At 37.4% G+C, this 114,601-nt stretch overlaps 1 pseudogene; it reads left to right on the forward strand.

Moving 5' to 3' along the window:
- Positions 1 to 20,271: 20,271 nt before the first annotated feature.
- Positions 20,272 to 113,977, forward strand: LOC118587612 (annotated as a pseudogene).
- The last annotated feature ends 624 nt before the right edge of the window (positions 113,978 to 114,601 follow it).

Genomic DNA, 114,601 nt, shown 5'->3' on the forward strand with positions numbered 1-114,601 from the left:
CAAAAACACAGTCAAAAGAACAGAGCAGAGATGAGAGTGTGTTCAGGATGCAGAGAGGAAAACTCGGTATGTGGGAAAACAGGTTTCTCTTAGGAGTGAGAGACTGAGCTGAGCAGATAAGATGGACTGATGGACCAGGAGTGGAAATCAGGAGACTTCTGCAGTTCCGCCAAACTAATGGTAAAAACAGCCTTGCTGTAACTAGAGGCTCCACATCTGACTCCTTGTTTCCTGCTTCACAGAAAGAGACACTGAGCTGCATCTCAGTCAGATTTGGGGCTTCTCAGTTGTTTGAAGTCCTGATTCCCATTGTGGGGCTCACAACACAGCTGCATCCTGGGTTACAAGAACTACAAAGCTGATTTGACTAAAGCAGCCTTGGCAGTGGTTCTGACCTACTTTAACATTCTACACTTTACTGATATTTTTCAATCTTCCTCCCATCCAGTTCAAATTCAGTCCTTGAGGGGTAAACCTTCTTCACTCACTCAAGATCCACTCTGCCAAACACTGAGGAGATGTGAGGGAACAGGCAATATTGATGAGCAAGGTTCAGAAGATCCATCATCTGCAGAGGCTTTCACTGTGAGGAGATAGATAGATAGATAGATAGATAGATAGATAGATAGATAGGTAGGTAGGTAGAGATAGGCAGATAGATAAACAGATAGATAGATGAAAGACAGAAAGGAAGGAAGGAAGGAAGGAAGGAAGGAAGGAAGGAAGGAAGGAAGGAAGGAAAGAAGGAAGGAAGCCTCACTTCATTTTACCGGAGCTGAACCTGTCCTCAAACCTGGGCTCAGAATTGTTCAGAGAAACTCTGCCTACAACATGTACATGTTAATCATAAATTAAAACAACAGACTAGCCATGCTTATGTAGGTTTGTATTTCTAGAGTTCAAGAGGGGATAGCAGGAGGATCATGAATCTAAAGTAAAGTGAGGTGCCCCAGTGAGACCCTGTTTCAAAGAAGCAGGTGCTGGAGACACAATCCAGTAATATGTTCAAGGTCTTGATCCAATCCTCAGCCTTCAGCTTGTGGGCAGAAGTGAGGGATAAAACAAGGCATGCTCTTCATTGCCTTGGAGACCCTTTGTCTTGAGTAATGCCTTAACCCAAGGCTAGCCCACCAGAACTGTCCTTGGACCCTTACTGTATGATTCAGCATCTAAGGGCTATAGAAGGGAGTCTCTGCCTCAGATACTATTATGATAGACTACTGTCCAGATATTCCTTCTACAGGAGTATAACTAGAAACCATCTCATTCCAACCATCAAAAAGAAGGCAATAGAATGGAGAAATAAAATTTGTTTCTTTTACACCTTAATTAAAATTGGTTTCATCTATTGCCATGGTCCAGAAATATATGGCAAATATTAATAAATTTATAAATTATTGTAGGTATCTGTTTTTTCATGATAACATTTCTTTCAAGTTAAGTATTTAATGGAGACTTGCACCAGGAAACAGTATCTAGAAGAGTTTTAAAATACAACTACTTGCAGGAAGGGATGCTATTGGCATCTGGTGGGAAAAGCAGTCAAGGATCCCTCTACACATGTTGCAAGGCACAGAATGGCCACTCACAATAAGAAGTACATGGCACAAAATGCCAATGATATGAAGTTGAAAAGTTACCAAATTACCCTCTTCATACATCCTCTGTAGTTCCCCGCTCCCTTCAAAGTTTCAAGTTTGGTATTTAATATGACAGTAATGAAATGTGTTAGGAATTTCAAGAGATGGGCTTGTTGGGGTTGGTTAGGTCACAGGAACACTACCTAGAGTAAACTTCTCATGTGGTGGTGGTAGTGGTGTCATCAAATATCCTTAATTCAAGCACTCAGGAGGGAGAGGTGGTCAGAGCTCTAAGTTCAAGGCCAGCCTGGTCTACAGAATGAGTTCTAGGATACCTAGGCCTATATAGAGAAACCCTGTCTTGGAAAACCAAACAAATTAAAGAAAGAAAAAATGAGTAGCCTTCCTCTAGAGACTGAGTTGACTATGAGAGGGGTAGGGATGGAGTGGGGATAGTTCTTTACTATAAGAATGGGTTGCTGTAAAGCAGTTTAGCCTACTCTGATCACACCTGCTCCTTCCACACACTCCCTAACCCTTTTTACATTTGCCCTGAGAGCTGACACAGCTTGAGACCCTAATGAGAAACCAAACTTTTGGTCCTTCTGAAAGTGAGCTAAACACATGTCTTTACGCATTGCTCTAGTTCAGATATTTTGTGACAGCAACAACAACAAAAAATCAACAAAACACACTAATAACTTAATAACTTTTTCAATATTCATTAACATTCTTTCTGGTAAATAGCACTTAACAAAAAAATACAGCATTGTTTTCACAATAAATGCATGTTTAAACTACAGTTTCCTCAGGTTCCTGCATTGCGGTCTTTGAATTTGACCCTCCATGCAGAAAGAAGCACTTGGTGGTTGACTGAGAAGGCCCGTCAATCATTTAGTCATGCGAAGCGGAAGATAACTAATCGTTTGTGTTTTCAAAATTCCAGTTCGAGGTTCAGTCTTCCTTGACTCTTAAAATTTAACTCTTGAATCTCTAGAAATTATAGATGCCTGTTACCCATTTGCAAAGTAAACTACATAAAGTCCTTTACAAACATCATTCATGTCCCATTTTTATTATGCATATGAAAATTTGGCAATTGTTCAAAATTAACTGCTGGACTATATGCACACTGAGAAGCCACAGAGGTTAAAAGGATGATGACCACAAAGGAAAACTATAATTTTAGCCTTCTCATTGAAGGACGGTCATAAAGGAACAAAACCACACTATGAACTAACCTGGAAGAGAAATGCTAGGGGGTTAACCTAACAGTTAAATGTGAAATGCCATTGTGGGAAAGTGCAAAAGCCACGTGGAATATCCAACAATGAGTTTTGATATTACAGACAAGACTTGGGATAATAACATGCTTGATATCCTCCTTTGGGAATAGCTACACAGGCTCTAACAACACTTGTTTATCACAAGAGCTGTTTACAAGGAATAATTTTGAAGGGAACAGCTACAAACAAATTTTAACTTAGAATAACAAAGTAATATCACTCCCATAAATGCATACTGAAACAAAAGGCTACCTGTGTTTAGTTACAGACTTAGGATTCCATTCTGAAGAGCTTTGCTGAACATTTAGAAAGCTTCATTAGAGTACAAAATTAATTAGGTGTGACTTTAAACACAAAACTAAAGGGTACTTTATTAATAATGATTAAAACAGCTAGGAAGCATGTATTCTTCTAACATAGAAATAATGAGGTGGTAAAAATAAGTCTCAATGTGATATAAAAGCTGAACTGACTACTAGGATTCACTGCTAGTGAAGTGATACATTCTAGGAAAATATACCCATAAAGTCTATGCATCAAAAAATATAAATACTTTGATATCAAGTTTGAAGGGTCATTGGTGACAAACAAATAGAAATTCAAAACATAAATTCTGTTATTACAAAGGCTATAAAATAAGGCAGAAAAATAGATTTCACAAGTTGTTCTAGAAAATTCCACTTAGCCATCATCAGAGAAGCTTCCTCCTGTAATATATAGGTAGTAAAACAGAGACCCACAGCTGAATTACATGCAGAGAATGAGAGACCTTGGAACACCCAGTCCAGAAATGGATGTCTCCATCTAATCCCTTCCTCTGGGATCACAGAACTTTGCAGAAGAGGGGGCAGAAAGATTTTAAGAGCTAAAGAGGGTAGAAGATACCAAGAAACAGTGTGTTCCACACACAAGAGGACTGATGCACATATGAATTCACAGAGACTGTGGCAGTACACACAAGGCCTGTACATGTTCAAGACAGATAGGGTACCAGCACTGAGAGGGGGAAATGGCCATCATCATACATTCCTAACCAAGATGTTATCTCTAGCTAACAACTTAGTTTTCTCCAATGGAGTTTTAGCAGTTATATAAAACAAGCTTAAGGGTAGTCCCAGGTGCCCAGTTGTGGAAGGCCAAGATAAAATGAATTCAGTAGTGTTTTTTTGTAGACATTTTGTCTCATATTACTTTGTTTTGGATTTTTTTTAATCTTCCAGGTCTTGTGCTTGCATTTTATGATTTCTGATTGTGTGTTTGTATGTTGTGTGTGTGTGTGTGTGTGTGTGTGTGTGTTTCTTGTGTTTTTTCATGATGTTCCTCCCTATTTTATTATTATTTTTTTCCTAAAGAGAAAAAGACAAAAGGCTTGGAGTTGGGTGGGTGGGTAGGTGACAATATCTGGGAGGATAAGGGAGGGAAAACCATGATCTGAATACAATGCATGAATTTTCAATTAAAAAACACAGAAAGCATGAATGTTGAAATTGGACTTTATGTCTCAACGTTTTGAGGCTTTCTCTTTTTCTGTGGTGCACAGAACACTTTGATAAGACTGAGGGAAGACATGTACATAGTCTGGAGGGGGTTTCCAAGTGGAGCGGGAGTCCTGATGAAGAAAACTGGGGTAAGGAAAAGCACAGATATCTAAATGAACAGGCACGTGCTAGTGAGATTCCTGTAGAGGCACATGGACAGAAAGGGGAGAAGCAACACCTATTCGTACACATCCCTCTGATAGCTCTGAGATGCTGTAAATATCTGAAGACCTATAGGCCAAAAAAAGTAAAACAATTCATGGAAATGCAAGTTTAGGAAGAGCGCACTAAAGTGTGAGCTCAGAGTTAGAAGAAAGTACTTGGGTAAATGCTGTCCAGTTAAACAAGCAAGACAATGGGAGAAAACACAGAAAGAAGGAAGCCAGTGTGGTCCAGGCCCTCTTTATTGTGCAGCTCTCATGAAGGAGAATTCAAGTGAGATGTGTCAGTGAAAGGGAAAGACCATGAACACATGTGCTTTGTAACCAAGAACACACTAACCTGTCCCTGGTACAGAAGTAGATTTAAAACTAATGACGGACTTTGTCTCAACTCCCGCAAGTTTATTCTAAGCTATTGAAAAACCTGTATGGACTAAAAATGTCGGATGAAATCATACATTCATATTTTTGAATAAATTCTAACCATAAAACAAACCCAAGGACAATGTAGCTTTATTTAGAATCATTTATGTTAAAGTTTATTTAGAATCAATATATAAAGCCACTAATAACACATAAATCTATCAGTATTTATTTCCCTGACAGCTTAATACCAATCTTGAGTATTTTTGAAAACTTTATAAGATTGAACATCTTCTAAGTATACTATTGAATGATATTTTCATATTATAGTTAGAGAAAATTTATAGTAATAGATAAAATATGATTCCTGGTATTATATAATTCCATGCACAAATTTTGTTTGAATGAAATCTCATATGGGTCAGTCTTTCTGCCAGGTAAAGACTAGCAATAGTCTTTTACTCAACAAAGTATATATTGAAACAGAAAATAAAAAGAAAATCTTAGATCCCTTCTACCTATAAAGTTTTATTTATAAGGATCGTGTTTCTTTTCGAATTTGATTCTAGAAATTTAGAATGGCAAAACATTCAAGATGCTGCAATTAAATCACAAACTTATTATAATAAGCTGTCAAGTGTAAGTTAATAGGTACTTCTGGCATCCAGTGTTATTATTATTTTAAAGCAGCTTGCTAATTACACTAATGATGAAATGGCTCAAAAGCACAGGTTAGTCAGGATAGGGGCCACGCTGCCACAGGTGCCGGGTGCAAACATCCTAATGAATGAATGGATTCCTTATCTTCTTGAGGTCCTAGGAAGGTTAAGCCAGGACATCTCAGATTCACTTTATTAATACCAAAGCAAATCCCAGCTACTCAACATCTAATTGTTTTTTAATTTCCTTCACCTTTTAAATTGGAAGATGGGGTAGTAATATCGCTTTCACATCAATATCATTTCTTGGTTTATTAGTATTGGCTGTTATTCAATACACTTGCCATGCCTGGTCTAATATAGCAATTTTGGATATGGTGGGGGGGAGTCTTTAGTAAGTAGTGATACCTTTAAAGCATAAACATTATTTGGAAGTCCATACTGAAGAATTTCTACCAAGTAATTTATAAGAATAACAATAAAGCAGGCGGGTCGTGGTGGTGCACACTATTAATCCCAGCACTCAGGAGGCAGAGGCAGAGGCAGAGGCAGATGGATCTCTGTGAATTTGAGGCCAGCCTGGTTTACAGAGCAAGTTCCAGGACAGTTAGTGCTACACAGAGAAACCCTGTCTTGAAAATCAGAAAAACAAAAAACAAAAAGAAAGAGCAATAAACCAGTTGCCAGGACAGTCTCCAAAGGTACACAGAGAAACCTCACCTCAAAAAACCAATAAGCAAACAAACAAACAAACAGATGAATAAACAAATGAATAAGTAAATAATAAATAAACAAATAAATAAATAAATAATGAACAAGCAACCAAACAAACCAGTTGGGTAAAGGGCACACAGGATTTCTCTACACAAAGTGTAGAATAGAAACCAACCTTTTACCAATTTCCAACCTATTCTTGAATGTCTATTTACCAACCTCTGAGTACTACCAGCTACAATGAATGGAACATGGCTGTCCTGATGCCATCATATGTTGTGCTATGCTGAAGTGCTCCATTCTCTGTCTGTCCTTAGAAAGTATAGGAAACATTTGGATGGATTAAGTGTAAACATAGTATTACAACTTTGGAACTAGATGCCAGAATAACATTCAAAAATTTTTTTTAAAAAATGGTGCTAACATGGCGAAATAATAAACATTAACAGCAGTGAGTTGGGGTGGAGTTCAATTCAGTAACAGAACATTTGCATAACATATACAAGTCCCCATTTGCCCCAATAAAACAGTCTCAAGGTCAAGTACAGTAAATTCAGAGGCGTGAATTAACATCCAGAAGTTACACAAATACTGGCCTGTACTAGCTGTGTAGCTCATTATTTAATGTGGACTGGTTGAAAAATAAAAATGTTTAATGCAGAAAGTGCTCAATTATATAAAATAAAGAATCAGAATTATTTTAAGGACCAAATGAGAAAATATAGATGGCACAGTAGGTAAAGTGGCTTAGGTCTGACTTCTGCTAAGACGTTAGGTCAGAGTTGCAAAGGCTCGAAGGCGCAAAGGGCCTCCTGGAAAATGGGTAAATTTAACAGTTTTAACCTCAAAGAGTTTCCATAAAGATTAAATGAGATGCAACTCCTCACCTTTTTACCTGCCATGAAATACTGCTTAAAGCTGTTAGGCAATAACCTAAGAAATAATTTCATGTAATAAGAAAGCAAAATGTCAGGGCTGGGGAGATAGCTCAGTCAGAGCTCAGTCTTAAAAACTATGCTAAAAAATCTTGGGCAGGAGAGCCTGTGCTTGAGGTCTCAGCCCTGGGGAAACAAACACTGGGACTCACTGGAAGCCATCCTTGCTCCTTTGGAGAATTTCAAATAAGAGACCTTGTCAATATTCATAGTAATGATGATGATGGTGGTGGTGGTGGTGGTGGTGGTGGTGGTGGTGGTGGTAGATGAAGGAAGATATACCAATTACACATGCACACAGACACACACAGAAAAAGTAAATGACATAACAAAACTCATCATCTTGTATAGTGAATATTTGTAAAATGAAAATTAATCTATATAACACTTTAATGGGCACCCTCCCCTTTTTAATTTACGAAGGCCTTTCCTTTTCCTATGAGATATGGCAGGTGCCACCCATTCACAGCACCTCCATCACTCATGCTGGGTGAGAACTCAGGTCTGTTAGTGACCAGTTAGAGCTCTCCCACAATCCCAGCTTCATGGTGGGAGTTGGATCCTCCCTGTTGTCTGGGTATGCTGTGCAGTGAAGCTCCATGGCCAAGCTATACCTCCTCTGGCTGTTCCCTTCTCTTGTGTCCTGAATGTTCCGGCTCCAACACTCCTCCAATCTAGACCAACAGCCTCTTAACCCCATGACCTCAGATAAGATTCCCAGCCATCTGCTTCTAGACCTTAAACCATGCCTCCAGCAGGCATCACTTCCTCCAAAGTTTTATAAATGCACAGAATATTTACAGCCAGAAGAATCCAAATGATCATTTTTCAGATTTTTACTCTCCTGAATTTTATAAATATTGTATTTTTTATAAGACCTGTTCTATATACTTCAGTACAATTTAGAGAATGAAATAGTAGTTGCTTATGTAATAATTTTGTCCATGACATGAGCTGGTCTGGCATCCTCATGAGCTGAAAGGCATCACGGACAAGGAAAGTGGATCAAAAGGCAAGGGATTCTGAAGCAATCCACAGAATGGGGTTTTATGTCTGGGTGGAACACTTCCTCTAAGCAGATGATGGCCTTAGCTTCCAAATTGTAGGTCTACGCTTTATCTTGAGTTAACTTTTATGCATAGTGTAAGAGTGCATTTCTTTTGAATATGCGGATTCATTTGTTCCAAGACTATTGAAAAGACATGTTTCCTATTTTACTCTTCAAAGCATGGAATGCTTATTTGCCGGTTGAAAATCCCATACTGCATAAAAGACCATCTATTTCTGAGTTTGTTTGTTTCTCTTTCACAGATGTCTTTGTTGATCTCTATGTCAGTTTTAGAGTTTTTGGATGCTATCACTTCAAGTTAAATAATATAAGCTCTCCATATTTTTTTTCTCCTTCAAGACGGTTTAGTATGCTCTGGGCCTTTTACATTTTCATAAGTGTTTTAAAATCAACTTGAAAATTTTCACACTGGATTATCACAAAAGATGCAACATAGGACCAGCCAAATGGAAGAGATACACAAGGCAAGATAGGGGAAAATGGGAAAAGAAGCTGCAGGCCCTGAGGACATGTCTCATCCCAGTTCCATCCCTAGCAAGTCAATGCCTCCCAAAGAGGAAGTATAAGTTTCACTTGTGGCCTGGTTGTTAGTTTGTGGATGTTAACTAAGCATCATAGCATCAGAATGCAAAACCAAAGCAGGAAGGCCAGAAGCTGTGGAAGTCCTTTCAAATAACACTCAGAAAAGCTTGCTATGGTACTAATTGCAGGTAACAAGTGAGCTGAATAGTATGAAAAAAAAGCAAAATTATAACTGAACATAAGTTTTCTAAAAACCTAATGAATAATTCTCAAAATGAAGGTGGATTTTCATTTTGTTTTGGATTGTTTGAAAGCGTCTTATGTGAAAGGTCTCACATATGATAGAAGACAGAGCCAGATGGCTCCTTAGGACAACAAGGATTAGTTCATGCCAGGGAGTGTAGCAGGGTGTGGAGGGAGAAGGAGAATTTCTGGGACCACTCTGAACAAGGAGGAAGTATACACTAGGACATTTGGAGAAGGGGGTGGGGAGTGTCTCGCCCTGTGGGGAAGGAATATAGTATGTGGGGGAGGTATGGAAGAAAGGCACCTTAGGTGAGTCCACTGGACAGTCCAAGAATGAGCCTTAGCCCTTTGATGTCCAAGGCCCTAAGTTCCTAGGTACCTGTCGTTCTCCAAGAATTAGGAGTTTGCTTTAAAAATTCAGGTAGACTGTTTACCCCTCTCCTGGTAACAGCAGAGATCCCATCCCAGAATCAACAGTATGGACCAGCTGCTGGAGATAAGGAGATAAGCTACCTGGCCTGTGGGAGTAGCATTCCTCTCCTGAAGGACCTTTGTCCTGGGAGCCTGCCACAGACTGGAAGACATCTTCCTGGCGAGGTGCCTGCTGCTATCTGTAAAGCTGACAGAGATGTGCTCTGGTGAGTTCCTAGCTCAAAGGTGACCTCGTGATCTAGAGCCTGCTATTTAGCAGGGGCTGGCTTTGAACCCTGGGTTCTCTAGTTTCTACCTCCCGTGCTGTAAGACTACAGATTTGCAGCAACACACTGAACTCAACAAAGGAGGTTTTCTGTACGTGGTATCGGAGATTTTTTTTTTTTTAAACTTCTTTCCACACTTTTTTTTTTTATAGTTTAAAAAGTTTACTAATGAATATACACTATTTTGCAATGGAGAAAAGTAAATTAAAAAAAAATGTATTTTTAACTTTAGCCACCCCGATAACCCATGCATTCATTTAACTGATGGCAATCTGTGACTCAGAACTCTCTATATAAAGCTGTTTAACAATCCTTACACAGAAATGCAAACAGTATAGATGATCCACAAGCTAAAGCTATTATTAGGATATACCAACCCCAAGGAAGGGTTGGAAGGGAAGGAAGAAGGGAGGGAAAGAAGGAACAAAACAGAATAGGCTATAGGTTGCACTTCACTGGAACTTAAGAAATGCCCTGGGCAGAGTGGCCACAACACTCCCTACCCAGGTCACACATCAGCGATATACCAACTGTCCTCTTCATTGTGCTTCATGAGGGCAACAATTGTGTCTGTCTAGCCTAATGCTTAATGCTCACTATATACCTGTTCAATGCTAGGCTAATGATATATACTATAATAATGATACACTACCTTAGCAACCCAAGTGTGACACCTTAGAGAATACTGCAACCTAATTGAAAAATTGAGCCGTCGATGCAGAACTTCTCAAGATTCAAGCACACGGCTGTTTCTATTACATGGAGGCACTGTGGTAATACAAAACACAGGGCTTCCTAAAGAACAGCAAAAACACAGTGAGCACACGACAGCAATCAGTAAGGCGCTTTCAAAAGGCAAGTAATAGTTTCAACTGAACCTTGCCAGAAAAATATAGAGATATTGCATATTTGGGGGCATTCTCCTGACGTCTTGTATTTTCATTTCTTAATTACATTAGTCATTCTGCAGGCAGCTGTTGTACATTTAAGTTAATCCTAATGAAGGTTCTAAACTGTGTTTTCAATACAAGTAGTGATTCCAATGAGGTGCCAGCATGACTCATTTTTCTTGTTTCTTGTATGGGTTTTGTTTCTGTGTAAACTTATTTCACAAGGAAGAGTGAGTATTAAAATTAATTACAGTTACATAGTTTGGTGTATCATAAACTGGAGGAAACTGTATCGGAGTTCAGATTCTATTTTGACACCACATACTGGTTAGAGGACACAGAGAAATGAAAATGAACAGAGCTGGAAACCCTCTACTGGCTAGCTTTCCTGGTGCCAAAGATGTCATGCAGAATGGGGGAGCAGAAAACTCATCCAGCTGAAGAAAACAAGTGCTGCTTACCAGACAAAGTGTGCCCATTGGTGCAGTGGTGGCATGATCATTTTAGAGAGAACCAACTGCTTCGCTGCTAAGCTGCCTTCTAAATATTTGTGTTTACACTCACAGACCAACACAACTCTCAGCCTGAAGCAGTCCTTTCTGCAGAGAATGGTCAATGCAGAGGCTCAACTCTGGCTAACGTGCTAAGAATAAGAGACTCATGAATGCTCAATGTTAAGCATTCTATCCTATCTCTATTAACACTTACCCCTCCACCACCCCATACTAAGGCCCAGTGAATAGCACAAAAAGCAGAAAGAATTTAAGAGCCAGAGGATGGGTTGGAGTGACATGAAAAGCCATCATCCAGATATGAAATTGTTGTGTCAACCATGAACACATAGCAGCTATGGATATCTGCACAGGGTTGGGCCCATGAGTCTTCCACTGTGGATAGAGAAGCTGCCCACTGAGCCCCATCCTTTCCTAAGGAGCATATGACAATTGATGGTTTCTGGAGAAGGGAATGTCACTGTCTCTGAGGGTACAGCCACTGGGGTACCAGGTATGAAGGATGATACTAGAGGGCCATGGGTAGTGAACATAATCACAATACACTGAAACTGCCAAAAAGGGAACAAAAGACTATGTTGCAACTTGAGGAAATAGCAAAGTGATGTTTTGAGTTATCAAGTAAATCATTATTCCAGTTATGAACCCAGTTTGGGGGTTGAGAAGAATGTCTCTTTTTTTAAAAGTGAAAACAGGCAAAAGTGAGGACAGGATGAAGGACACTTTTTTCCCTGAGACACTGGAGGTGTGGGCAAATGATTTTAAAATAGTGATAACCATGAGTGTTGAAGATCTCCAAAAGCCACTGACTCATATCTTAATGCTGGGTTCTGGAAAAGATTAAGAATTCCCTCAAAGCTCATCAGAGGTACCTGTTTCTTAGTTGCCAGTGTTTGGATGAAGGAGCCCTGCTTACCTGTTTTCCCTCATCTCATTACTCACCCCAGAACAACCTCACCCACTGTTAGATCCATGGACCACGGGAGAATCTTGGCTGTTGTCTGTTCTGCTAAACTCCTCATCCACACGTCTATCGGCTTGTGGGCACTTTCCTGGACATCCAACAAAGAGTCCTTCTATTTATCACCCCAGTTAATCACTCTTTTTGCACCAGTTCTTCCCTGTGCTTGGAATGTTTTAGGTTTACACTGCTTTCTTAGTGACCACTACTAATCTCCTTAGAGGGATCTCCTAGACCACTGTTTTAAAGGGGACCCATCTTCATCCTATGCTTACTCTCATCACCTCACTGTACTTAACAGGTGGCACTCACTTGTCACGTGCATTGGCTCCCCAGAACAGGAGCTCTCTAAGAGCCTCTGAGGGGTGTGTGCTAACTTACTGGTGAGCTGGCAATGCTGTTGGAGATAGATAAGGACTGTTCTCTTACATAACAACTTTCAATTCTATTCACTGTGCAGTTGTCCAGCAGAAATCAGGAATGTACCTTGCACGTCTCCCACCTTGTTTTGCCTTGGCTGTCTTCCTCACTTCACAACACCCTCTCCCATTCCTCAAATGTCAGCACCTTAATAAAACTTATAACATATTAGGCAAAACACCACAGGCAAGAAGTGGGCCTTGGTGTTAAAATACTTGACATGTGTCATAAGCACTTAGGTCCCACTTTTTGAGTCTACTTAAAATAAAAGGTTGTTTGGGGGACATGTTGGCACTTACAGACACATGACAGAGGGAGGCATAGCAAATATGTGCTCTACCATGAACTCTCAAAATGGTGCTTCAAATAATTTTAGCAAGAGCAGTGCACCTCATCTATAAAAAAAAGTGAAAGCCTGTAGATTACATGCCAAAATGCGCAGGGGCCGACAAAGCAACTGCAGGCTCATTTTCAAATTTCATATGGTACATGTTTGCGTGTTTCACATGCATGTAGGTCTGTGCAGCATGTGTTGCCTGCAGAGTACGGAAGAGAGACCTGGATCTCCTGGAACTGGTTATGTGAATGCTAGAAACTGAACGCCCATCCTCTGGATGATAAGCCAGATATTTGCTGCTGAGCCATTTTCTTAGCTCAACCTCAGGCTCTTAAAAAGAAGCTTGAGACAGGTATAATTTTGTATAAATTATATCAGTAAGGATACATTTGTGCAACTAAAAAGCCAAGAAAAGTATACATGTTAATATTAAATCTCTGACAGTAAGACTTTAACGTGAGAGAATGATCCTACATGTCACAGGGACATCACCCAGGGTCTACTGTCCCTACTAGTCATTGACCTCAGGACTCACTTTTAATCAAGCTTGCTGAGGCATCTATGCCATAATTGAATCAAAGTGGTTTCCATTTTATGTTTTACTCCCAAGAAACTCTCAACAGAAATCTGAAAACCAGCCTCCTCTTTTTTTCACAATAACCATATTGGTGTCTTTCATTTGTTTATAGTCTACTCACACACAGAGGTGTCAAGTCAATAAACTATAGTCTTTAAGTATGTAAACTGGTATTGGGTTTGGATGTCTAGGCCTGTGAGTTCCTAAGAACAGAGCTAACCCCAGGAGACCATGAAGTGGGGCTGAAACAAAGCCTGTGTTCATAGACTCACGCCATAGGTCTTAAACCATCCACACTTTGAAAATGTGTCTGGATGCTTCTGCTTCACTTTCATCCATTCTTATGGCCCAGGTCAGACTGACAGTCATGGAGGGGAGAACATGGCCACACCTTTTTCTAGCTCTGGATCCTTGCTGTCTGCTTTGTATAACTTGCCTAGGTGCATACATTCTTATGGAAATATATAAAGTCTTGCTTTCTATGTTTACTTTTTGGCCACTCAAAGAGTTCTGTTTTCACAACAAGGTCATGTGTGTGTGGCATAGGTAACTTGGACGCTCAAAGGCTCTGGTCATACATTTTGGAATTTCATTTTGTACCACTTGACCTTGGAAAGGTTTCATTCATTTTGTTTTTTCTTGCATTTCAAATTGCAGCTCTTTGACACAAGATTTAACATGCTGAATGAGAGTGACTCTACTCCACAAAGTATGCAATGTCAAGCTGATGGGAGATCCAATATTAACTGCAGAACTGAGTCATGGCTTTGGATTTAAATCAAGGTGACTGATGTCTCAGAGAGTAAGAACTGGCCCACTGCTGCAAGAACAGAGCTTTCCACCAGAGCCCTTCTTATGACACTTCCCATGGACAGACTGATGGCTCGTTCTTCTTTTTGCTTGACATAGAAATTGCACACACACACACACACACACACACACACACACACACACACATATATATATTCAAACCTTGAATGTATTTCAATATTATTTTACTACTATGATTTTTTAAGGCTGAACAATAGATACAAATGAACTGTCCTTATATCTTTGTCTACACTTTGTCAGACTTTTAAAACGTACATATACATTAATTTTCCTTCATTCTTGAGAATTTCATAAAAGAAACATGATCTGATCCTCACCACCATTTCCAACCTCCAATCCCCCCAATCTTCTCCAAAATGGCCCCTGTTAACCACTCCCTTTCTTTTCTTTTCTTTCATTTTTGTTTTTTGGGTGTTTTGTTTTGTTTTGTTTTGTTGTTGTTGTTGTTGTTTTTGACAATCCACTAAGTCCAGTTAGTGCTGTCAACAAGCACACAGGTACAGAGCCATACATTGGAACATGGGAAATCTACCAGTGGCCGCATATTAAAAAAAAAAAAAAAAAAAAGAATCTCCCTCCCACAGCAGCAATCAACAGCTAACAGCTCCTAAGTAAATGACCTCTGCCCAGGCGGTGGTGGCACACTCCTGTAATCCCAGCACTCGGGAGGCAGAGGCAGGTGGATCTCTGTGAGTTCGAGGCCAGCCTGGTCTACCAAGTGAGTTCCAGGACAGCCTCCAAAACTACAAAGAAACCCTGTCTCAAAAAACAAAAATAAATAAATAAATAAATAAATAAATAAATAAATAAATAAATAAAAGTAAATGACCTCTGAACAGCCTGAATTCTTTCACATAAACACTGACACATAAAATACTTTTTTTCCATATAATTTAATTGCCATGTATTTTAACTCACTGCACACTGAACTGTGGGTATTTCGTGTTGTTTCTATACTATCATTTGCTTTCATTGTCTTACTTCCACAATCATTTGAGTATTATGATGCAAGGTGAACTTCTAAGTTTTGGAGAAATGGAAAAACCAAAGTCCATATTTTAGTGATGTTCACCTCATAAGCTAAAAACAATTTAAACTGGCCATGCCAAATGAAGCACAGCCTCAATTCTAGTCAGAAAGTCATTGTGCATACTTTCTATTGTGAAAGAAAGGAATCATTGTAAATATGTAAAATGCTAGAAATACATTGTTTAATATTTTATTTAACATTCAAGGTGAGGCAGTCTTTTTTATGTAATAAACTATAGGTACTGTGGACTGAAGTTCCCTTTCTAAAATTTGCTCTGTGTTTGACTTCTGTACACTGTTATGGATTTTTGGAAACCTGTAGTTTATTAAGGTGAAACTTTTCTGATAGAGAAGACAGGCAGGCACAAAAAGGGAAATGTATAGATAAATAGGAGATCAGAGGGAGCAAGAGGGGAAATGACATATGGGGTAGAAAAAAGAAATGGGAGAAACAGGGAAAGCATGCGAGAGGAGACAGAACAAGAAAAAAGGAGTGAGAAAGACAAGAGGCTTTTTTTAATGAGCAGTAAAAGGGGGAAATGGGAAGGGGAGAGGTGGAAAGGGAGGAAGGGTGGGGAGAGGAGGGGTGGGGAGAGGAGGGGTGGGGAGAGGAGGGGTGGGGAGAGGAGGGGTGGGGAGAGGAAGGGAAGGGTAGGAAGGGGAAGGTGGCAACTGAGAACAAACCACAGGTAACACAGCAATAGAGCCATGCTACACGTTTCCCCAGCAAACAATTCAGAAATTCTAATTATTTGAGGAAAACACGCTTCTTTCCCAACATCAAGTATCAGCCGCTAACGCCGTCAGATGAGACCATGTGCAGTCACTATGCAGAGCACTATAGTTATCATTACTTCTGTGTGCACATCCATGACAGCCCAGACAAAAACCCCACGGTATCTCAACCGCTGGGGTGGAAGATGCCACTCTTCGGTGCTCCAGAAATTCCCTTTCCTTCCCCAGTGAATACTGGGTAAGCCACCACAGAAGCCAGCAGGTAGTAATTAGAGCTAAAACCTTTTGAAATAAAAATATGACAAGAAAAGAAGAAACCATGAGCTTCCTGGTGATACCTTGGGGAGACTGTTCACAATGGTTTAGTGTGCTCACGGTGAGAAATGATCACAGAGAATTTCAGAGCACAGTGGGAGAAAGACATGATCACATGGTACAAATATTACACAACCATGGGAAACCTGAAAGTCAGTAGAACTAAGTACTTTATCCAAATTATAACTAAACCAAATCTGCTAATGTTCAGTTTAACAAGTGATTAATGAATCTATACACTATCCACAAGGACCTGAAACATTTATCTGTGTGTATTTACCATCACATTCAGGTCTATCAACCGTGACTGTCCAGATCCCAAGAATGGTGTCTTGCTTCCTGTTCTCAGGGGGAATGGACTGCTTGGAATACAATGGATAATTTGTTTTTATGAATGGACAGTGTGAAGAGCACAAATATTATCCACTTGATATCATCATAACTGTAACATGTTTGTATAAACTCTTTAGAATAGATCCCTGCAAGGATTGGAAACTACACTTGACACTACACCAGTGTTCAAAGCAAGCTGATCATTAATTTCTACTTCACTTTCACCAGGGATGAGCAGTCTAAAAATTACAGGCTATGCAGCTCAAATGATAAATACCATGTGCCCCAGGGAGTACCTTACCACTCGTCTAGGAAGATGAGACAATATAACATAATAAAAACCACACGATAATTAGATGTCCCCAGAGGAAAATATTCCTCAAATCATCCATGATCATGTAATGAACCAATTCTCCAGCATAGACATGTCCAGTGAATATCCCTTCTGCTAGTGTCTTTTCACCTGGTGATAGGAAGATTGCTCAGTGGTTAGGGTCAAGTACCTGCCATCAAGCAAGCATAAAGACTTGAGTTGGGATTCCCAACATCAAAATAATAGCCAGGTGTAGTGGCATGCCTGAAACCCCCATGCTGGGGGATGGGATCCTTAGAACTTTCTGGCCAGACAGTCTAGCATAATTTGTGATCTTCAGGTTAAGTGAGAAACCTTGTCTGAAAAACTAAGGTGGGAATCAAGAAAGGAGATACCACTGGGTGGTGGTGGTACATGCCTTCAATCCCATCACTCAGGAGGCAGAGGCAGGCAGATCTCTGTGAGTTCGAGGCCAGACTGGTCTACAGAGTGAGATCCAGGACAGGCACCAAAACTACATGGAGAAATTCTGTCTCAAAAAAAAAAAAAAAAAAAAAAAGAAGAAGAAGAAGAAGAAAGAAAGAAGGGGGGAAGATATCTGACTTTTTCCCATCCTCCACACGAACATGAAACATGCAAGATAAAATGCAGCACACGATGATCATGCACACACAAGATTTTTCAGCCCCATACACCTTCCATAGCATCACAGCCACTGAAAAATCCTTTTCCTTCACAACCCCATTTTGTCTCCGTCTATATGTGTTCACCTTCCTGATTTCCCAGCTCCTCCCTCCATACTGTCTCCTCACAGAACTCCTGCCAATGGAGTTTCCATGGCCCCAGCTACTGTCTCAGGTGACCACAGCAATCAGCCTGGCAATGGAGGGCAGTACCCTCTTCCCTGGGAACTGTACCCCATGTGTGGGGGCTGGGATACTTCAAGACAGAGATTGCCAATCTCATAAAGAAGTCTCTCTCATATTTTCTCAGAAAAATGTTGACTTTGATTTTCATTGGACTTAAGTGATATTTGTACAAAACTTTGCAGCATCCTTAAGCCTTGTTTTCTGTTTCCAACTGTTTGATGAGGAGGAGTGATAGATTTTGATCTGCAAATGATAAATTCACTAACCAAGCTCAATAACCAACTCATACAGAGTGGAACTTAGGTGAACAGAAGTACATTTCACATCTAACAGTGGCATTGTACTTAACGTATATCATTTGCAGACACCAACATCTTACGAGCTGCATAGGGGCAAACAAGCACACTTACCTAACTAGCTAGACAAGGCTAACTTGTCACTTTGCAAATAATTAGTCAAATTAAACTAAGTGAGCCCTTTTTGAAAGGTGTCCTATGACCAGATTTACACTTGGGGAGACCTCTGCTTTACTGACACCACAGGTTCTCAACAGTATTCTGTAGGTCAATGTAAAATAATGTTCCATGTTATAAACTTGTTATGATTTAGTATAACTGAATGGAGTGTAAGCAGAAGGCTGCAGGGTGAGAGTGTCAGCTTGGAAAAATACTCATAAATGCTGTGAGAGATCTTAGCTAGCAGGTGTAAACCTGGACTACCTGGGTTCATTCAGGAATCACCTCCCCAGAGCTGTCTTCTCCCCTCTACACACATTGTAGCACACACACACACACACACACACACACACTCACATACACACACATACACACACATACACACACACATACATACACACTGTAGCATACACACACACACACACTCACATACACACACACACACACACACACACACACACACACACACACACACACACACACACACACACAATCAAATATCTTTCAAAAGAAATATTCTCAAAGAACAAGCCTCACCAAAAACGGTAAGGAATACAACTGTGGGATGGGACAAAGAGGAAAAATAATATAAATTAATTATGCCACCCCAAGAATTTTGCAAATCACGAAACAAACCGGAGCATAATCACTGAGTCAGCACCAGGGGTGTGGTTTGTCTCCGCATCTATGCAATCCCTTTCACCAACTGTTCAACTGAGCTACTTCCCACAGTAAATTCTGAGCAGCTGCAGTCTCCACCTGCCCGGCTTAAAAAGGAGATCCACCCATTCCCTCAGGCAGGCTCTGCAGGGTGTACCCCTAATGTCCTAGCCCCAAAAGCAAAGGGGTGGAATTAGCAATCTGAAGGTGTGGGGACAGCTACCAAGCTTGGAACTAACAGTGGAAGCCAGAAGACAGACGGATCTCCGCCCCACCTTGCAATCACCCTGCCTCTTTACTTCGGAAAACTACAAGCTGCTTTCTCTGCTAAGCGCGCCTCTCATCACCTGTCTCCTTCCCCTGTTGCTTGTCAGCACTGATTCAGCATCAGTCAGATGTCCTTGGGCTCTTGGGCTTGTTGGGATGAGAAAGGGAAAGAAGGGAGGTGCCTGCCAGTAGCCTGAAATCATTTTAGAAGGTTGAGTCTGAAAATGGGCTGTGGGAAATTATAGTCCCGCTTCAACTGCTTGCAACCTGCGTGTCTTCTTGTCAGTGTTCTGGTCTCTTGATATGTATTTATTTAGTCTCCACCTCTTCTAGATCAGAGACCTTGTAATCTATAACCTTATCACACTAAGCATAGCCAACACGCCACCAGCATTCTCATAACCTCCCGTCTCTGTCCTAAAAGGCGATATTGTCTTTTTACATACTCGTGCTTCCAGCAACTAACACACCCTCTCCGCCCCTCTCAACCACTGGAAACCCATCAGACAGAACAGGCCTGAAGTCTCCGAGACCCCTTCCAGGAGCCATCTCCTGCAGTCACACTTTCTTCTTAAGGTCATAACCTACAGGAGCAGATTCCCAGTGTATCAGGATCATCTGGAGAGCTCAGTGAAGTCACAGACCCAAGGCATGCCAAATGGAATCAAAAGAACTGGTCTACCATCCAGCAGAAAGTGGATCGCAGAAAACTCTCTTCCTCTTCAACTTCTGATTGGCCCTTGAGCTCTCTGCAGCCTAGCTCTGGGTTCCCTGGTACCCCTGGCCCTACCACTTCCACCCTCCCGCCAGGTTCTCCCCAGACCCTCTTCCTTCCCAGTCCTCTCCAAGGGTCCGTCTCTCCAGCAGGAAATACACCAAGCGATCCCGGTGGGCGGTGCCTGTCCTCTAGACAGCGCGTACTAAGTCAGACTTCACTTTCCAAACTTTCCAACTTTCTCTGCCCAAGTCCATAAAGAAGGAAGAGGCCCGGAGAGCATGCCCGCGCTCCGCAGGCCACGTCGGGACCCCGCACTCCACTCACCGCTGCCGCCGCCGCCGCCGCCACCACCGCCGCCGCTGCGAAGGTGGCGCCCAGGAAGCCGGGAGGAGGGAGGCGCACCTGCGCGGGCGGGAGCTGGCCGCACCTCCCGGGCGGTGCCGAGCGTGTCACCAGGGGGCGGCGAGTTGCAACAGGTCCCGATTCCCTACACTAGGCAGCCAGCGCGGCCGAGCGCCCTGACTGAACTCAAAATCCCAGTCCTGCACACAGCAGCCTTTCTTTTCCTCCTCGCCCGCCGGGCTGGGACGCTCGAGCAAGTCCGGACACCTGTGTGCTGCGAGCAAGGACCCGGAAAAAGCCAAGCTCACCTGGGAAGAAGGTGGACCTTTGAGCAGGACAAGGGTGCTTTCTGCCTGGCTCTTGGACACTGGAATGCACCCTGGAGCCCCAGGCTTGGAACAAGACTTGGGCCCCTTTGGCCCACAGCCCGCAGCCTGCAGCCCCGCATCCTGCTGTTCAGACCCCTAGCCCTTTTGGAAAAGACCCAGAGGTGTGGATCTGTGGTTGAAAGGATTTCAAAACACATCATTTTGGATATGGGTTTTCGACTGTCCTGTTTACTTGGGAGGAAAGGACAGGGTTTAAAACAGTCAGGTAAGCTATATAGACAGCTCACGCCAGGTAGCAATGGGGGACGCAAAGACTGCAATTTGATTTTAACTGAAACAACAGGAAACAAAAGTTTTATTCCCTTACCTCTCAGTTAATGCTATGAATATTAAGAGAAAACTGTATAATCACAAAGCCGTCAAGGTACAACCATCACAGACAATGTTAAAATGCAGCCTATGGGGCTGGAGAGGTGGTTCAGTCCATAAGAGCACTGGCTACTTTTCTAAAAGACCTACATACAATTCCCAGCACCCACAGGACAGCTCACAACCGTCTATAACTCCAGTACAAGGAGTCCAACACCCACTTCTGGTTTCTACAAGTATCATGCACGAATATGGTACACAGGCAGAATACTCATACATATAAAATTAAAAAAAAAATTTTTTTTCCCAATGCAGCCTAGCTCAATGGGTTAAGACAGGCACACTTTTATATTCTGGCATGACACTTAAATTACCATAAAATTATCAAAATGGAATGAACCTTTAAATGACTCTTATGGAAAATACTAAACTGTTAGTAATTGAGTTAGGCCAGGACTAATGAACTGGTTTAGGCAGGAAGATGAAACTTGATAGTCTAGAATGGTGAGACATTACAACCTAGGCCAAAAGTCAGAGTGAGTTCTAGCACAGATCAGGGTTTGTGGCATCTGACTTCTATGGCCTCCTTTCTTCAAGAGACTGCAGAGAATTAACCTGCTTTACAGATTGAAGTTTGTCTTCTGTTCCTGCTCATTTCTTTTTTATATATAATTATGTATTTTTGCAGCCTGATCTTTATTGACATAGCACCACCTTTTGACTCAAGTCATGTGCACACTGACAAGTGTGCATCCACTGCCTTCAAATATAACTCCAGATTTGTATTATCATGTGGGATTTGAACCCAAGGTCTTAGCTACTTCCCAACCCTAAGATGTCATTCTTCTTCTTCTTCTTCTTCTTCTTCTTCTTCTTCTTCTTCTTCTTCTTCTTCTTCCTCTTCCTCCTCCTCCTCTTCTTTCTCTTCCTCCTCCTCCTCTTTCTTCTCTTCCTCTTCTTTCTCCCCCCCACTCTCTGTTGTTTGTTTTGAGCCAGGGGTTCATATAGCTCAAACTAGCCTTATGGAACTCTCTAAGTAGCCAAGGTTGACCTTGAAATACTGATTCCCCCCCCCCCCCCGCCCCCCCCCCCCCGCTCTAGAGTAAGAATGATTGGCTTTTTATAAGCCTGTGCCACCATGCCCAGCTTCAAGACACTCCTTAAGATGTAGTTTTCTTTTACATTTGTTTTGGGAGAAGGCCACAGATGTATGTAGGAAGCACATTGAGACTACCTTAGTAGAGATACAGATAACTTACCTCTTGGTTTCTTTGTTGTTGTTGTTTTTGTCAACAATAAGCTGGTTTCATCTGGGAAAAGGAACCTTAACTGAGAAAGTGCCTCCATCAGGTTGTCAGTAGGCATGTCTTTGGATATTTTCTTGATTAATGATTGATGTAGGAAAGTCAAGCCCCATGTGGGTGATGTCATGTCTGGACAGGTGGACTTGGGTTATATCATAAAACAAGCAGATTAGCACATGAGGAGGAAGCCAATAAGTAGTATTCTTCTGTAGTCTCCGCTTTCTTTCCTGCTTCCAGGTTCTTGCCCTGAGTTCCTGTCTTGGCTTCCACTGATAATGGACTGTAATCTACAAGCCAAATAAATCCTGTCCTGCCCAACGTTCATGTCATCAATTTGTTTATCACATAATAGAAAACATAACTAGAACAGCCTATTTTCAATACAAGAATATGCAGACTAAAAAACTAGAATGGGGCCATGAGCCAATGGAGAGTCCAGTTTTACTAAATAGGCATGCGTGCATAGATCAAGAGAATCAGGAAGACAGAAGGCAACCTGCTAGAGTGACAATTCTTAAAAGCAAATATAAACCAGGGAAATGCAAATGGAGAGAATCTATTACTGACTCCATTTCAAGTGTTTTCCACCCTTAGTTGGTTACGAAATGTATAAAATTGGCCTTACCTACTGCAGAACTTACAAGTAGGTGTTTTGGCTACTTTTCTATTGCCATGACATAACAACGTGACCAAGGTAACTTATAAAAGGCAGCATTTAATTTGAGGCCTTACAATTCCAGAGGATTAGAGTTCATGACCATCTTGGCAGGAAACATGGAAACAAAGCAGGCGAGCATGGCCCTGGAGCAGTAGTTGAGAGCTTGTATCTGATCTTCAGACAGTAGGCAAAGGAATAGGGAAAAGTCCTGCAAGGGAATGGCATATCTCCTCCAATAAAGTCCCTATCTTCTAATCCTTCCCCAACTGGGAACCAAGCATTCAAATAGATGAGCCTCTGGGGGCCATTCTTATTCAAATAACCACAGCAGGCAAGAAATACTGATGGACCTTGACATAACTATTTTAAACTGAGTGGTTTCTGAAAAACAGACTTCTTGGAGAATGCAGGAGACACATGGCCAAGTCCTAAAAAGCAGAATTAAGGTTAAAACAGGAAAGTAAGAACAACTTCTGAAACATATCAGTCCGTTACTAAATTTGACCATGCAGAAGGTAAGTTTAGAAATATGGTTTCCTCACACTCAATATCATCTATTTCCTAAACCTGTGATGAGAATTATGAATTAAGAATAGCATATGTAAAACATCCTGGCCTCGTGTATGTGGTTAAGTACATAATAAGCAGCAACTACTGTTAAACTTGGAGTTCTGTAGTGAGGGCTCCTCGTTGCAAGCTGAAAAATATGGACTACTGATGGTGAGCTGCATATTCTAACATTTAATTCCCTTCCTGAAAAATTCTAAAATATGAGACCAAAATTGATATCCATCTATAGTAGAGAAAGCATGCCAAGCACAGGAACAGTAAAAGAGGAAAGGGACAGATCAATGTCCAGCCAGTGAGGCTGAAAACTGCTATGACTGAATCAGATTCGGTGTAGGAGCAAAGGAGAAGGAAAAGATGCTATGGCTTTTCAGGCTGCCGGAAGCACACAGTGAAAACAAAACGCCCGGCCAGAAGTGCACAGGAATGGGAAGAGAAGGATGATATGAGAGCATGGTAACAATATGTCACATTGTTTTCAATGTGTCAGGACCCTCTGTAATCAGTAAGCACTCAAAAAAAAATGTCCTGGGAAGGAAGTACCAAAAACAGAAGGAAGTGAATGGGACCCACCTTGCATGTCTTTGCATGGAAACATTATAAAGAATTTTCCCTCTTTTCTTTTCTAATCCGTTTTCACCAAAGATAACAAAAATTGGAGTTTTACTCAGAAATTCAAAGGATGACATGGAACTCTGAGCTCCAGGTTAAAGGGCTTCCAGGATAAGGCCTCTGATAAAAGCAAGGCAGTTTCATGTAGTTTTATCTCATTGACAAAGCTCAGTCTGCAGTCTAGTAACAAATCAGCGAAACTACCATATTCAACAAGTCTTCATGGATTTCTTATATTGAGCTGAGCACACAAGTGTGGTGGGTATTGTGTTCCCTGAAATATTGTGTGTTCCCCGAAATAAACAAATCTGGGGTCAGAGAACAGGCAGCCACTACAACAAAGCCAAAAATGGTGGCTAGAAAATGGGAAGAGCAAGCTATAGCAGAAATTGGGTGGTGGTGGTACACACCTTTAATCCCAGCACTTGGGAGACAGAGCTAGCCGGATCTCTGAGTTCAAGGCCACTTTAGAAACAGCTAAGCATGGTGACCCACCCCTTTAATCCCAGGGAGTGGGGGCAGAAAGAGAAAGGTATATAAGGCGTGAGGACCAGGAACTAAAGAGGAGTAAAGCATGTAGTTAGGCATAACTGGAGAAGTATTCAGGCTTTGGAGCAGCACAGTTGAGCTGAGATTCATGTGGAGGAGGACTCAGAATCCTCCAGCCTGAGGAAAAAGGATCACCTGAGGAACTAGCAAGGTGAGATAGCTGTGGCTTGTTCTGTGTCTCTGATCTTCCAGCATTTACCCCAATAACTGGCCTCAGGTTTGAGTTTCATTAATAAGAACACTTAAGATTCATGCTACACACAAGGAGGATGAACAGCAGTGTTCAAGGTTTTTCTGTCTTTAAAGTGCTTATTCTTTAATTGAGGAAATTATAAATAAACAAAGTGTAAGAATTCAGGGAGTAGTAGACATATATACAGAACACAGACAGAATAAAAGAGAGAGGAATCCTGGAAGAAAGAAGCAGAAGCTTACTGAGAAAAAAAGAGATTATGTCTTGAATAACATTTTCTGCTTTAATTATATTATTTTCCACAAACATGAATCCCTTAAGAATTTCTCCCATATTTAATAAATTGCTATTCCATGTGGTTACCAGGGCTTCGTCATTATTTGCACACAAATGCTGGCAAGGCCTTGTAGGCAGGCAGATAAAGCCATTAGTATAGAAAGAAGTCATCTTTAACAATGGGAACTGGGGGGATTAACAAGCACAGTTCCTACCAGTGTTGGCAAAATCCACTGCTGGATCAATCATCACATTAGTGTAACAGTGTTACTACACGCCATGGGAGGCTTCTGGGAAAATTATTTAAATGAATGTCACAGTCATGTCATGTATCTCTTACATTTAAATTGATTCATAAAGTTATTACGTGTTATTGATTCAGCAAATTTATTGAGAATTTTCAATAGGCAAGGCATCACACCAGGCTCTGGTTGGGGTAAGGATGAAACATGAACAAAACAGTGTAGATATCAGGAGATGATACCTCTAGGAATGTAATCCCTGTCTGATTCCTTGAGTTATGTCTGTTCATATTTGTGTAAACACTGAGCAACTTTACCACTTAAAACCCAAAAACTGGTATAAAATGTTTCTGAAAAGAGGTGTGCAATTAAATATAATTAAGTAGGATTAAGTAGATACATAGACTAAGGATTTCTTCCTTTCTTAATTTCCCCTGCCCCCATCTCTAAATTTCTTTAGGAAAAATGAGAAACATTTTTTAGTTGGGGCTGCAGCCAATCTTCAAATGTATAATACAGCACTGGAGAATTTTTTTTTTTTTTGATCTTCAAGCATCTGTAAAAGGTTAAGTAATATTAACAAATTAATTTAGGGAAGAGGCAAAGGATAAAAATGACTTAATTAAAACCAGAAAAAAAACCACAATGGTAATTTATTTTTAATAGCTAAAATCATTAGCTCCTGTGAATGTATTCTTCTTTCTCTGGAATAGACCAAACCCACACACACACAAATACTATATTCCTTACAATTTTCATAATATGGATAAGCCCCTTTGAGAATTTTGTCACTGTTTGTTGGTATAATACATCATAACACAATTATATGGGAGTGACAGTCCTTAGAGTGAGCATAGGAAGATATTTAATATAAAGTATTTATTCTTTTGATTATTTGATTTTTAAGAATATCAATTATTCTTATGTTAAAATGACCTGAAAAATTCCCTCTTTAAATATGCTTTAAAATATTAAATGTAACTTCCAGGAAGTCAGTAGCTTTTTAGCATTGTTGTAAGTCTGAATAGTCATCGTAAGGATATTTTAACACAGCACTATGTGAAAATCATGACAGCCAACAAGACTAACATTACAACAGGCATCCTGTATTATCTTCTGTTGTGTTCATTATACGGAAATCAGCACATCAACCTACCTGTTGACCTTAGAGTCGCTCCATACTTGCCTGTAGTTCAGAGTCTGCTAAAGTCTTAGAAACCTCTGATAATTAAAAGAGAATGCAGAGAAACTGCACACATACAAAAAAAATAAATAAATAAAGAGCAGTAGTAACTACTTTTTCTGGAAGTGTCCTCTATGAATGTCTGCAGGGGACCAGCTCCCAAGCAGATGAGTTTTTGCCACTTCTGCTCAGTGGGTCTTCAGCTCAAGATGCCAACCCTGCCCTCTTTCCTTTTCTGTCTCCTGTCAACCGTTACCTTCCTTAAGACCGAAGGTATTGTTACATTGTTAAGTTTCAGGCTTGACTACCTACCGTACTCTGTTTAAAATGAGTAAGACTTCCTGCTTTTCTGACCTCTCTGCCAACAAGTGTGACGGCTGATAGTTATTTCATTGTCTTCTGGGACTGTTACTGAAGTTCTCTGGTGTGTTTTCAGTTCCAGTCTGATTGATGGCATTCAGTACACCACCTCACAGTATTTACAAAATATTGCAAGGATTAAAGAATTCCCTGATGTTTGGAGGATAGCAGACTACAAGCCCCATAATGTGCCCTTCACAGCTGAAACCAATTTAATGTCTTATGTCGTACAGCCAGATGTGATGAAGGTGAACCAAATCTATAATTATCTACGTGACAGGCTTCTGGATTACCTACAAATACCAAACATTTTAGTAAAGTTTCATGTGCTTTGAGTCCTAAGAATACAGTTCTATCACATATTTATGACATTTGAGAAGAATTTTTTCCAATATTTTGTAGTAAATCACAGTCTTAACTAACATGCTTCAGAGTCAACAAAGCTGATCAAGTTCCTCTGCACTTGCAGATGAAAATATCTACAACAGTGGTTCTCAACCTGTGGGTCACAACCCCTTTGGGGACAGTTGAATAACTCTTTCTGAGGAGTCACTTTAGACAACCAGAAAGCACAGATATTTACATTAAGATTCATAATAGTAGCAAAATTCTGAAGTAGTAGTGAAAATAATTTTATGGTTGGTGGTCACCACAACATAAGCAACTATCTTAAAGGGTCACAGCATAAGGAAGAAAGTTGAGAACCAATGATCTATAGTCTTATCACGTCTTCTGGGATTGCTGTATGTAAATGTTTATGTTACAAAAGTAATATTTTATAAATTGCTGTTATTCACATTGCATGTAAAATGTAGCACTTTTCAAAATTATAGGTATAGATAAATATGTCCTCAACAGATTTCATTGTTTTGTAAATGCAGGTTACAAAGTATTTACTTAAAACCAAAATGAGACATTAAATCTGGAAGTTGGGAACTACAAAAGCAGCCTATATGCATGTACAGGAGTCAAGAATAGAGAAGAGAAAGTAAAGCAGAAAATTGGAATTGACTGAAAAATTTCCTTTATGGCAGGTACAGTGTCTTAGATCCTAATATAAATTCTGTGCTTTGCAGGACTAGCCCAGTGATAGCATGCAGTCATTCACTTATGAAAAAAGAAATAGTTGAAGGGTGTAAAGCATATCTCTGTGGTTAGGGTTGTCTTCTATTGCATTATTTTGCCTGTGTGATGCTTTACCTCAGCTCTTCCATCCTCATGTGGCCAGTTCTACACCTTGTTCCTTTACTTCTGAGATCCAGGCCCACCAACACCTTCTTGGCTGAGCTACTTCCTAGGCCCTCTTCCTTAAGGCAATCATACATATAGGTCTTTCTTTTCCCCATTTCACCTCTTTGTCTTGAGCAAATCTCTCTTTCTGGATTATTCCTATGTTTTCTCACTCAACATTACCTCACAGAAAACCCTACACATCAGTAGAAAGGAATGATTGATTTTTTTGCTGTGTTTAATAGTCTCTCACATGCTTTATGTGTAACATTCCTTTGTGGATGAGAATTTTGTATTGAGACCATTGTTCCACTATTTGCAAAATTGCAATATACATGTAATTGATGGTTAATCTTGGCTGTTTACTTGACTGGTTATGAAAATGCATTGTGCATATATGTGAGGGATGTTCTTCATTGGGCTTATGTAAGTGGGATAAATGTGGACAGCATCTTCTGAGTGATTGCCCAGATAAAGCCAACAGTGAAGGAACATCCTTGCTTTTCTGTCTGCTTTCCTACACCTGGCAAGTTCATCTACCCTGTTTGCAAATTTATCTATTCTGCTGTTACTGCTGCTACATTCCTTTGCTGACTGCAGAATGCATATTCTTCGGGCTTTTATCATGGACTGAACACCAGTGGCTCTCCAAGAACCCTCAAGGCCTTCCCCAGCAGATTGGGACCTCGAAGGTCTCCATCCTTGAGGAGTGAGCAGCTACTAGGCTCTCATAACCAAAGTGAGCCAGCCATTGTTAGATACCTACACTGTATTGTGTAAACTAATCCAATGATCCTATCTTTAGTATGTATTCATTCTATCAGAGCTACTCCTCAAGAGAACTCTAATTGGGGAAACAAATAGGGATCTTGCCTTCAGGACACTTTTGTTATTGTCTCAGTAGAAAGCAGGATGTGTCTTTTTAATCTCCTTTATAAGAACAGATGTTTCGTCCTATGTACTTTCCTTGTTCTTGGCTTTAAGCTTGCTCACACACCTTTCCTTTTAAAATGTTAATTCTTGTTTCACTTGTTGCTTTCTCTTTCTATCACTGTAGAGGTGAATAAGAGCACTCAAAAAGAACCATGATGTAACATCAATATTGTCCTGCCTTGACATTTTCTCCTTTAAAAGAACTAGTTGGTCACTTTTGAATTCAGCCTTACCCAAGTTATCAGGCTATGAGTTAAATCCAGCCAGATTCTTTGCCAAAATATAACCTGACTGACCTCTAGCCCAGTTCCCAATATAGTCCTTTTGTTCCTGCTAAAACCCTGTGCACTCAAAAAAAGTCATTCAAGAGGGGGAATGCCTCAGATTCAAACAAAGACACTAACTTATAACCTATTTTAGTACCCAGTGATGGATGGGCAGGAAGTAAGAGAATCTCAGTGAATGAGGAACTAGCTACCCCAGGTGAGGACCAAGTCTGGAGAGAGCTTTCCCACCCACCATAGAGAGGGAAAATGGTAGTTCTGCAACCATACAAGCGAGTATTTGATGAACCTGCTGTTGGATTTTGAGGCTTAGGCTGCTTGATTACCAATATTGTACTGAGAAAACTTCAAATAACAGTAAATCAGTTTCCTGCTCTGAAGTCAAATTCTAAGTATATAGGAAAACCTGGGTCACTAATTTAAAATATCTGAGGTCTCCTAAGAATTAACTAGGAAGCAAAGGATTTGTAGTAGGCAGATTCAGCAGACACTGTGAAACTGACACAGAATCCCAATAGAGAACCCAAATACTGGACATTTATCAGACCCCGTCCTTCTCCCCAACCCTAACTCCAGTGTCAAAACAACCACCTACCATTTATTTCCTGTGCTGGCTGCTTTTATGTCACCTTGACACAGCTGTTGTTTTCTGAGAAGATGGAATCTTGATCGAGAAAATGCCTCCATAAGTTTGGGTTGTAAGCAAACCTGTAGAGCATTTTCTTAATTAGTAATTGAAAGATAACAGCTCAGCCTATTGTGGGCAGCACCACCCCTGGACTGGTGGTCCTGGGTTCTATTAAAAAACAAAAACAAACAAACAAAAATGGGCTGAGCAAGCCATGGGGAGAAAGTCAGCATGAAACACTCCTCCATAGTCTCTGCATCAGCTCTTGCCTCCAGGTTCCTGCCCTGTTTGAATTCCTGTCCTGATCTCCTTCAATGAGTAAGTCAAGGAAATCCATTCCTCCCCAAGCTGCTTTCCTCATGGTGCTTCATCATAGCAATAGAAGCCCTAATAAGCCAATCTCTCTCTTTACTGCTTTGATGGGAGAATGTCTTTCTGCACGCTGCGCATATGTGTTGCTCTGATTGGTTGATAAATAAAGCCATTTGGCCTATGGCAAGGCAGCTTAGAGGTAGGCAGGAAATTCAAAGAGAGAGACAGGAAGAAGGCAGAGGAGACATCAGCAAGATGCCCAAGGAGCAACATGTAATATAACGCAGGTAAAGCCACGGAACACGTGGCCTTACATAGATTAATAGTTACGGGCTATTTTAAGATATAGAGCTAGCTAGGTAAAAGCTTGAGCCATGGTCATGCAGTTATAATTAATATAAGCCTCTGTGTGTTTACTTGGGGGAGGAGAGTGGAAGAGATTTGTCCCCACCACCGGAGGCCGGGACACAGGAAAAATCCAGCAACACTACTTTGTGAAGAACATTCCATCACTCAATTTGCAGGAGGAAGGGATGTGGTAGGTCATGTTAATAAAAGCTCCTCCTTCATCCCATTGTTACCCCCCAAGTTCATCAGCAGAAAAAAATAGAATGATTGCACTTTGCAAATAGTTCATCATCATAAGTTAAAGACTTCCAACATCAATGAGATAGAAATGTGAATTACTCTGACTTGATCAATACACATTCTATAATATATAAAATAGCATATTTTACCCCATAAGTAATATCATGATATGTTAATTGAAATAAACAATATATTAAAGATTGGTGTGTACATATAGATTAAACACTAGAGTTTATTTAGACATTTCTTAAAATTTATTCCTAGATTGGCAGAGACGATTTTCTGTTCAGGTATTTTAAATGACTGCATACTGGGATGCTGCAGAAGAGGGTAGAGATGAATTCACCTGTCACCAGTTGAGGGCTTAGCAGGAACCCATCAATAAAGGCATAAAGTGATCAGCAGGGCACAAAGAACAGTTATTGGCAGAAATATCAGTTAGGTTTCACGGTTTTTGATTCAAGATTTATAATGCAGATTATTATATTGTGAAGATCTCAGAAATAAATTAACAAGTAAAGGAATGAATATTTGTCCTGTCAGAGACCCCTCAAGCCTAGAAAAGTGTCTGTTACTGCTCAGCCATTAATTCAACATTCAGTCCATTAAAACCACATTAACAGCAATGGATGAAGTAAACAATTAGATAGCCCTACAGAAAAAAAAAATTGCCCCTTTCAGACATATCCAAAGGGGAAAATTAACCATGAATATCCTTCTTTTAGAGTAAACAAAAGCGGATATGTGGCCTAGAATTTACTCCATGGCCAGGCTGGAGATCCTCACTATTCCATTTTATAGAAAATGATTTATGCTATGGTTAAAACATGTGTTTCTGGCTTTCTTTCTCAGACAAACAGACTAATCATAGCTACCCTTTTCCCTCCTTTTCACCTACCTACACCCACAGTGGACTCTCAGTATCTGAGAGAATAAACATATCATGGAGAACCACATCTGGATGTGGTCAAAGGATATTTATGAGCAGATGTGTCATCTAGATAGGATGTTGATCTGTTTTCTTCTGGGGTGGAACTAAGCTTATCATCAGTGGTACTTGGAACTAGTACAATGTTCAGAGGAATCCTTTAGTAAGTACTCACCATGTAAACACTGGGCACTGTTGGGTTGAGATGTTGTAATGGCTAGGAAGAGCATTCTATCAATTCTTTCCCAGTTTGGCATTATTCCTATCTGTCCACATGTTTCTAAAAGGAATACCAACTATAGGGAATGTTTTTATTTCTCTCTGGGTCCCAACCTCTGATGTATACACGGCACAGGCTTAGCCAGAGTGGGGATCACTTCCCTTAAACATTGCCACAGAATAATGAGTAGACCTGCCTGCTTCAAAAACAAGATCAATTTCCTTGAAGTATAAGGATTCAGAAGGTTCCTTGTTAGGCCTAAATCAGATAGTTTCATCATAGAAAGAGTGGCCTTATAGCCATGGAAAGAGAGACTGGTAAGAAATGAGGAGTAAGATACAGTAGGAATTTCCCTGACACAGGAAGTATTCCTTTCTCTTGATACAGCCACAAGCATTATGAGGAAGGATGGCCTTCAGTTTAAAATCACACCCCCACTCTAAGCTACCTAGGTCAGGAGAATATTACTGAACAAAATTAAACTTTAAAACTTTAAAATTAAAATTTAAAAACTTCAAAATTAAAATTTTTCTCTCCTCTGTAGCTAGATAATTGTGTCATGTGACAGGAACTACAACATGCTGTGACAATACGGTTTCTCCTTAGAAGTAATTAGGTAGGAGTCATTGAGCAGATGACAACATGAGACCAGTGTGTTGACATTCACAATAGAGGAGGAAAGACAGTTCTGAATGTCCTCCTAGTTCAGGCTCTGTTGACTTCTGAGGCTCCAAACCACCGTTTTCAGTCACTCTTGGCTTCTGTGAGTTCAATTCAATTTCCCTGGGTTCTGTTTCTTTGGAAGAAGATGTTTCCAAGTAAAACAACTGTGTAGTTATAATAGTTATTATAATTAATATTTATAATAATTATTATAACTAATAATAAAGTTATCTACATATTATTTCATAGCTTTGTATGAATCATTTAATGTTCATTATAATCTTATGAGATAGTGTAGCTAGTATCCTCTGTTTAAATATGATAAAGGAGAATATTATCATATATTGTTACACATTTAACCAAAACTTATTGAGCAAATTTTTACTACAAACCAAAGCCAAAAGTAGGTGTTGAACATCTGTGTAAATGATTTTATTATAACACAATTCTAACTTAAGAGCTGAGGCTCAGCATCTAGAAGGTAACACACTTTTTTTCTCGATACTGGCTGTTGTTATAAGAAGTTATTATGACTGACAAGTTCTATTTTGTCAAGGCTTTCTCCTCAGACAAAGATGTGCAAAAGCACAATAAAACACCCAGTGGTACCACAGTCTGGTCTGTTTGAAGTTCTTAGAGTAAATCTTATGACTAAATTCAAAGAGAAAACAGCGAGTATACTCTAGGTTCTGTGTTAACTTCTGGTTTCCTAATATTTTTTTCCAGCTGCAGCTGTGACTTTCCACTTTAAACACATGCATCTGTGACTCAGACAACTTGATGTGACATGAAAGAACCACTTTGTCCCAAGCAGAACAGAACTCGCATGGCTGTCTAAACAGAATCCCTAGACAAATATTAACCACAAGGAACCTTCCTGGTGACATGATTTATTGTAATGTAACCCAATAGACAGGATTAGAAAGCACTGTATCACTGAAACTCCCAGTGCACTTTGAACAGTTTTATGTATTCTCTGTCCACTAGATGGGTTCAGAAGAATCAGTGTGAGGTGGGCCTAATTTTATCTAAATCCAGGAACAACTCACATATGACCCAGAAGGCTTTGCTTTTCACCAATTCATCACTTGGGTAGTTACTCATTTTCATGAATTTTCTGAAAAACCTTTTCACTCTTTGCCCCTTGTCTGTCTCCTTTACTGAACTGACATCCTTCATATCTAAACACATGACACATTTATTCACCCAGTTTCCTTTCCTAACTGGGATATTATTATAACGATAAAAAGTAGGTATAGTGAATCAATATTATTCCAAATACAGGATTTCTCAAGGTTCTGGTAATTCAGTTATATAAAATAATTCAATTTTAAGGAAGACATGAGGAATGTGGGCACCTCTTTTCCTCCTTTCTTTGTTGCTATCACCTGTCGATAATTTCTTCTAATTCCTTTACTCTAATGCCTAGTTTTGTTGCCTGGCCAGCACAGTGTCTACATGTACTAACTTTCCAGCACTTTGGCCAGGAAACTTTCAAATTATTATTTAGCAATCTTTTTACTACCCCACTCTATATTAGTTACTTTTATATTGCTGTGATAAAACACCATGACCAAAGGAACTTATAAGAAAAAATGTGTTGATTTGTGTTTACAGTAATAGAGGGTTAAAGTCCATGATGGCAGGGCAGAGGCAGTTCAGTTAGACAGTTTTATGAGCTTCTGTATTCATTAGATATGTTCAGAAAACTCAGTGTAAGAACTATCTAATTTTATGTGAATCTAGGACTCATATCTTGAACCACAAGCAGAAAGCAGAGAGAGCACACTGGAAATAACACAAGGCTTTGAAACTTCAAAGCCCACCCCCAATGACATACTTCCTGCAACAAGACCACACCTCCTAACCCTCCCAAACAGTGCTGTCAATTGAGATTATGTGTGATGTTTATCCTTCACCATACATCATTTTTAGAACTGTCAATGGTTAATCCAGATTTCAAACACATGATACTTCAGCTTTCTGAATCCTGGGAATGCCAAGCCTGCTTTCATCTAATCATTTTAGCCTCAAACATAGATAGCATTCCTGAATTTGCCATTACCCATATCAAATCCTCTCCATAATATTAAATCTAAACCTATATTTTCTAATCACTACTTTCATTCTTTCCTATTTGTTCTGAACAAATCTCTGACATTGAGTAGTTCCCCAGTTGGCCTGGAATATATTCACTTTAACATTAGTCCTTGCTTTCCCCTAGATTACACATTGTCATCATCACCTTGGGCATAATTGCAATACCTTCAATGTTACCTCTGGTTGTCTCTCTTTTTCACTGCCATCAGTTTCTCTCCCACCACACATGTACACTGACCATCAACACACATCACTCTACTGTGGATGTGCATGTGTTTCAGTGTCCACCTCAATACCTTCCCCAGCATGTCCATCAGATGTCTCATTAAGAGATATTGCTCTTAACCATGATTAGACATCGTGCTTTTAATTCTTCTGTCTTTCAAAGAAATGTCTAATTGTTCAAATTGCTTTCTTCTGAGTGTTGCCTTTATATGGGTGTAATAAAAAACAATGACCAAGGCAATTTATAGAAGAAAAAGGTTATTTCAACTTACCATTCCAGAGTGATGAGTCCACCCTGCTGGGAAAGCACCTTAGCAATCAGCAGACATTGTGGCTAGAACAGGAACCTGAGACCTCTCATCTTTAACCTTAAAATGGAACCATTGTACAATATGCAAGATAAAATGGGAAACTGTGTGGGAGTTCCTCCAAGGAAACAAAGGACTGTGAGATCCAGCAATTCCACTTGTAGCACATGCAAGACTTAAAGGTAGAATCTCAGTCATTTTACACAAACTTCCATAGGATGTTCATTCACAACAGCCAGATACTGACAAAATAAACAGCACATGGTATACATGTAGAATGTGGTATTACTGGCCATTCAGAAGAAATGAAACTCTAATACATTTTACACTATGGATGAAATTTGAAAATATTCCATGAAACTAAGTAAACCAGATGCTGAAGGACAAATATTATATACTCTCAGTCCTGTAAGATATAGAATTCACATATACACAGAAATACTGTAGTGCTTTCTGGGTATGAGGGGATGGGAAGTGGTTACACAGCTACAACTTGATATGATGACGTTTCTAATGTGTATAGTAGCAATGTGAATGTATATGATGTTAATGAATTTTATAGTTAAATAGTTAAAATGATGCATTTTATATACATTGTAGCACAATTAAATATATATGTATGTGTGTGTATATATATATATATATATATATATATATATGTATGTATGTATGTATGTATGTATGTATGTATTTATATATTTACTTATTCATTTAGTGTTTTGGGGGACCAAACCTAGGGCTTGGAAGATGTGAGGGAAGTCCTTCACCCCCATTAAATATTTTAAATTTCAATATTGGGTCTGTTGATCAATCACAAGAACCTGACTGTTTCTTTATAAAAATAAAATTGTGTGTGAGTCTATAATGTTCCTGTGGTCAGAGAACAGTTCTCAGGAACAGATCCTTTCCTTGCAGTTTTGGTATCTGGGGCTCAAACTTGGGTTGTGAGGCTTGTGTGGGGATCTCTTTTACTCGCCCAGTGAGCTGTCTCATGCACCAAAATCTAACCAGTTCTAAACAAGTTGATGTGAACACATTTACACACTGTATTGTTGTTGTGTTTTCTTTTTCTTTTTTTTTTTTTTCATTTTTGTAGATGGCAGTTAACTATTTTGCCATGGATGTTTCAGATTTACAAACAGAAGATTCTGTGGAAGGACAAGTGTGGGAGCAGTTGAACCAGTTAGGCAACTCTCTCAGAATTTCAGATCTGATAGGTATTGGCTCCAGAAGGGTATTAAACAAACTAAGAACTATTGGGTTTGCATGATTTGACCTCAGAGAAAGTGGGCTTTGCTGAGAGATGGGTTACAGGATGTCAGAAAAAACAGGAAGTCAGGGATGAGGTCAAGGTTTTACAGATCTGTTTTTTGAAGGAATCAGGTAAATATGATAGGGTTAAGAAAACAAAACAAACAAAAAAGGATCTTCAGTGCCAGATGGAGTAGTTTGGACTTGCTCATGTAAGGATCACAAAGTCATTTTAGGTTCTGGGGTAGGAGAAAAAGATGATGTAAGAAGTTTTTTATATAAATGGCTTGGCAGCTTTGTGTTGCTTGGCTGAGAGAGGGATGACAAGGCCAGGCTAAGAAAACCAGGCTGCTGTTTCTGTCTTAGGGTGTAGGATTGGTCTCCTTCCCTCCCTGGGTGATGGGGACCACATGCAGTGGCTCTTCGCTCCCCCTTTCTCTCTCTCTCCTCCCCTCTCTCCTTCTCTTTCTTTATCTGAGCTGCCTTCTTTTATGTAGACACTCCTCTTCCCTGTAGGGCAGGTGAACGTGAGAACACACAGAAATTAATGAGCTAGTTCTCATAAGTCCCAGCACACACAAATGCGTTTGACTCCCTTAATTTGTGTACTTAGCAAAATAGACACTTAGGTTCACAGAGGCAACCCAGATCACAAGTCCTGGCATTCCTACTTGCATCTGCCCAAACTTGAGGAAATATTTTAACTTTTCTATAATTCAGTTTTCTCATCTGTACACTAGGTTAACAGTAGCTCTTCAGTAATGGCATCAAAATGACAACTAGATGACCATCAAATTGTAAATATATAGAATATTGCTTAAGATACAGCAAGATGTTCAATAAATATGAATTAAATCCTCTCAATACTTCTTAAAAATAAGACAACCAATGTAGGCTGATTCTTACAATATTTCTCCTAGGAACCCTGTAGTGAGTTAATGAATGTAGCTAGAGTTTTCCTGATCCTGCCTGGTCCATGGTCAGAACAAATCTCTCTCACCTGCCAGTCCTGCAGCTACTCAGATCTAACCAAGTAAACACACAGAGACTTATATTGCTTACAAACTGTATGGCTGTGGCAGGCTTCTTGCTAACTGTTCTTATATCTTAAATCAACCCATTTCTATTAATGTATAAGTTGCCATGTGGCTCTTGGCTTACTGGTACCTTACATCTTACTTTTCATGGCAGCGGCTAGCAGCATCTCCCTGCCTCTGTCTTCCACTTCCCAGAATTCGCTTCTCTGCTTGTTCCGCCTATACTTCCTGTCTGTCTACTGGCCAATCAGCAGATTTATTTATCAATCAATCATAGCAATATATATTCACAAGATACAGGACATCCCATAGCAGATGATGGTCAGTAGTAGGCAACAGAAAAAGTGTAATTTCAGGGCTGAAGAGAAAGCTCAGAGGTTAAGCACACATGCTGCTTTTACAGAGAACCTAGCCTGGCTTCTGAGTACTAACATCTTGCAATCCTCTAGACTGCCAGTTTCAGAAGATTTGATGCTCTCTTCTGAACTCAGCAAGCACCAGGCACATATGTACTGCATGTATGTACATGCAGTCAATATATTCATATACACAAAATAAAGATAAATATGTCTTTTATGAATATATTTTACATGTATAAATGCTTGGCCTGCATCTATATCTGTGCATCAAATGCATGCCTAGTACCTGAAGAGGTAAGAAGAGGGCATCTGATCCCTCAGAGCTGGAGTTACAGGTGATTATTAGATACTGTGTGGGTTCTGACAATCAAACCAAGGTTTTTTGGATGAATAGTCAGTGCTCTTTACTGCTGAGCTATCTGTCTCCAAATAAGTACTTTTTAACAAAAGAAAGATTATACTCATCTTTTAAAAGAATAAGATAATTTGACATATAGTGGGAAAAAATAAAGAGTTAAGTAATAACACCAAGAACTAGGATAATAGTGGTATCAATAATGAGGCTGAAAGAGAAACCTTATAATTAAAATATACATATATTATCAAATTCCCTGGAAATCTCTCAAACAACACTTTGAAAATGTTATGATATAAACTGCATTTATACTTAAAATGATTTTGTCTTTAGCAAAGTTTCTGCAGCTTTAAGCCATAGGATTATTTTAAAGTGAAACAGAATCCTAAAGGGGCAGAAACCGTATTTCCACTTTCACACCACTGCTTCTGTGAGGGGCCACTCACCCCTGCAATGCAGTTGTGCTTTCCACAATGCACAAAGGATTCCCCTGCATCCAGTTGCCTTTCTTGTACTCAAAGCAGATTTGTACATTCTATGTATTTTTGCTTCTTGAATGATGCCATTTCTGTTTGCATACAATTAGATAATTTAGTTCATTGTATGATTTCCAACAATTATGAGCCAAGAATATTTTTATTTTCATTAATGATAAAAGACAGTTTCAGAAAGAAAAGCTTTTTTAAATAATATTTATATGTGCAAAAGTAAATTAGAATTCTGAGATTTTTTTCATATACTTGCTATTTCTTTGGTTTTTAATTTTTTACTTCTGTGTTCAATTAGATAGTACTTTCTAGGGGCTTTCATGTTCTTATCTGCACACCTGGCACCATATATGGTCAGTGATGATATAAATTGTCAGGGGCATTATCCGAGATGGGTGACAATCTAGTTCTAAGAGTTATGAGACAAAAGCAATACATACATACATACATACATACATACATACATACATACATACATACATAAATGGCAACCTGAGAAAGTCTAGCCCTGCCATTTTGGAATTGAAGAGAGAAGGAATTAAAAGGCAAAGAAGGTGGGACACAGGTTCTCCCAGAGGTCTCCCAGAAGGAGTGCAGAGAGCCCTTCAAAAACAACAATTTTAATTCAAGAAGCCTGTCTTGGCTTCTTTGCCTCCCTCTGGGTCTGTGCATGCCTTACAGTCATCAGGCAACAGAGGACACATTGTCTCTCTTTAACAATATCACTTCCAACACATAATTTAACCTCATTATTTCTTTTCCAGATTAATAAAGAGAGATACTTAGCTAAAGAGTGAAGCTAGATTATACCTGCAAAACAGAAAATGTCTGTTTTATTAGAATGTGTCTCTCAAATATTCTATATACCAAATAATAGTTTTCATCAGAGCATGTTCTATAAACAGTAGTGAACATGATTATTTCAATTTTATAAGAGGAAAACAAAGACAAAGGGATTAAATAGATTAGAAAAATCCATGAATTACCCACAAATTATATATAGCCTATTAGTAACAGGCCCTGAGGGTTGGACTTGCTGTACATTTATCTTCTGGGTCTGTGTTCCCTCAGTCAGTTTATTTTATATTTCCAAGTATTTGGGATTTTTATTATCTCATTTCTTTTTAGATCTGAAAAGTGTATTGTGTTATTATGTATCTCTAGCACGTTTTTATTATCCAGTTGTAGTTGAATGGTTGTTAGTATTTCTTAACTATTGTGAAGAGAGCAGCAGTGGGCATTGGTGAACAAGTATCTGGAGTAAGATGTTGAGTCCTTTGGGCAAATGCCATGCTGTGGTATAGCTAGGTCAAATGGCAGATTTCCTTCTAGCTTTTTGGAAATCATTCCCACTGATTTTGGCAGGGAATACATGAGTTTGCGATCTCACTAATAGCGAATGATGGTTGCTCTTTCACACATCCTCATTTGTTGTTAGTTCTTTTCTTTTCATGGTCTTAGCCATTCTGGTGGAGTCAGATGAAATCTCAGAGTCATGGATAGATCTTGAAAGAGGAAAGAGATTAGAACTCCTGGGTAAACTGGGGATGAGATAGGGAGAAGAGAGGAGGGGATGGAGGATGGGAACATGAGGAATAAAGATGGTTGAGTTGGGGGAGGAATGGAGAGGGAGAGCAACAAAAGAGGTGTCTTGATAGAGGGGCCATTATGGGGTTAGGGAGAAACCTGGTGCCAGGAAAAGTCCCAGGAATTCACAAGGATAACCCCAGCTAAAACTTCTAGCAATGGTGGAGATAGTGCCTGACTTAGCCTTCTATAATCAGATTGGTGACTACCCTAATTGTCATCATAGAACCTTCATCAAGTAACTGATGGAAGCAGATGCAGAGATCGACAGCCAAGCACCAGGCCAAGCTCCAGCAGACCAGTAGAAGATAGGGAGGAGGGATCATATATGCAAGGGGCATCAAGATCATGTTGGAAAAAAATCACAGAAACAGCTGACCTGAGCAAGGGGGACTCTAGATCAACATCTAGGGAGCTGCATGGAACCAACCTACGCCCTCTGCATGTGGGTGACAGTTGTCTAGCTTGGTCTGTTTGTGGGGCACCTAGCAGTGGAATCAGGATCTGTCCCTAGCTCATGAGCTGGCTTTTTGGAACTTATTCCCTATGGTGGGAATAAGCCTCGATGCTCAAGAATCAGAGACCCACTCTTTCACATACTCAGGAATCCCATAAAAACATTAAACAGGAAGGTATTATATATACATATGCATACACACAAAGGACCCATAGAGTAAAAAGAAAGAAGAAAACATATCTAAATAAAATAAAAATGAGAAATAAGATGAAAATTTAATAAGTAAAGAGAAACGACCTAAAATGACATTATGAGACAAGAAACCTTCAAAAATGCGCTTGAGTTCACTTTCGGTTGGCCATCTACTGCTGGACATACAATCTACCCTTTAGAGAAGTTTTCCCATTGAGACTTCTTTTGAGAAAACCAATTTTTCATTTACAAATGGTTATCAATTGGAGATAGCTTCTGGTTAGAATTGTGGCCTTGAGTCCACTTCTCTGTTCACTCTAGAACCCCATCTATTTCAGCCCTGTGCCAGCCCTGTGATTGTGCCTGTTTCTGTCAGTTCATCTGTATATAGATCATGTAGAATTAGAGAGCATTCTTTTCTTGGGGTCCTCCAGCCACTCTGGCTCTATTAAGAAAGCCTCACAGACAGGCCCATAGGCCAATCTGATGGAAGCAATTTCTCAATTAAGATTGCCTCTAAGGTAACTCTAGTTTGTGTCAAGTTGACACACACACACACAAAACAAAACAAACAAATAAATAAGTAAGTAAGTAAGTAAATAAATAAATAAATAAACTAACCAGCACGTTTAATTCTATGAACCAAGAAAAGAACATAACCCTGATCAGTGATGTTAAATTCTCATGTTCAGATGTCAGTGTAATTGTATAGGAAACAATCATGCTTACTCCGTGTGGAAAAAGAGGATTTGCTGTAGCAAAGGAATTCCAGTCAAATAGCACGTACCACACAGGGTAAGTCAGGAAAACAGGAGCCCTTCATCTCAGTGAGAGAAAGAACTTCTCACCCAATCACATTATCAGAAAGTAGCCTCTTTTCAGATTTTATTTGCTTTATATAAGTCTGTCATTTACCTTGAATTATGGATACGGTCCTTGCCACATTGGAATGGGAGAAAATTAAAAAAAAAACATTTACAAGAAATAATGGATAAATTAAATTTAACATAAAAATTACTAATATATTTTAGCATAAAATTATCTGTAAAGATCATATTATTTGTAAAGATACTATACAGTTGGTCAAAATGTCTTATTTGGAATATATTATCAATATTATATTACTTTTGCACATAAATATCCTGAATTTTGGGCTGAGGACATTTTTTAGTCACAGTTTGTGTTTACAGAGCAGACTTTCTCAAAGGTGACCTGAAATTCCCTTGGAGAATAGCTGTAAACCAGGAGACCGAGTTGCATTTACTGGAAAATAGTGTTGTAGGCATTGCCCTGGGTTGAAAACATGTAAAAAGAAAACTTCATTTTACAAAGCCTAACTGCGTAAATTCACACTAGAATGTCTTTCTGCTTCTAACACATTTGAATACAATAAATAGTAATGGATAAAATTTTTCTAATCTAATAATTAATGACATATTTCATATACTCTCAATGTATTAAAGTTTTATGATGAGACCTCCACTGTCTCATTCAAATTGAAGATTTGATTTTATATTTCAAAGTTTTAAATATTATCTTCTCAGATGGTAAAATTTTTAATAATAAAACTAGCAAAAGTATATTGATTACTATAAAAAATATGCTTGAAGAGTGAACATTCCTATTCACTGAATTTGTTATAAATGGGCCAATAGGTATGACTTATTACTATTTGTCTCTTATAGGGAGTCAAAGAAGGTAAATTCCATTAAAAAGTTAACGATTTATACCAATCTTATTGAGACAAGGTAATAAGTCACTTGGCACAGAGTTATTTTTATTTCACATAAAAATGAGCCAAAGCCCTTACCTTTCCTTTAGACAATTCTATATGATCAACAATAAAATTATTGCAGTAGTGAATGCCTTTCATTTAATTACATAGTGTATTTGATATGCTTTTCAACTTAAACTTCTTTTAATAAAATAAAAGTATTTAGTAAATAAATATGTGTATAAAGATACATATTTTTCTGAACTTAAAATGCTTTTTAGACATCTAAGCTTCATGTTAACATCTTCCTTTAAAAATGGTGTTTGCCTTTATGCCAATCTTTGAACTCATGTTTGGTTGGTGATTTTAAAATTCACATGCAATCTTGTTTTAAGTCCTTTCCTTAAATTCTAATTTGATGATTAATAGTATTTTTGCATTTAAATTATTAAATGTATGGTAAAATAGAGATAGTAAGCAACTTGACCTTACAAATCATGTGTAAATTTGTCAGGCATTTTGGTAATGATGGTACATTTGGTCATTTTATTCATTCTCTAAAAAACTGCTCAGAGAAATATGTATAAAGTAATGGAGTGAAGTGAAAAAAGTAAAACAAAATATGCATGAGGATGTTGAAATACAGATAGAAAGAGCAGTAAGGGCTGGAGAGATGGCTCAGAGGTTAAGAGCACCGACTGCTCTTCCAGAGGTCCTGAGTTCAATTCCCAGAACCCACATGGTGGCTCACAACCATCTGTAATGAGATCTGGTGCCCTCTTCTGTATACATAATAAAAATAAATAAAATCTAAAAAAAAAAAATCTTTAAAAAAAAGAGCAGTGAAATAATAGAAAATGTACAACCAATAATAAGGTTGCAATGTTAGATAAACATCACCTCTCTCCCTTTCTCTCTCTATATAACCATATATATGTTCTTATAGGAGATGCAATCCGCAGCTCCATCTATGAGGCCAAGACAAAGAGAAATACCAGAAGCATCAATGGCTCTCATGGTAATCATTCATTACCACAGTAGTAAAATATAAATATATGTAAAAATATGATCTGAGGGAATTTTCTTATGTGTGGATTTTAAGGGAGCATTTCTTTGTAGCAAGAATAATATTTTCATTAATAACTTTATAAATATTATAATATCATATTTAACAATATCACTTTCTTATAAGGCACTACAATATAGAGCAATATGCTTTATAAAGAGTTAAATGATATGAATTTGTAATTAATTATCAGAATTGTAGTTAGTAAAATTTAGGTTCCCTGCTTAATTTGAATTTCAGATAAATATTATTTTCAACATAACTTTGTTTAAAATATTATGTTCCAAATATTTCATGTAATCATTAAATAGGCTTATAATATAAAAATAAGTCATGTACACTGATCACTGTAGCACATACCTACAACCCTAGCATTAGAGGAGCTGAGACAAGTGTATTGTTCAAAGCCAATATTGTTTATATAGCAATAACCTGGCTCAAAAGCAAAAAAAAAAACCAAAACACCCAACAACAGCAACAAACAAAAACGAAAACATAATAAATACATAAAACAATTTAACTTGGATTGCTTTGTTTTATCTGTGAACCCCACTTGGCATTAAGTTCTCAGTTTTTCAATTTTAATACAGTTAATCGAACTGTTGAAGTCCTGGCTGCTGGACTGATTAGCCTCCAGACAATCTTTCTTATTAGTTGTTGATTTCTGCTGAGATTTTGTTTGTTTTTTTGTTTTTTGTGGTTTGGTTTTTCAAGACAAGGTTTCTCTGTGCAGCCCTGGCTGTCCTGAAACTCACTTTGTAGACCAGACTGACCTTAAACATACAGAGGTCTGCCTGCCTCTGCCTCCTGAGTGCTGGAATTAAAGGCTCACACCATCATGCATGGATGTGTTGAGTTTTGGATGAGTGTCTACACAGGACATATAGTCTTTGTGGTGATAGAAGTCTATAGCTGCTGATGTGAACAGATGATCTCTGCAGTACTGCTGGCCCCTTAGTTGAATGCTTTTCTTTAGACTTCTTGAAATACTTTTGTTTTGAACAAGAAGATCAACCTTTTTGTTTTGCTTGAGATCCACAATCATGTGGTTTATGTTGTATCTAGGGACTGTGAGTGTAGAATATAGTTCTTGCATGAAAGGTTTTCAGCATTTGGTTAAGCAAAATTCTAAATGCTCCCACATGGATTCAATAGCATATTTTCCCTCCTCATCCAAAGTTGACAGCTTGGAAAGCACCCATGGAACAGATAGCCTCTCTGAAAGCACGTCAAGATGAGCATAGAGAACAATCAGAGAGCAAAAATGTGAGCAAAACATGATTTTGGAAAACTGAAGAAATTTGAAAAAGTGAATTGAGAGGAAAAAGAATTAAATTCTCTTACACAAATATAACTACTTTGAAGAGTCTATATCTAACCTTATCTAGATTGGAAGAACTACTTACAAGGTATAGTGTTTTGGTTTCTTGCACTTTTCACCATTATTAGTTACATCCTTTCCTCTACCTCCTTCTCCATTTGAGCTTTCCCCAGAGTCGCCATGTTGGGCCATATGCCTTGAAAATAGCATTTTGCCTCTGAGAATTTACTCTCATCATTTCATCCAGTCTTCACTGGAATAAAAGCTCCAAAGGGACATATCGTCCAGTTGGAGTTTTCTTTGTCTCCTCTAGAATACAGTAGTGTGTCCTTCTATGTGGCTGGTATCAAATAAACTAGAGGAATATACTAAAAGTGTTAGCTTTAATAATTGTTTCTTGGATGAATATAAATATTAAGCTTGAATCTCTAGCCTTGATTCTAGACTTGAAGTTTTTTAAAGTTTCAGAAATGATTTTTGAGCACTTGTACAATATATTTAAGTAAGTGCACAGTCATGTTTTCTAACTTAGACATATTCTATCATTTGGAAGGATTTATCAGTAGATTTACACTCCTCACTCTGATTTTTCTTTTGAAGCAGTAACAAAAGTAGTTAATTAGAATAAATTAGATAAATTCAATTCTTGTGCTATTTTTAAAACATTATGGAGGCATCATTGACAAAACAATAAATCATTTTTGAGGTATTAAGGGAAAACTTTGGACTTGAGGCTGGTTGAATAAGTTTGTGGTTATAAGAGATAAAGGGGAGGAAATTGGGAAATTGATCTCATTGGCTGAAATCGTTGAGGTGTGATACAGTTTATAATTGAAATTTTTGAGAAATGATTATAGAAAGAATAGAAGTGTTTAAGTTGTGTTGAGCTTGAGACTAGGGTAGGTGTATTCAGTTACAGGTAAGGCTGGAGCATTTGATTTATTTATTTTCTTACTACTAGTTTAAAATAATTTTTTCATATAAGGAAGTATCTATTGTCTGGCAGTTAGATTCACAGCATCCTCCCTCCTTGTCTCCTCTGCCTGGAAACTTGATTACCTCGATTCATTGTAACACATCATACTCTTCCCAGAGTGATTTTGTCTCTCTCTTGAATGATAAGAAAGATGATGTGACACTACTAAGACTTGCCGACTTGCCGTAGCTAAGTTTGCTTCTGCAATCCTGCTGCCTAACAGAGACATCAATGTCTGTGGAATTTATGGCTAGACTTTGTGCTGAATCAATGTGAGGTGGGACTCTGGGTGCAGCCTAGCTGTAGCAAATCTTCCTGTGATGCTGACATATAAATCAGAGAAAATCACTGAAGTAGTTAATTGATTACTCCTTTTTCCCTTATAGCCACGATCTTCCATCGTTATGAAGCAGGATAAGCTATTCTCATCTCATTCTAGAAATTGCTTTCTTAGCTAGAACCGGCCATTTTCTTTCTTTAACTCCTAGAACTATTTTTACCTTGTGTCACTACAAATAATAGTCTCTACTTTCCATATGCCAGGTTTTTTTTTTATTTTTTATTTTATTTTTATTACTTTAAAGGTTTACTAACATACCTTTACTGAGTATTTGCTTCTCGAAGCTAAACAAGTACAATTAAGCAAAACAAAACAAAGGGGAGGGGAGACACCCTGAAGTTTTGCTGTTAGGTTGGCGTAGCTCAGGTAGGACATGGAGCTTGTCACATTCCACAGCTCAGAAAAATTTACTTCCATAAATTCCTTACATTCACCAATGATGTTATCTGTAAACAAAAACATTCAGAGTGCTTTGCACCAGATGGCAAAGTGATATGATGTGAACTGACAATCCTAGAAAACAAATACACTGATACCAAGGATTCTACAGTGTTAGTTGGAACTCCATAGTGGTTGAGAGCTAGAATGTTACAGGTTCAACCTTAGTTTCTTAAATAACCACTTATGGATCACCTGTGTCTGCTACAACATCTTATCACTATCTTGTAAAACCTTCAGCCCCATAGCTGAGAATGATATAAGATAATGCAATGAAATCTAAGACAGAAAGTCCCATTCTGTTGTAAGCATCTACCTACCTCACATTCCCACCAAGATACTGGAGTAAGGGCCTTAGTTTATGATTTTTATTTTTTACCCTGTAACTGTAGACACATAATGAAACCATTTCTACACTGGCACATATTATTTTGAACAACCCAAGTGTGTTCTTGGACCATGGTCATTCACAATTGGCTCAGAATAATCTATGTCCTCTTTTCCTTGAGGTGAGGATGTTGTTTTGTTTTATATTGACAAGCAGGATATCTCTTTTCCTTATTATCAAACCCAGGATACCCTGTCCCAAGTCAATTGATTAAAATGTTATGCAATTGGAATATGTTTAAGAAAATATTTGAAGCATAAATATATTGTGTAGTATATTAGTATATAACAGCAAAAATGGCATTTAATATTTATGTAACAATAAAGTAAACATTATTAATATCCCTGTTTTGCAATGCTGTTTTATTGAAACCTAAGTCTACTTTTGCAAGTTGGTATTTAATCATAAAGAAAGAAAAATAATCTTCAGTCACCTGTCAACAATATATCTGAGCATTTTCTTCAGCAATGACTTTTGCCTTTCAACAGATTTTCTTGTTTACTAATCACATGTTCCATCTTTTCTAGACATGGTCCCTACTGCAGGTAGCTCTGCTAGTGAAGAATAGAGCAGGGATCTCAATTCTATGTTGCAGAAGAGTCTGACATTGTATTAAGAATAGGCCTTTGATATGCTATTAAAATGCTAGCTCTGGGGGCTGTAAAGATTGCTTAGAGGTTAAGAGAACACATTGCTATTACAGAGTATCTAAATGTGGTTCATAGCACCTATGTTGAGTGTCTTACAATGCTTTTAACTGCACCTCTAGGAGAGCTGATGAGCCCTTGTGACTTCTGCAGGCACCTGCATTCATATGTACATACCCACACACAGACACATGCAAACACATAATTTTTTTAGAATGTCAGCACTGAGCATGTTCCCAAAGTGCTATCTCCTTTTTCTGCTAACACTAGCTCATTAAGGATAGCCCAACCTGTTATCAATTATCTTCCATAAACTTTAACAGATCAGGCCCCTTACTATCCATGTCTATGTAACCTGGATCTCTTGTGAGATCACGTTATTATTGGCTCTTTAAGAGATGCTATGGGTATTTCCACCTTCTTATCTGCTATCTTGTTTCATGAAATATGACCTTCTTCCACGCACAGAATTCTCTCCACCTAAGGAATCTCCTCAACATCATTACACCTCCTCAAACACCATTACATAACCTGTTTCTTCAGTGAAACCCTCTCAGTCAGTCCTAAGGGTCATAAAATCTGTGCTTTATTTAGTTGCCAGAGATACACAAAATATGTGATTTCTCTAAGTGCTCCAAATGCAGCAGTCATAGTAATAGCTGCTTATCAAGTTGCCATTTTCTGTGCATCCTGCTGGGCAGTTCCTATATATCTGTACTCTGATGTGGGTGTTACTGTACTTACTTGCAGAGGAAGAAACTGTAAATCGAGTAATTTAAGCTTTTTTTTTTGTTTTTTGTTTTTTGTTTTTTCAAGACAGGAGACAGGGTTTCTCTGTGTAGCTTTGCGCCTTTCCTGGAACTCACTTTGGAGACCAGGCTGGCCTCGAATTCACAGAGATCCGCCTGTCTCTGCCTCCCAAGTGCTGGGATTACAGGTGTGCGCCACCACTGCCTGGCTTAAGCTACCTTCTTACTGTGATAGCACTAACACTGTTCCTGGCCATCTTGACTCATAGCTGCTCACTCATCTCTATGACTGGGTTAGTCTTGAGCGTGTCTCCTGCTACTACTTCTTGTGTTTGATGTAGTTTACTTCTGTTTTATAATATAGCAAGTTATTTGAACACCTATGAAATTTAACCACATAGAGTCAAAAGAATTGCAAAAGAATTCTAAAGGCACAGTGACATTTGCTACCTTATGTCAGTCACAGTCACTCCTCTTTAACGTGTACCCTCTTCCTTTGCTGGAGTTGAACTGCATACATTGTAGTTGAGGACTTGCATCTAGGAGAAATATACAACTGTGATTGATATATTATGTACCCTAAAAAACTTACCTGGGGGTCACAGAACAGAATAGCCACTAGATTAGACAGAGGCCAGAAAATGGTGACACACATGCCTTTAAGCCTATCACTTGGGAGGCAGAGATCCATCTGGATCTCTGTGAGTTCAAGGCCACACTGGGAACAGAGCCAAGTGTGGTGGCACACACCTTTAATCCCAGCACTTGAGATCTCAAGTCTTTGCTTGGGAAGGACACATTTCTTTAATCCCTGGAAGTGATGGCAGGAAGCAGAAAGGTATATAAGGCATGAGGACCAGGAACTAGAGCTCTTAAGCAGTTCAACTGAGACCCTCAGGGGTGAGAACTCAGAGGTTTTCAGTCTGAGGATTAATGGAAATAGGAGAAGTTGGCGAAGTGAGGTTAGCTGTGGCTTGTTTTATCCCTCTGATCTTTCAGCTTTTACCCCAATATCTGGCTCCAGGTTTTTTTTTTTATTATTAGTAAGATATTTTAAGATTCATCTTACATACAACTGTAGCTGGAGTTATCTCCAGTCCTGCTCAGGGCTGCAGCCACTCAGATCCAAATGAACACACAGACGCTTATATTATTTAAACTGTTTGGCCTAATGGCTCAGGCTTTTTGCTATCTAGTTTTTATATATTAAATTAACCCATAATTCTTATTTATATCTAGCTACGTGGCTTGGTACCTTTTCCCAGTTCTGCCCTCACTTCTTGATTCTCATGGCTGAGGCTGGCAGCGACTCTTGACTCTGCCCTCTTCTTCCCAGAATTCTCCTCTCTGCTTATCCCGCCTATACTATACTTCCTGCCCGTCTACTGGCCAATCAGCATTTTATTTATCAATCAATCAGAGCAACACATTCATAGCAACAGAAAGCCATCGCCAGCATACAACCTTGAAAAATTGAGTTGGCACAGGTAGTGGGGATTAGTTGGCAGCATACCATATCTATGCCACAGGCTCTTTCTCCAGGCTTTCTCTCTAATGTGGTCCTCAAGGCATCATTTTGGTTGCCCACTGCCATCCTTTGCTGTGCTACCCCCGTGTCTTCTCTAGTCATGTTCCTTATGCCAGGCCATCCTGCTGTTGTTCTCCTGCATCGTGTGTATTCAAGCCCTGCTGCTCCTTTTCAAAGGTAGAATTAATGGACACAATAATGAGTGCTCTCACTGCAGGTCTCCATTTCCTCACCATGGCGACTTCGAGGCCCTTTAGTAGAAGTCAGTTGGAGAGATTTTGGCAGCCAAAGAGGTGACCTGAATGCTAGTGTTTCTGGCATGGTAAAAGTATTTCTGCTGCAAGACATTTTGACCCTCTTCAGTAATGTATTTAGCCTGTACCAAAGAACCTATGACAATCACTCAGATTCACAGATTCTGATAATAAACAGAAAAAGAAGAAAAGCCCATTTGAGTAGTATGGAGGATGTGAAATACACAGTAGGATGATATTAAAGAAAGAGTTGGTTTAAGTGTTAGAATTTCTCCAGTCTTTGATAAGAAGCGTGCCATAGAATTATTTTTTTACCCCCAATCTTAAGGTTTAAATAAGGTAGAATATAGTGATCTTAATAATTATGTAAAATATTATTTGTGAATATGGTTACCTACTACATTTCCTATGGCTTCTAAATTATGTTTTAGCAATTGTTTCTTTCACTTAAAATATCATGATCATGTGTATTTTGAAACAGATAAAGAACTAATTCTCAAACATTACTTTTTAATATATAATTTCATTTCTTGATTGAGAATTTCATAAATGTGAGCTATATTCACATTTCTCTCTTCTTCCTCCATCCAATTCCTCCCATGATCTTCCCACCTCTCAAATTCATGGCCTCTAATTATTTAATTATAATTGGAGAGAGAGAGAGAGAGAGAGAGAGAGAGAGAGAGAGAGAGAGAATTTATAAATACAACCTGCTAACACCATTTACTGTTGCTCATATATGTTTAGGGCTGACATCTTGAGATTGCCTAACCTATCAGGGGCCTTGTCCTTGGAGAAAATTGATTCTTCCTCTCTTAGCATCCATTAATTGCCTATAGCTCTTCTTCTAGGCATGAAGCCTTGTGAGTCTACATTGGCATGTCAGTTGGTGTTATTTTTCAGGCAACCAACCGTATTTGTTGGGATTTCCTGTGTGAAGCTTTCCTGTCACATATAGAAGACACTACTTCACATCAGAAGTCCCATCTTGGTCGTCTGGCTTTTATAATCATTCTGTCCCCTCTTCTGCAATGGTCCCTAAGTCTTAGGTGCTGAGTTGTATTATTGAGTTAACTGGGGCTGGGCACCACACTGTAAGTTATTCTCTACATTTTTAATAGTAATGATCTCTAATAGTTTTTGTTTGCTGCAAGAAAAAAAGGAGGTGAGATGTGTGAACTACACTTATCTATGAGTATAAAGATAGGTGTTTAGAATGCAGTTAGAAATTATAATTGTTTAATGAAGTGATACTAGTAGGTTTTCTTCTAGGGTTCATGGCCTCACCAGCCATAGACAGTACCAGCCATGAAGGCCTTTTTTATTGGAACTTAAACCCAATTACATTAGTGTTTGTCACCCCAAGGATATATGTCGTTACTGAACATTTTGAGATATTTTGTCATTCTGATCATTATTGTTGTTTACAAGCATTACTGTCGGGTAGTACTAACGATTGTTTTTCTCTCAAATGTTTCTATCAGGCATTGCTATACACATTATTTACCTCATTTTACCAAAGATGAATTTTATTGGCTTATTATTACTGAGTGGTCATAAAGAATAACACAAAAAGATAGGTGTTAAATTTGTAATCATAATAATTTCTTTGAATATATAATTATTCTAAATATTTCCAGACCAAAGTTTGGATTCCTGAGAAGTTTTATCTCATGTACATGAAACCAGTAGAGTGTGGAAATAAAATAAATTCCCCAAATATTAAGCCCAACGTAATATAATGATGATTGATTTTATGTTCCAGAATAATGTATTTCTAGTATAGAGTTGATACATTGAATCATCAGTTAAACTTTACATGTAGTCCAGCTATCCTATTTTCCTTCTTCTTCTTCTTCTTCTTCTTCTTCTTCTTCTTCTTCTTCTTCTTCTTCTTCTTCTTCTTCTTCTTCTTCTTCTTCTCCTTCTCCTCCTTCTCCTTCTCCTTCTCCTCCTCTTCCTCCTTCTTCTCTCTCTCTGGTGCACAAGTATGCTCTTATGTGCATGTGGAGACCCCAGGATGTTATTGGAAACAAATTTCCACTGGCCTTTCATCTTATTCAGTGAGGCAAGGTCCCTCAATGAAACCAGACCTCACATGGCTACTCTTGCTAACCAGTTCTGGGGATACCCTGCCTCTGATTTCGGAAACTGCAATCACGGGCAGACTCCTACCCCCACCTGGCACTTATGCAAGCTCTAGGAGTCTAATGTCTGGTCTTTGTTACAAGTCTGAAGCACAGAGCAGATCCAATGACTATTCTTAGTCACTGTTTTAAAGGAAGGAGGATACTGGTTTGGGAGGGATTAGTGTTATTGCTACCACTTATTATGTATACTTAAAAGCAGAAAAAAAAAAACCTCAAGTCAAATCAACTATTTATTCACATAACATTCGTGTTAGAACCATGAATATGATAACAATGAACTTAACAGTGTGAAGTATTAATGCGGGGTAGCTTTCTGCTTTAAGAACATTTAGCAATGAAGAGACAACTTTTTAACTACATTACTCACATATAACCCTGCCCATCTGAGTTGTTATGGATTACTAGTGTGAATCACAAGTGCCAAGGCTCAGTCACAGGTGCCTCCCATCATGGTTTCCCATTACTATGTATAGGCATAGTTTCTCTTTAAACCCTTTTAAGTTTATTTTTTTAGAATTTTATGTGTGAGTAGTGTATTTACATCATTTATAAACCTTCTTCCCCCTACAATTCCTTCTTCCTCTCCTTCTTGGATTCATGATCATATGACCTACTGTGTCCATGTAGTGTTCCTCATCTGTGCTTAGGGCTGACCAATTGGGGTTGAATTGGGGTCCCTAGAAAAGGCTTGTTCTCCCTCTCTTAGCAGCCATTAATTGCCTAGAGTTCTTCATCTAGGAGTAGGGCCTTGTGAAATTTTCTCCATCCATGCTGGCATGTCAATAGATGTTGTCATTATATATGTCATATTTAGGACATTATTGAAATTACATGGGTAATTTCCCATGCCATGTTTAGGAAACGTTATCTAGCAATAGGTTTCCTGGTCCTCTGGCTAATACACTTTCCAAATCCTCTTCTGTGATGTGCCCTGAGCCATAATGTTTTGCTCTATAGATGTACCAAGAGGGGATGGTCATCCCAGTATCTCTCAATCTCTACTTTTTCAACAATTATGGGTCTCTGTAATAGCCTCTATCTACAGGAAAAAGAAGCTTCTTTGATGAGGGCTGAGAGCTAATCTTACTTATAGATATAAGAATAAATATTTAGAATACAGTTAGAAATTATACTGGTTTAAAAAAATGGCAGTAGAAGACTAGAGAGATGACCTAGAAGTTAAGAGCACTGAGTGCTCTTCCAGAGGTTCTGAGTTCAGTTCCCAGCAACCACATGGTGACTCACAACCATCTGTAATGAGATCTGGTGTCCTCTTCTGGCATGCAGACATACATGCAGACAGAGCACTGTATACATAATAAATAAATAAATAAATAAATAAATAAATAAATAAATAAATAAGTCTTTAAAATATGGCAGTAGAAAGTTCTCTTCTAATGTCTATGACCTTTCCAGCCATGTACAGTTGGCTAGCTTTATAGTGTCAAGCATGAGTCCCCATATGTAGCGGGCCTTAAATTCAAGTAGATTAGTCCAAGTTGGTAGCCTGCAGAAACACTACTGAATTATTGAGAACACTTTGCTAGGAAGATCACTGTTGTGTTTTGTGGACTGTACATCTGGGTAGGTCTATCAGTTGCTTTTTCCCTTCACAGTTTGCAAAGCACCTTCCAATACTGTGAGACATAGTCCTCAAGGCAAAGACTTCCAGGTTGTTTCATCTCAAGTCCTCCAAGACCTGTGGCCATAGAGTGGGTTGTCTACAGCAATGTGATGTTACCTTCTTGCTCTAATAGGTAACCAAGGGCAATGGCTACAATCTGTATTGTTTGGGGAGGATCTTAGATTGCCCTGACCAGCAACTCAAAGTGAGGTTTCCTGGAGACATGGTTTCTTAAGCTCTCTTGCCATAATTAACTTGTTCAAGGTAAGATGGATCAGGTATTAATCATATTATTGGTTTTTAAGATTTTAGTAAAACGTGGAGGCGTATGGAATAGTTTATGGGTACTAAAAGTCTGCTGAGTGCAAGTCATGCAGAAATGAATGTAACTAGGTTTTGTGCAATGTTTCACACACATTAATTGTACAAAGTGCTTAAGGTCACTGTGCTGTGTGTGCCCACATACCTTCTATGTTGCTTATGTTTATCCACTCATACTTTTCTCAAGATTCCTCCTCTCTCTCATCCTGCCTCTCCATCAACACACTTCCCAGTCCCTAAAACCCCAAACAGCATCTCAATTTCTTTCTGTCCTCACCCTATCATATATGTCCCTTTTTAAGAGTCTACTATTTATTTCATCATACACTTTTACAAGGTTGTCTCGCTGATCTCCACATGAGTGAAGACTCAGGACATCCTTCTCTCTGTGCCTGGTTGGGTTTATGTGGTATGCTTTGAATTTCCACTCATTCTGCTACAAATGATGGGGTGTCATTTTTTATGTCTGGGCAGTATTCCATGACAATGCATTTTATTTATCTATTCATTGGTTAGAATATGGGTTAGTTCCATATTCAATTTATTGTAAACTGTACTGTAGTAAATATTGGAAGCAGTGTCTTTTTCATATAACAATTGCATGTTATTTAGGTTATGGTCACTATTGCCTCACTTCTAAGACACTGAGACTGTTTATTTATGTGATCTTTCTGATATTATGCCATTTTATCCCTTGGCAGCTGAAATTCCCACAAAATGATTCATTCTAATAATATTTATTAGCTCCAACTATGCCATGGAAAAGGAGAATATTGAAATTTAGCTCATATTTCAGACACCACATAAATATAATTTACTGAAGTTCATGGAAAAGGAGGTGCCATATCTGTTTTCATTATGTTACTTCATTTGAGTGACAAGTAAGTCCTTTGTTTATTGACTATTACTGTGGATTTTTGTGGAAGTAGATATTTTAAATGATCATTCAATTATTCTAATAATTTTGATATTCTTAATGTCATTTGTCCTTTTGTCTGTTTTCCTCTTCTTCCATCACTTTGATCAATTTTTGGCACCAATAGAGCAACATGATGATACAGAGAATCCAAATAAAAAGATAAAATTTCAGATATACTTTTATATTCATGATTAATTATGAAACTGAAGAGTGGACTATATTTTATTTTGCTCCATTATAAATCATCTGGGCTGAATCTAACTATGTTTCTGGACATAACTCAATGATTGGCGTACAGAATATGTTACAATTATACAATGAACAAAAACACTTCATGATTGTGAATAACCATATTACCTGGCCCACACTGATAGACTAAAAATTAATCCACTCCAAATTATTCAGGTAGTAGAGTCTCTATGGTTCAATAAATGCTAGAAACTCAATAGTAAGCGTTGGAAATTACTGCTGCCATTTCATGTTTTGATTATTTTACTTGATATTGGCAGCTATAGATTAAATAAATATCAATATGATCTTAATGCCTGGCCAGGACACTGACTGGACTTGCTAGGGCCAATGCCTTGCTCTATGACAACTTTCACAGGGCACATATGGTTTAATACTTCTGTCACTTTTATTCCCAAAGTTCCTTTCTTTGGATTTATCATATTTATGATTTGTATTTAAATATTTATGATATATGCCACATATATCATTGCACAGTTAAGTACCAACAAAATTCAGTTCTGATTTATGGTACTAATAAACTTCTCTAGCACAGGTAACACACTTGGACTATGTCCTCATTTTCCTTCATGTTTTTATTCTTTTACATTGAAAACCCATGTGCTATATACTATCAGTGAATGATAAATAGATGAATAAGGGAACAATCTTATAATTATAGGACTGAGAACTTATGAATTAAAAATTCAAGTCACTGAGAACTCACACAGCATATGTGGCTCCTTAGGTTACTGTGGTGCTTTGCTCCAGGTGCCTCTAGGTTGTACTTTGCACTATTTTTGTGCATTTTAAATCCATATATTTGTAGGCTGTTTGGGTGTCTATGTATGAATATACCAGTTAAGAGAACTGGATACTGTAATCCTGACACTCTTGTGTTATAAAAATAAATGAAACTGTGAGGGGTGTCCTGCCTGCAGAGTTCTTACTGTCATGTCCTCTCTGTAGAGGGTGTCAGGGAAAAGCATTTCAGCTATAGTCACAGTGCTTGGTTACAATTCTGATGGTGAAGAAACAGTCTGAACTCAGACAAATTAAAGTTTGTCTTTCATTTTTTTTTTCATGGACAATCTAGAAACACTATTTGCATTATTTGCTGCATTGGAAGTATCAGACAAGGTACCAAAAGGACAGGGCCCTGACCTTACATTCACTGGATTATTTATGATGAAGAAGATAATGATGCTGACTGATGATGATGATGATGATGATGATGATGATGATGATTCACCCAAACAGAAAAAGACAGTAAGTACACTTTCACAAATTGAGCATAGTGCTTTTCATTAAATGTAAAGTGGTCTGTGTATCAACTCTACAGATAATTCAAAGGCTACAGATACAATGGAAGTTGGCTGTACTGAATACTACTATATGAAATATGTTCTTGTACAGGTAGTACTTGCTGACATATCAGATCAAAAACTGATGCAAACCCAAACAATAAGAAATGTTCACACAGTAAATGTTTCCTGTAATTAGTCCAAAGAGACACTATGTCAAAATATGTATTAAGTTTATTACTACATCCAGTATTTTTATAGAACTGTACACATTTAATAGAATTTCCTATATTTCAAATGACACTGTTACCATTAGCACCTAATTAATTCAAATGATAATGTCAATGGTACTGATTTTAATGTCTAATCTTAGTTTTGTGTTTTAATCAATAAGTTCTAAAACTTACTATATGAGTTAACCCATTACTGTAGCATGAGTAAAAAACAAAGTCATAAGAACTACAAGGATTTGAATCATCTACTCCCATCATTATACTATTTCCTGCTGGATAGGTGCTTTGTTTTGTTTGAAATGCTTCTTTTTGAATTGCTTCAACTCTGCAGCTCAGATTGGTCTTGCATTCTCCGTCCTCCAACCTCAACTTTCTCTGAACTGGGATTCTGGGTGTCAACATCAGGATGGGTCCTAGGCAAATACTCTTTTACTTCTGAGAACTGAAAAATAAACAAAATTGCATGCCCATCACTGCTCCATGGAACTCAGGTTCTTGTCCATGCTAGGCAAGCATTCTACTACTGAGCTGTAGCCTCAACTTCACAACTTTACTTCAGATAGAAGTAACAGAATACATTATTAAAATTATTTTTTACTCATATTAAAAGTGAATTGTATTCTTAATTCATAAAACTAATTGTTTCAATATTAAGATTAGTGTTATATTAAAGATAACTTGAATCTTGTGTTCTGAATACAAAGATTTGAAGATTAAAAACATAGACCAGACCTGAAGTCATTAAAACCAACTAAACATCTAGTCAACAAATCAAAAGTAAGTTATGTGCAGATGCATTCTAATAAGTTTGTAAGAAATGTGTAAGAACTTGTAGTAAAAACTATTTCAGATGAGATGGGGAGATGAGAGAGAGAGAGTGAGAGAGAGAGAGAGAGAGAGAGAGAGAGAGAGAGAACAAATCAGGACTTTTATTTACTTGTTTGTTTGTTTACTTATAATCATTGGAAGAGATGTATTCACTTCTGAGGATTTTTCTGTAGTTGAAAAAATACTGCTGAATTAATTATATAAATTTATATAAATGCTGACGATTCAAAATCCAGACACCCGACTCATTTAAAAATTTCAAGGCATGTGAACCATGCCATAAATTCATTTGGTTCTGAGACAGGGACTTGTCACAGGGAAAGGTTTGAACTAACAATTCCCCCGATTTAATTACTGAGTGCTAGGATTTCAGTCTTGCACCCCATGCCTTCCTAAAACAATTACTTTTCACCATCTCAAACTGAATGTTTACTTAGCACTGTGAGGCATCTGCTTTGCCCACACCAAAGGATAATTATCTCAGAGTTCACCAGTGGCAAGCATTCATGGGGATTTTTTTCTGAATATTCCCATCAAATCTGTACACACAGTGATGTATTTGTCTCATTATTGGTCTTCACATTTGCATGTGAGGGAGGATTTGTTTCATTTTTTATGTAGTAATGAGGTACAGTGTGATTCAGAGCTGTGTTGAAGACTGTGGGACATATTTTTACTTAGGAAGAAATGCCAGAATAAATAATACCCAAGCAGCAATGCTGACCTCTGATGTCACCTCGGTTGCCTGATCTGTGAGAGAGCCCAGTAAACCAGGAATCCTCTGCTTAGGATTCCTCTAATTCCATACCTTGGAAGCTATATCCAGAAATGCATACATTAAGATTGCTCCACAAACAGTGGGATGCTCTTAGAATGAGCATATTTTGTTACCCAGGTTTACTTAGGAAAGAAAGAGAATTTTTGTACCTGATTTTTGAGTTGAACATTTGTTTTTTCAGCCCAATAGAACATATGAAAACTGTGTATTTTAGTCAAACCACTTTTTATTTACATATTCCCTCTATGATTATGACTTAAATGAACTGTAGTATAACTTACAAACTAAAAACAATGTGTTTTGCATGTTTACTGTTTCAAACTCTACTATACTAATCTTATTTTGAGATTAAAATAGATGAAGCTAATGGGGAGATGATTTATGGTGGAATGTGCCAGGCAAAAGTACATATGATTATGAACCAAAAGTTAAATTATATATATGTGTGTGTGTAATAATAACCAATGCCATTTTATTTTTTATACTCAAGTATCTTTAATTAAAATGTCTTTATTTTCCAATTGCTTACTTCCTCTGCTCTACATTGACAGAAACTATCATGAATACAAAAAGGATTCCAGAATCCTAATCAGGATGAAATATTCAAACTGGAATGTGAATGTTTTTTTAGTTTTATATTCCTTTAGCTGACTTCAATGGATTGTTTCTGTGTGACTTCCAAAGTGATGTTTTCAAACTTAAAAAAAAAGGATACAAACATAAGATCTGAATAAGGAACATGCACTGCTATTGTGGACATTTGTCTCACACTGTGGCATCATTATTCAATAAGAATGGTTATCATATTCTCCTGGATGCTAAAAATGCATGGAAAGAATATGAGTAATCAAAACCCAGTTCTACTTTAATGCCACATAGCTGAGCTGCTCCTTCTTTCATGCATTTTTCTTCAATCTGTGAATCCTCTAGTACTAAGCCTAGACCGGCCTGATGTCTTCCTCAGTCACTATCCACTTTATTTTGTGAGGTAGAGTCTCTCACTGAATCTGGAGCCCACAGGTTGGCTAGGCTGGCTGGCCAGAGAGCTCCTAGAACCCTCCTGCCGCCATCTTCCAGTGCTCAGATCACAGGAGCACTTCACCAATGCCTGGCTTTTTACGTGGGAGCTGGGGATCTGAACTCAGGTCCTCATACTTGCACAGCATGCATTTCCACACCAAGCCATCTCCGTCAAAGAAACAATAATATAGTCGTGTGTGTAAGTAGGTTCAGTCATATGGGAATCTTATTAGAATCTCATGCTTTGTTAATATTGACTCGTCTCAGATGCATTTCGGCTATGGTACTTGTTTGGGAACTTTTGTATCTTTCTCTCTCTTAGCATGCTCAGTGCCTACATCTTGTGGACCCTTCCTGTGCGGGCCCACTCCTTCCTGATTTATATCTCCATCTCTGTTCCTCCATAATATTTATGCTAGACTCCATATAGTCTTCCTTCCTTGCTCCAGTATCCATTACCATGGTTAGTAGTCTGTGTGCTCTTTCTTCTTTTTCACATGCTATGCTTTGGGGAACTCCTGCCCACTCACTATAGCCATTTTGTTTCCCTAATCAGAATATTTTTAGACACTGCCCACAGCCACTACTACCTCTTTTTCTTGATAATATATTGAAGTTTTTGTTATTAGTTGTCTGTCTAAACTTGGGCAAAATTGGTTTTATTTATTTGCTTCATGTGTTTAAAGCTATTATGTTTGAAATAAATTTTAGAAGTTCTTGCAATACTGTTTCCTAATGTCACAGAATAGTAATTATTCTTGTTTCTTCAACTGGATGTTAACAGATCCCTCTAGATGGCTATAACATCTTACACTCATTGAACATGGTTCTTACATTCTTTCACACTGTTTCTGAACCCTAAGATGAATGATGTAATGGTTTAGGGTTAAATGCTCAAATATTATGTATTCTCAACACCAAAAGCAGCCATACTCTGATTAAGGCCAAGTCATACTTATTTATGACTACAAACATAAATATTTAGAAGGCCATTTGAGGTTCTAGCAATTTAGCCACACAGTAGTCAATATTCTTCCTGGAGCTCCAAACTTTCTTGTGTTTTGTTTTGTTTGTTTTGTTTTTATTTTTTGTTTTTTAATGAGGTCTAAAGTACCAGGCATGAATTTCCTTTTGTGGAGCAGCCCTCAAACCCTATCATAAACTGGTTGGTTACTTCCATATTAGTAGTACTACTGCTATACCAGTAGAAACATCTTGCTTGACAGGTTGGCATTTAAATTTGTAGAGATGTCAGGTGGCTAAAACTATTGGTGCCTCTCCTCCAATTCTCCAGGAATCTAGAGGGGGGAAGCTTCTTGTTCACTTTCAGCTTGATTCCTGTGTTTTGCAACAAAGATGTGTGGTGTCTTCAGCAATGGGGTCTTATCCACTAATTGTGATGGGAAACCAATAGGAATGGAAAAAACCTATATTGCTTTGAGGGCCTTTAAGATTTCTCTGATGTATTAAAAAATATTTGCTGAGCCAGGCAGTGGTGGCACATGCCTTTAATCCCAGCACTCTGCAGGCAGAGCCAGGAGGATATTTGTGAGTTCGAGGCCATCTAGGCCTACAGAGCGAGATCCAGGAAAGGCACAAAACTACACAGAGAAACCCTGTCTTGAAAAACCAATATATATATATATTTGCCACCTGATACTAAGAATTTTATTTTTGTTTTATGAGCAGCAGCTCTAGCCATTCAAGATATGGTTGTTCTAATTTAAGTTAGGTTTTTTGCTTGTTTGTTTTTTACTTTTATTTTTGAATTGGCCTACAAGTTGTAATAAGCTTTCTTGTTAGACTGATTTTGGACCACCATCTTGCAAATAATGATGTGGAGATATATTATTAATTATGAAAACTTGGTCTTAGCTTAGGCTTTAGCCCAACTAGCTCTTATAACTTAATTAACCCTTTTTATAAAATCTACATACTGCTATGTGACTCAGTTACTTCTTCTTAGTATGGCACATTGACTTGCTTTGAGTCTGCTGGGAAAATCATACATCTAGATTCTGCCTGCCGGTTTCTCTCTCTCTCTTCCCAGAAGTCCTGTTTATACTGACAGCTCTTTATTAAACCAATCAGAAGATGCCTTAATCAGAGACACAACTTTACAGTTTACACAGATATTCCACATTTTCCCCTGTTTGCCTAAAAAAGGAAAAAAAATAACTCCTAACACAGTAAAACTATATATAATAAGAATAATTATTAGGTAAGAATTACATTCACAATGTTTAGTCCATATGTATGTTAGTTGGCAAATTCAGAGAAAGTTCCATATTATCTATTCTATCTATTAGTGAGTCCAAAGTTTTATACCTAAACCACTTTTCTGTCCCCCAAATAACTTTTTAAACCTTAAAACATTTTAAGTAAATACTTTAAAAATTTATGTCTTTCAAACTTACTCATTTTACATCTCTTTTGTGAGTTTCTTTTCTGAATTTGGTAACAAGGAAATCTGTAACTGTAACTATCTAGTCATTAGTCCCTATCCGAGACTCAAGAAGGATAAAATACTACTTGAGTAAACAAGAAGTACAGAGAAAACAACTCTAAAACTATAGAAATGACAGAGACAGCTGGCTGCCTGGACAGTCACCCAAGGTTCCTCTGATGGTAGGAACCAACTTCAATGGTAAGGCATCCAACTTCAGGCTACAGGCCTAGAATATCTGACAGACTTTTCTATGAAGCAATAATTTGCTTGGAGGACTATCCTACCTTATCTTGGCAAAGTTCAGCAGTCACTTTCTTTTGTGTCCTGCTTATCTAGTTTGGATAGCATACTGTCAGCAGGAGAGGCAAGGGCAGTTTCTTACCCAGCAGCTAACTTTCCCACAATGAAAGCAAACTCCATATGGAGATTCTTTGATTCCCATCATCCTTTTTTGAAGTAAATTGATGCTGCCAGGAACAGATGTGTCTCGTCATTAAAAGCCTAAGGTTATTAAAACATTTTAAATGATATATTCTATAGGTTTCTGAAGTGTTTGAAGACCACCTATCTAAAATATATCTTTGTTTAACTTTGAAAATATACCTAACATGACTACAAGTTTGATTACTATAGATGAATAGCTACTAACCTGTATTAATTATACATTATATTTTTAAATGAGCTGCACAGGTACAATAACCTAAACAAAAGTAGAAACATATAAAGTATAACAAAAATAATCTTATATTTTATCAATATACAAAAATGTCTTGAATAAGAATAGAAGCATATATAGAGTATGATCTAACAATAATAACCTTAAATTTCTATCAATATACAAAAATTCATACCAATGAAAAATATTTGAGATTAATATTGCTTTTTAGTTTAAAATAGATTCAATAATCTATCCTTTTATCCCATCCATTTCATATCATCCTTTTTCTTTTCACAAAGAGATCCTTGAATCAAGCCTCAATTGCTCAGTTTCCTCCCTTACCATGACCAGTAACAATTTGCAACCAACAACCCTAAGCAATGACAAATATACATAACACACTGAATGACCAAAAACCACCCACCCCACCTCTTAGGAATGTGGGCATCATGTCCTCAAGACTGTTTTCTGGTGTCTGGGGGGGGTGATAGCATTTCTATGGGGCCCTGAGAAAATTGGGATAATGGTCAGGTCCTGGGAAGTCAGTTGTAACATTTGTTGTCCAGTCTTTGCATAATGGGAAAGTGCAGGTCTTACCTGAAGTCCTGGATGGAGTAGTCTGTAAAGTTGCACAATCTTAATTAGCAGCTTTGAGGTTTTTCTAGATCCAGAACTTTAAGGAAACTCAACAGAGGCATTCTGAGAGGCTGAATCACCTGGGCTACTTGTCTTTATTGGTATCTAGTCCCTTTTTCCTCTGAAAACACAAAATTTTAAAGGTAATACATATAACTTCATTAACACAAATATGAAATGTACAGTTTGTACAAGGCAGCTAAAGATGCTTTTTGCTTCTATGTTTTAGCAGGTAAGAGGCATCTGTTAACTTTATGTCTGTTTAAATTATATAACCAAACTTCTATCTATGCCACATGAGAGGATGGCATGTAATGCTAAGTTATGAGGACTTTATAGCTAACAAAACTTGTCAAGTCTTATCCAGTCTCAGAACTATTCCCATGTTGAGGGATCAGCATATATGTCACTGGGCCTGTTGTCTTTCTTAGCTTTTTCTCTCATGTCTGCATCCAAGATCCTCAGAAGGTCATCTGATCTTTATTAATTTAGAAGAGACCTACAGCTTTTTGTTTCCTGTGTAGTCACATGCATAAATTCTTTCCCAATGTAAGATATATCCTGATTTCCATTCTGAGGTCAATACATTTCTAAAATATATAGGCTGATTTAATTCAGCACTTCTTTCCTATCATCCAATGTCTCTTTGCAGCTGTTGTTACTTTTTCATTTGCATTTAAAATTTTTCAAGTTAATAAAACACTGTGTAATCTATCTCTAGGGGTTTTATTACCCTTTCCTGTTTATTAATCATATCTTTAAAGTGTGATTAGATCTTTCTATAACCACTTGTAAGATTGTATGGTATACCTGTAATATGCTTTATGTTGTAATAGTCTCTCTGCAGCCATTGTTCCTTTTCCATTAGATTAAAAATTAAAGTTAATAAAGCATTGTCAACCTTAATTTGTATTCCCATAATAGCCATGACTTCTAATAAATGTGTAATTATAGAATCAGCCTTTTCAGAACTCAAAGCGGTTGCTCATTGAAGTCCTGAACATGCATCTGTGCACATATTTTGATTTTCCAAACTCTGCAAAATGAAACATATCCATTTGCCAAATTTTATTTCTTTAAGTACCCTTTGGATTATTTCCTGCAGGTATGGAGTTTGATCATACGAAGAACAAGTAGGAGATTTTCTTATAATTCCTTTAGCTTGTTGCTAAGTGATAGAAAAATCTTTTTCAAACCTTTGCTGTTAACATGGTGTCTCTTATGAAATATTGAGTCTTCTAGCACATTTCCTACCAGTACCTAATTAATTTCATCATTACCTTGCTAGAGGGCTTGATGGACCCTATGGGATCTGATATATATTATATGGAATAGATGATTTCTATATTTGATTACTTGTTTCAATTGAATAAATAACAAAGTTAATTCTTAATCATCTGGAATAAATCCAGCAGTTTCAGTATGTAAAACAACTCTTTTTTTGCATATTGATTGTCAGTAACTATATTGAGAGATTCTCAAAAATTCAATAATACCATGAAAATAATAGCATATAATTTTGATTTCTGAAGTGAATTGTGGGCTTTGAGTTACTTTACTTAATTTTCCTGACTTATAACTTGCCTTTCCTTATTTATTTGCATCAGAATAGAATGTAGGGGCTCCAGAAATTGTTATTCACTTTATTATATGAGGAAGAATCCAATCAGTTCTTTTTATAAGCTGAAGTTTCTTGTTCTGGGAATTTTATTGCTAATATCTCCAAAGAAATTACTTCAAGATCCTTGCCAAAGTTCATTTTAGGCCCATAACAAGGCAATTTCAGCTTTAGTAAAAGGTACTACACTTTATGATGTATCCATCCTGCTAATTGATGAAGTCTCAATTTTCCTCATAGAATCAGTTCAGAAACACTTTCCATATTGATATTTAATTTTTTCCTCTGTTTGTATGGTAAAAGTATCCATTCTAAAATATTATCTTCTCTCTGCATAAGAATTCCTGTAGGAGAATTAGTAGAAAAGTAGAATGCTTAGGATATAATCAAGCTCTGGATCCAAATGATCCACATGTGCATCCTGTAATTTTTTTTTTCACCACAGCCAATTCTCTCTCAGCTCCAGCTGGTAAATTTTTTGGGCTATTTAAGTCCTTATCATGTTGTATGGTTTGAAATAAATTACTTAGTTCTTGAGTGGTTAATCCATTTGTAGGTAGTAGTCAGTTAATATCTCCCAGTAGTTTTTGAAAAATCATCCAGAATCTGTAATTGATCCCTCCTGATTTGTAGTTTCTGTGGTTGAACTTTCTGTTAACTATCTTATATCCTAGTTAATTAATAAAATCTCCTCTTTTTCAGAAGCAATTTGTAATCCCCAACAAGGCAAAATTATTTTTACTTCATCAAACACTTTTTTCTAAAGTACCTACATCTGAATCAGACAGTAAGACATACTCCATATAATGGTAAATTATAGATTGAGGAAACAGTTTATGAATTAGTTCTAATGGATGTTGTATAAAATATTGACAAAGTGGAGCTGTTTAATATTCCTTGTGGACGAACTTTCCAATGGTATCTTTTAACAGGCTGGGAATTATTATAAGTAGGCACTGGGAAGGTGAATTTTTCTTTATCCTGTTCTTATAAAGGTATAGTAAAAAAAGCAGTCTTTTAAATCAATCACTATAATAGACCATCACGTAGGTAATAAAGAAGGCAAGAAAATTCCAGGCAATAAAGACTCCATTGGTTGAATCACCTAATTTTTGGCTCTTAAATCTGTTGTTACTATTTTTCATTTTTATATTTAATGACACATATATGAAAATTCCAAAGAGCATTTGATTCTTTAATATGTTGAGCATTTAGCTGCTTCTGAACCAGCTGCTCTAGTGCCTGTAATTTTTTTATATCAATGGCCATTTTTCCATGCACACAAGTTTGTCAATAACTATTTAGATCTATTGGTACCTTTGAAAGACCAACACCTGTATGCCCTGCTCATTTACAATCTGAATGGTCTGTGACTAATCTTGATAGAAACCTTTTAATATTTCTCTCAGAAGCCTTCTTTATTTTATAGTTTGTTTCTGAGATTGGAGGAATATTTATCTATGTTTTCCATTGCTGCAACAAATCACATCTCCATAAATTCATTGCTATATTCGGCACATATGGTCTTAATTTTTCTATCTGTCCTTCTGGCCATATATACTTGGCCCATTTATGTTTTGTTTTACCTGAGATAAAGTTCTAATTCCTAGAAGCTGTACATTTAACTCCTGAAGAGACCATTCTGGATGCCAAGATTTTGGTAAAATTATTGTTACATCTGTACCTGTGTCTACCAAACCCTCAATCCCATGCCATTTATTCATATTTTTAGCTTTGGTCTCCGATCATTAAAGCAGTTTTCTGGTCTCTCCTGAACTTTTTGTTGTATCTATTAAAACTGTTCAGCCTTTGATCACCTACAGAACAGTGTGGTTTTTAAACAAGAGATATTAACTCTTTTAATTGATTTCTGAATGAGTGTCTCCAATGCTGGAAGGGAATGATTGAACCAAATTTCATATTGGGGCCTACAGGATGCCACTCAAGGTGTTTTCCAATGGCAAAGGGTTACTTTGCTTGTCCCTTGTTGATCTGTGTTCATTAGTCTAATGCTGGTTTTTGCCACACCTTCTGCATACTCCAGAAGGCCTTCTGTTTGGATGATCTCTAGAAAAACAATTGTTACTAGGTATACCTTCCCTACAAACTCTTTTCAAATGACCTTGTTTACCATAATTAAGACATTTGATCTTCTGATTTTTCTTGAAATTTTGCAAATATCTTATCTTATCCAAGTATCATTGTAAGTGTGAGCTCCAATATTAGCTGTATTTTGGATCCATTCATCTATGGTTGCTGTTCTTGCTTTTAAAGGCCTAATCATCCTTTTGCATTGTAAATTAGCATTTACAAAAGTTAAAGATTCAATTAATATTTGTATAACTTCTGGATCTACTATCATTATATTTACAGCTAAAGTCAATCTTTGTGAAAAATCAGTGAAGGCTTCTTTTGGGTCTTGTAAAATTTTAATAAGTGACTTGGTCCTCTTTTCTGACTCTTTAAATAGTTCCAAATATTCAAAACAGCTATACAAAATACAGCCAAGGTGTGATCATCAAATGGAAATTGTCTTTGCAAATCAGCATACTGATCTTCATCAAGTATCTGATCTTGGGAAATTTCAATACATCTAACCCTACTTCATTGCTCTATGACCCTAGCTTCCTCTTTCCATCATATTTTCCTCTGTAACTGAGAACTAGCTTCTATTATTACTGTAGCTAAATCTTACCAGTCTTGTGGAATAATTCTGTTACAAGTTAGCCATGAATTTAACATTTGCTTCTCAAAGGGTGAATGTATACCATATGAAATGCCTGTTTCCTTAAATTGCTTCAAATCTAACATTTCTACAAGATTGCAGTTAACCTCTACATAACTTTGGGGGTCCCTATTATCTGGTGGTCATTCTTGTATGATAACTGAATAAATTAATGTTGGTTTCCTAATAACCTTCGGCCACCCCTTTTAATTTTATAATGCAATGATGAGGTAGGTTATGCTCTAAATTCCTCTATTGCTGTCTCTGTATTTTTCTTATTTTCATTAGTAGGTCTTCCTAAGTCTTTTCTATTATCATTCATTTTTTTCTTATTTTCTTTAGTAAGTGTTTCTAAATCTTGCCTTTTATCAATGGTAAGTCCTTTTAAGACTAGTATCTTATTAGTCAATTTTTTTCTATTATTTTCATTAGTAAGTTTCTCTAAGGCTTGTATTTTATCAATAGTAAGTCTTTTTAGGCTTATATATTATCAGTCAAATTTTCATATTTGGCACAGTTATTAAACCACTTTTAAGGATAAAATATGAATTAACAAACTGATAGTAATTATAGTAGGTATTATGTCAATCCCAGATAATGGTTTATACCCTCCTTTATTTTTTCCATTTGCAAGCCATCATAGCATCACTATACAGAGCACTAACTCCTTGAATTGTGATATTTCCAATTCTTAACATGGGAATGATTTTTCTTTTTAATATTATTTAACTTTCTCCTTAAGGCCTTCCCAAGTGTCTCACCAAATCTGCTAATTTCTCAGTTTGTCTGCAGCAATAGCACCATGAGTATTGGGCTTGAACCCCTCCCACAATTTCCAAGTACAAGCCCACTTTCTGGAGTCCCACAAATGGCTCTTGGAAAGGCCCAGGCAGCAACTGCCAAGGCATTGACTGGTGTGACTTCTCCATCCATGTGATCATGCCTCATGTTGGACACCAAATGATTTTTTTTTTCTGTCATCTTAGCAGCTGCACATGAACCTACTGATATTTTAATTTTTGTCTGTGTCTCCTTGCCCCCACAGTCAGTACCTTGCTGGCTACTCACACTTCTGGTCCTACAGCCATGGCTCTGCTGTGGCCATGATATATAAGTTTAAATTAAGTCTTTATCATTCTATTTATCAATAAGACTTGGGGGTCAAATGTTCAGGTGGAAACTTGCTAGCTCAGAGAGATAGAGTAGCAAATAGCTGACCCTGCTTTTTAGCCAGGGACACTACAAGAGGCTTGTCTCTCTCCTCATCTCAGAACCAAAAGGAAGCACCAAACTCATTTTTATTGCTCTTTCTTTCCTCTGCATCTTCTCTATCCAAATTGCTGGCTTCTCTATGGCCATTTCCAGACAAGTGGATGTTCAGTTCCATAGCATGATTTTGGGTTGGGCTTTTGTGGTCTTTTAGTCTAAAAATAAGACTGTGTGTGTGCATTCTTGCATATGGAGGTCAGGGCAACTTTGTGGAGTTGTCCTGTCTCCTGTCTACATCTACCTTTATGTGAGTTCTGGGGATGGAACTCTGGCCATCACTGTGCACAGCAAGTACTTTTACCTGCTGAGCTACCTTGCTGGCCCTTGTTTGTTTCCTTGATTCTTAGTTTCTTGTGCTCTTTCTATCTATTCTTGATACTAATTACCCATTGGATATATAGTTAGCAGAGTTTTTTCTCCCATTCTGTTGATTGCTTCATAGTTGATGGTTTCTTCTGCTATAAACATTTAGTATTATGAGATCCCATTTGTCAATTATTTTTCTTATTTTCTGTGCTACTGGAATCATATTCAGAAAGTCTTTGCCTAGGCCTGTAGGCTAAAGTGTTTGCCCCACATTTTCCTCTACCAGTTTCAGAATATCAAGTTTTGTGTTTAGGTATGTAATTCATTTTGAGGTGAATTTTGTACAGAAGAAAGATAATTATATAATTTCATTATTTTATATGTTGATATCCAGTTTTCTGAGCACCATCTGTTAAAGATGCTATTGTTCTTTAGTATACATTATTTTGTCTGTGAAAATTTAGGTGGCTATAGTTACATGACATTATAACTGCTATCTAAAAACAAAGAAAGACCAGATAGCCAAAGCAATCCTGAAGCAAAAAGAATACTACTGGATGTATCATCACATACCTCATTTCAAATTTCACTGCAGAGCCAGAATAATAAAAACAACACAGTGTGAGCACAAAAATAAATGAGTAGATCAATAGAATGGAATATAAAACTTGAGTAATTCATTAGGCTCTGCTGGGGATAACTCTTGTACATGCCAGACAAGCAACCTACCTCTGAACTATATTCCCAGCATGACCAACATTTAAGTGAACCAACATGCCTAGGCTAGACTGAGACCCTGTCTCACAACAGCAGCAGCATTAGGCTGGAATATAATATATGGACCTCTGAGAACACTACAGTTCTACATTACAGTGGTATGTATTAAGGTGTGTATATGTGTTATATAGGGTGTTACCTGTGCTATGTATATTGAATAACTATAAAATTTGGCAATTCAGTATGTATTCCTTTAATAGCTCAACCAGAATCATCATAATTGGTTGGGAGATTATGACCAAGAGAATCAAAGTTCTTACTGTTTGGAAGATATCCAGTCATAAGCTCAATGTAGTCTGAAACACTTTCATGCACAGTATGTGCAGTGTAGTGTATCCAGTGTACAACACATGGTGGTAGCTAGAGCTAAGTCTAGAGCTATAAACTGATACTGGAATTAAAACACATGCAATTTGTTCTACTAAGCAACTCAATGGTGCTAAAAGATACCCAGGAAAATGCACAAATCCACACAACTTGTCCTAAAATTTCGGGGAGTATTACAGCTTTCCTAGATCCCAGAAATGGAATGTGATGGTCTGGGAATACCAGGCATGCACTGCATAAATTCAGATGGAAGAAGTTTGAGAAGAAAGAAGAACAGAGAGGCAGACAAATTGAATTCAGTGAGTAGAATTTCACAATGAATCATGGGTGTGGCAGCTTGGAAACTCTAGAAGAGATCATCTAGGCTTTAGAAAGCGCTAAATGTTTAAGCCAGGATGGAGGCCCAGAAGGATTTAGCTAGACACACAGTGGGAGACTGCCTATTTAATACAATGCTGCCATATGCAGTTTTCCCCAGCTTACAGGAATCCTTTCCCAGCTTTGCCCAGCACCAATACTTGGCAGCTGTCTTCGCATCAAGGGGGACGTTCAGATAAAGGAGCCTCGCACTGCCCAAGGCTGTCCGTTCACCTCTGCTCAGCTGTCTTCTGTTTCCTCTTTTACTTGTAGAGTAAGGAAACTGCCTGTTCCATTGGCAATGCCACAGCTCTCCTGCTGCCCATCAGGATGAAACCCAGAAAGGTTCTAATGACTCTTCCTTATAAAGAAAAAAAATTACCTGACCTTCTTCATCTCTTCCTTGCCATCCCTTTCCTATCTAGTCTGACTCAAAATATAAAATAACTCCTGACAGTGCATTTGAAGCATTAATGCTTATTGCAGGTGCAACCATTGTTTATATCTGTCATTTTTTTCTTTTTCTTTTTAAAACCAGACCCAGAAATTATGTTAAGTACCCATGCTTGTTCTGAGGTGATTGCCATATTTCTTATTCATTGTAAATACCTTAATAAATCCACATACTTAGTTGTGATAATATTCCAATGGAAGGAGGCCCACCCCCATATTATAAAGATCCAACTGAATAAGAGGTATATAACAGTTCTTGGTATGTGTTACAGCAACATGCAAATTGAGAGTGTAGGATTTAATGTTGCAATGAGAGCCATGCGTTCCCAGGTGCATGCCAGTACCACAGCATGCTGGATGCCAGAAGACTTGTTGAAAGCTTCTTTGATGTCTCACCAACCCAACTCTTCCTTTCAGGTTGTTCTCTCTCTGAACAACAGTTTCAATAACTCTTACCTAGTTATTTTCAACCAAATGGCATGAGGTCTTACACACTCCTCCTTATAGACTCGCTTCTCTACTTAACAACATGTACTTATTCTCTTTGATAAAATTATTTAAAATTCTTTTAGTTGTGTTAACGTTTTTATATAAGAAATTTGTGCAGGGCTATTTTATGTCAATTTTACACAAGCTGGAATCACTTGGGAAAAGGGACTATCAGTTGAGAAAATTCCCTCTACACACACACACACACACACACACACACACACACACACACACACACCAGATTGACTTTTGGGCAAGTCAGTGGTGATTTTCATAATCAACAATTGACATGGGAGGGCTCAGCCAATAGCTGGTGGTGCCATTTCTGGGTAGAGGTGTGTAAAAAACTGGCTGAACAAGCCTGTAAACAGTGTTCCTCCAAGACCTCTGCATCAGCACCTGCCATCTATGCTGGACTGTGTGACCTGTAAGAAAACTCTTACCCTTTCCTTCCCAAGTTGCTTTCAGTCATGGTGTTTGCTACAGCTACAGAAACTCTACCTAAGACAAAGGAAACAGGTGAAGTATAGAGAACAGGCTTTAGTTTCTTGGTTTCTTTGAAAGCTGCTTTGTATAAGTAGTGAGTGGAAAGAAGAAGCAGCAAAAGCAAAAGTGATATCAAAAACAAACAAACAAACCCAAACCAAAAAAAAAAAAAAACAAACAAACAAACCTCCTAGGAACTGGGAATGCAGGTCCATAGCACAGAGCTTGCTTAGTATGGGTTAAATACCCAGAACCAAAGAAAGAAAGAAAACAGATCATTGTTTTTCCCAACAATGGGATGAGCACACAATGATTAGTCATATATTATTTCCTGGACTCTCCTCAATGACATTGAAATGCAAGGGCTGGTGAGATGGCTCAACAGATAAATGCACTTACTGTCAATCCTGATGACCTCTGAGACCCACATGGAGGAAGAAGAGAATCAGCTCCCACAAGCTGTCTTCTGACTTCCACATGCACATTGGTACACAAACACTCACATACACAAAATAAATTAACATTTTAACAACGAAAGGCTTTTGACCAGGCTTGGCTTCTTGAAATGTCAATACTTTCCCACTTCTAAGGGAAGCTTGTTGACGATGATTCCATTATTTAAGGATTTATGATGCAAGAGAATGTCAAGTAGTGAAGAGTCATTTTATTGGCAGGAAATGGGAAGCTTCAGAACTTTACAGAATACACAAACCATAAGATCAAGCGATACAGAAGATGACAATCATCTGTAAGAAGAATAAGTCTGGGAGACTTATTTAAAGTTCCAGGTCAGTACAGTGTGATGCATTCTCCTCTATCTGTCAGCTTGTCAGCATGGAAAAGGTCTCTAGAGAATAGAGACTATTTTTCTTCAAATAGTCTCTTCTAATTTTTCTCTTCAAATAATGAGTTGAGCCAAAATCATTCTTCCTCGGTCACTGCTGGATGTCTCTGATTTACTTGATAGGCCCCTCTGCATGACATCAAACTACATTTTAGTCACACTTCATAAAAATTTTGATAGGTCCCACTAAGTGCTCAAATGTGGTAATTAATGATGTCCAGGTCATAGTTTCATTATTTTAGATTGCTTTGAAATTTTGTTTCTAAAATATTTTCCTCTGTGGGAGGGGGCACAACTTCCTTGTAGACCTTGAAAGTGTACTGCAACTCATCAATTATGGTTGTCTGTTACTGATAGTCATAGTCAATAAACCAACAGCATTATATTACTTACCCTATAGGGCTATTATAAGAAATAAATGAGCTAGTAAATGTTAGGTATTATAACAGTATTTTTATTAAAATAAGGGATTAACAAAATTTATTCTCAGAGTGAATTGGAAATGCTATTTTAAAGGAATAAGGCTTTTTTTTTTTGGTATGCTTTATTTATTACCATAGTAAAATACAGGTGAATTAAACTAGTACCACAATTGAATTCATTTATGAGCTTTCTTGTATGAGGATTTTTATGATCTATGAAATGTATTGTATTCCTGATATGTTCTTCCTTATTTCTAGAGTTTATTTTCTTACTTCATTTATTATTTCATATTTGTTTACTCTATATTTTTATTTTATACTATGAATTAAATGTATATTTTTCTCTATAAAGCTATAAAGTTCAACTAAGTTCTTACATATGAAAAATTTAGTAAATATTCATGAATAAAGATACAGAGCAACCCTAGACAGCCAATCACCTACCCAACAGACAGGAGTAATCAATCCTCTTTTAGCTCTTCTCTCAGTAGTGGACTGCTCTAGATCATATCAGTCTGGTTTGTTACAATGATTTCCATCTGGAACACGGTCAGTCCTACTGAAGGCCAGACAGATGACATCATAGAAATAAATTGTATTAGTCTGACATAATTGTTTCCCTGCAATCTTTGGATCTAAGGGGAAAGGGCAGCCTACATTAGTACACAAATCCAAGGCAGCTTTTGTTCTTTCATTGCAAGACAATTGGCTTTATGTGATGGGTTGATGATCGCAGTCAGGCAGCTTATAGGAAAGCAGGACCTTTTTAGGGTGTCCCCATTTTTCTTTGGAGGGGCCTTATTAAATGGAGACACCACACAGTGCAGAAAGCACTGTGAGGAAAGCATCAAATCCGATCATGCAGTTTGCACCCAAGTTCTTCAGTGTTCCTTTGCTGCTCCTTCCCAAGGTCACACAGTCTTCCTGCCCCTGCCTGTGCTGGCCTTGTTCTTTTCAGCCCACTTCTCCTTGACACTGACATGAGTCTCAGACCTCCCTCAGCCATGGTTTTCTGACATGGTAGAAAGTGTGATGCTCCTCTTGGCATATTCCTGGTTATTTTCCCCCTCCCTTGTCCTCATGAAGTAGTACACAGACCTTCAGTATCCTGAGTAATCAAACTGTCTTTGCCTTTCAATGTAGCAAGTTTTGACATGTTTTTACTACAGCATTTTTGCCAGTGATTGCCACCCTACCTACCCAGCCCCATTATTTATGGGCCTCTGTGTGTACATAAAACTTGAGTTTTCTACAGAGCTGTTAAAATTAATTGTTACTAGGTCCTAATAGCTCCCTTGAGGGAGAGGGGGAGAAGGTGTGCATCAATGACATAGACCCCCTGCCAGGAGTCAAGTGAAAGGCAAACAGCAGACTCGTTCATTCAGTAATGGAGAAAGACCTATATACCCTCCTCCCAGCACCTAGGCTGTGTCCTGATCCAGTGGGTGACATTGCATAGTCACCCCTCATTGGCTGGGCACAATCAAGACCTCTGATAGTGTCTGCTGATAGGCCCTCAGGGAGACTCCAAGTTAGCTCATAAAGAAGTATATTATGTGTATGCCTTGGCAACCTGTTTGAGCCTTACCTTTCAGCAATTAATAAATCACTTTACTTTGTAGATTGTTTTCTTAATACTGATATTTTCTGGAGAAAAACTAGTTCTACCATTTTGGCCAAGTTAAGCAAAATTTTATTGAAATGTTAAATACTGATGAAGATGGAATTGGTCAGAACCACTCTCCAGAACTTTCCAACTGAGCAACCTTGAGACATGTGCTGTCAGGGCTTTTATGGACAAAACCCATAACCCACTGTACTTTCTTATGAAGCTTTGTTAATAGTTTCAAGAACTACAGGTTCTAGAATTCCAGGAAGTTACCTGGTTATTGGGCAGGTGGGGCATATAGATTAATATAGGGTATAGGAGATTCAAAGAAGAAAGGGGGTTTTGAGCATTTTTAGAGAGAGGAAAAAAGGACAATTATGTGGTGGGTATTGTGTTCCCTGAAATATTGTGTGTTCCCCAAAATAAACATATCTGGGGTCAGAGAACAGACAGCCACTAGAACAGCCAGAAATGGTGACTAGAAAATAGGAAGAGTAAGCCCTAACAGAAGTTGGGCTGTGGTGGTACACACCTTTAATCCCAGCACTTGGGAGATAGATCTAGCTGGATCTCTGAGTTCAAGGCCACTTTAGAAACAGCTAAACATGGTGTTCCACACCTTTAATCCCAGAAACACAACCTTTAATCCCATGGAGTGGGGGCAGAAAGAGAAAGGTATATAAGGTGTGAGGACCAGGAACTAAGGAGAAAAGCATGTAGTGAGTTAAGCATTTAGTTAGTTAAGCATTTGGCTTGAGAAGTATTCAGGCTTTGGAGCAGCACAGTCCAGCTGAGAGCCATTGGGATGAGGACTCAGAAGCTTCCAGCCTGAGGAAACAGGATCACCTGAGGAACTAGCAAGGTGAGGTAGCCGTGGCTTGTTCTGTGTCTCTAATCTTCCAGCATTCACCCCAATAACTGGCCTCGGGTTTGAGTTTTATTAATAAGACTCTTTAAGATTCATACTACACAATTAAGCAAGTAAAGGATCATAAGGAACAAATTTTGGGGAATATTAAGTTAAATTTAGGTCTGATCCAAGGAAGCCTGTTGGATCATTAACATTTATGGAGCATGTCTTTCGTGTTAAGCATTTTACTGGGTTATATAGATTAAATTCATATAGACTGTATCATAAAGAACTCAAAATATTGTTCATCTCTTGACCATAAAATAAAAGAAAATTTAGTTTGAGTCACTGTAACTTAAAATTCTAATCTCTCTACTCAACAAGTAGCTAAAAATGAGACAAAGGAAGAAAAAGACTAATATTCTACCCTTGTATTAATTAATCAGGACACAGGCCTGAAAATAGAAGATTGTGTGTTGATTATGTAGAAAGTAGTAGCAATTATCTCATTGTATATGGATTACAGAATCTGAGATAATAAAGTAAGATACATTATGGTTATTCTCCTATTGAATAAATTAATTCCATTGACTCAGGTTTTCAAACTTCATAATATAATGGTCTTATGATTTATGTATTTAAATTATTAGATTATGTTTTTAAATTATTTGTAAAGGTGGCCCAGTGATAAAGAATACTTTTTATTCTTTCAGAGACCTGGGTTCAGTTCCCAGAACCCACATGGTAGGTCACAACTATCCTTAAATACAGTTTCAGGTGATTTGATACCATTTTTTGATTATCAGAGATACCAGACATATATGTGGTATACATGCATGTATGTAGGCAAACCACTTATACACATAAAACAAATCTAAAAAAATTATTAATCAGATTTTGGTTGTGTCCCTTTTTTGTGAGCCTAAGGAAGATATAAATAGTGATTTCTTGCTTTTTTCCCTCAAAATTCTTGGATGTTGAAAAGTTGAGTATCAAGGCATGTGCAATGTAGGTTTCCCTGTCTTTAGTTTGATATTGTTTTGATACAATGTCTTCCCTTTATGTGTGTTAACATATCATAGAGATATTCATACATCTATGCTTTTTGGAACAGTTTCCACAACAACTAGGTATTAAAAATAGCCTAGTTTCCTGTAAGTAGGTAAGAAAGTGATAAAGTCACACACACACAAACACACACACACACACACACACACACACACACACACACATACACAATCTGTAGCCTATTCTGCTACTGAGAACAGAGTTATGTTGTTTGCATGAAATGGATGGGATTTGATCATCACATCAAGTGAAATAAATCAGACTCACAAATACAGCATGTTCTTTTCTCCCATATTGGACTCTATAAAGGAAATAAGACTTGAAAAGATGAAGTAGATAATTTCAGAAAAAAAATCAGATAAGGAATTAGGAGACAAAATGGAGGGGTAAATACATTCTAAGTATATGGTATACATCCATGAGAATTTCATAATGAAACTATCACTTTGAATGTATGCAAATGAGACCTATCTCAATTAATACATGGCAAAGAGGTAAAGAATCAAAACCAAACAAAAAAAGGCTGAGCTTTAATCCCCATTGTGAGTTACTAAGAGTGGAAGTTTATTTTGTTTAGATAAGAGATTTTGGTGATGTGTTTAGGACTGAATGAAATCATCAGTGTGAGGAATTGGCAGATCCCTGTCTAGCATCAGTGACGGCACAGGTTCAGTTCTCAGTACTTCCAAAAATGAAAAAAACGAAAGTCATCAGGATTGAGTACTGTGGCTGAAAACCAATTTTGTCTTCCAAGAAGAAGGAGAGAGAGAAAAGTATATCCATGCATGTTCTTGGTCTCTCATCAGGAAACGCCCAGTACCATCTTGAAATTCTGCCACTAAGAAGGCCACCCAGAAAAGCAGTCAGAATTATGAGCTGAAAATGTACATAATCCTTTTGAAATGACCCAGTTTCTGTTATGTGATTAGCAACAGAAAGTGCATGAATACAACTGACTATACCTGTTCTTCACATGATCTTCACTCTATGGTTTTCTGAATACTAATTCCTTCTTATATGAACACTGGTTATATTAGATTATGGCCTACCCAATATGAACTCAGTTTCTTTTCATTATTGCTAAACACCTGCGTATGAAAATACAGTAACAGTCTAAGGTACAGGGTCTTGGGAACTCAATATAAGGTACAAGTCAGTTCACAGAAGATAATGGTTAATAATCAGTGCTTGTAATAAATCTTTATTCCAAACCATGCTATTTATGCACATTGTGTCACTAATTATCACAAATATTTTGAGGAAAACATTAACATTTTTCTTATAGCTGACATAGAAAAATTGAAAGTAGTTGACTTAGTCTCTAAGTGTAAAAATAAAAATAGAATTTTAGCAAGGTTTTCATGACAGCGTTTATGAGCAGTGTCTTACTGCTTTTTTCTTTGAACTTATGATGCTAGAATTTCTTGTAGGGGGGGGGATTGGATCTCTTAATATCTTGTTTAGTGATTCTTATATTAGTTTATCTATTCATTAACAAATATTCTATGTACACATAACATTTATGGCAGTAACTTAAAATACAGTTAATAAACTAATAAACAATGTGTCTACATACATAATTGCCATTTTTAACTGGCAGAGACCTTTATATCATCACTTACCCAGACTGTAGTTTTAAACAATAAAAATCAGGTGAGGGAGTTGTTTTGTAGATGTATCTACTGGGATTGGTTCCACAACTGTACATTTGATTGGTTGCGGTCTTCTGTAATAGACTCCATCTGTTGTCAAGAAAAATTTCCTTGATGAGAACTAAGGACTGCTTTTATCTGTGGGTATACAGACAAATATTTAGACATCAGTTAGAGATTGTGCTGATTTAGTAAAATTAACTACAGGCAGCTAAGGAATACTGAAAGTGGGAGAAATAGTCTTCCCCAGGGAAGAGTACACCAATTTGTTATCCAACACCAAAAGGACAACCCTGAAAACATACATAAAAGTAATATATAAACTGAGATGGTTATATTTAGGAATATATATGTACATATGTGTGTGTACATATCCATATATGTACGTATATATATATTGTTGATGTTAGAAACACAGTGTAAAGGAAAACAAACTGATCCTTAATCTCAATGTAGCTTATAAGTTCAAGTTTCAAAATAGATAATAAAAATTTCAAATAACATGGGCAAAATCCTGTAGACTTTAATTTGCTTCCCAGCACCTACATGATGGAGGACATTACTGACTGCTGGGAGTTGTCCTCTGATCTCCACATGTGTTAATGCCCACAGACATACACACATTAAATAAACAGAGAAAATGTAACTAAAAATTGTAAAAAGTCACAATAATGAATTAATAATAACTTCATAGCATCAGATTTGAAATCTGAAATGAATACAACTGTGACAGCCTCTGAAAAGCAAACATAATTTGTGTTGTTGGTTAAGGCACACTTTTCTTGAGGGCATAACTCCTTTATTGACATCCACTACATAAGGAGGGCAGCCGACTTAAGCTCAGTGAGGAGGCGGGGCTGCAGATTTGATATTCTGTACACACAGAAAAGCTCAATTCATACAACATCCATTTAACAATTTCAAGAAATGTTAAGGAGGCTGGGGTAGCTAGAGTTAGGTAGACAGAATGTCACAAGATGAGGCTGCTTTAAAAAAAAATCAGGAGCATGGAAGGATTAATGAAACATTTTTATTGGAATAACAATGGTATTGCAATTTTAAAGATCATTTTGAATGTGGCCTGGGCAATAGAGTAGGAATGAACAGATGAGTAAGAAAATCAGTTAATGGTCTAGACAAGACTAGGGTTGGAGTTTGACGGTGGTGTAAATGCAAACACACAGATGATGAGTGGACTGAAGAGATAATGAAATTAAAATAGCAAGTCGTTGGCTGGGCAGTGGTGGTGCACACCTTTAATCCCAGCACTCGGGAGGCAGATCACTGTGAGTCTGAGGCCAGCCTGAAATACAGAGTGAGGACTGAGTTCCAGGAAAGGCACAAAGCTACACAGAGGAAGATGTCTCAAGAAAGAAAGAAAAAATAATAAAATAAAAGCAAGTCACGGTTATGATGTTGGGTATGAATTTTTAGAAATTCAATATTTCAAAATGCATAGGATTCTTCAAAGATATTTTGCTTTCTCCAGAGTTACTCGGTGAGGTAGGAAATTTTACAAAAGGGCCAGGTCAGGAATGTGACTATCACAAACTTGATTTTTAAACAGACTAAATAAGCATGATGTGATTTGGCAAGTACATGAGGGGACTATGTGATTTTTCTAGGTTATCTTGGTATCAGTCACTGCTCTGCCTGAAGCTTGTTTATAACATCTGAGTAAAGAAGCAGAAAGAAAGGAAGAGGGCTGAGTGTCAACCCTTGTGGAACTATTTAATATTTGAAAAGGAAAAAATACAATTCAAAGAATATTATCAAAAAAACCCACAGAGAAATAGACAAGAAATCGGCAAAAAATAGTGTTTATAGACATTAAGATAATAAAGTAGGAAAAATTCCACTGGGCAAAACATAATGGATTAATCAGGTGGGCACGAAGTAGGGAAAATAAGTACTATAGATGATAAATGATATTTTTTGTTAGAACACGACCACCTTTGCAGATGAGGGGCAGTATCAAACACCATGTGTATAATCTTCACCCAAACAAGAAAAGGCAGATTCTTAGCATTATGTTCAAAATATACACACAATTCTGCAAAGAAATTAAGTGAGTCATAGAAGCAATACCTTGCCTTCAGCTCTTTACTCAGCCTGTGGTTAATGGAGGCTGACTATTGTTTGAAAGGCATAGCCCAAGTGAAGGTCAATATTTAGGAACCCAATAAGAAACAAATATTATTTTGGCCATTTATTTACAGTGCAGAAATCTCTAAGTGTTCTGTAGTGTAGGACTAAGACTCACCTCCCCACTAAACAATCAGAGTCCCTGTTTCTATTACATTTCCAGTGTTTAGCAGAAATCTCATACTTACTGTCAACTTAAGCAGATGTTACCTTTCTGAGTTTCAGCTGAAACACCCCAGTTAGAAGCACTGATAAAGGAATATTGTATCTTCTGTGAGTACTTATTTCCACAAAAGAAGACAATTTTAAAAACAAGTTTTGTACAAAAACTAATCTAAATGTAATAGGAGGGTAGCTAAAGGTATTTGAAATTATGAGAGGTATTTGAAATTTTTAAAGATGTATGGCATCTGATCATCTTCATTTCATTAGTTTAAAAGTTAACTGGCTCCCCTATACTGTCTCTCTTCCGCATTTGTGAAGCGCTAGGATAATTCATCCATTTCACCTTCCCTATTTCTCCCAAGATCTCTGACAGTTGCTCTTCTCCCTTAGCACCTCAAATATCTAGTTTTCCCTATTTGTAGATCCAGCCTATGTTACCCATGAAGCCTGAGAAGAAATCTCTATATCTATTAACTAAAAAACAAAAGAAGCAGTGGACATGTTTGTCTAAGTCCAAGTGAGTGCACATAGGGCTTATGGTTTTATCATGGTAATTTAGATATAGATATAGATCTAATCTACAGATGCATAGATATAGGGTACAGATGATTTCTTTCAGGTCATCACAATCTGCTGTCCCAATAGCAAGCTCTCTTGAACCATGTTCCCACAATGAAGTTAGGATTTGACGTGAATAAAACATTTTATATCCATTCCTTTTTCATAAAACCCTCTAAGAAAAATAAGACCAGCAATCTATCTCATCAAAGGGGAAAGAATGAGTTCATTTCAAAAGGTATGGATATTTCACTATAAATTTGTTGATACATAGTTTCTTTTTGCAAAATAATGAATTTAATTTAAATATGATTAATTAAAAAAAACATGGACAGGGGAAATGAGAACATGATTAGCTAGATGCTAAACTTCTGGCAGTGTCAAGAAAGAGGAAGGGCTGTGCTGTGTCTGAGTCAAAGTGGAGCCACACCGTGGGATGTGTTAACGCCACTGTACTTAGTCTGGAATTGTAAACTGGAGGGAAAGCCCTGTGTTCATTCCATTGGGGATCTCCTTAGTCAGGGCCTTTGGATCTCTTAGTATGTTTTTAAGTTACAACAAATGTAACCAAGCATGAGCCAATTCTGAAGCTCTAAGAAGACTTCATATCTAGGAGAAGGGATAGTGGATGAAGTACAGTAACTAAAGTCTACACAGCAATGGACACAAGGTAGTAGCCACAGGTGGCACTGCTGTGGACCCTTACATGATAAAGATACAGAGTGTCTAGCAGTGTCAGAGATCAGCTGTCATCTAGATGGATATCTTTGCTTCATGAGCTATATCACCCTCTTCATCTCAATTCAGTGTCAGCCATCACCACTGGGGAGCACTGCATGTGATGGATTGTGCTCTTGTTCTCAATAGCTTACACTCCCTGGTTTAGCCTTACTGACCTTTTACTTCTTATCATTTTTCACCTGAAATGTTTCAAACACCTTATAAACGTTTTCTCCTGAACTTATCTTGTCCTTATGTTTCATTCTTCTTAGTGCCTTGTCAGACTGATCTTTCTAAAATTCAAGTTGGATCAATTACTCCTAAAATCTTATACCAGCTCCTTGGTGCTTGCAGCATACAATCCAAACTCTGATGAGACTCAAATCTCTATTTGACATTGCAACTGCATTCTCAAAAATCACATTTTATTCTTCCCATTTTTCTAGCTCATTAAAAAATTATTTTCTGTTAGCGAAATATATTATGTAATTCATACTCTTGGATTTCCCCCACCTCCACTCTGAATTTTTCTGCTTTTATCTTTTCCTTGCTAGATTGTCTGGTAAATCTGTGCCATCGTTTCAGATAAAACTCATCATTACATTCTCAATGAAGCACAGCTACCTCTGTTAGCACAGAACACTGCACGTCATTAAGCACCATAATAATTTTACCTTGAGCCCCATTTACAACCTGGACTTTTCTAAGGAATTCTGGCCCCACAGCCTGAAGAATACCAACACTTAAAATAGATGCCAAATGATCCCAGCATCATTTGAGACTCAGTATACCTACATTGGAACTACTCATTTTCTAACTATTGTTCTCTTGGCCCCAGAGGTTGTCAGTGGTGTTATTCTTCTTGCCATGTAGGATTAAAGCCTTATCATCTGTTCTGACTTAACCTTCTTAATGTGGATGTCCAAATGAGAAATAGGCTGTCTCTGCTACACAGGATTTGTTGTTGCCAAGGTTTGTTAGCTTAAGGAGGATTTCCTGATGGAGTCCCCAAGGAACTCTCTAACTTTACATTCCCTTGCTTTAGTCACCATAGAAACAGAATGATGCTGGCCTAGAGGGATGTTTTGCCTCCATTTACAATTATGACTTCTATATTGCTATATATATTCACCAATTCCACTGGGCCACATTGACTAGTTTCAAACTTTCTTTTTATGTTTCTCAACTATATTCTTCTGCAGAATTATTGGCTTTGTAACTTTACACATTCAGTCTTAAATCATATGAATGGTCTGTATCATCTTCTAGGCAACCAGGATGGTCTGTATCATGTTCTAAGCAACTTGCCTAGGTTGTTTCTGATGTGTAGTGCACTATTTTTTCACCTACTGTCTACAAGCTGTTGTTAGTTATTTTAACCATAAAGACAAGCACAGCACAGTTGTATCTTTTTTTTCACATTCCATCTCTTATCACTGAGATCTTTGCAGTTCAGGAATTACTAATGGTAAATGCATGGTTTATCCTCACATAACTTCATGGGATATTGGCTATCTAGTTGATATATGACTTCTTCCTCTGAATTATAATGTTCTCTCCAAACTGAAACCTTTCCTGCAGGAGTGAAGGGCATGCTTAAGACATTCAGGTGGTAAACAGAAAGCAAACAAAGGGTCATTCTGGGAGAAAATAACTTAGAAGATGCATGAAGGTCCCTAACAATAGTATAAAGGGAGAGCACCTTTGTTGAGGATGGAGATCCTTCCAGCCAAACTTCAAAAAGAGGTGCATCCTAAGGAGCTTCCTGCAAGCGCTGATGAGAGCTCCTACATGACAGCCTTTGGCAGGAGTCACCTGTGTTGAGGTGGGCTTTCTGGTGATGTAACTCCTTTTGAATTACCCCCCCCACACACACACACACTTTTTTGTAAGTAACCCCTCATCTGTGCTGCTAGCAACTGATTTAAGAAAAGTCCTTGGTTTACTAAATTGAATTTTTGTGCAGTTGTTATTTTGGTTTGCTGTGGGTTCCCATAGTAGGGTGAGCAGACATGTGCATGATGTATTTCCCCAGGAAAAGTCTATTACACAACACTGGCATACTTTCAGAAGTAGTGCCCAGTTGATTATGATGTACCTAGTAATGTCTCTGATAGCCTTTCTAGTTTAATGGGGTTCAAAATACATTTCTCTTAATTGTGTTACTGTTAGGTGCACAATTTCAGTCCCAAACATTTGATTGTTTTAGCCTCATAATTCAGTCTTTTGTGGCTAGAATATTGGCTGTAACTTTCCATTTGTGATTAAGAGCAATTAAGGATTGTCTTCGACTCCATTACACGTTTAGAAATATTTTCATTGGAAAAAGGAGATGCTCAATTATTATTATTGTTTGGAGGGCATATAGTCCAGACTAGTCATCAACTCATCGTGTAGCCGAAAGAGAATGAATTTCTCACCTACCACTTCCCAAGTTCAGGGTGACAAACATGTTCCACAATGCCTTGATTTTAGTTCAATAATTAAGGACACAAATTATGTGCAATAAATTTCCTGATCCTATCTTCATGTGAGAATATTCTTATTCTTAAATACATTTTAGATGTTTGTTTATAAGCTATTGTATAAAAGATAACTCAGAACTGAGAAAGCCATTGAACTGATACATATGGCTAAAATTTAAAGAATTATATATTCTTTTTTAATGTGTTTAAGCAACAGAGGTGTTCCTGCTAATAATATTTCTGTTAAATATACATAAATAATAGCTAATTTTACATATAAGCATGAGTTTTAGTTTATTCAAAATCAATAGACATCACAAATGTACGGATTGGTGCAATAAAGCATGGCTGTAACACACTCTGAGACCAAAGAAAGTACCAGTAATACTGGGCTTATGTTTATTTGTGTTTTGATATTTGAAAATTTTTGATTTTTTAAGTAAATTTCAACTTTAAACTGTTGCATTAATCATTTCAATAACACAGATGAAGCTAGAGATCATTGTATAATAATGGGCTGGTATTCTGTGGTATTATGCACATGTGCAATCTATAAAAGTTAATGACATAGAAAGCAGGGCCATTGTTACCATAGGTTGACAGGGGAGAATGGGATTAGGAAACACTCATCAATGGGCAGCTAGCTTTAGTTAGATTGAAGGAAGAAATTTGGAAGTGCTAATGTACAGCAAGGTAAATATACATATCAATTATAATTCTGTATACTTAAAAAATCTAGGAAAAAATGATTTTTTTTTGAGACAGTGTTTCTCTGTGTACTTTGGTTCCTGTCCTGGATCTCACTCTGTAGACCAGGCTGGCCACCACTCCTGGCTCTTAGAAAAATGATTTTTAAAATTTCACCCATAAAAAAATAAGTCTTTTCAGCCATATATATTTTTTAACTGATTTATAAATGTCATACAATATATATGTATGAAAATGTTATGGCTATACCATTCATAAGGATAACTATTATTTACATATCAGTAAAAGTAAATATTTAAGATAAATAAATAAAATGAAATGCAGGGACTTGCTAGAGAAGAAAAGGAAATAAGGGTTGTAAACTCATTTTTTTTCCTGGACAAAGTTTCTCTGTTTAGGTCTAGACGGCCTGAAATTCTCTAGGCAGACAAAGCATGCCTAAAATCCAGAGATCTACCTGCCTCTGCCTCCTGAGTTCTGAGATTAAAGAGAGGGAGTGGGCCTGGAGAAGGGGGTGTTGGGAGAAGGTGAAGGAGGGGAGGGGAAACTGGTTGGGATGTATTGTATGAGAGAAGAATCTATTTTAAATAAATAAAAATAAAAATAAAGAAAAAAGGTGTACACCTCCATGCTTGGAGTGTGTGTGTGTGTGTGTGTGTGTGTGTGTGTGTGTGTGTATGTGTGTGTGTATGAAGGTATCTATAATGTGACTGGGAATCATGAATTTTAAGGCTCTTTCATTTTTTTGTATGGTCTTTTTTCTTTTTCTTTTTGTTTTATATTTCTCCTTGAGTCACATTAAATGTGGAGTTTACTCATGATTGAAATAAGCCTAACAAATATTCTTAGAGAAAGAAAAGTTAAAAATAAGGTAAGGCACCTCACTGAGCTACTCTTCTTGCATACGGAGCTGGGGTATGTTCTTACATGTATCATAGGCACTTCAACACCCCCCTCCCACCCCCCTACCCCCCCATCCTCACCCCCGCTTAGAACCAGCCTTCCATGCATGTTAGTGTTCAGAATATGGGACATAGAGCTGCACCTTGTGCTCTGCAGACCAAGTACAGGGGAGAAGCAAGAAGGCAGAGACTAATGTGTACTCTGAGATGTCTTTCTGTATACTGTGAATATGTGTTACTCTGATTGGCTAATAAATAAAGCTGTATTGGCCTATGGCAAGGCAGCTTAGAGGCAGGCAGGAAATACAAGCAGATAGACAGGAAGAGAAAGGCAAAGTCTGGGAGGAGATACTATCCAGCCACCCAGGGAACAAGATGCTAGCAGACCAGTAAAGCCACGGAACACATGGCAAAACATGGATTAAGAGAGATGGGTTAATGCTGTGGGATAATGCTTTTGTACACTGGTTTAATAAAATGCTGATTGGCCAGTAGTCAAGAAGGAAGTACAGGCAGAATAAATAGACAAGGAGAATTCTGGGAAGAGGAAGGCTGAGTCAGAGACACCAGCCCACCATCCAGGGAACAACATGTAACCACACACAGGTAAAGCCATGGAACACATGGCAACATATAGATTAACAGAAATGGGCTGAGTTTAGTTGTAAGAGGTAGTCAGTGGTAGGCCTTAGCTAATGGCTGAGCAGTTTTAATTAATGTAAGCTTCTGAGTGATTATTTTACAAGCAACTGTGGGGACCATGGTGCTGAGCAGGAGCAGAGAAAACTTCAGCTACAGATTAATTTAAGATGTAAGAACTTCATCACCAAGATCTGGAGCACCAGGTTTTGATTTCTGCAAGTAGCCATTGTTAGGGTGACAACAAAAGGTCTTAAGAAGAAGGTCCCTGGCCCTGTCACTGCCCAGCGATGTCAGTCTAGAAGAGAGCCTCTTTGTTTGACAATTTTTTTGCCATATTAATAAATCTTCTGAATATGTTATAAAAAGATATAAGAGCTTGCTAGCAAGAAGATTGAGCCGTAGAGCATGGCCATATAGTTCATAATTAATATAAGCCTCTATATGTTTATCTGGTTCTGAGCAGCTGCAGGACCAGGCGAGATGCAAGAAAACTTCTGACTACAAATGTGTTCTACTAAGTAGTTAATGTGGGATTGTTGGTGGTGAAGTTTCCATGGAAAATATCTTCCACAGGCTCATGTGTTTGAAGATGTAATCCCCAGGCAGTGGCACTGCATGGAAAAGTTGTGGAGCCAGCAGAAGGTGAAGATTTGCTGGAGGAAGTGGGTTACTAGGAGTATTGGGAGTGAATCTTGAGGTTTCATAGTCCTGACCCACATTTTTTATTTTTTATTGCACCTGCAATCTAAACAGCCAGCCTCTCACTTCTGATACCATGCCTTCTATACCAGGACTAATTACATTTCCCTAAACTGTGAACAGAATAGATCCTTCCTTAAACTGCTTCTTGTCACAGCCGTTAGAAAAGCAACCATTATAGGTACTTAAGAGAGATGATACTGTGAATCTCAAGGGGTCATTTTCATCCTTTCTCACATACGGCAATGTCTCAAGTAATAGAAGATGCTCTTCCATGGGAGTGGTGATTATTTTGTTTGTGCATGCAAATAAAGGTTATCTGAAGTTCAACAGAAAAAGCCAGTCACTATATTAAACATAGAAGTCAGACAATGGTAGCATATGCCTTTAATCCTAGCATTGGGGAGGCAGAGATCCACCCAGATCTCTGTGAATTCAAGGCCACACTGGAAACAGAGCCAAGCATTGTGGCACACGCCTTTAATCCCAGCACTAACCATAGAGGTCTAGAGGTCTATACAGACAGATAGGAAGTGATTGAGCTGGGCAGAAAGAGGAAGTTATATAGCTGGGCAGAGAGAAGAAGAGAGACGGCAGGGACAGAAAGGCATATAGGTGTGGATATACCAAAAGTAGTTCTCTTTTTGGGTAAGGGTTTCTAGCAGTAAGAACATGGCTGACTTCTTTCTGCTTCCCTGATCTCTTAGTTTTTACCCTAATATCTGGCTCCAGGTTTTTTACTAATAAGACCATTTAGCAATTCATCTTACACATGGATGTGTGGTTCATATTCTCTTCACTAATAAACAGGTCTTTTATTCCTTTTATTAAATCAGATGGAATGATTTTACTCCAAGATTATCTACTCAAAAAGTCATAGACTCAGAATTCCTTCTGATCCACTGAGATGTAACAGTTGCTTTGCTACTTTATAGATTTCACTCTTCAGGTATTCTTAAGGTCTACTGTAAATTAGTTTGTTTTTGGGGAAAATTTTTGAATTGTTCATTTGTAATTCATTTTGATTTTTCTTTGACAAATAATAATAACTGGAGTTAATAAATTGTCAAAATAAAAAATTATATAGAGATAGGTATAGTTGTAAGAGTATTATTGAAATAAAAGATCATTTTAATAGGACTTAATTGATTTTTTTCTAGGATATATATTAAAATATTTTGAAAAAATGAATCTCCCACTCTGTGGACTGTTTTGTCTGATTTACGGTTTTCTTTGATGTACTGACACACACATACATACACATGAGAGAGGGAGAGAGAGAGAGAGAGAGAGAGAGAGAGAGAGAGAGAGAGAGAGAAAGAGAAAAGTGGGCTCTAGCAGTGAACTTAATACTGTTGCTTATCTAAGTTATCATGACACCAAGCAGCTTTCTAATTTATGTTTATGGACATAGACAAATGCAACTCTCAGCTTTGATCAGAGAAGCTTCTTTTTGCAGTAGATAATGTTAAGTGCAGAGACTCATGACTGATTAATTGTTGCTTGATTCTAATGGCTCCCTTGGGGGAGGGGGTGAGAAGTCACAGTGTCAACAACACAGACACCAGAAGTAAGTTGAAGGCAAATAACAAATTCATTTATTTAATAATATATACCTTATATACATACCCTCCTCCCAGTACCCAGTCTGTATCACAATCTGGTGGCATTTCATGGTCATCCCTCACTGGCTCAGCATGATTAGGAACTCTGACAGTGCCTGTTGCTAGGCCATCAGGCAGATTCTAGGTTGGCTCATAAGGAATTACGTTATGTGCATGCCTTGGCAACTGATCTGAGCCAATTGCCTTAACCCTATAGGCCTGTCCTACTACAACTAATTAACTGAGAATGTCACAATTGAGTGTTCAGCCCTATACAGGACATTTAAACTTCTTTCTCTAAGACTCAGAGAACATTTTCAAAGATGGAATGAAAAGAATGTAAGTTAGAAGACAGGGAAAAGAGCTGTGAAACTATCTTTTGGGCATTACACAGCTAATATAGTCATACATTCACAAAAACTGTGACTACTTGCCACAGGTTAACACAAGTCTGGGTCTGTCAACAGTCCATCATGGCTCAGTGGGGAGAAGCTCAGCTCAGAGGGTCCTATCTTCTCTGCTGAATTCTGGAGCAGGGACAGTCATTGTCTTCAGATGTGTACAGATAGAGGAGCCTATCAAGCTCCAGCATATATTTCCATAGTCATGGTTACTACGATGATCCCAGTCAAAGCCAGTGGCCCTCAAACAAAACACATGTGAGCAAACTAAATAACAAGTCATGAATATGTAAAGGAGACTTTCATGAAAGAAAGGAGCATAATAAATGTGTGAGATAGATTGCAGGTTACTATAATCACAGAGCATGTTATATGTGTGTGAACTGGTCAAAGAATAAACTCAATAAAAGTGAAACAAAGAGAAAAAGTGCAAAAGAAAAGATAAATCCTGTAAAAAAACATGGAAACTATTTTGGCTGTGTTTGGTGAGATATTTTAGAAATCTGTTTTTGTGGTTTGACTGTCTTTATTGGTAGCACTGTTTGGAGAGGTTGTAGAACTTTCAGGAGGTAGAGCCCTACTGGGTAAGAGTTTTAAATTTGTATTCTGGATTTGATTCTTGTGCTGTTTCTGCTTCCTGGTCTACTGAATTGTGATCAAGAAGCCAGTGTGCGCTTCTCTTGGATGGAGCCTACAGCTACCATGCTTTCCCTACATGATAAACTGTATTTTCCAATCATGAACCAAATTAAATTTTTCCTTTTGTTTATTTGTTCATTTTTCAAGACAGGGTTTCTTCTGCAACTTGCTTTGTAGACCAGGCTGATCTCGAACTCACTGAGATCTACCTGTCTCTGCCTCCCAAGTGCTGAGATTAAAGGCATGCACCACCATGCCCAGCAAATTTTTCTTTCTTTTCATTATTATTTTTTTTTCTTTTTTCGAGACAGGGTTTCTCTGTGTATCTTTGCGCCTTTCCTGGATCTCACTCTGTAGACCAGGCTGGCCTCAAACACACAAAGATCTGCCTGCCTCTGCCTCCCTAGTGCTGGGATTAAAGGCATGCGCCACCACCGCCCAGCTAAATTTTTCCTTTCTTAAGTCATTTCACTTCAGGTATTTGCTGACAGCAGAGAGAAAACATAACTTTGAATGAAATGTTAAGTTTTAATAATTTCTTAGCAAAAAACAAAGTTAAAAATTGCCAACTAATGTAGTACTTATATGTTTGATCAACTTTTTGACAGAATTATTTGCCATGATTCTTTATTGTCTTGTTTTTCTTTAAGAACAGAAAATAAGCAAATTCTATTTAAATAAAAGCCAGCTCTGTCCCTGCAAAGTACTTAGTCCCAGGGCACATTTCCCTGTGTCCTCTTTCTTTGTTTGGTCTACAGATCTTTGTGTTAGACTTATCGTGTGCCATCAATAATAGCAAATTTTTCTTTTTAATTTATCCTACCCAAGGCACATAAATTGTTAAAATTGACATTATACATATAAATTTGAACTAATTTGTCATCATATGGTCTTAGGATATCATGCAAAAAATTTTATATGCAATATGCTGTTTTGAAAAAATGTATTAACTCAACAAAATAAATTAATATTTTTATCCTATGATTCATTTTCTAAATGGAGTACAATGACCTTCCTTCCTGGCAAGAGATCTAAAAGGATATTGCTTGACCTAAAAGTCACTGTGTGGGGAGTACAAGTTTTATTAGGATTTGATATCTAATTTGTTTTATGGACAAAATGCAGTCTATGTATTTTTAATTAACTGGGTGCTGTAGCGTGTTAAAGTAGGAAAAATAAATATTCATCATCTAATACAAAATTTGGGGAATATCATTTCAAATGAAAAAAAACATTTCTAAAGGAAACCTTGCCATCATTACAGTAAAATTTAAAATGACAAGGAATTACCTCAGTCTTGAGACAGAATAAAATTCATCAGTATTATTATAGTAAGTCACTCTTTACAGTGAGTTTTATTCTTGTAAAAAATGTCAACTCACAGATTTGATTTTAGATATACACTCAAAAATATTTGTAATATGAGAATAGTTTTTTCTACGAAATATTGCCAAAAATATCTTAAGCCTCTTTTAAAGTAAAAAGTCTTGCACTTAAAGACCTTTCTGACAGAATAAGTAATTTAAGTAGCCTTTAGTGTTGATGTAGGTAAATAAAAATGTTTGTGATGTTTGATCACTTTGACAAAGTCTGACATTAGTTTAAAACATAATTTATGTTACAACACAAAATCATGTTAAGTTTGGCATATGATTAATTTGACACTAAATAAAAGTTGAATTTACAAAAGAATGACTTTAGAAGGTTTCTGTAGTATTTCATTATGCTTATTTGTGTTCCCATAGCTCCATGAGTACGGTGCAGCTTCTCAACCACTGAGCTACACTCCCCAGCTCTGATAATATCTAGTTATTAAAGCTCAAGTTTCTCTGTTATTTCTATCTTCTTTTTCTTAGTTTTTCCTTTTGAATTGGTCAGCTACTAGGCGCTAATAATATCATGTATTTCATTGTACCTTATTGTAAGATGAATTGCTAAATGGCCTAATTAATAAAAAAAACAGGAGCCAGATATTGGGGTGAAAACTGAGAGATCAGGGGAGTAGGACAAGCCACAGCCAACCTCACCTCACCAACTCCTCAGCCTCCAGAGAGAGCTACTTCCTATATACTCATGCCTATATCCTTTCTGTGCCCTGCCATCTCACTTCCTCTCTCTGTCCAGCTACGTAATTTTCCTCTTTCTGCACAGCTCCATCATTTTCTGTCTGTCTGTCTACAGACCTCCAGACCTCCATGATTAGTGCTGAGATTAAAGGCATGTGCCACTATGCCTGGCTCTGTTCCCAGTGTGGACTTGAACTCACAGAACCATGGAGATGAATCTCTGTCACCCAAATGCTACGAATTAAGGTGTGTGCTACCACTCCTCACTTCTATGTTTAATATACTGGCTGGCTTTTTCCTCTCATCTCCATGAAAGCATTATTTATTAGAGCACAAATAAAAATCACCACATTTTATAGTTGATAATGTACTTTTACATGCATTATTCTTTTATATTTATATTAACCTTAAGTATGTATTATTATTTACATTTTATAAATGGAAACAAGAGAAAGTTATTTTTTTCCAAGAGCTAATAAGGAGTCATTTTCTACCTTTGGGAATCTGCCTGAGGTAGGGAGCAGAAGCGATGACTAACAGTCTAGTACTCAGGAGAATAAAGCATTTGAGTTCTGAGAGAGCACAGCAGGTCCAGGCAACATATGTTATTATTTCTAGAGCTGGAATGTGAACGTAAACCTGGTAGAGGGGATATTTACATGTTTTCTCTTCATTTTTATTCTAATGAAACATTAAAAAATAAAATTAAACTCTTCCAGATCATTTTTATATTATCTTTACATAGGAATGGTCACAAGGTGTCATCCATTTTGTGATGTTAATTAAAACTGCATTGCTACTCTTGTGCTTTTCGGTGGCAACTAGACAAAGGATATATAAATAATGTATTATCATTAAATGAAGGCAATGTATAATTCCAATATACAATAGAGTAGGTTTTGGGGATGTTCAAATGGGGAGTAACAGAAGGAGTATTAGGGACATTTTTAAGTATACATATGGTAGCTGATAAAAACAGAGACCCAATTTCAGGAAAAACATCAACTGTAGTGCATTTAAAGTTTTTTAAATTTAAAATTTTGATTTTAATTTTGAATTTGTTTTTAATATTATAATTAAATGCATCCAGTCTCAATGAACAGATTTACTCTCTTTGTATAAATGTACACCTACATGTAAAGAATACAATACATACAGCAAAAAACATAATAAATAAATTTCATCTAGTTCTTGATACATACTGGGAGAGATAATGAGACAAAAATTTGCTAATTATTTAAGCATATGAATATTAAATTATGACACCAAAGAAAATGAAGGAATTAGTATCAGAAAGAGCACATTACTGTGAAACAGGACACATTTTATTTTCATAATGTTAATTCATTTCTCTGAAATTCATTGAACAAAATATTTACCTTAGTTTCTTTAGTTATGTAAAACATGATGCATTATCTTAGCTCTCTCTGCCTGTGTTTGATCAGGGATGCCTTATTACATGCACTTGATATATTGAACCTGTGCCTAAGATCTCATTTGATAACTATAGTCTAGTATTTATTGATATTTGCAACCTTTTGACTTAGGATATTTCACTTGTGGGGACATTTTCATGAGGTAAGAATTCCCAATTAATCTTATTAGTGACTTCATTAAAACATCATCATTGCATGTTTGATATATTAAAATTTTAGTGGCTTTGGGCCTTTTGATTAGTCACAGTAACCCAATGGCTGAAAAGCTAGGAAAAATTGTGATGTAAAAGGAACATAAGGTACCACTTTGTCTTGTATCACCTCTTTGGGTTTACTTGAAATTAGGAAAGAAACTCTAGCATCGAAATGATGTTCATATGAATGAAAAGTGAAAAGGGAAATGCGTGACAGACTCAGGCAGAAAACAGTACAGGATTATTTACTACAGGAGCCTCTAGTCCATCATCTAGGAAACAGTCAGGTAAAAATAGATTTTCATTTTTGTTAGTTTTATTCAAGAGCCTTGTCTATTTCTTGCTTTCTTTTACATGTGAACTCTGAAGAAATAGTAGTGTACCTCATGGATATGTCATCTGTTACTACTGACTTTATTGATCACATTATCCTTTTTGAAGACCTTGTGAAACAGAGGAAAAATCATGCTCAGAAAGCACGTGTGTGTGTGTGTGTGTGTGTGTGTGTGTGTGTGTGTGCACGCATACTGTGGATGATTGAACGATAAATAAAACATTAATTGGCCAGTAGCCAGGCAAGAAGTATAGGTGGGACTAGCAGAGAGGAGAACTAAGAGAACAGGAAGGTGGGGAGGAGGAGACACCAGCCTGCCATCCAGGCTGCATCATGTAGAGGCAGCAGGTAAAGCCAGGGAACATGTAGCAACATATAGATTAACAGAAATGGGCTAAGTATAAGAGTAAGAGCTAGACAATTAGTAAGTCTGAGCTAATGGCCAAGCAGTTTAAATAATATAATTATCTGTATGTTTATTTTAATGGTGGGCTATGGGACTGAAGGAGCTTGGTGGGACCTGGAGAGAAAAATTCTAGCTAAAAATGGCACCCAATGTGGGGCAATAGTTTCCACCTAAAACCTGAGAAAAAAGATTCTAAAACAGAGCTAAAAGCAGCTTCCTAGTTGTCTCTTTCAGGTTGGCAGGTTCCTTGCGGGAATGAGGCATCTACAAGTGGCACTTTATGCTGCTTGGTAGATTTAGTCTTTGCTAGTACAAAAAAAAAAAAAAAAGAGTTTCGTGGGCTACACGCTGCTTTGATAGAAGCATAGAACTACTGTTTCTAAGAGTTGATGGCTCCCAGAGCTAGCAGTGGCCCAGAGCTAGTGGTAAACATACCACCACCATGTTGGGAAGCTGAGGTGGGCAGAGCCACCAGCCAAAGCTGCTATTTTTGCCCTAGAAACAATAGATTCACAATAAGACAGATTTAGATGGAACAAGATTTTAAATGCTTTACAATGTGTGTAAAAATGTACATAGGCTTGGAAAAGAGAAAAAAAGAAATATATACAGTTATACAAAGAAATAGATAGTTTTTAAAAAATAAAGTCTTTAAAGAGACAGTAAAGGTAGTATAAAAAAATAAGCCATGTAAAGATGGATATTACACAGAGAATCTGGATTGTGTTGTCTTTGGGATTTTTAACTGCAAAAAGCATTTGATCATAAAAGCTGTTGAGTTAAACAGATATGCATATTTTAAAGGTACCTTGACTTCAAAATTTGGATGTAAGGATATGTTGCTTTGGAAAGGAGGTGCTGCTTTTGTTTCCACAGAAAGCCAGAGGTTATGGATTTGTTCCAGATTAAGATAGATCAGGTTTGACCAGGCAAGACCCCTGGAAAGGTCCCTGATGACACCATAGCCCAGATGATTAAACACCAGAATGGTTTCAAGGCAACTGGCTCAGATGATACACCCTCACAGACTACTCCATAATCCTAAAATTTTCTTTGTGTACCCATAAGTTGCAGCGCCCCCCTCCAGCAGGAAGTAGTAAGAGAAGCTATGCCCATATTCCCAAATATATCAAGCTGGCTTTGGAGAAGAAATTGGCTCACTCCTTCTCTAAACCCAAACATATTGCTAAAAACAAAACAAAACAAAAGTCTCTGGTGTGGGACAGAGAAAAAACAATATTTTTATTTAAATCATGTTGATTATAAACACAATCTCTTTCTAAAGAAGAAAAGGGGATATGATATAGATATGATAGTTTAAAGTGTTTTTACATTGCTATGGATTTTAGTTTATTGATACAAGTTTAAATTTAATTTTGTTATACTGTATATATATATTTCTATTCTTAGCTGAGCTAATGGCCGAGCAGTTTAAATAATATAAATGTCTGTATATTTATTTTATAAGCAGTTTACAGGACTTCCAGGGCTTGGTGGGACCTGGAGAGAAAAACTCTAGCTGTCTGTGTGTGTGTGTGTGTGTGTGTGTGTGTGTGTGTGTGTGTGTGTGTGTGTATGTGTGTGTGTGTGTGTGTGTGTGTGTGTGTATGGGTGTGTATTTGTGTTTGTTTATAAATATTTACATAAAATCTACAGGATTACTCTGTATATTGCCACATTATTTTTACTGCATTTTAGTGTACTTTGAAGAGTCATATTATGTAATTATTCTGAAACAGTAATGGAAGAAATTAAATTAACAATTTTTTAGACAAAGTCTAATGAACTATATTGTATCACTTGGTGGGTTAAGTATTTCTCTACCTTGCCAGTTACTTTTAGATATTTCTTATAGGACATCTATGAAGCCAAATGCAGTCATTAGTGATTAATAATTCAAAATTATCTGATGAGAATCCCAGTTAGATGAACTACAGGGGACAGTGTTATTATTATGACATATGGTTAATTAGAATATAATTTGGACTCAATGGCCACTGGCATATGCTAGTAAAATCATAGATCTTAGAGGAAAAACTATGACCACCACTTTACTGAACCAGAATAACCCCTAACTATATTCTAAATTTTTTTTTATATCTATCCACAGGTAAGTATGGTTCTCATCCCTGATCAAGGAAACTTCTCTTTGCAGCAGATTGAGGTCATTACCGAACCACAGCCAGTCAGCATGCAGAGTCATGGAACCCAGTCCCAACTAATATATCTCTTGCACAAGAGGGGACTGAAAAAAAAAACTGTAAAAGCTAAAGAAACCGGGAGTTTGCTGTGAGATCATGTCTCCTAGTAATTTCAAAAGCTATGGCCATAAAGATTCACCAACATGACTGCCTGAATGGGTGCTGAACAAGGACAATAGACATGGGGACGCCCAGGAGATGAAAAACAAAGGCATGAACAGATATAGAGAACAGAACAAGAAGGGTATATGGGAGGGTATGGGGGGATGAAAGGAAAGTGGGGAAGGTTTAATTATATTATATCCTCCAAAAATTAAAGAAATATTTTTCTCAAGGTCACTGCCATGCAGACTCTTTACAACATATCTTTAGTTTTCGTGTTGGTCTCATTAGCTGTGTGAAGAAAACTATGTATTATTATTCTAACTGTATCTTTTACCTATTGTTAAATTAGAAGATTAAAATGGGTAAACAAATATACCTGTAGTATTTATTATTAATTAGTGATAAAACCAAACTTTCATAAATAATTCATTTAATCAGTTTTGTATAGCTCAATAATTAATACATGGTTAAAGTTTATTTAAAATATTAAAATACAATAGGTACAAAAAGTACTTTATTTTTTTATATTACTGAAAGTCTGACATAGATTATCATGAAAATATTGTTCTTTCATGAAATAATGAGAACCAACAGATTAAGAATACAGGAACAAAAAAATTTCATGGTATGTTCTTTATTTTTCAAACCTATATTTACCTAATTTGATAAAAATTATTCTAAGGCTTATTGACATTTGTAATCTACTGACTATTACATTTGTGAAAGAAGTTTCATGAGGCACAACCAGTTGGCTAAACAACAAGTTAATTAAATGACTCTCAACCCAGTGATGCATTTCCTCTAACTCAAGATGGGTTGGTGAGTTGTTTTCCAAATACCCTTAAATACCAATATGTCTTACTGTTTGACTTCCATTGACACCACTGTTCTGAAGATGTAACTCTTATATTTGTCATTGCGGCTAATGTTAAACATAGTGGCTAATACTGGTGTCACTGTGGGTAATTTTTCCTATTTATTCATTCCTGTTCTCTTCCCTCTTGCTGGATGTAGGGCTCCTTTAGTCTGGTGTAATCTGTACTTTAATGATTCTAGGATTAAATTGATTACTCAATTAGTATTTGACCTCAAGAAAGTTATTCATCTTCTGTAAAGTGTGAAAATTTATAATGCTATATTGTTATGTAGTGGTATTTAAGGGTACTTGGAAAGGCTATATGAGATAATGTATAGTAATGCTATAATCCTCTTTTGCAAATAGTAAATCCTAGTTCTGCTGCCCCCCCCCAAGAAGAGGAACATAATGAAACATTCTTACTGCACCATGTTAAGACACCATAGTGGTGAGGAATCTCTCTGTAGACAATTGCCAAACTTTCACCAGCAATTAAATCAGCTAACCTTGGTCTTGAATAAATAATTCTTGTTAATCCATTCAGTCTGCAGTATTTTGCTAGTAGAGCCTGAGAAGTATAAGGCAATAACTGATGATGATACTGAAGATTCACAGACACACCCGCAAACACCCCGCATATATATGCATACACACAAATTGTATATATACAATATGCATGTACATACACATATACATACACCTATACATATATTTATATATCAAGGTAGGTATGTAGAACATTCAGATCATGTATAATACCTTTAGGTTTATCAAAATATGTTCTCATAAACCCAGAGCTATAAGTAGAGTCCAACTTCTTCAACTTAAATTATGTTCAGTCTTTCATATCTTCTTTATATACTTCTTTTCATCTTGAAAAACATTACTAGATTAAATTTTCCTAAAATATTTCCATTAATATTATATTATCTCTAGTGAATCTTTAAGCTACACATGGATCATATTCAAATTCTTCATTCTGGCACTTAGGCTTTGTCCACAAATGGCTTTTCATAAGTAGTTGGCACTATTTAAGATGCTTTTTCTCTATATAGTACAATTAAGTTGATGGCCTCATTTTAAAATTAATTACTTATCCTTATCATATCCCTCTGAAGATCAAACAAGATAGTAAGCAGAATATTCATTAGAGTACTGGGACATATTAAGGATTCAGTTAGCATATTTTATAATTATTCATTTTAATCTCCATTAATATATTATTTCCTAATACCAAACAATTCTCAACCATTTAATAGGTACTACAATTTACTTTAATTTTTTTATTAGAAAATTCTTTCCTTTTACAGACCAGCCCTTGTTCACCCTCCATTCCCTTTTCCCAGTACCTTCTACCTCCCCTGATCCCCTCCTCATAGAGGGTAAGGCCTCCCCTTGGGTAGTCAACACAGGCTGGCATACCAAGTTGGGGCAGGCCCTAGCCCCTCCACCCTGCATTGAGGCTGAGTAAGGTATCACACCATAGGTAATGGCTTATTAAAAGCCAGTTCATGTACCCAGGATAAGTCCTGGTCCCATTGCCAGGGGACCCACTGCTGGGGAATGTCTTTCTATATGCGGTGAATGTATGTTGTTCCCATTGGTTAATAAAAAAGCTGCTTTGGCATATAAAAAGGCAGCTTAGAGGCAGGTGGGAAATCCAAGGAAAGAGATAGAAAAGAAAAAAGGCAGAGTCTGGAGAGACGCCAGCCTGCCACCCAAGGAGCAACAGGCCCTTAGACTGGTGAAGCCACAGAACATGAGGCAAAACATAGATTAACAGAAATGGGTTAATTTAAGATATAAGAGCTAGCTTGCAAGATGCCTGCTATAAGCCATACAGTTTGTAAATAATATTAAGCCTCTGAGTGATTATTTTATAAGTAGCTGTGGGACCTCAGGACTGAGTGGTACTGGAGAAATTTCCAGCTACATTTGGTTAAGGAGAAACCATACATCAAAATTGATAAAGATTAGAAAGGGAACCCCCGCAAAGTTAGGGTTGGCAAAGGGTGTTGCTTTTGTCTTTCAGGAGAATGAAAGCTAAGGAATCTCAAGAACACTGGACAAATGAGACGTCTGAAGAAAAAGGACAAATCATCCAGAAAAAATAATCCCCCATGAACAAGATTTTCTGCAGTGAACCATGACCATGCTTAACAGCATGGACTACGATAATGCCACCAAGCTGACAAACACCACCCAAAGTTTGGCTTTGAACTACAAACTGCTTATGACAACTTTTAAATGACTACCTTGAGATGATCCAGCCTTCACAGACTACTACAGCCAAGATTTCACTATAATTCTTAAATTTCTCAGGATCCCCATAAGATTGCCAGTGTCCCCAGTCAACAGGAAGTATTATGAGAAGCTAAGCCCCGATTCCCAAAATATTGTTTATAAATGTTTATTTTTATTTAAGGGGAATTGATTATAAATGCAATCTCTTTCTAAAGAAGAAAAGGGGATAATATAGATATGGTAGGATAAAAGGGTGATTATTGAATCTACTTTTAAAAAACAACTTGTTTAAAATGTTTTACATTACTATAGATTTTAATTTACTAATACTAATTTCAAGTTAATTTTGTTATACTATATATATTTCTACGCTTGTTTAAGGTGTTATATTTATGCAACTCATTTAAAATTGTAATGCATAATTAAGAATGCATATTAAAAATTAGTTGTCTATGATAATCACACATAGTCATGTTAGTTTTCAAGTATGCATAAATATATTTTAATTAAGTGGATAATGTTCAAATATTTCAAAGAATCTGTACATTGTTTTAAATAAGATTGCCATGTTGATCCTACCTATCCAAGAACATGGGGCATCTTTCCATTTTCTAATATCTTCTTCAATTTCTTTCTTCAAAGACTTAAAGTTCTTGTCATACAGGTCTTTCATTTGTTTGGTTAGAGTTACCCCAAGATATTTTTGTTTTTTTGTGGCTATTGTAAAGAGTGATGTTTCTCTTATTTCTTTCTCATCCCATTAATCATTTGTATATAGAAGGACTACTGATTTTTTTTTAGTTAATCTTGTATCTTGCCACATTACTGAAGATGTTTATCAGCTGTAGGAGTTCCTTGGTACAATTTTTCATTTCTTTGTATTGTTCTCTTTGTTTCTATTTTATTGGTTTCAGCCCTCAGTCTGATTATTTCCTTTTGTCTACTCATCCTGGGTGAGTTTGCTTCTTTATGTTCTAGAGCTTTTAGGTGTGCTGTTAAGTCACCAGTATGAGATTTCTCCAACTTCTTTATGTGGGCACTTAGTGCTATGAATTTTTGTCTTAGCACTGCTTTCATACTGTCCCATATGTTTGGGTATGTTGTGCATTCATTTTTGTTAAATTCTAGGAAGTCTTTAATTTCTTTCTTTCTTTCTTCCTTGACCCAGTGGTGATTCAGTTGAGCATTATTCAGTTTCCACGAGTTTGTAGGCTTTCTGTAGTTTATGTTGTTAAATTCTAACTTTAAGCCATGGTGATCCAATAAGACACAGGGGGTTATTCCAATTATTTTTGTATCTGTTCAGATTTGTTTTGTTACTGGGTATGTGGTCAGTTTTGGTGAAGGTTCCATGGGGTGCTGAAAGGAATGTGTATTCTTTTGTTTTTGGGGGACATTTTCTATAGATGTCTGTTAGGTCCATTTGTGTCACAACATCTGTTAATTCCCTTATTTCTCTGTTAAGTTTTTGTCTGGCAGACCTGTCCAGTGTTGAGAGAGGGGTGTTGAAATTTCCCACTATTAGTGTGTGGGGTTTGATGTGTGATTTGATCTTTAGTAATGATTCTTTACAAATGTAGGTGCCCTTGTATTTAGAGCATAAATGTTCAGAATTGAGACTTCATCTTGATGGATTTTTTTTCCTGTGATGAACATGAAATGCCCTTTTTCATTTCTTTTGATTGGTTATAGTTTGAAGTCTACTTTGTTAGGTATTAGGATAGCTACACCAGCTTGTTTCTAAGATCCATTTGATTGGAAAGTTTGTTTCCCAACCCTTTACTCTGAGATACTGTATGTCTTTGAGGTTGAGGTGTGCTTATTGTATGCAGCAGAAGGGTGGATACTGATTTCATATCCATTCTGTTAGGCTGTGTTGTTTTATAGGTGAATTGAGTCCATTGATATTCAGGGATATTAATTACCAGTGATAATAAATTCCTGTTATTTTTTGGTAATAGTGTGTGTGTGTGTGTGTGTGTGTGTGTGTGTGTGTGTGTGTGTGTGTATTTCCTTTCTTTGGGATTTGTTGGTATGAGGTGCTCAATTGCCTGTGTTTTGGTGATTGCAGCTAACTTTCTTGAGTTGGACTTTTCCTTCTAGTTGTTTCTGTAGTGCTGGATTTGTGGATAGATATTGTTTAAATCTGGTTTTCTCATAGAATATCTTGCTTTCTCCATCTACAGTGACTGAAAGCTTTGCTGGGTATAGTAATCTAGGCTGGTATCCATGGTCTCTTAATATCTGTAGAATGTCTGTTCAGGACCTTCTGGCTTTCAGAGTTTCCATTGAGAAGTTGGGTGTAATTCTGATAGGTCTGCCTTTATATTTCCCCTTTGCTACTCTTAATATTGTCTCTTTATTCTATATATTTAGTGTTTTGACTATTATATGACAAGAGGACATTTTTTGTGGTCTAGTCTATTTGGTGTTCTATACACTTCTTATACTTTCATAGCCATGTCTTTCTCTAGGTTGGGAAAGTTTTCTTCTATAATTTTGTTGAATATATTTTCTGTGCCTTTGAGCTGGAATTCTTCTTCTTCTATCCTTATTATTTTTAGGTTTGGTCTGTTCATGGTGTCCCAGATTTTCTAGGTATTTTGTACTTTAAATTTTTATCCCATCAAACATCTAAATAACTGCTTCATCTTTGACTGTTCATTAGCATGTTAACCTAAGAAAGTTCTATAAATTATCCAGCCATACAGAAGCAAAGCTGAGCAAGAGCCTGAACTGGAGTAGTATGTTTCTAAACTGTAAAACTGTATGACTGTTTTTTCTATTTGTCATATCACATATTTCTGGAAGATTCCTGAATATCCTATCATTTCTTTATTCCCATAAATTCAACACACTAGTCTCTCTGATTTGGTATATGTAGCTTAAAAGACTTAATGCTGTGTGTGTGTATATATACTATGTATGTCATTTTACTAAAATATACTATTCAATTTTCCTCAATTTGTATTTTAGCTTCTATTGGCATGAGTTATTTTATATTTGTATAAGTTCCTGAAAGCCTTTATCAAATACCAGAGAGAGTAAAGAAAGTAACATTGTAGGAATATATGCTTTAACCTATATGATTGACTAAGAATGCCTGGAAAATATAACAATGAGAGCCAATGAGAAAAAAGACAACAACCTAATAGTAAATTTTGTAAGAGTCCTAGCATATTTGGCATACAAATGTATGTATGTCTGTGTGCATGCACACTTACAATATAAATAAATCTTAATGAAAAAACTTATAAGAAAATGACATTGCATACTTTTCCAAATGATTAACTCCTTCAAAGCTAAGAAAAACAAACATATTGCTGAACATACTGAAGGGGATTTAGAAAGACATAGGTAGACAGAGATAGATAGGTACCCATAGTAGGAGGTACAGTATAGATTCTTCTCCATTCAAGAAGCAAAATACATCTTAGAAATATATAGAAATTAATTATGGAGGAATAGTGGTTACATGAATACATTTATACAAGCAAGTGTTTATAAGAAAGTAATTCAGTCAACCATGATGAAATTCAAGAACTCTATTTTTGAGGAAGCAGAGTGAGCATGCTTAGGATGAAGGCTCTGGGATATTCAAGTATTTCTTTTTTGACTTGGGTGATGTATATTTGGATGTTTGCTCTGTGAATTGTGTGTTTACATGTTTCTTTATGTGTATTTTATTTAAAATAGCTATAAACTAATAAAATGTTATCTATTTAAATATATAAAATTTAAAATTCCAGAATGGTATAATATGATATTTAAAAACTACATTGAGTTGAATAAGTAAAGAAATTCTTCACAGAGAGGGAATTTAGCACTAAGTGCTATAAATGTAGAATATTTTAATGGTAAGAGTATAGCAATTTGATGGTTATGGTGGCTTAGGGTTATAACTCAGTATGTGGTAAGAAGACAAATGTTAGTTGATAGTAGGTAGTCAGGGAAAGGGGCCCACGGTCAAAACTGCCATTTGGTTCATCCAGAACAACATACATATGTATGGACTCTTTATGTCTTGGTCCATGAGATCTCAGAGAATTAACCGATCTGAAAAGGATGTTACATCAGTTTTTGTTTCATTTTTGTTGTTGCTTATGAAATGTTATGCAAAGATGATTCAGTGGCTTTACCTGTCTTGGAAGCTATTCCCTGTCTTAGAAGTTTCTTTATGCCTCCTTATTTCTCACTTTTCTTCAATTTTTCTCTGTTCTATAGTAATTCTTCATAAACCATGATTCCACTATACATGCTGTCATTAGAGTTCACATTATTGATCTCCATTGACATGAGACAATAAATGTGAGGCCATTGCTCCAGGTCAATCTTTGATGACCATGAGTTTCCCATCCATATTGTAGGTCTGTGGTCTATTCACAATTAGGCCATCGAAGCTACCATTGTTTAAATACCACCACCAACAACACTGCATTATTGGGAGGTTAAGGCAGGAGTATTGTTGTAAATTCAAGGCCAATCTGTGCTATATAAAAAGACTGTGTCTTAAAAGCAAATGAAAAGAAAAACAAAAATAATATACTATTTAATTACTACTTAGGACTCATTGCTGAATGATATAAGCTGAGACTTTAGTTATGAAGGACAAATTTTAAATGTTCTACAAATAAAATTATCCTTATTCTCCTTCCTATATATCATGAGTGCCTGAGTGAGGTAAAATCAAAATGGCTATTTTGTTATTTGACTGGCACCACTGATTAAAGGGTTCTGCCAAGAAACATGAAGCCTATTAGAGTAGAATTGTCAAGTATATGTGTGTATAATGAATTGTTAAGGAAGAGAGAAAACATACTACTACTACTACTACTACTACTACTACTACTACTACTACAATTTAAATATAGGGAAAACAGGGGTGGGAATACTTGAGAGGAAAATGTGAATGGAAACTAGATAGAACTAATAAAGAAGAAGATGAAGAAGAAGAAGAAGAAGAAGAAGAAGAAGAAGAAGAAGAAGAAGAAGAAGAAGAAGAAGAAGAAATCATTACCAATAATGAAACTGACCCAAGGCTTGGAACAATAGGCAGACTGCAGCATTTCTCTATCAATGAGTGAATATTATATTAGCTTGAAGTCCCTATATAAGTGCAAAGACATCCAAATCCTGTTAACACTAAATAAATTCAATTATCTACTGATAATAAGATTCATCCAAAAATACAGACTACTGAATGTGTTTAGCCTAAAGAAATGAAGTGGATGTGAATATATCCATCTTATTAAAAATTACACTTGAAAGAAATAAATTGAGCTAAGATAAACATTTTAAATTAGTAAAGTAGACAAAGCAAACAGTGTGTAGAGGATTTATAAATTTTCTTTACAGATAAATCTGTCATCCATAAGAACTGAATTACTAAATATCATTACATAAGTCAAATGAAAAGTGAGATGAGGAGAGACTTTAAAAGAGCAGAGTTAATAGTTATTTGATCATCTTTTGATAGTGAAAGAGTTCGAATATATGATATAATTAATAATGCTGAATTAGTACATTAACAAAGGGTATAGAAAATCAAATATCTTTAAAGATGTCAAGGTGTACTCAAAATTTTCCTTCTCTGCCACACAGGCAAAAATTTTAGAAAACTCAGATGGATTTTACAATTCTTCTATTAGCTGGGATGAAACTTTCAAGAAAAAAATGTTGATGAATCTTACATATGCATAGAGCAGCTCATCATTGTGTGGCAGTATTAAGTTGATTCCAGGGAGTCTACTAAGATGATGGAATAACAGAAATAAAACCAGACAGTCACTGGAGCTATGTTGCAGTTTCCTCGAGGTTAAAACCTTCTATCTAGGAAGGAAGCATCTTAAGACACAGAAGGTCAAGGGAGATAAAACATCAGGACATCTTAAGACAGCATGTTAGAAGGGAGGTGAAGCAACAGGACATTCTAAGGGAAGTTAAACACTCCACCCTGCAGGGAAGTTCATTAGGCTCAGGAGTAACCATGTCAAAATAGCTTCAGGAAGTTCCTGAAACTGACTACTGGGCCCCTTTTCCCCCAAGCATATATAAGCAGTAAGGACTGCTGAGACACACTCACAGAGCCGCCATGCTGTCCGCAAGCAGCAGAGACTAGCCAGATGCCTGGAAGAAGTAGAGAACAACTGAGCAGCATGGAGAGACCACAATCCAATCTGTTGTGCTACCTGTAGGCTGTGAAGTACAGGTTCTCAGATTTTATGAGCCATCATTCATGCTGGCGTGCAGTTTTGGTGATGCAGCTGTCTTTGTGTCACTTCTGGTTCTATTAGTAACTCCTCGCCCATGTTCCTGTAATTAACCCCATTAAAACTCATTGGCTTACCAAGTTAGACTCCAGTATTCCTATTTGGGGTAATTAGACATTTGCTCATGTCTTCCCAAGAATATTGTTGCACAACAAATGGCTGTACAAATTCTTATTAACAGTACATTTTAACTAGTTAAAAATCAACATATAAAAATCATAATTAGTTATACCCTATACCAAAACTTCACTCATACTTTTCACTAAATTCATACAAGGATCCAAATTAAGGTTACTACTGTGGATCATAGTATTAGCTGTTATAAGTGGTAACATAAAAAAAGAACAATTAATTAAAAATCTCTCCATGTCTATAGTTAAGTTCAGGAAGATCTTTCTTCCTTGTCCAGGTCTTGTTCAGGCAGATACATTATTAAGGTATTGTGAGTGTACTTTCCTATCATAGTCAGAAAATGCAGATTCCCTGTCCCTGTGACCCTTTCAGTCTTTCTCTTGCCTCTTCCACAATGTTCCTTGAGTCTTAGGTATAGGGATTGTGTTGTAGATTTATCTGTTGGAGATGAGTACTGCTAACCAGTTGTCCACTGCATTTTGAGACCTTATGGCTTTCTATAGTGGTCTCCATCTGCTGCAAAGAGAGTATTTTTTATGAGACACAAGAGCTACACATATCTATGGATAGAAGGATATATATTTAGAATAAAGTGAAGAATTATGGTAATCTAGTAAAGTGGTGGTTTTGGGTTCTTCTCTAAGATCCATTGTTTTACTAGCTGTGGAACATTGACTAGGTTTCCATTACCAGGCATGGTTCCTCCCCTATTGAGTAGGTCATAAATCCAATTAGACAGCTGTCAATTACCACCAAGATATGAGTATCTCTATGGCATCTTCAAAAATACTATACCTCTCTGGTTAACATTGTGGTTCAAAGGCATTACAACTGAGTTGGACTATTGATCGTTGCCCTACCTAGCCAGGTTTCACAGGACCTTCTAATATTATACAAGCTAGTCCTTATAGAGGGGATCTCAGGTCAGATCCAGCTCAAATCCTTCAAGCCCTGTGTCCAAAGAATGGGCTATCTTCACTCTCCTTTTTTTTTTTTAATTTTATACATTAAATTCATGGTCTATTTTGACTTACTTTTCAAAGATGTTTGTATTAGACAAAATCTTTCTTTTGTCCTTGGACATTCAATTATATATCATTGTTTGCTGACAAAGACAGATTCTATTGAACTGCTTACAAATTACCTAAGTCCCCATTTCCATGTGAAGCAATTCACTGGTTGTCCTCAGCTCTTCATTCTTTTTCTTATGTTCGTTGACATGATGGTTTCTGCCTCCTTCCTGAAAGCCTTTCTTCTTACTGTCCTCAGCCCCTGCAGACTTCACCCTCACAGCTGGCACTAATTTTTTCACTTATATTTTCTAGCATGCTTATATATTAAACATTTGAATCTCTTGGTTTAATTGATAGCAGACTGCTGACATTGTAGGGAACTTTGCTTACAAACCCTGCCCATCTTCCCCCACCCCCAGACTATACCTCTGTCTCATTTCTTGAAGGCAACAAGTTCCATTTTGCTTCTGAATTTTGCATATTGTGTTCCATCCATCTACTCAGATGCAGTTTTGACAGAGTGCTGTGTAACATGAATCTTAAAAGGTTCTTATTAATAAAATCAAACCTGAGTCAGGTATTGGGGTGAATACTGGAAGATCAGAGAAGCAGAACAAGCCACAGCTACCTCACCTTGCCAGTTCCTCAGTTGATCCTGTTTCCTCAGACTGGAAGCTTCTGAGTCCTTATCCGAATGAATCTCAGCTGAACTGCTGCTCAAAAGCCTAAAAGCTTAACCAGCCAAATACTTCTGGTTTCTGGTATATCTTTCTCTCTCTACCATCACTCCCTGGGATTAAAGGTGTGAGTCACCATGTTTGGCTGTATCCTTTAACAGATGGATTTCTGCCTCTGGAATGCTAGGATTAAAGGCATGTGCTACCACTGCCTATCTTCTAAGTTTAATATTGTGGCTGTTCTGTCTCTGACCCCAGATAAGTTTATTAGGGTGCACAATATTTTTTGGAACACAGTACCACCACAGTGCTGCATCTCACTTCTTCATTTTACTCAGATTTTGAAAATGTTACCACCATCAGAAGAATTGTTTGTCTTTTCCTAGAAGTACCTGCATTGTGTTCTCAATCTTGCCATTTGCTCTCATGCTGCTTTCTGTGATTTCATGCCATTTTTCTCTAGCCCACATTTGGGTATAAGTATATATTTTTCTACCTACTACACAAACCCTACAGTGTCAGAGGGATAGTTTTCTAGTGTGGTCCAAGTGTAAGGTACTTAGTAGGGGCTCAATAAATATCTGTTGAATAACTGCTTCAATTGTAGAAAGAAAATGTATAATAAGAATATTGACATCAATAGATATCATGCACTTGTTTCTTTGTCTTGTGCTCTCTTATGTGTTACTGATTTTCATGTTTCCCAAGTACAAGAGTTTCTGTGAACCATGAATGAAATACCTGTTAAACCACCCAGTTGAATTCTTAGAACATAACACATTTGAAATATTTTTTTTCTTCTCATGTGATTGTGCTTTATTTTATTCTTTATACTAATAATGGTTCTAAGAAAAATGCCTCCCTATTTGAAAACAGAAACAAAACCCACAAACACCTCCTAGTTCTGATTGGTAGTCTATTGTGGTTCTGAGAAGTATACATTTTTATTTAACATTCTTCAAGTTGCTTTCAATGTGGATTGTATAACTATGAAAGCATAGAGCCCCATGTGCCTAAAACAATCCCCTTTCTCACTTCTCAAATCTTGCCTTTTTAAAGCTTTGGAAGAGGACATGGTGGCTTATGCCTTTAATACTAGCAATTGGAAGGCAAAAGATGGTGGATCTCTGGGAGTTCGAGGCCAGCCTGGTTCAAATAGCAAGTTCCAGGGCAGCCAGTGTTACACAGTGAGAAAAACCAAAACAAAACCCTAAACAAAAACAACACTAAAGCTTTGGAAGAGTCTTTAATTATTTGTTTTGGTTTGTGTGACAAGTCTTTTCAGTATGTCATCCACATCCTTTAAACATTTCTGAGATTGTTTTATTTGTATTTTCCACTTTTCTAAGATGGAAACATTTGATTACTTCAGTTTTCTTGTTCTCATTTGTCCTCGTTTGGTAACAGCAATTTTGCTGCTTTGGTAGATATTTCTAGTGTTATTTAAAACACTGTTTTGAACGTTTTTTTTGAAACAGAAACATCTGCTTTTATATCAATTGTTCTAAACTGGGGGAAAAGAGATGGGGGAGTGTTTCAAATTGGAGGGGAGTGCTGGTTTAATTTTTTTTTATAAACATGATCTCCTCCTTCTGTATCCATTCATTGTATTTCTTTCCCTTTGAGAACTCCTATTTTTGAAATAAACATTTTTGCTTGCTTATTGGTTTCATGTCCCTTTTCTGCAAGGATGTATGAACATAGGTTTAGGATATGACTTAAGTGTTGTTTGTCTTCTAGAAGGTTACCTGCTGGACATTACCAGCATAGCAATGTTGGGAGGTTAAATCTATAAGAGTTGGAATCAATGGAGAGATCTGCAGGCAATTCAATATGGATCCCAGGAAGGGATCATGAGAACTCAATGTCTTTCTGGATTCCTACCTGTAATCCTTTCCTCCCACTGGCATTCCTACTGGTCCTGCATCATACACTGATGCTACAAAGAGGGAATATTCACCAGATCATGTATCACATTGTTCACATTTTCAGCATCTCAAACAGTGAATCAAATAATCCTTTTTGTTCTGAGGTCTGACTACCTCAGGTATTTCATCACAATAATGAAAAAATGGGCAGATACAATTTCCTTTGGGTCCCAGTAGCCAATTGTCTCATTGCCTTCAAATAACAATAGGAAACTCAGGACTTTCCTCATAGGTAAGTAGTTTGGATTATGTTCTTCACAGTAAAATTTCTATCACTTTTTTCTCCTTTTGAAACAACACAAAATTTATTTCCACTATGAAAAAAAAAAAATGATCTGGACAATTCAATAGATGACTGCCATTGATCTACATAGATTATTATTTTAGATCTTGGAAGAGAACATACCTACAGCTGCCACTTTACTCGACAAGCATAGTCCCTAACTACATTCTAAATCTTTGTCTATATACCCACTGATAGGTGTAAGTCTTACCCCTTATCCAGGAAACTGCTATTTGTGATGAATGGAGACCATTATAGAACACTACAAATAATCAGAATGCAGAGTTGTGGAGCCCAGTCCCAAGTGAAACATCTATAACACAACTCCTGTACCTAAGGCTAGGGGGACCATTTTAGAAGTGGAAGGGGCAGAAAGATTGTAAGAGACAGGGATACAGGGAGTTTGCTGTAAGATTGCATCTCATAAGAATGTCAGAAACTACACCCTATAAGAACAAACCCACTGGGTGGTGGTGGCGCATGCCTTTAATCCCAGCACTCAGGAGGCAGAGCCAGGTGGATCTCTGTGAGTTCAAGGCCAGCCTGGGCTACCAAGTGAGTTCCAGCAAAAGGTGCAAAGCTACATAGAGAGACCCTGTCTCGAAAAACCAAAAAAAAAAAAAAAAAAGAACAAACTCAAGCCAGGTATTGGGGTGAATGCTGGAAGATCAGAGAAGCAGAACAAGCCACAGCTATCTCATTTCACCAGTTCCTCAGCTGATCCTGTTTTCTCAGACTGGAAGTCTCTGAGTTCTCATCCAGAATGGGTCTCAGCTGAACTGTTGCTCAAAAGCCTAAAAGCTTAACCAGACAAAAGCTTAACTAGCCAAATTCTTAACCAGCCAAATGCTTCTAGTTTCTGGTCTTCACACCTTATATATCTTTCTACTTTCTGCCATTACTCCCTGGGATTAAAGGCTCACTTCTTGGGATTAAAGGCATGTGTCACCACGCCTCACTGTTTCTAATGTGACCTTGAACTCAGAGATCCAGAGGGATTTCTGCCTCTGGAATTCTAGGATTAAAGGTGTGAGTGCCACCATTTTCTGGCCTCTATGTCTGTCTAGTGGCTGTTCCTTTCTCTGACCCCAGATAAATTTATTAGGGTGCACAATATTTTGGGGAACACAATACCACCACAGAAGAGCACACTAATTGGTTATCCAATACCAAATAATCATCCCTGAAAACACATGAAAGAATCATTACACAAACTGATCAGGTTATATTTAGGGATATATATGTATGTGCATTGCATATGTGCATGTAATAACAAATGATGACAAAAGAAGCCATGAATTTGAAAGAGAACAAGAAGGGGTATATGGGAGGGTATGATGGGAAAGATGAGAAGGGGGAATGATGTAAATTATTATAATCTCAGAAGATAAAAGAAATACTTCTTACTATGATTTATCTTGGTAATAAAGTTCAAACACATCAACGATCCTATAATGTATTCTAGCTCATATGTGACTGGATGGGCTTACATTCAAGACCTTTTAGAACAATATACAGATTCAACTGGATAACATTTTGTCCTTGGACCCTTCCACTTGTTACCAAACACTTTGGTCAGAGTTCCACCATGTCTTCTTTTGGATCATCTTTGCTTACAGTTGCTTAACTCCCATTTTATCTTCCTTCATCTTAACTCACCACGTTTTCCTCATTCTGCAGATATATTTTCTTTAACTACTTCATTACTTTGCAATTATTTCATAGTTGGATAGCTTGCATATTAATATTGAAGCTTCTTGAGAATATAACTAAAACAGTTACAAAGTAGGTATTTGTTAAGTGAATACAACCCTTGTAGTTGTAATCAATTGTTCATAGATAGTGAAGTAGAAAGGAGATGACCACTTCTTATTTGACACAAGTATGCATCTCATCATTGTCTTCCAGGGGCTTTCTGCTGGAAGCCATTAGCCTCCTGATGAAGGAATAAAGTAGATTGTGCATTCAAGACATTGCAAACAAAACCTATGAAAGTTTGATATAGCGGAACATAACTAAATCCCAGAACCTGGGTGAATAATAGAGAATTATCATGTCAAGACTACCAAGGTCTACACATGGAGTTTTACAGAGTTCTATTCAGACTGGACTACATAGCTAGAACCTGCCTTTTAAAATATGAACAATAAGGAGGTCATTGGAGTCACTTGTTCCCAGCTAGCTCCTATACTTTTTGGTCAGTGGCAACCAGCCCTAGCCATACTGTCTGTCCTGTCCACTTTACATTCTAGGACAAGACAGTTTCAGTGCATTGGCCCAGAGCGATGCTAAAGAAGCCATGTTTAGGGCTTCTGGTGAGATTGGGCAGCCCCTTTCACTGCTCCTGAAGAACAGCCCATTAGTGAGACTCCTGATCTTCGATGATATTGCTCTGGGCCAGGTGTAAATGAATCTGAGTCACATCAAGACCAAAACAAATGTGAAAGGAAACCTCTGTTCTGTGCAGCTTCCAGGCTACCTAAAAAAATGCAAATGTGGTTATGGCCCCAGCTACTATTCCAGGAAACCAGGCATGACACTGCACAAATTGTTCAACACTGATGCCACCATCGGGGCCATACTGACAACAGCATGTATCCAGCAATGCCTGGAAGCTATGATCTGGATTGTACTAACTAGGTTAACTCCACCATCCCAATCACAGAAGAAATTGTCAAGGAACACAGAGTGTACAACCCCAGCAAGATCTTCTGCATGACAAACCTGGACATTGTTAGAGCAAACACTTTTATGGCAGATCTAAAGTATTTGGACCCAGCTGGTGTCTACATGCCTGTTATTGGTGATGATGCTGGGAAGATAATCATCCCCTTGATTTCTCAATGCACCTGCAGGATTGGCTTTTCCCACAACCAGCCATTCGTGTTCACAGGGAGGATCCAGGAAACTGGCTCTGAAGTTGTGGGGCCAAGGCTATAACAGGTTCTGTCACTCTGTTTACAGTGTATATTGGAGCCAGCTTTGTCTTCTCCCTGGTGGGCACCATTATCCAGAAGGAAAAAATGTGTCTAGTTCAGTCAAAAAAAGGGGATGCACCTACTTTACATCTCCAGTTGTCACTGTTGAAGAAAATGAGCCTGGAGAACCTGGGCATTAGCAAAATCACTGCTTTTGAGAAGAAAATGATGACCAAGGCCATTCTGGAGTTGAAAGCCTCCATAAAGAAAGAAAGTCAAGGATATGAGGTGAAGTGTGGGCATCAAGCACCAGTATCACCCTAACTTATTCAGCATTGTTTCCCCAAAGCCACTTCAGACACCTTTGTCTTGAATTGACCTTGATGGTGGGTGTTGTATCAACATCAGTTCCTCTTTCAAATTATGGCTGGTCTGTTGATAGTGACAAAAAAGGAGACTCCAACTTTCTTAAAAAAAAAAACAAAAAACAAAAAACAATTCCCCATATGCATGAATTTTGCAAGGTAAACTGTTTTCTTTAAGCATAATGAGAATTTTACAGATATGCAATTTTGAAATCTATAAAGATTTCATTTTATAGGTTGTATAGGTTTTCTACATTTCAAGTTAGGTATTTTTGGATTTTATAATTTTATTTTGCCTCTGTGTGGCACACACACACACACACACACACACACACACACACACACACACACACACATGAGAACACCTGAGTAAGCCATTACACAGGGTGGAAATCATTATATGGGGTGGAAATCTGAGAACAACTCTTGGGAGGTGGTTCTCTCTGCACAGTGTGGGTTCCCGAGTCCTACCCAGGTTTCCAGGTTGGCAGAAAGCACCTTTAGCCCATGAGTCATCTCATCAGCCCTTCTTTTTATCTATTTTTTTTCCTGATTGTGAGTAATTTATTTTCCCTTATTCTGT

Source organism: Onychomys torridus, chromosome 7 (genome assembly GCF_903995425.1).
Source record: "Onychomys torridus chromosome 7, mOncTor1.1, whole genome shotgun sequence".
NCBI lineage: Eukaryota > Metazoa > Chordata > Mammalia > Rodentia > Cricetidae > Onychomys > Onychomys torridus.